General features: G+C 37.9%; 12 protein-coding genes across 22 annotated transcripts; 10 read left to right on the forward strand and 2 right to left on the reverse strand.

Moving 5' to 3' along the window:
• The first annotated feature begins 550 nt into the window (after positions 1–550).
• Positions 551–2,679, forward strand: calhm3 (calcium homeostasis modulator 3). Its single transcript, XM_039671874.2, has 3 exons — positions 551–980; positions 1,071–1,326; positions 1,733–2,679. The coding sequence occupies exons 1-3, from the start codon at positions 694–696 to the stop codon at positions 2,183–2,185; spliced, it is 996 nt and encodes a 331-aa protein (XP_039527808.1). The 5' UTR covers positions 551–693; the 3' UTR covers positions 2,186–2,679.
• Positions 2,680–2,935: 256 nt separating this feature from the next.
• On the forward strand, positions 2,936–9,961 carry calhm1a (calcium homeostasis modulator 1a). Its single transcript, XM_039671873.2, has 3 exons — positions 2,936–2,984; positions 3,069–3,636; positions 8,991–9,961. Exons 2-3 carry the CDS (start codon positions 3,088–3,090, stop codon positions 9,489–9,491), a joined length of 1,050 nt encoding a protein of 349 aa, XP_039527807.1. The 5' UTR covers positions 2,936–2,984; positions 3,069–3,087; the 3' UTR covers positions 9,492–9,961.
• A 3,274-nt stretch (positions 9,962–13,235) lies between these two features.
• Positions 13,236–14,432, forward strand: LOC120479444 (calcium homeostasis modulator protein 2). Its single transcript, XM_039671876.2, has 2 exons — positions 13,236–13,820; positions 13,908–14,432. The coding sequence occupies exons 1-2, from the start codon at positions 13,275–13,277 to the stop codon at positions 14,289–14,291; spliced, it is 930 nt and encodes a 309-aa protein (XP_039527810.2). The 5' UTR covers positions 13,236–13,274; the 3' UTR covers positions 14,292–14,432.
• A 3,403-nt stretch (positions 14,433–17,835) lies between these two features.
• Positions 17,836–19,484, forward strand: LOC120479769 (calcium homeostasis modulator protein 2). Its single transcript, XM_039672533.2, has 3 exons — positions 17,836–17,977; positions 18,244–18,871; positions 18,982–19,484. The coding sequence occupies exons 2-3, from the start codon at positions 18,326–18,328 to the stop codon at positions 19,363–19,365; spliced, it is 930 nt and encodes a 309-aa protein (XP_039528467.2). The 5' UTR covers positions 17,836–17,977; positions 18,244–18,325; the 3' UTR covers positions 19,366–19,484.
• Positions 17,837–27,083, forward strand: LOC120479770 (RING finger protein 122). Of its 3 annotated transcripts, none has more exons than XM_089117014.1 (7): positions 17,838–17,977; positions 21,472–22,626; positions 24,626–24,782; positions 25,339–25,381; positions 25,488–25,529; positions 25,866–25,948; positions 26,329–27,083. In XM_089117014.1, the coding sequence occupies exons 3-7, from the start codon at positions 24,673–24,675 to the stop codon at positions 26,447–26,449; spliced, it is 399 nt and encodes a 132-aa protein (XP_088973140.1). In that variant the 5' UTR covers positions 17,838–17,977; positions 21,472–22,626; positions 24,626–24,672; the 3' UTR covers positions 26,450–27,083. The 3 variants fall into 3 exon arrangements, with proteins under 3 accessions (XP_088973141.1, XP_088973140.1, XP_088973139.1); XM_089117013.1 differs by having other exon boundaries at positions 21,472–22,011; XM_089117015.1 differs by lacking the exon at positions 21,472–22,626 and having other exon boundaries at positions 17,837–17,977.
• Positions 27,084–33,124: 6,041 nt separating this feature from the next.
• On the forward strand, positions 33,125–34,034 carry atoh7 (atonal bHLH transcription factor 7). Its single transcript, XM_039672572.2, has one exon. The coding sequence runs from the start codon at positions 33,188–33,190 to the stop codon at positions 33,620–33,622; it is 435 nt and encodes a 144-aa protein (XP_039528506.1). The 5' UTR covers positions 33,125–33,187; the 3' UTR covers positions 33,623–34,034.
• A 2,298-nt stretch (positions 34,035–36,332) lies between these two features.
• On the forward strand, positions 36,333–45,131 carry pkd2l1 (polycystic kidney disease 2-like 1). The gene is made up of 15 exons (XM_039671886.2): positions 36,333–36,669; positions 36,914–37,027; positions 37,816–37,943; positions 38,295–38,548; positions 38,641–38,865; positions 40,587–40,815; positions 40,951–41,121; positions 42,028–42,209; positions 42,360–42,480; positions 42,576–42,674; positions 42,799–42,920; positions 43,013–43,130; positions 43,236–43,330; positions 43,783–43,921; positions 44,173–45,131. Exons 1-15 carry the CDS (start codon positions 36,339–36,341, stop codon positions 44,341–44,343), a joined length of 2,499 nt encoding a protein of 832 aa, XP_039527820.2. The 5' UTR covers positions 36,333–36,338; the 3' UTR covers positions 44,344–45,131.
• Positions 45,132–45,220: 89 nt separating this feature from the next.
• On the reverse strand, positions 45,221–53,970 carry tial1 (TIA1 cytotoxic granule-associated RNA binding protein-like 1). Of its 3 annotated transcripts, none has more exons than XM_039671889.2 (12): positions 53,809–53,970; positions 52,648–52,744; positions 52,197–52,295; positions 52,017–52,071; positions 51,843–51,930; positions 50,385–50,460; positions 49,985–50,093; positions 49,793–49,888; positions 49,607–49,691; positions 48,563–48,686; positions 46,650–46,789; positions 45,221–46,541 (listed from the first exon to the last, which is right to left on the reverse strand). In XM_039671889.2, exons 1-12 carry the CDS (start codon positions 53,835–53,837, stop codon positions 46,427–46,429), a joined length of 1,113 nt encoding a protein of 370 aa, XP_039527823.1. In that variant the 5' UTR covers positions 53,838–53,970; the 3' UTR covers positions 45,221–46,426. The 3 variants fall into 3 exon arrangements, with proteins under 3 accessions (XP_039527823.1, XP_039527822.1, XP_039527821.1); XM_039671888.2 differs by having other exon boundaries at positions 52,197–52,346; XM_039671887.2 differs by having other exon boundaries at positions 52,197–52,349; positions 53,809–53,969.
• A 947-nt stretch (positions 53,971–54,917) lies between these two features.
• On the forward strand, positions 54,918–60,738 carry bag3 (BAG cochaperone 3). Its single transcript, XM_039672613.2, has 4 exons — positions 54,918–55,209; positions 58,029–58,337; positions 59,151–59,444; positions 59,939–60,738. The coding sequence occupies exons 1-4, from the start codon at positions 55,018–55,020 to the stop codon at positions 60,608–60,610; spliced, it is 1,467 nt and encodes a 488-aa protein (XP_039528547.2). The 5' UTR covers positions 54,918–55,017; the 3' UTR covers positions 60,611–60,738.
• A 3,641-nt stretch (positions 60,739–64,379) lies between these two features.
• inpp5f (inositol polyphosphate-5-phosphatase F) lies at positions 64,380–82,571 on the forward strand. Of its 2 annotated transcripts, none has more exons than XM_039672583.2 (20): positions 64,380–64,826; positions 67,765–67,845; positions 68,886–69,022; positions 70,470–70,598; positions 70,826–71,011; positions 72,037–72,093; positions 72,196–72,394; positions 72,482–72,661; positions 72,962–73,029; positions 73,460–73,584; positions 73,671–73,748; positions 73,865–73,985; positions 74,191–74,319; positions 75,051–75,168; positions 75,274–75,472; positions 77,994–78,065; positions 78,168–78,241; positions 78,330–78,458; positions 78,654–78,741; positions 79,063–82,571. In XM_039672583.2, exons 1-20 carry the CDS (start codon positions 64,721–64,723, stop codon positions 80,180–80,182), a joined length of 3,396 nt encoding a protein of 1,131 aa, XP_039528517.1. In that variant the 5' UTR covers positions 64,380–64,720; the 3' UTR covers positions 80,183–82,571. The 2 variants fall into 2 exon arrangements, with proteins under 2 accessions (XP_039528517.1, XP_039528518.1); XM_039672584.2 differs by having other exon boundaries at positions 70,844–71,011.
• Positions 82,572–83,038: 467 nt separating this feature from the next.
• mcmbp (minichromosome maintenance complex binding protein) lies at positions 83,039–91,968 on the reverse strand. Of its 5 annotated transcripts, none has more exons than XM_089117017.1 (16): positions 91,754–91,968; positions 91,502–91,587; positions 91,023–91,163; positions 90,881–90,922; positions 90,298–90,388; positions 90,033–90,161; positions 89,745–89,899; positions 89,393–89,490; positions 89,143–89,312; positions 86,203–86,326; positions 85,862–85,979; positions 85,593–85,758; positions 84,576–84,709; positions 83,840–84,004; positions 83,568–83,656; positions 83,039–83,485 (listed from the first exon to the last, which is right to left on the reverse strand). In XM_089117017.1, the coding sequence occupies exons 1-16, from the start codon at positions 91,941–91,943 to the stop codon at positions 83,359–83,361; spliced, it is 2,025 nt and encodes a 674-aa protein (XP_088973143.1). In that variant the 5' UTR covers positions 91,944–91,968; the 3' UTR covers positions 83,039–83,358. The 5 variants fall into 5 exon arrangements, with proteins under 5 accessions (XP_088973143.1, XP_088973146.1, XP_088973144.1 ...); XM_089117020.1 differs by having other exon boundaries at positions 90,881–90,919; positions 91,754–91,958; XM_089117018.1 differs by having other exon boundaries at positions 90,298–90,391; positions 90,881–90,919; positions 91,754–91,958.
• Positions 91,969–92,575: 607 nt separating this feature from the next.
• Positions 92,576–102,124, forward strand: sec23ip (SEC23 interacting protein). Of its 2 annotated transcripts, none has more exons than XM_039672585.2 (18): positions 92,576–92,774; positions 93,967–94,484; positions 95,236–95,443; positions 95,713–95,906; positions 95,998–96,087; positions 96,718–96,838; positions 97,004–97,093; positions 97,236–97,377; positions 98,736–98,944; positions 99,123–99,220; positions 99,363–99,536; positions 99,612–99,707; positions 99,776–99,949; positions 100,067–100,222; positions 100,403–100,505; positions 101,133–101,312; positions 101,407–101,572; positions 101,663–102,124. In XM_039672585.2, exons 1-18 carry the CDS (start codon positions 92,645–92,647, stop codon positions 101,742–101,744), a joined length of 2,931 nt encoding a protein of 976 aa, XP_039528519.2. In that variant the 5' UTR covers positions 92,576–92,644; the 3' UTR covers positions 101,745–102,124. The 2 variants fall into 2 exon arrangements, with proteins under 2 accessions (XP_039528519.2, XP_039528520.2); XM_039672586.2 differs by having other exon boundaries at positions 92,577–92,774; positions 93,967–94,475.
• Positions 102,125–140,729: the final 38,605 nt, after the last annotated feature.

Genomic DNA, 140,729 nt, shown 5'->3' on the forward strand with positions numbered 1-140,729 from the left:
CAGACTAGTAAAGACGGAGGACAATATACCCACACGAGGTCGCTGCCTTACCAAACTTCAGTTGACAATACACACATAGTACCATATACTGTAAAAAAAGGCTACACACAATAATGTTTAGATATAAGAGTTTCTGTCAAATAACCATAATTGTAATCATCCGTTGGTAATGATTTTATATTCGATTTTCCTATGGGTGATGCATGCTACAAAAATATCCAACCATAATCATCATCTGAGGGAGGGCTGCTGCCCCTCTCTCACTTTTTAAAAAATAAATAAAAATACTAAATATAAATATGAGCATAATTGTGAAATATTTCCTCACACGACCCTTGGAATTGTGTTTAATTAAACAACAAAGAAAATCAAACCCGTTTAAAGCAGTTGTAAAGGGAGGTATTTCTGGCTTGCGCACATTTGGGTGTGCCCAAAGGGAGCTTACAGGTGCGCACGGCCGCGCGCTTTACTTATGAACTCATCGCACTTCAGCACGCAGAGATCGCGAGATGCGTTAATAATTGTGAATCATTCATTTTTCACCTGATCCAGATAATTGTATTTGAGTTTCTTTGGATTTTTTTGCGTTTTTTGACTTGATCAGCGCACATTGCAGAAACAGCGTATTTGGCGGTCATTGTCAGATAAGTAGCCTACCTTTGACAGCCTCTAATATAACATAAACTGTAATTAATGGATCGTTTAAAGTTGGTTTTACAATATTTCCAGTCAAATTCGGAGTCCATCTCCAATGGTATCTGTATAATATTGTCACTGATAAGCGTCAAGTTGTATACAAGTTTTGATTTCAACTGCCCCTGTTTACCGCAATACAATAAGATGTACTCAATGGGGGTCATGTTCGTCCCCCCAATTATACTGTTCCTTTTGGGAGTGTTAGTTAATCGCCATACTGGGGTGATGATGGAAGAGTGGGCCAGACCCCTGGGCAAGAGGACAAAAAATCCAGCTGTGGTAAAGTGAGTTTGAAGCCAAACAATATTATTTGACTAAATAATATTAATATTGATAATACAAAAATATTAGGCTAACTATTATCCTTCTCCCAGATTTCTACTGTCATCAATGATGCAACGGTCCCTTCTCGCCCCCATGGTCTGGATTTTGATGACACTCTTGGATGGAAAATGTTTCATCTGTGCATTTAGTATGAACGTAGACCCTAAATATTTTACAGGAATACCTAACAGCACCGGACTAGAACTAATCAAGATCATGGCTAAGGTGCCTTGCAAAGAAGATATCATCTTCAAAAACAGCAGTTTTCGGAAAGCTATATCACGCTATGTGCGTTGTTACTCTCAAGTAAGTGTGCTTTTCTCACTTTTTTTTTGCATGCTTACATTCTAGTCAATGATGTCAATGGCATTTTTGACTTGAAAGCTGCAGTAAGATGTTCCATTTTGACTTGAACAGACATTTTTCAAATCTGTAGGTGGTTAAAACCCTTTTCTACTCTGCATAGTGATTCGGATTCCATTCAATGTTTCCTTACATTTTTGTGTAATTTTTTTCTGATTACATACATAGTGTTCAGTCAATGAACTGTGAAGTCAATGTCATTTTTGACGTGATAGCTGACAAGTTTAAGCTGTACAAAGTTGACAGGAACAGACCTTTAGCAAATCTGTAGGTGGTTAAAGTCTTTTCATACTTTTGCACAACCACATGATTCATCTATTCTTCTTGACATTTTATCTTCTTTTGAAAGGCAATCGGCTGGTCGATACTCCTCATCCTTATTCTTTTGGGTGCCGTGGGTCGCGTCATAAAGCCTTGCTTCAATCACGCCACTTTTCTGCAGACTCGTTACTGGAGCAATTACCTGGACATTGAACAGAAGCTTTTCGATGAGACCTGTGTCCTTCATGCCCGAGATTTTGCCAGAAAATGCGTGGTTCAGTTCTTTGAGAGCATGCGAGAAGATGTGACTGTGAGAATGCCCCTCTCAAGTGCACTCAGAGCCAGCACAATCCGTAATGAATACGAAGAGGAAGAAGAAGAACGTCTGCATGGTATTACCAGGCAAGATCAGGTGGATCATTTGCTGCAAACATGGTATGAGTGCAAACCAGAACTGGATGTGACCAAGATGGCCTATAAGCCCAAAGTATGCATCACTTGGGAAGATTGCAATGGGAAGGTGTTATTCTCTGAGGTGTGAAATTGAGAAAAACATCACCTCTTAAGTAAGAATTCATGCAAATATGTGATGTTAATAAAGGTAATGAAAAAATATTGATGAATCCCAAAATTGTAATAAATTGAGGTCTAAATAACTGATTATTGTTCATTCAGAGGCAAAAGCTTGCATGCTGATGCATATGTAATGTACAATGAATGTTTCATCATATGAATTTAGAAACCAAACATTTTTTTAATTGTAATGCTGTTGTCAGATTATTGTCAATTCAGAAAGCATTTTAACCCATTTCAAGAGCTTGCATGCTGGAGCATTTGAATATGCTGGGATTTAGTTTGTGTAATTTTGCATTTCTCTCTCCACACACATTACACAACAACCTCATGGATATGGCTTGGATGCAAATGACTGCGGAACCTTGGCAACACCTGAAAAAAGATGTGTAATGTTCATGTATATGTCTGTCTGTATTGTGTATGTGTATTTATTAATAAACAATTATGTTTATCATCTTAGCTGTGTGACAGACCACTGTCACCAAATGTTGTATTTGTATATTTTATGCATGACTTGAAATGTACTTTTGCCTCCAGTAAACATTTTCAGTGTGATCAATTTTGCCCTTTATGTGGTTGACATGCAGGAAACAATATAAGCACTGCCTGGACAATGTAAGAACGAAAATCACACCCATGTATAGAACTTCTAAAGGAGTGGCCTGTCACTCATTGGTATTGATGCTTAAGTTCACCAGGTGAATGTTTCATAGGACTCATCTCTGCTCCGCAGTCTTGCTTTCTTTTCTCTCTGACAAGATAGAGTAAGTCTTTGATTATTTAAATACTATTTAAATAATATTTATTATTTAGCTGTGTAACTTCACTCTAATATTTTGCTCTAAAAGGTGAACTCCCTTTCTGAAAATGGATAAGTTTCGGATTATGGTCCAGTTTTTGCAAGCCAACCAAGAGTCCTTTATGAATGGCATCTGTGGGATCATGGCTCTGGCAAGTGCTCAAATGTATTCCTCTTTTGAGTTTACATGCCCTTGTCTTCCAGCCTACAATTATGCATATTCAATCGGAATTCTAATCGTGCCACCAATATGGTTCTTTTTACTTGGATATGTACTTAACAACAACATTTCAGTGTTAACTGAAGAATGGAAGAGACCGATGGGCAAGCGCAGAAAAGATCCAGCGGTTTTGCGCTACATGTTCAGCTCCATGACGCAGCGCGCTCTCATCGCTCCAGTTGTTTGGATAGCCGTAACTTTAATGGATGGCAAGAGCTTTTTGTGCGCTTTCAGTCCCACGGCGGATTTATCCGAGTTCCTCAACGAGACTTATAAAGGCTTATCAAAATATGAGCTTCAGAAATTACAAGCAACTATTCCATGTGAAGACGTATTCGATGGGCATGGTATTATCTCCAGAGATGCGGCCACTAGGTATATTCGCTGTTTTTCACAGGTAATGCTCAACTTGGTGTCTATATGGGGTTTTCAAAATATGGCTTTTGAAAATGTGTTTTTGTTGAGGGAAAGAACTTCAATCGCATTAAGCATTGCGACTGACATAATTAAAATTGACGAAAAAATTATATATATATATATATATATATATATATATATATATATATATATTGACGAAAAAATTATATATATATATATATATATATATATATATATATATATATATATATATATATATATATATATATATATATATATATATACCTAGGCCTATATAACTGTAGACTTATATAACATTGTATGCATATATATATATATATATATATATATATATATATATATATATATATACCTAGGCCTCTATAACTGTAGACTTATATAACATTGTATGCATATATATATATATATATATATATATATATATATATATATATATACATTAGTGCTGTCAAAGCGATTAATCACATCTAACATAAACGTTTGTGTTTGTTTACAATAGATGTGTGTGTAAATATCTAATATTAAATGTGCATATTATATAAATGTCTCTCTGTGTGTGTGTGTGTCTGTCTGTCTGTAGGCCTACACACACACACACACACACACACACACACACACACACTGAGCAACATGTGGTATATGAAATATATCTAAATTTGATTACACACACACATATTATGTAGACACAAACTTTTATGTTAGATCAATCACGAATCAATTGAACATCATGGAAATATATGAATTTATATAGGCCTATATATGTGTGTGTGTGCACATGCACTCACTGGCCACTTTATACTGCTAGTAGCTGCCTACTGGAAAAGGGGGTCCCTTTTGCCTTCAGAACTGCCTTAAACGGACATTGTGTACAAATTGCTGTCAACTAGCGGTGAAAATGTATTTTGCATTGAAACGAATTGTGCTATAAGCACTTCGTCGAGTGTTCCTTCGGTGAACAGGTTTGTTATTTCAAACAAACAGCAACTTGACTCAACGGATGAACGAATGCTACAGTATGAATTACTGACTGTGAAAAACATGAACTATCTTTATTCGTTATATTCTTAAGTAGCCTACGTGCATTAGATATCATCATCAACTTTTAACTATAAATGTTCATCTGTCTATATAATGAAGTATAGACACAACCAAACAATGAAAAAAGCTTGTAATTATGACTGTAACATTGATTTACCTGTCGAGAAGAAAGCAGGACTTCAGCGTCTCGTTTGAACTCTTTCTCCTCTATCCACCTGGAAAAAGCTATCCTGACATTAACTTGTGTTTTTTGTAATCTCCGGTTACTTTTCCTTTTACAATCTATTTTTTGGACTTTTCTGGCAACGAGGATTTGCAATGCAGCCTTTGAAACTTGCCGGGGCCGTGAAGCGCCTCTCACTGCTCTGCTCCTCCAGTTCTGCTGATTTCAGTCACGTCACGCTGGCTCTGAACGAAAACGCGTTGGCCTAGGACTTTATGTCCCTCTCTGCTATTATAGTTTTTCAAGATGGCGGAACTACAAGGAAGCCTCCGTGGACTCACCCGTCCCATGTATATAAAGATAATAAATTCTTCGTTCATGAGGATAAGTCATATAGTTGGCAGAGGTACACCATTGAGGATATATTTATGAATAAAAATATTGATTTTAAATAATAAATTACATAAAAAGTTACACATAGTCCCTTTAAATGTGCAGTAAGTGATTCCTGAGAATCCTTGTTGAACACTGTTAATATTTGAAATCAGATATCTATAAAAGAGTGAATGAATGTCTCTTCATCATAGCAGAAGTGAAGCAAAATAGAGCTTTGAGACAAATGAAGAGAAGAAAAGATGATGAATTAATGACAAGAAAGAACAAAAGAGAACATACAGTACACAAGTACAAGCAAGAGTTTGTTAATCAGCAGCAGAACGCTAGCTTGACTACGTTAGACTTCGCACTTCCGCTCAATTTCAGTTCGCTTCTGTTCTCAGTCTAAGATCGCGACCTATCTCTCAGTTTTCCTCTGACCTTGAAAACGGATGTATCTCCATATCTCCGTGGATATGGAGATACGGGATGCGATTCGCTCTGTTGTGGAGAATATTCCTGGCATTTGCAAACTGAAGCCCAAACAAGAAGAGTGTTTGTCAAACATTTTGAATGGAAGTGATGTTTAAGTTTGAGAGAGAGGTGGTTGTGTTATGTGATTGGCTTACTGGTAACTAATGATCTTATACTTTAGACAAGCTTTGGAAAACACTATTCAATTATGTCATTCCAAACTCTGTCTACCAAGCAAAGTGAAGTAGCAGAGTATGGTATTACCAGGCTAGCAGAATGCACTCAAAAGCAAATTTCCTCACACATATAGAGTAGAAACAATGCAACCTAGGCATCCGTTTTCAGTCCTTCCCGCTTAGGTCTCAAAGGTCCTAAAGCTCCTGCCTGATTGTAACCCTTCTTTTCCAGTGATATTCCTCAGACCTTTTTTTGTAATGTATCTCAGCCATCTCTCTTACCGACAGCAGTCATACCATGCTGATGAGCCCCATCCCAAGACATCATATACACTCTCAGAAAAAAAGGTACAAAAGCTGTCACTAGGGCTGTACCTTTTCAAAAGGTACACTTTTGTACCCAAAGGCTGCATATTACTACCTTAGTGGTACATATTAGCACCTAAAATGTACATATTAACTCCTGAAATTGACATATTAACTCCTGAAATGTACACATTAACACTTAAAATGTACATATTAGGACCTAAAATGGAAATTTTAGCTCCAGAAATGTACACACGAACACTTAAAATGTACATATTAGCACCTAAAATGTACATATTAACACCTAAAATGTATGTATTAACCAACGCATTCTCATCCTTTAGCGTCAGAACGCTATATGACAAAACGGCGCTATACTACGCACATGGCACCCGTTATCGTTAATATAACACGTACTGTGATGGTTAGGTTTAGGTGTGGGGTAGGGTAGGGTAGGGTAGTCCAGCCCGATCTCATGAAAGTTCGTGTCTATGGCACGAATGTCATTTCTCGTGGCATTTATACGCCAAAAACAGTTTTTGCGTGTATTTGGCACGCGATTTTCGCGTACATATGATACGCACTTTTTTGCGTATAATACGCACGAACTCCCCACCCCCCTCCCCCCTAAACCTAACCCAGGGTTTTTTAGTGCGTACCATATACACGAAAAAAACACTTTTGGCGTATAAATGCCACGAGAAATGACACTCGTGGTATAGATACGCATCTTCATGAGACTGTGTTGGGTAGTCTGATATTACGCTAAAGGATTTATGACACCTGACACATGTGCGTAGTATAGCGCCGTTTGTCATATAGCGTTCTGTGACGCTAAAGGATGAGAACGGGCTGATATTAACACATAAAATGTACATATTAGCACATAATAATATGTACTTATTAGCACCTAAAATGGACAAAAGGTTACCTTTTGAAAAGGTACAGCCCCAGTGACAGCTTTTGTACCTTTTTTCTGAGAGTGTAACTGACGCTTTTGACCATACGTCAACATCCGACGTTTTAAGGTACCCTTTCCTAACCCTACCTTAGACCTAAACCTACCCGCATCATCTAACTGACGCTAAAGGTAAAGCATCAGTTAGATGACGCCCTAGGATTGTCATCTAACTGACGTTAAAGTGTACCCTAAAACGTTGGATGTTGACGTATGTTCAAAAGTGTCAGTTAGATGATGTCTTGGGATGAGAATGTGTTGTGCTGATACCAAGGGGCTCAAAGGGTGCCAAAAAATATCTTAGCCTAAACTGTTGATACAATGCAGGATCCATGCTTTTGTTGTTTAAGCCAAATTCTGACCCTACCACCTGAATGTATAACAGCAGAAATCGAGAGACTTCAGACAGGCAACATTTTTTCAATCTTCTATTGTCCAATTTTGGTGAGCCCATGTGAATTGCATCCTTAGTTTCTTGTTTTTACCTGTTTTAGCAGAGAGGCACCCAGTGTGGTCTTCTGCTTCTGAAGCCTATCTGCTGTTCGCGTTCAGAGATGTCCTTCTGCAGACCTCAGTTAAAACGAAATTTGAGTTACTGTTACTTTTCTATCTGGTTGAACCAGTCTGACTATTCTCCCCTGGCTTCTCGCATCAACAAGGCATTTGTGTCCACAGAAGTGCCACTCAGTGGATCTCTTTTTCTGACCATTCTCTGTAAAATTTGTGCATGAAAATCCCAGTAGGCTAGATCAGCAGTTTCTGAAAGTTTGTACTTCAGAAGATCGTCTTGACCATGCCTAAATGCATTGAGTTACTGCCAGAAATTGGCTGATTAGATATTTGTGTTGTATTACAATATTGAGCAAGTGTACCTAATAAAGTGGCTGGTGAGTGAATATGTAAACAAACACACACAAATATAAGCAAGTTATTATTTTTTTTGGACAATAAAGCTTTTTACAATTAATTATAATCCATCTAATCACTCCATACATTGTGAATCAAAACTACAACAACGGAAGCAGCTAACTTTGCAAAACACAAAATTTATGTTAGTGCTAATACTTCTGACCATAGCTTCAAAGTAGCTTAGCAGCAGACAACCAATCATAACTGTCTCATCTCTTACCTCTTTGCTTTTATGCGCTAAGAAAACAGAATTTGCTGAAACAGAATTTTATTTAATTCGTAACTATTTTACATTTTGGTGAATTAGTGGCAAATCTTCGTACAATCTGCTTACCTCCTCTGATGTTCATGTTTATGGGTGGGATTAGGGGTGGAGCTTCATGCTTCTTTTTTTTCTAAAAATCATCTCGTAACCGCCATCTCGTAAAACAAAGTAAGTTTTAATGTCAAACATGCACCTAGAGGAAAGAAGAAACTATTAGTTAAGAGATTATTACTAGAATTTATGGTAACACCTTACAATAAGGTTCATTAGTTAACATCAGTTAATGTATTAACTAACAAAAACTGGTTTGTTACAGTATTTATTAATCTTTGTTAATGTTAGTTAATAAAATCCAGCTTCTCATTGTTTGTTCTTGTTCTTAATCTTAACAAATACAACCTTCAATTTGAATAATGTAGCTATTAATAAATGTTGAAATAAATATGAACTGAGATTAATAAATGCTGTAGAAGTACTGTTCATTCTTAGTTCATGTTAACTAGGTAGTTAACTAATGAATCTTATATATTGTAAATTGTTACCGAATTTATTTTCATGATTTAAATCAGACATTTTCACAGTTACACAGGAGGTTATTAAAACATGCCCAATAATAATCAGGACCTCATGGTAGAAATGGGCTATATATTGCATTAATCTGCTATGTTTTTTTGTTTTTGTTTTTTAGGCCTGTGGATGGATATTTTTAATGATAATAACTGTAGTTGCCTTCTTGGTAAGAGCAATAAGACCTTGTTTCAGTCAAGCGGCCTTTCTTAAAACCAAATATTGGTCACACTACATTGATACAGAGCGCAAACTATTCGATGAAATGTGCAAAGAGCACGCCAAGAGCTTCGCCAAGGTCTGCATACAGCAATACTTCGAGAGCATCAGTGGTGAAATTGTTCCACAACTCTCCACACCCATGAAGAAAGGGAAAGGAAATAAAGATGATGATGGGGAAAAACAGAAGAGCGACGAGGAGAAGCTTCTTGGGATCCGTAAAGAAGACGACATGAATAAAGTCCTGTGGAACTGGCATACATGTAAACCCCCACTACTGGTGAATAAACGTGCTGAAGATATGAATGGACATGCACTCTTGGATACTCACAGCTTTTCTGATGAGCGCCACTCTCAGAAACCTATGAAGAAAACAGCTGTGGCATACTACTCCAAAGTCTGACTTAATGTTTTAATCTTACAAATGAAGAATTGAATGAAGTACTTTAGCAGTACTCACTGTCAAGAGAGTCCTGTTTTTATATAGTCCTATCTCATTTATATTTATTGCATGTAACTTCCTATTTTATATCCCCCAGAGACTTAAGTCGATCTATGTTGTTTGTTACCATAAATAAATGAGAACATAATTAATAGGATATCATGGGCTTTGATACGGTACATTAAGGTGTTAAAGGTGTGACCAATATGAATAGAGTGATGATGACCATGTTAATGATGAAAATGACACCTTTTTATCTCCGTAAAATTAAGTCTTACTAAATTTAAGTTATTACCTCATTTATATTTGGGAGGCGTTTGTCTAATCCGTCAGTCACCTCAAGGCCTTTTAGCAGCTGGTTATTTTTGCTATCTGGCAAGTTTTGATGGTTACTAAGAGATCAAAGTACCACATCCTAAATTATTTTTCTCATAAAACCAACAGATATCGCATCCTAAACATTAAATCTTATCGGAGATTGCTTTTGAGGCTTCACTAGAAAAATCATTGCTGTTTAATTGCAATTGTCTAACTGGCTTCGTAACTCTTTAAGTTTACACCACCTGGGGCTTGTACCATGATGGCTGTTGAACAAACTCAGGGTTACAGGATTAGTTGACAAAACCAAACCAATTCAAACAGTCCTTGTTGGTACCAAGACGTTGTTCGTCAACTTTCTCTGTCGACGCAAGCTGTGAATATGTTACTTTGCAGCAGACATGTGTCACTTTGCTCACAGCTGATTGGTCCAGTTTTGGTTTGAGATCTCTTGGTTTGAGATCAGGGGCCCGTTTCAATAAGGAGGTTCAACCAACTCTGAGTTAAAGCTTGAACTCTGAGTTGACTTACCCTGAGATGGGAAACTCTGAGTTTTCGGTTTCAGAACAGCTGAAATGAGTTAGTTCAATCAACTCTGAGTTGACTGACTCTGAGTTAAGCGCGTGCACCACAGCTATAAAAAGCCATTATCAATGGAGCGCAGATATTACGAGTCACCATGGCAACAGCGCCAGACAAAAAGAGGTGTTGGGTATAATTAATTACCAAGTAATCTAAATATTGTAATTTAATTAAAGGGATTACTCTTAATTCTTCTTTAATTTAAAATAAAATATGATGCAATTACATTAAATAGGCTACTGCATAAACTATAGAACAATTCAGTATAAAACAATAGTGCATTTAGCATACATTTTTAAAAGGTATATTTTTATATAACCTTCTCCCTCTACACACTTTGATCAATTCAAGAATAATTCATGCAATTGTATATTGTTAATTTGAAAGCATTAAAAGTGCAGTTTCTTGTCTCTCCTCCTTGTATTAATCAAGTGGTTGAGGTTGATATAGGATTTAGAAATATGTAGACCAATACTTTCTAGAGATAGTAATTATTACATTAATCTAACTACACCGTTGAAGATGTCATTTGTTGTTAATAATTCATAACTATTTTAGAGTAACTGTTATAATATCAGAGGTGAAACTGGAAGAATGTTATTCAACCTAAAGTAGTCTACTATTACTTTGATACATTTTTACTTAAGTAAAAGTAAAAATACCAGTCTAAAAAATCTACTCAAGTAAAAAGTAGTTAATTTAAAACATGAGTAAAAGTTGCTGAGTAACTTGTTTAACAGCGGGGGTGGGGTGGGGTGGGGGGACTCCCCCATGTGGGGTTGTAACGTATGAGAGTTTCAGAGTATGAGAACCGTCTCAGAAAATATCACGGTTTATGGTATTAAACAATTGTTAAATATATAAACTGCATTATTAAATTACGGTTATTATTTTCATCAGTTAAAATGACAGTTAAATAAATTAAACATTTGTTCAATAAAACATTATATCAACTAACTTCAATAATTGATTATGATTATGATTGACATCTTATTTTTTATCATGAATAACTTATTAAATTTTATTACAATTTTTTCAATGATTTAATAGAAATATATTATCCAAAACAGTGGTAATCAAATAAAAGTTTAGCAAATGTTTTAATCCTTTTATTTTTTGGCAAAGTGCTGCAAAACAGATTTAGTCAATTAAACCATGGACAAACAATATATATATTCCTTAAAGAATGTGTAAATACATTTTAGTATTATTGTTGGTGTTTAAACAGCACTTCCTCTTTAAAAAAGGGGAGGAGACCGCAAGAAACTCTGGGTTTACCGAAGAAAACCTGCTCCCGACCAGGTTAGGTTCACAGAGTAAGTTACCATGGTAACTGACTCTGAGTATAAGTTACCTCTCTTTCAGAAACGGGCTTGACTTACTCTGCTTTCTCGGGTTTGATATACCCCCCTTTCTGAAACGGAAAACCCAGAGTTTCCCTCATTTCAGGGTTAACATACTCAGAGTTTTCACTTAACCTCCTTTCTGAAACAGGCCCCAGGTTAGCTGTGGTGCGTACATCTGTGATGAACATCGCTAAAAGCCAAGCCACTTTTGGCACAAAATAAACTGAAACATAACTGGCTAACTAAACTGGCTTCATGAATCATGGAATAGGCCCCTGATGGTTCTGAGCTCACATTTTTCATTTCACGAAAATAATTATTTAGTTATGTTCTTCAGTTTAAAGATCAGTATTTATTACTAACTAAAATTACTCACCAATGAGGGTATCTTAAAGCTAAGGTTCTCAGCCAGAGGTCACAAAAACTTACAAGACTTAGATTAATTAAACAAATTTAGCTTTAGAATAAAGTAAAACAAGTCAAAATCAAGGTACTTTTTATTTAATTCACACCAAAAATTCAGGAATTCTAAAATGTAATAATTTTTTCATATATAATTAGTAGCTTATTTTAATCTATGGTCATTGCTAATTTCGTTCATTGAAAAAGGGGAAAACGCTTCAATATTGTTGTGGATAATGTGGGGCCTCAAAACCACTGTCCTTAAAGGAACAATGGCCTGACCTCAGAACTTACTTGCTGTGAAATAAGTTATTTATTCTGAGTTTCTGTGCACGTTGATGCTTTCATTTTGTATGTCTCCTTGATTAAACACACCTAGTTTAACTTCAAGACTTGTAAAATGAGACTCAAATGAATTTTGGAACTTGGGAACCACTGCCAGATCTACTGGGTCTCAGGAGTAATTTTGAACAATACATTGGATGGCAGTTAAAGAGAAATAAATGTTGTTGTTGTTTTTCATGCATGTGTCTGATCTTTCTCAATTACTTTAGCCCATCCTATTTTTAGTTCCATTAATGCTGAAACCAGATTGTAATTGCTCTTGGTGATTCACTGCTATACACACACACAACAGACGGAGCGGGGAAGGATCTCACTTATTTACCACAACAAATAGAGCTACATATCGAGATTTTGTTGTCATTGTTGTTGGTTTAAAAGCATCTTTTTCATTCTGCTATATGATTTTAAAACTGTGTGACTGTTCAGCAAGACCATTTGTACCTCCTGACTCTGGAATGTAAGTCTTCATTTCATAAATAATTCGATTTTTAGTAATAACAATAATAACTTATTTAAGTGGCGCTTGGGCAAACTTTTCCCAATTAATTACTTTTATATGAATTAAATCCATATTGTTACTCTACAAGTAAATTTCTCTTGGAAGAATTTGTAGAATAAAGCTGTTTCTGCAAAGGTAAAGGATCTACATGCCTTCTTCATCTCTCTTTTTCAGGGTTTTAGGTTTTATTATCAACGATCACCATCAGCGGAAACAAACTGAAAAAGGAAAGCAAGGTCATATCAAGAGAAAATGTCTGTGCTTATCTCAGACTACATCAAAATTATTTCTCTGTACATCAAGAGTAAGGATGCTACGGTCTTCAATGGTCTTATAGGTTTAGGAACAGTGGTCGGTCAGACGGCATACAACATCTTAGCATTTAACTGTCCATGTTCAGAAAAGAAAAATTACCTGTACGGTCTGGCTGCCATTGGTGTACCAGCTCTGGCTTTCTTTGTCATTGGGGTAATGCTAAATCAAAATACCTGGGATGTTGTGTCAGAGTGTCGCACCAGAAAATGCCGGAAACTATCGGTGACTGCTGCTTTTGCTCTTTTGGGCTCCATTGTGGGCAGAGCAGTTGTTGCCCCCATCACTTGGTCTATTATTTCCCTCCTGAGAGGGGTGGCGTATGTCTGTGCTTTCAGTGAGTTTGTAGACCCATCTTCTTTGGACAATTTCTCTTCAAATACACCTGGTCCAGAAATCATGGCCCGGTTTCCATGTAAGGATATACCTGCTCCATATATGAACTACTCAAGAGTGATTGAACGCCAGTTAAAGTATGAATCCCAGGTACTTATCACTTTTTGTTGTTATTGTCCCTATTGCATGAACACTTCTTGAATGTTCAAGCTATTTTTTTTCCTCTTCTTCATATAGATGTTGGGCTGGTTGCTGGTAGGAATCATCTCGCTCTCCGTCATTCTCCTTCTCTGTCTGAAAAATTGCTTCTCTCCTCTTGGCTATCATCAGGAGGCGTACTGGTCTCAGTATCGTTCCAGCGAACAAGCTCTTTTCCAGCGTACAGCTGAAGTGCATGCTAAATACAATGCAGCTGAAAATGTCAAGAATTATTTTGGCTTTGTGGCCTTGGAAAAACAGGAGAAGGAGCTTCTAGCAAACTGCAGGGGAATTAAGAGCGTCATACCCAGAATGGAGTGGAACCGCGTCACTGGAGTTTACATGTACAGAGAGGTTGATGACACTCCCCTGTACAGTCGTTTGAACAAATGGGCCATGTACACAAATGAGCATGGCTGTTAAGTACTTGGCAAAGAAACTGACATCCTTTCATATTTGCCTATGACAAATGAGTGTCTGATGAATAATACTACACACCTAAAAAGTAATACCTTTGGTATTAAGAAACACCCAAGAATTATGTGTACCATATATGAAATTTTAAAAAATTGTTCACTTAACAGAATTCAAAAGTTTTAAAAAAAGAATAATTATTCTCATTTCTAGTGCAAAATTGTTATTTTGTAAGAAATCAAGTAATGTTCTGATAAAAAAATAAACAAATGTTTAATGTTCATAGACTAGTGTGCTATTGTTTTATTTAGTTTGATTGTTGGAAGCAGAAGCTAAATGATTACATAATTCAAAGCAAACAAAGAAACAAAAACTATATATTGAGGGACAGTGCTCTAGTCTTATCGGGACTGTGTCCCTTGTTTAAAACTGCAATGATGATGGCTGTTGGATCACAATTTACAACTTTCAGTAATCAGTAATCGGTTTAGGGTTTTTATTAATGTGAAACCTGATAGACGGTAAGAAACTCGATGTCAAACTCATTGACTTTGGATGCGGTGATCTCTTGACAGAATCTGCCTACACGAGATTCTCTGGTGCGTATTACTTCTAAAAACTCTTGTGAATCAGTAAACTCAACACTCGTATGTAGGCTAATGGATGCCGAGAAGACATGTGGTAGAGACTTACACATTGGACAAACTTTCCTCCAGGCACAGTTATGTACCGCCCTCCCGAGTTCAGAATGAAGGGCGAGGAGAGGCTCTGATCTTGGTAAGTGGCATGAATGCAGAGTTTTCCCCCAGGTTTAGGGAGTGACCTGGTGAGTGAGATGAGACGGGGTGGTGGAGGGATTCTGAAGACTGTGAAACATCCTTAGGTGAGTTTGACTGTGCTTATATATGGTTTAACTTCCTGCTGATTGGGTAGATTTGTTTATCACTGATTGTAGACAGCTGGTGATACTAGAGTATTTGTGATTACTGATTGTAGAGCTGGTGCTCAACACAGTAGCTCATTTTGACGAGTTCCTCCCGAACTACTTTAATAAAACATAATTTGTTGAAAAATCCTCATGATGAGATGAGGGACCTGAGACGGAGACATCCAGGAGAAGTACAGTACCAATGCTAAATTACATGGAATATTGAACTCTATGTAATTTCCTGGAACTCTTTACATGAAAAAGTCACTTCATAATTTACACCTCTAAATGAGAAACTGGATCTTTTCTCATCTGTTCTAAGAGTAATGAATTTATGCAATACAACTCATTTGTGTTTCATTTGTTCCAGGTGTGAGACAGTCTCTCCAGAAGTGTCTTCTGTTCAGCTGTGTGCCTGGCGGACTAAATCGACTGTTCTCTCCATCATCCGCTTTAGCCTATTGGCTTGGAGAAGCAACATTAGCATCTGGCGCTATTGCTTTCAGAAGATGTGAAAATAAATAAACATACTTTTGTGAATAATTTGAGAGTTGATTAGTTCTTCTGAAGGTTCCTGTCAGAAGTTCCTGTCAGAGCTTCCTTTCAGAGGTTCACAGAGATCCATCAAGTCATGATGTTACCACATGTGCCTTCAACTTGTGTAAAATAAATTGTATATTTTACATTTCATATTTGCTTTTTGGAAACACAGCCCATGCAGGCTGGTTAATATTTGGCTAATTTGAAAATACAGGCATTGGCAAATAAGGGACCGTTCCGTATTCATGGAAAGGACCACCGGAGGAAAATAGGGGAGGGTTGTGTCTACTCGTATTTATTTATTCTTTGTTGAGGGTCATTCCACTTTTTTTACTCTAGGGGGAGGGTCACCCAACTTTTGTATTCATGAAAACAGCAAAAATTTCAAAGTGGCTTGTTTGGTGCATATTTTTTCCATTTAGCTATGTAACTCTCTTGGTCTAGGCACCCCATCGCTATCAGATGGGTCTGATACACGATTCAGTACACGCTCAGAAAAAGTGCATCATGTACAGAATGCCAATTAAATTTTTACCTGGCATAGCTTTAAAGCACGAGCAAGTAATGAACTTTTGTAATTGCGAATAAGTGCATCCTGTGAGTGTAACTCTCCCGCCGCATTAACATGTGATGTGAATGTACGTCAAGTTTTACAGTATTGGGACTGAGGCACCAGAACTGCGGCTGATATAATGTGTGCTGTAGCACGATAGGCTACTACTATAATTCAGTTTCCATTCTGTGTTTCCACAACAATGTTAGTAAGTAAATCTGAAATTGAAAAAATTAAAATTGCCACCCTAACAGTTGAGTGTGATGCGTTAAACGTAGGGGCTACCACATTTCTAAACTGAGTTAATTAAGTTAGTTAAGTGTATATATATATACATATATATAGCCTATATATATACAGTATATATATATATATATATATATATATATATATATTATTTACACAATTTTTTAATGGATTGCTATGCAGAAAATGATCACATTAGTCTTTGAAACATGCCCTGTCTGCAAACAGTTAAACAAACAAGTGGTTCAGATTAAATGTATACCTAACGGCACAACAGCTATAGGCCTACAGTATATTCGTATTTTTTGGGCATGTCATGACTTGCAGGCACTCAATTTGTTTTTAATGGAATGCTATGCAGAAAATGATCTTTGAAACAGCCCTGTCTGCAAACAGTTAAACAAACATGTGGTTTAGATTAAATGTAGCCAATCAGAATGCTTTAGGGGTTTTCTGAATGTCAATCTGCAGTGATGATATTTAGCATTTGTTTTAGGACAGCGATTTAGCTCGTTACTGCAAACAGGCAGCGTGTTTTTATATTTTAAATGTGCTTATTTGCAAAAATAAAAATGTGATGGTAAAATATTAAAATAAACTAGCAAATTTCACATCATATTTTCCACCAAGATGGCCAGTCATTTTTTATTTTGAATGATGTCTCTGCATATTAATGCAGTTGCAATGACATCACAACATAATTTTGTGACCTTTAGCAACAAATTGACCTGTTTGTAGCAACTTCACCTGAATATTAGTTTACAACAGATCTGTTTGCACGTTCACAGTCACATGGGAATCAGTCGTTAAAGTTAGTTCGCCCCCCCCCCCCCCAAAAAAAAAAAATTAATTCTGTCATTAATTACACAACCTCATGTTGTTCCAAACCCATAAGACTTTTGTTCATCTTCAGAATGCAAATGAAAATCTTGATGAAATCTGAGAGAATTCTGTTCCTCAATTGGCAACTAAGTTCATAAAGAGATTGTAAAACTGATCCATATGAATTGAACTGTTTAGTCCAAAAAATTCTGAAGAAACATGATCGCTTTATATGATAAACAGATTGAATTTAGGCTTTATAACAAACTATTATAAATAGTTCTATAAATAGTAGGGGGAATCTCGCTATAGCTGACTTAATGACTTGTTTTGCTGGATGTGAGGAGGTTTTTTCATTTCTGTTGCCCAGCCTGTTTTAGTTAAATGCTCATACTTTCCACTGGGGCTGGAACCAGATGTAGTTCCTGCTGATGATTCATAACTGCACACGACAGACAAAGCGAAGAAAGGATTTCGCTACTTCCAAACAACATGAGCTATAAATCTAATTTGTTTTGAAGACCTCTAGTCTTTTGCTGTCTGCAACATATTTGTAAAACTTGATGGATGTTCAGCACGACCAATTGTACCTCATTGCAATGGAATGTAAGTCTTTCTGTTTCTGGATGGTTTTGAGTTACTAATTTTGGCTCAAAGTGTCACGCTAAGACTTGCCCAAAGATTGTTTGTGCGAAGAGCTTTTTTTCCATGAAATCAGTCTTTGAATGTAATGTGTATCTCATAATAACCGGAATGCATATTTCTTTGTGTCTGTTATTCTGTTTTTTTTTTTGAGTTTTTTTAATACTGTTTCTGCTCTCTTGCATGATGGTGTCGGATAACAAAAAATAACTCATTTACTCATATGTCAGTGTTTCAGGTTTCATTTACAAAGACTCTCTAAAAAGACTTTGTTTAATCGCCATTAATTCACGTTGAGAAAATCCGGAGAAGATGGCTTCTCTCATCTCAGAAAACTTCAAATTTATTGCACTCTTCTTCAGGAGTAAGGATGTCATGATCTTCAATGGTCTGATAGGTTTAGGGACAGTGGCCAGTCAGACAGCATACAATATTTTTGCATTTAACTGTCCATGTTCACCAAAGAAAAATTACCTGTACGGTCTGGCTGCCATTGGTGTACCAGCTCTGGCTTTTTTTGTGATTGGCTTGACGCTCAATCGAAATACCTGGGATGTTGTGTCCGAGTGTCGCACCAGAAAATGCCGGAAACTATCGGTGACTGCTGCTTTTGCTCTTTTGGGCTCTATTGTGGGCAGAGCAGTCGTTGCCCCCATCACTTGGTCTGTTATTTCCCTCCTGAGAGGGGAGGCGTATGTCTGTGCTTTCAGTGAGTTTGTAGACCCCTCTTCTCTGGATAATTTCCCTCCTACTACAAAGATTCCAGAAATCATGGCCCGGTTTCCATGTAAGGATGTACCTGCTCCATATATGAACTACTCAAGAGTGATTGAACGCCAGTTAAAGTATGAATCCCAGGTACTTACCAATTTAACATAGTCTTTTTATCGTCTGAAATTGAATTAATACTTCTGATTTCATGAAAAATGTCTTCTGTATGATATATAACCTCTTTTTATTGTTTGTAGTTGTTGGGCTGGATGCTGGTGGGAATCATCTCCCTTACTGTGTTTCTGCTTCTCTGTCTAAAACACTGCTGCTCTACCCTTGGCTACCAGCAGGAGGCGTACTGGTCCCAGTATCGTTCCAGCGAACAAGATCTTTTCCAGCGTACAGCTGAAGTGTATGCTAAATACAATGCTGTTGAATGTGTCAAGAGCTTCTTTGGCTTTGCAGCCATAGATAATCAGGAGAAGGAGCTTCTAGCAAACTGTCAGGGAATCAAGAATGTCATACCCAGAATGGAGTGGAACCGCGTCACTGGAGTTTACATGTACAGAGAGGTTGATGACACTCCCCTGTACAGTCGCTTGAACAAATGGGACATGTATACAAAGGAGCTCAGCAATTGAAAAAGATTTTGGGGGTAATAGGTTGGGGTTTTTTGTTTTGTCTTCAGTGGCCCTTTTATACATTCTGAATTCTTTTTTTTTTTTTTTTGCATGGTAAACATAATTTTATTATGTCTTTGAAGGCTGTAATTCCGATTTTTCATTTTTAAAAAAAAAATACACATTATGATATGTTTTAGCTTTGTAGATAGGCGATTGGCAGGTTAAAAGGTTATATTTTCATACTGCACAACAGTCTAGGCTATTTAGCGTCTGTTTTATGAGACACGATGTACTCTCAGGTTGAGGTTGACCTCTTGTTATCCTTTGCTAAGCAATAAAGTGCATTTGAAAAATTAGTGTCTAATGAATGAATAACATCTTTCGTAGTACAACAGAATACCTCATCATTTTAACTGACATAATGAAATGTAGTTTATGTACATTTTAAGACTTTTAACTGATGGTTTTATGCAGAATGACCTACAAATTGGTTAGCATCACATATGAGACCGCTGCGATCAACAGATGGCAAGCGTTCAATCTGTAATGCTAAAGTGCTTCCTGTACAAATAAATAAGTGCTACACATAAATCTAATTTAACGGAGATAGTATACTGCCTACACTCTTTAAAATTGTTTCTTTATAACATCGTAACGTCATATGCTAACGTAAGCGTGATTAAAAATGACCAGCATGTGACGTCATCAAAACGTAATATTGTTTGCTGGAATAGAACCATTGCAGGTTCTATGTAGTGGAAAAAGGTACTTTAGGTTATTAAAATACAGAAAAACGAACTGCCTTGAATACTATCACAGTACTTTAAACTTGATTAGGAAAGGGCGTAGAGCAGAGATTCGACATGGGAATACTTGGGAAGGTTGAATATCATTTGGGCTGCAGCATTCTGCATGAGCTGCAGAGGTTTGATTGCACACACATTGCTGCCAGGAGTTGCCGTTTTTGAGACAAGAGCAGACTAGTGCTTACTACAGTCTGGCAAATGTTCTGCGGAGGAAGTCTGCATGGTATAACTGTGGTTAGTTAGTGGGTTGCAATTGACAAGTCAATGTCCTGTGTGAGGCAAAGACTTTTTTTTTTGCTTTCTGTGTGGGTGAGATGGTTGAGTTGTCAATTGAATTTACAAGGTCTTCTTGGCAAGGATGCTTCTTGGCTTGAAGGAGCAACAGCTTGGTTTTTGATCATTCAGCTTCAGGTGATGGGTGTTCATCCAGGCAGAGATGATTGCCAAGCATCCAGTGATTTGTGAAGGTTGTCAAAGGGTGGAAAAAGAGAGAATCCATTGAGTATCATTTGAATAAAATTGATAATCGAAGTCATGGTGTACAGAGAGAATAAAAGTGGTCAGAGTACAGATCCCTGTGGAATTCCATTGGGTTGTTGATTTGATGAAGTGGATATTTTCATGATATCACATATCTGATCATTTGCCCAGTTTACTGAGGGATAACTGGCTAAGAGAAAGATTTGGTGGCTCACATTAATCAGGGTTTACATTCACTGGAAGCAATACCAATTTAATTCTCAAAAGCACATCAAAAAGGTCATGTTACTGCATCATTTGCTCAGAGAAGACAATGGAAGTGAATGGATCCCATTTGTAAACACTGAAAATGCTCACTGTTTCAATAGTATTGCCAGAAGATGTAAACAATATTCATGGTAACAGTTATTATGTAAAAAGGACTTATTGCGTTTTTGGTGTAATGTTATGTTTTCCAAGGTAATGCAGTGCCATAAACTCTAACGCCCTGGACCACAACAAACTGGAACACAAATTATTGAAATAATCCTTAAAGCACAAATAATATTAAAAATTAGGAATTTTAAGAATGATTCATTTAAATTAAGAATGATTGATGATAATGATTTAATCTCAACATTATGTCACTACTGGCGTCACTGCTTCTGTCACATGCTCATTTTTTCTTTTTTTTTGTTGCTTTATGGTAGGGTTGCTCCGAAATCCCCAGATTCCATCCTATTCTATTCACCCTTTTATGTCACTCTCTCACTGTTTTTACTGTGTTGTCTCTTGCTGTTTTTTTTTTTTTTTTGCTTGCCAGTCAAGCAAAGTGAATTAACCCTCATTCTGCTCCCAGCCCTGTCTTCATCAGATGAATCAGAGAAAATCTGACTCGGCCTGCCTGCCTGCTCGACTGGCCACTGTCACCTCCTAATAGCCTTCAGCTGGAGAGAAGTAGGAGGAAGAGAGGGAGAGCAAAGGATAGAAAAGGAGAAGGGGAGAGCGAGGAGGGGGCGGGTGAAAGGAGAGCTGTGATCCAGACAACGAATCACATGAGCAGAGATCTGTTTACAAACTGAGCAGGAGAGAAGTCATCGGCACCATTACGTGGAGGCAGGGCTGCTGGAAAAGGCGACAGGAAACACACAGGAATCTCATCACTTTGTCTGGAAAATGCATTATATCCTTTGTGTTTTTGCAGCAGAGAAGCCAGACCAGATGGTGTGAGGAAGACACAGCACTGAATGGGCTGCACTCACAAGCTCTGGCTCTGAGGGCTGTGTGCCACTGCTCTTTCTCTTTCTTTGTTACGGGGAAAAGCGTTGATTGTAACGTGAGGGCGACAGTCTAGAGCGAGAAGACTAAAGGAGAGTGGCTGACGGCAGCAGAGGAAGGGGTGAGCTTTGTGACAATGTTTTGAAGATAGACAATGACTCTCTGTAATGTACATTTTCTCTCACTGCTTTGTTATCGTGACTCTACAGAGGTAAAAAAACAAAAACAAAACAGTGACAACAACTTCATGTCAAGCGGACATAGATGGTGATCCATTGTTGATGTAAAAAAACACATTGCAGATTTGACATATCTGTGCTTCTGCTTGATTTTGGATCATGATGCTGGAAGAAAAGAGCAGTTGGCTTTCTTTTAACTTGCCTGTGGTTGCACAAAACATAGATACCGAGGAGTAGGTGTTGATATCTGTGCCCGTGTTGACACAGGTCTGAACAATGACCGACTTGTCTTTGTAAATGTTTCAACACAAAGAAAACAGAGTTGCCTCACCTCCCACCAATTGCCAGCGAAGAGCTGGTGTGATCATAATGTGTTAACCAGAGGCGCTGAAGATTCAAATATGTTTTTGTGGTAAGAGTTTTGGAAGTGTAAAACTTGTATTATTCATCTGGTTTTGAGTGAGGGGATCGGCCCACTCCCAGGAGTCCCCTTGGACACAAGTTTCTGAATCTTTTGGTATTGTGGAGCAATCTAGCACCTATCCAGTGGTGTAACGGTGAGTATGAATCATAACCCCCTCCTCCTTCCCTTCCCTTCCCTTCTAGTGGCTACATAATCTGGCCAGCTCCCTAACCATGTGTTATGGAGAGAGCCACCGACCCTCCCACTGACTTTCTATCAATGTTTAACTAAAATGCTCCTTAAATTACTACCACCCCCTCCTTCACCTGAAAACTCAAGCCTTTTTACCTTTCTCCTCTTTGGCACACTCTTTTCCATGACCTGAACTTGAGCACAGCCTAAAGAGACACACTTTTTGTCTATCTGTTGTGAGAGACACAACATTGTGTGGTTGTTTGGCAGCATTCAGCCCGAGGTCAGTTATTTTTGTTTACCCCCAAATGTTGCTTCCTGTCTGGGTTGGTGAGGCCTTCACATCTCTTGCCTCCCCCTCAACCCCTCATCGTAGGCCAGATGGTGGCTTTATGGCAGAAAGGGTGCACTAGTAGTGTTTGTCTTTATGCACAGACAATTGGCCAGGCTTCACTCTCATTGCCAAATGCTCTCTCCGTTGAAAATGCAAATCTGTATACAATAAGAAAAATAATAGTTTCATGTTTTAATAAAGGGCTTGAAATTCTGAAAAACAGTTAACTTGTTTATATCACATTGTCTCCTCCATTAGGAAGTACTGTTCCCCGAGTAGCATTTTTTTCTTCTTCTTCTTTTTTTCTGAAGCATTTGAAAGTTGTATTCAAATCATAGTTACATTTGAGTGTTTTTAACCCTTTTACAAAAAGGAACGCTGATATCTTCTTTATGAAAAGTGCATTATATAAAAAGCAATTTAATTAAATCATACTAAAGAGCATATAATATATGTAGCCAAGCACAACTACAGCATTTTCATTTACTCTCTGGCCGCTTCAGCACAATGGAGCGTTTCTTGTCTTCTTTTGTTTCGTCCACAAGCACAGCACAATGAAGTGTGCATGTTTATTCTTTATGTTAGTAGTGTTTTGGTATGGCATTTGGAAAATATTAACCATCATGTTACCGAAAACACTACTTTGTCAGAAAGCCCAGAGCAATATTAAATCTATCAAATCATATAGACAGCGTTTTGGATTAAGAGATAACTATTTTGCTCCCAAATACAACTAAAAGCCTTGTAACATCAGCTGAATGTGTTTGTGTTGCTATTTACATGTGTTGCCTCAGGATATAGGTTAAACCATTGTTGTCTGAACAATGTTCACTGCTCTGGAAATTCTCCAGTGTGTGATGAAATGGCTTGAACCCTGAAAGTCAACATGGTGCAACAAGGACTTTTGGATGACTTCTACAAGACTTAAGTAAATAAATGGCTCACTTTTCATTTTGAGAAGTGTTTTCCATCACAACAAAGTGTAAAGGCTGCATTATACATACAGAAAATTCTGTAAAAGTTTGTGGCATTAATTATATTTTGTTGTATTAAATAAACAGTTAACATTTTGCTGTAATTTGAAAAACCAAGTTGGATTTTACCCTGACACGTTTTGAGAGACAGAGCCTAGGTACGATATATACAGTAGCCTAAATAAAGAACTTTAAAACAAAAACGATTGCGCTTGGCTGTTGAACACATCATTCGGCACCACTGTGACATCTCTTGTTTTTTTTTTTTAAGATGTATTACAGTGAAAAGTTCATGCTGCTCAGCAAGGTCCAACAATGAGAGCAGTGTTACATGGAGTTGAGAAACACGAGGACAGTCCTCAGGCTCACAGTATGCAATATGCATGCAGGGGCCACTGAGAAGAGTACATATGAGAATCACAGTGATGTGTGTTGCCTTTCAAGGGTCTGACAGAAAGAAATATGCGACCCACTCACATAACAGATGCATGAAAGATGGGTGATCAAATCAATGTATATGCTTTTATCACATTTGAATTGTGTATTCATTTTACTGATAAAAAAAAAGATGAGCCGTGAACTCCCATGACTCTCACCATAAAACTCTAACAAATATTTTTAACCAAAACATGGTTTTGTTTTGTCTCTTGCAGAATGCCTATGTGACACAGACTAACAGATTACAGACAAGTTCTGCAAAATGACCACAGACATTACCGGTCGTCTCCCACTCAATGTCTATGTCATCATTCTTGGGATAGGCCTCTTCGTCTTCATGTTGAGCATGATCTTCTGTTGCTACCTGTTCAGGTATACTTAATAAATAAATAAACTAAAGTTTTAATTGTTGTGGGTGAACAAAAATGAAGTTAAAATGACATAAAATTCTAAAAGAATTGGGCCATAGCTGTATCAAGCATCATAAGGCAAGTGTAGCGCATTTTATTTCGTTTAGAATGGTAACACAGTCCTTTTCCGTAGGCATAATAAAGAAAGAAAAAATGTAATACAAGTGCAACTAGTAAGGAAAAGTACAGTGCAGAAACTGCAGTTCTCATCCCAAGGCGTCATCTAACTAACGCTTTTGACCATGTGTCAACATTCGACACTTTAGGCACCCTTTAGCGTCAGTTAGATGAAGCTATCCTAGTGGTCTAACCCTAACCCTACCCCAGACCTAAACCTACCCACGTCATCTAAGTGACACTAAAGGTAAAGCAATCCTAAAGGGTGCCTAAAGTGTCAGATGTTGACGCATGGTCAAAAGTGTCAGTTAGATGACGCCTTGGGATGAGAATGCGTTGGTAGTGAACGATTGTTGATACAGGTTAAAATGGATACTTTTTAATCTATGTATATTTCACAGACTGAGACGACAGGGCGCACAAGAACAATTTGGATATAATGAGGTAATTTTTATCCTTTATGGGGTAGTATGCACTGAGTTTTGTATGTTACTTGACATACAATACATGTGTACGATAGACATTTACATTATTTATTTATTTTTTACAGGTCGTTCTAAAAGGTCCGGGGAAAAAATTGAGTCTTCTTGGAGTGAGTACCTGTCAAACCAATACCTTAAGTTCCACTTAAACATAATTTTAACATCTCTAATTTCTATCATTTCATTTTCCATACATAACCCTCATGTCATTTCAAGCCTGTATGTTTACCCCTCACTCGCTTCTATACATCTACATATCTTTTTTCTTCTTTTTTTTTGTTATATTCCAAAAAGGTTTGAAATGACAGTGAGGGGAATGATTAAAATTTTGAACTATCCCTGTAACTCTAACAATGCATTGAACCATTACAATTGTTTAAATGTATAGAAATTGTAAAATAAATATAAAGCCTCTAGCTTTTTTTTTTTCATCTTTCATTTTGCAGCAGACCTGTGCGGTTTGCCTGGAAGAGTTTCGGAGCCGGGATGAACTAGGGGTCTGCCCTTGTGCTCATGCCTTTCACAAGAAGTAAGATCTCTTTCTCAACCTCTCAACCTTTCTTATTATGTTTCCGTATTCAGTAAATAATGCATTAGGAGGATGCTGTATTTTAAAACACTGATTGATGGATTACAATGTGAAAGTTTAAAACAACAAACATTAAAGCATGCTATAGATTCTTGACACACAGAATACTGCCTATTACAAAAATGTAAATATGTAGGAATCTCAAATTAAGCTGTCAAGGCATTGCCTCAAGGAACACCTGTCACTGTTTGTTGTTTCTGCATTTTCAGCCTGTCATCTTGTGACGTGGCTACAGTATAATGCAAAACAGCGCTTGAGTCTATAGATAGCTGATACATTATAGACTCGTCTTTCCTCTTTTCACCTTGTCTACTGCTCAGGTGTCTGGTGAAGTGGCTGGAAATTCGCAGCGTCTGCCCCATGTGCAACAAGCCCATCTGCAGGCTCCAGCCAGACCCTCTGCAGGGGGCCGAGGGGCCCCAGAACCCCCTGGAGGTGTGACCGATGAGGGACATCACTGCTCAGAGATAGGCAGGCTCTCACACACACACACCTAAGCACAGCATTAAAAATCACCACACTACTGGAGCGGGTGGACTAGTCCTAAATACACATCCACCGTCCCTGTCCACCAATCACCATTTCCCAGTGGAACTGAAATGATGTGACGTGTTCTTGGTCATAATGTACTGTAGCTTGCAGCAAGATAAATCGATGCCTTGTGGACTCCAAACAGATCAAGAAGAATATTCAAACCAGGGGAGATGACCAAAACATGAGGTCTGAGTTGACACTGTGCAATATGTGCAGTCATACAGTATTCCTGTCTAAGAGAGACTCAGTATTATACCATAAAGAGTCAAGTTTAGGACTGCCCAGTTACAGAATCCAAAGTTAGGAGCTGCTCAGTGGCCCGAGTCCTGACCTTAAGGATCTGTGAGCTCATTGGTTTTTACTCTTGCCAACATTTGACACTCATAAATGTGTTTCTGAGTGTTCTGAGGAGCTCATGGTCTTGGTGAGAACCTGGAACCCTCAGATTTGGATGCAATTTGGCCTAATTTAAGTTATTTAAAGTGGATGTTTTGTACTATATATATGGCTCTCAATAAAATGTAAAGTTTTTGTGATGGAACCCATTTTTGTGTTTCTTCATTTCTATGAAAAATCATGTTAAGTTTTCATAATTAGAAACCTGTTTTATTTTGGAACACCAAGGATTAATCTCATTGTTACAAAAAATCTGCAAATTAATTGTGTATATAGCTGTCAAATTTGTATACTTTAATTCAGTAAGGATGCATAAAAGGATGGAATAAATGCTGTTTGCACAAAAATATTCTGCACTACTGTTTTCAACATGGATAATAATAATAAAATATATTTTGTGAGCAGCCAATCAGAATATTACACTGATTTCTAAAGGATGTGACACTGACACTCGATAACCCTTTGAAATGACCTGTGTTGTTGTAACCTACTGTAGTCATAATATTAAATAATCAAAACATTATAGTGTACATTTTCCTTCTTATCTATTTACTAGAACATTTCCATGACTCAAAATAGTGAGTGACAAATGAACTCATGACTTGTGTGATAACTGAATTGTCTTGAATTTCTCAGACGTGATCGTTTCTAGTGCACGAGTCAACAAAACACATTAATGAAAGGCTTGTTATTTTAAAAAGCTAGACTGGTCAGCTCATATAATCTTTGTGGGCAAGTGTGAACTTGCTATAAGCAGCTGAGGAACATGGAACACAGGGACATATTCTCTGAGTGTTGGACAAACATAATTCTTATTATTAAAAGAGCCAAAAGTAAATAATATTTCTGAGCTGTACAAATTTGCTGAGATTTTGTGATCTGCTGCAGTGTGTTACTTGAGGATGACACTTTGCCAGGCTAAAATATTGCTCCAGAAAGAAGCCAATTAAGTGATAATATACACAAGACTAGCATCACTTATGTCAATATATTAACATTTATATGCACAATCACTGGCTTTAACGTCAAGAACTGTCACCAAATTAGCATAGTTACAATGCCATATTTAGGCTGCATAGCTGACTCACTAAACCAATAGAGGCTGCACTTCATGTTCCTCAAACGGAACACTTTTTGAGTCACTCTGATTGCACGTGTATATTACATTAAAACTTCTCATCCTTAAAAGCATAAATACTTGAAGTTGTGAGGGAAGTTTTATCTCATCAGGAGAAAATGAGGAAATGCACATGCTTACTAAATTAATAAATTAGGGATTGAACGCAATTCAAATAACAACAAATGGCCTCAAGGAACAGCTTTGTCTTGTTTGTTCATCGCCTTGCTTATGGTCTTTTTTACAACTAAAAGCAGTGAAATTGATAACTGCTAAAAAGAGTAATCTGAGCGCCCCCTGGAGGTCAGAATCATGTATGACTAGATTCAGTCAAGCTAGATTCGCATTTTAAATCGACTAAAAAAGTAAATAAATAATGGACAAGAAACCAATAGAAATGCATAAAACCAACAATACGCCAACATAAAATATTGTAGGCCTATTTGTATGTGTTTATTTTCAGAAGAGACCCATCTTTCTTAAAAAAACAAACAAACTGAAGATATATAATTTTTAAAAAGTGTTCTCGAAAAACATATAGGCCTGCCCCAAAACCTGTTATTTTTTTATTTTTTTTTATAGCAAGAATAAGTGTGGTTATCTTGAATAAAGAATCAGATGACTGTCAACTCCTCTTGAGCCATTTGAGACAGTAATTTCAAACCTCTCTCTGCTAGACTGTTGAATGCATGTTTTTATATGCTAAATGGGCTATATGCATGCGTAAGTTCCGCATTTGACGCAAGGATGCTCATCCTTTTCCGGTTGTGGAGATTCAAGCGGAGGAGAACAGAGGAAAACGGGATTATGGCAGTCTTCAAAATTTACTGTCCTCCCTTCTTTGAAACGAAACGTACATACGTTTAGATGTAATTTTATATATAGCCTATGTTTATTTATTATAATTTTAAAAAGAAGCATAAACACAACGAGGGGTGTCTGTTTTATCTGTTTTTGTGACTATAACGTTTCTTTATTATAACCACGGAGTATAAAATTCAATATAAATTCTCGGTATTGCATTGGACTCTACGATCGGCGGAAGTTATCGAGCATCCTTAATCCTTCACCGTAGAGCCCATTGGGATTTATTCATTAGTCTGAAGTAATAAAGCAAGTTCATTCACCAAAAAAAAAAAAAGATTTTGAAGAATGTTGGTGAATTAATGCAGCATTAATCATTGGTTTCCAGTATTTTTCCATTACTAGCCTAAACGTTACTAACATTCTTCAAAATATTTTCTTTTGTGTTGACATCCATACAGGTTTGGAACAACTTGAGGGTAAGAATGAGATATTGATAAAAAAAATAAAATAAAAAAAAATTTGGTGAACCATTCCTAATGAACACTTTGCAGCGTGTCTGGATCTAAACATTTTTTTAATAAAATAAAAAAAGTCTGTGTGTGATTATTCTTAATCAGAGTAACGATGGTAAAAATTCATTGTTGTTAACCCTGGAGTGCAGACTTGATGCGCCCAGAGACGGCAGGGCACAATTTACCCACACTTCCTTTGGCTTTGAGTTGCCAACTGGCTCAATACAGACAACATAAACTTTTCATTGTCTAAAGTTACGGAATCCTCACCACAGGCTTTCGACATGGTTTTCACAACTTATCTGTCTGCTCTGCCCTTCTTTTGAAAACGTATCAGCTCATTTTTTAACATTGGTTGGCACACATCTATCTGTCATTCTTTTCCACTATCTGCAATCTGTTAATTTCTTTTAAATAGTTGTATGACTTCTATGTATGCATGCAAGAGGCTGGTTATAACAACCATAGGGTTAGAAAAAAAAATACATTCTTACCTAAAAAATCTATTTTTTCTTTATGCATTTATGCATTTACCCATTTACCGCCTTGGCAACCATTCATGAAATGATCTCCTTATCCCTGATTAATTGGTGGTATTACCACTCTCTTCATGTTACAACCATACCAAGTCTCCCCCATATTGTCACAACCATGGCAGGCTCCACCCTCACACAATCACAGTGCACTCCCTGTCCGTAGTACTGATCACACACCTGCACATCATCAGTACTGCAATCACCTTCTGCATGTAAACCTCACTCTCACTCTCATTCTCTGTCCGGTATCGTTCGCATCAAGACGCTAAGGCTGTGCTTACCTCTTCAAACGCCATCACCAACTCCAATTATTTGAACTGTGTTCTCCAAGGTTGATCGTCTGGATCTCTTCTCACCCAAACACCTTCACCTGATGGATAGAGATTGTGTCCGTTTTGTTTAATGACAAAGTGAAGTTATACATTTATAATATATTTATAATATATAGGCCTAGATAATTAATTTTTTTGTGTTTCTCTCCAGGGTCTTTTGCTGTTAATACATGGCATCCAAACAAAAACAACAACTTAAACTGTCTGTAAAACTGTTTCACATATTGGTTTGCCAAGTATTTTTGTTATTTGTACTTATAGCTGCTTTAAAATGTGCTAATATATGCATGTTTTTTCTGCATTAAATGTAATTCCTGGAGATTTCTAAATAAATATACAACTTATCGAGGGAAATAAAAGGTAAACAACATGCGTTTTCATAAATAATAATCATTTATTATAAATGGATTCTTTTTCTGATTGATTTTCTACAATAAGACTCCATTGACCAGTTAAGACAACCAGAAGGGAAAAAAGGGTTCAAATAGGCATGAAATTACAAGCACCTTCCTTGACCTAATTACAGTGACTAGCCTCATCTCACCAGATGCCCTATTTTGATGGTGTTGGTGGGACGAGGTGGGGGGGATTCAATTCTCGTCATCTATGGAGGTCAATGTTTAAACAGTGTGCCTCACTTTTCTGAATGACCTCATTGGTCAATATGCCTTTTCTACAAATTCGATCAAAAATATCTTTAAATATTTGCATTTGAAGTGAACAGAGAACATTTTTATGTTCTCCAAATGGCATTTTCATGAGACTGTGTTGTCTTCTTGGTAGTCATTTGTTTAATAGGCTACGTGTATTAAAGTGACAGCTAGCTCAGAGATATAGATGAACTTTGAAATAACTTACATTATTAATACTGGTCAGCAGTACTGATGTAGACTCATATAGTTTGGCTGTCAGGGAGTTTAATCATGGCAATAGATTGTCACTTTTCCTTGTGTTTGGAGGATTACAAATTCGCTTTTTAAGAACATTTTCTCCTTTGAATCAATGGTAATTGCTTCAAGCTTTAAATGAAAATCAGATTTACTAAATCCTGGATTAAGCTGTTAAACTGATAGACCTTCTCACTTTCCCCTCTTCAAGACAGAGTAAATCTTTAATCTGCTCAACACTGTCTCAAAGTAACAGGAGTAGCTTGTAACATATGGCCTTTTTGCATAGGACAGCCTCGGACTCCAGACAAGCCGATCATGTGAATGAGTGAAAAACAAGGCTGTTCCACATGTCTGGACCAAGCCCTTTAAACAAGACAAGCAGCAGCTGGTAAGCCATGCCAATCTGCAATCAATGAAATCAAACCAGTAGATTGGGCTTATATGCCCAATTGAACAGCACAATTACTTATCCAATGCAAAATGACCTGACAGCATGAGCTTATTAGGCTTGAATCGTGTTCAGCTGGGACATGAATTATGTACAAGATCCAGAGATTTATTATTTGTGCAAAACTTACTGATGTATGATTGCCTGTACCTGCAAGAAAATGTGTCAAAGAGAAATAAATATACTTCATATTAATATTTATGTTATAATTAATATCATATTGTGCATTTTATACCCTTATTACATTTGTAATTAAACTGGTTAAAGCAGCTTTTTTTGCTACATTTTTAAGGAAACTTGAATATATAAAATCCAAAATATCTGTATAAACAAATATAAGAAGTAACTCTTAATACTAAATCAAGGTAGAAATGATGATTTGTGACTAATTTTTATTCTTCAACAGGCTTTTTTTTGGGCAAAACTGTGACTGTATATGACCATCTGAATCTATCCCTGCTTTATTTGATTCACATTGAACAGATTGAGATAGACAGCTTGTCGAAGTCTTCTGTCTGTCTCAGTTCCTCTGAGACACTCACATCAATTATTTATCATCCCAGAAATGTTTTTCAATGTTGTCATCCATTTACTTTAATGTTTAGTAGAAAGGATTTGAAACTACAATGAAATTACATTTATATTAAATAAAATTTTAAAGTATGAATGGATACTAATACATAATATAAAAATTACGTTAATTTTTAATAACAATATAACGATATATATATATATATATATATATATATATATATATATATATATATATATATAACACAATTAAAACAGTACATTAAACATTTATAGTATAATGTTAAATATTATATTTTATATATTATATTAAAATAAATATTAAATGTACTACCTTAAATTTTAATATTTAATACATCTAATTTATTAATACATACATTATAAATGTATAGTAGAAACATATACTAGCAGTAAAGTAATTATATGCAATTAACATACAGTACATTATATATTTATAGCAAAAAAACTATTACTTTATTAATTCATATTGAAGATTATATTAAAAGGTTAATGTCTTCATATCATGTAATAAGATTTAGATTTTGAAAAACAAATTGGCAAAATTGATTCCATATAGGCAATGAGTTGTAAACAATGTTCTTGCCCAAGAGATGCAGACATTTGCTTGCTTAAAGATGCATGCACTTTTAATTAGGTAATCCTTGTCATTCACCCCTGGTTGTTTCAGTGGCCCAGGACAGATGGTAAGTTATCTATGTTTGTAACGCATAGACCAGCCTAAGTTAATTGGAATGTCATTAAAGTTTGAGTTAATGGGGGTTGGGGTGGGGAGCTAGTTCGAGTGCACTACTCCTGCTGTTGGATATGTGCGTTTCATTAATAATAATGGATGTTTGGATGGAGCAATAAGGGTGGGGCTCCACCTGCTGCCACCTGTTAATACCAGAGCTCTATATAAGCATCAGTCATCCTTATGGCAGACCACAACCACTATCCTCAAGTGCTGCACCACTATCTGGATTTATTTCACTACAGGGACAAGAAGAAGACATTGTGTCTGAGGAAACTTTAGACCTCAAAGGATCCGTTTTCAATTTCAAGACCAACGTTGGCCTATGAGGACCTTTGGCCCAGAAGTCATGAAGTCCCGCAGATCGAGCTGTGCAGATTCAGGGTCGGAGTCTGACTCCAGGGACCCAGAGAAGTTCGAGAGTGCCATTCGGCGAAGGATGGCAGCCAACGCTCGAGAGAGAAAGAGGATGGAGGGCTTGAACACCGCATTCGACCGCCTCCGCAAAGTGGTTCCTCAGTGGGGTCAGGACAAGAAACTCTCTAAATATGAAACACTGCAGATGGCCCTAAGCTACATTATGGCCCTCAATCGAATCCTGACTGACGCCAGCAAACACACAGCTCCGGAGAAAGACTGGCTGAACCTACAGTTTGACGGCCTACAGCCAGAGACCTATTCTTGGTTTATGAGCTATAACTCCCCTGTGGAAAATAACTGTATGCATCCCTCCTTCTCCTACCACTACGAAAGCCTCTAAGCTCTCAGGGACTGATACGCAATGGCACATTCACTTGTATCTTTCTTTGCGCAGATACAGGAGTCAGTATGTATTACTATGTAATATTTTATGTTTATGGTTCTGGAAATCAAGTGTTTGATTAGCTTTAATAGAGTCTAAAGCATTCTAGGAGTAGAGTTGCTTATATTGTTGCAAAAAAAGTTATGTTTTTCTGTACAATTTTAGAAAATCTTCCATCATGCATGTTGAAAAGGATGACTAAATGATGATATTTTTCATTGCTTTGTATCAAATCTTTGTGTTTAGTGTGTCCTCAGCTAAGTCAAAGCTGAAATACACTGTCATTTTATTTTGCCAAAATGGCATCCTAAAATGCTGTTCCAATTTCTTATTGATTTTTTAGTATTAAACTCAATAAGGGAAAAACGAATTTGGATGGATTTAAAATTGAATCTTGTAACAGTGTCCATATGTAGATGTATTTTGAGCTGTAGTCAGGATTTAAAATGTTTTGTTTATAATGTAGTTACCAAATAAACACTGAAATAAAAGACTTTGTGTACAGTATGTAGGAATAACATTTTATCCACTATATATACTATACCCTAATCTGTTTAAAAAAAAACTACAGATATATATCTGTAGACAAGATGAGAATTTTTATGTTAAATTCTGTACACTTTTAATGACATGCACACTGAAATGAGATTTGCAATAAAATAAAATTTTAGTACAGCATTTTTGTTTCTTTATAAAGGCCTGAATACAAATACCAGTTCTCATGGTGTGCACACTGGACAGATAGACACATTTCGGTGAAGCCCTCTGTGTCCCAAGATAAGACAACACCAAACAAATGTCTCTGCTGTCAGTTCAATGAAGGAATAAATAATGTTTAAAGGACTGAATGACGTCACGGTTGAACTGTGTGTCCCATGCGCTGTACAGACACTTTTAAAGATTAGAGTAGAGTTTAATTTAGAGAGGAGATGAATCACTTTGCTGTCCAATGACTGTGTATAACGTGCCTTTTCAGTGCTAATGAGGCGTGAGCGGGCAGAGTTCGGCTGAAAGCGTGTACATAAAGCGAGATACACCCATCTTAATCCATTTAGCTTCAGCTGTCATTATGACCAATCATCATATCATGATCATTATGTAGCTACTAAACAGACACCCTACAATTATTTTAAAATTATTAGCCTACTAAATTAGGCAGATTAAGATCAAGACCCTGTTCATTTTTTTTATACTAAAGTCCATATTTTGTGCAATCGTATTACATCTTGCAAATGTTAGTTTACAAATGTTTGAATGAGAAACAAATCGCTAGTAGGCCTACTTGAATATGAGTAAATGGTTGCTTATGTATAACAGAGGTTTGGTCTACAAGGAGGTGCTATGATATCTGGAAAAACGTCAAGGAAAATTTGAAGGGGAAAAGTAAGTACACTCTAAAAATGCTGGGTTGTTTTAACCCAACTTTGGGTCAAACAGGGACAAACATGGACATTGGGTTACATTTTTACATTACATTTTTAACCCAACCTTTGGGTTTGTCCATATTTTACCCAAAATTGGGTTTAACAACCGAGCATTTTTTAGAGTGTAAAGTAAATGCCGAGTAAAGTAAGCATAGCTTCACCTACAGAATAGACTCTGTTATCTTAATATTTACTCTCTCCCCACCAGTGGAATGTGCAGAATTATTATTATTTTAATGTTTCCAGCCATAGCAGCTTTTTTGGTCATTTTCACAAAAATGTCATGCCCCCCAGAATATTTTGTTGTATGAATATCTGAACATAAAATTTATCATAAGATTGAACAGATCATCTGCTTAAAAAAAAAAAAAAAAAAAAAAAAAACAATACCTATGTGGGTAAGTTCAATAAAAAAGCAACGTTTTTAGCAAAAAACTGAGAAAATCACGTTTTTGTTAAAGACTACAAGATCGGATTCAGAACGATCAAATCATATAGATCGAGTCCATCAACACCTATACAAAGCACTCCCAACACTTCCTGTGTTTATATTTCAATGATAACGTTTGGCCGTTAACATCCCAAGGCATCATATACTGACGCTTTTGATATTTCGTCTACATCCAACGCACATGGCACCCTTTAGCGTCAATATGAGACGCAGATATATATGGGCCAGAAGGTGCCTCCTAGCGGTGTAATCCTAAACCTACCCCAGACCTAAACTTACCATAACCGGACAAAGCTCTGTGCCTGCTATATTGATGCTAAAGGGTGCCATGTGCGTTGGATTTAGACGAAATTTCAAAAGTGTCACTATATGACGCCCTAGGATAGACAGCAAAGGTATATCGCCCAAGATAGCCTAACAGTCAAAACACGTAAAGCCGAAAAAGTAGACTAAACATTTTCAGATATTATTTCAGTCATTTGTTTTAGATATCTGCAAACAGCTAATAGTTATTTAAGTAATTTAATTACTACTTCTGTGCATCTTTACAATTAAAGTTTGATCTTTGTTTCAGGATGTCTAAAACAATTTGACGCAAATTCACATTAGCTGTGCATTGTCAATGACGCTGTTCTATCTTTAGCTGATGTTTCAGTTTCCCTAATGGCATGGATTGTGTTTTTAATGGATGTGTAAACAAATGACCAGCCCCTCCTTCCACAGAATCAGAGGATTCAAGGAGAAAGGTATAAATACAGGTTGAACCTATCCCCAGGCAAAAGCTGCACTTGAGCATTTCATGATACATCCATCTACCTTAACCTCTCCATTTACCACAATGCAACACTTCAATACCCAGGCGGAAAATCAGCTAGGCAATACAGTATTGTGTGAGCTGGATGACTTTGAGAAAGGAGCCTGGGTGAATCAGGCCTACAGTGGCACTCCTGCACCCATCAGGCGCCCCATCAGCACCATCTACAACCCTCAGCCCATCTTTCACAATTCTTTGGAGAACATGAACCAACTGAATATGCCTAACCCCTATTTAGCCGAGGATAAGGTGAGAACCCACCCCACTGAGGAGAAGTCGTCTGGATGCTGCTCCTTTTTCTTAAAAGCCATCAAAGGTAAGGGAGGTGCTAATATTGTTTTTTTATATATATATATAATTTATTGTTAATGCAATAAAATATATATTTTTATTATTTAATATAGAAATATTACTAATATATTCAGTTGTATTATTTTAAAGTATAATACTTTATAAATACATCATAATAAATACATTACTTCATATTATTGTAAGTTAATAAAAATAAATAAATACAAGCAAATAAATAAATATAAAAATCATTGTTTCGGTTTTGGTAGGACTGTGGGGAACAGCTCTAAGAAAAGACACAAAGGAGAATCCTGAGCTTAATGTCAAAGCAAATCTCAAAGAACTGGTCATCTACATTGTTTTCCTAGTGGATTTGTGTCTGTGTAAGTATTAGGTCGATTGTTTGATATATTTATCCCTGTCTGAATGTATTGTTTTTAGGACCGCCTGTTGGAGTTGAAACCACTGAATGGATCAATATGTAAAAAGTTATTTCATCACAGCTTTTTTTCTTGTTAATGTGGTTCAGAAAACTTACTTTGAGTTTCTGTTGATTAACCAATCTTCTTTCTATTAACTCAATGTCAACTCAAAAGTTGCAAGGTAACAACATTTAATTTTTTTTACAGTTTGTAGCTGTGGATATTAAGGTATATCCATTAAAACATTTGCATGTATAAATGTAAAACTGTTCAAATGCAATTAGCTTGCTCTTTTGTCTTTTTGATCATACTGGCTGTAATCTGAACTAATGGTTTCCCATTATCTAGCGCTCTATTATGATCAGAGATGTGTATCAGACTAAGTGCTTGTTATAAAATGTCCACTGCTCCCCTGTGTTACAACACAGCATTGTCCAGGGGAAAATTAGGCCTGAAAGGAACACAAGCGGGACCCTGCTGTCTTTTACTGATAAGAGCTCAGGTCAGGCGATTGAGGCTTTGTTTGTGCTGGTCACATTGTTCAAGAGAGCTATTTTTCGGTGTTCAAACAAATAACCCTCCTCTCATCCCTGGCCGCAACATTCGTGACGTGAGCGCTGCTAATGGATGAAACTTCAATGAATTGATATCCTTTATCTGTGTGGAGGGTGAATGGTGTAGCACGTCTGTGCAAAGTTCAATAAGTGATGTGATTGTGGTTGACTGATTGCAATCATGTTCTCATGCAGTGACCTATGGCATGACCAGCAGCGCCACCTACTACTATACAAAAGCTATGACTGATCTCTTTGTGAATATACCGAGTGGCAATGGATTCAGCTTTAACTACATCAGCAGCGTGAATGACGTCTGGACAGTGAGTTTTAGCAGATTTTGATGCGAATAAAAATCAGGCTTAATATGTATTGATCTATTTATAATACTAAAATATTTTAATTATAAATATTGGTCTTTCCCTTGTATTTTTAAAGTACAATAAATAAAGTAGGCCTACAATTTATTCCAACACAAATTCCAAGTTTTGGAACTTTATAAAAATGCGTTTTATGTAATATATTTTAAAATAATATTACTGTTTGTATAATATTATTTTTTAATGTAGTTTTAAGCATATTTAGTATTAAAAACATCATAATAAATGTTTGTCTATTTGTAGGACAGATTCAGTAAGTCCCTCTTGCTATGATTTGTTATTTAATCTTTGCAGTACATGGAGGGCCCATTACTTGACAGCCTGTACTGGACTAAGTGGTATAATGATGAGCCTCTTCAGAATGAAAATCAATCCTTCATTTACTACGAGAACTTGTTGTTAGGAGTCCCCCGCATTCGACAGCTCAAAGTGAAGAGCAATTCCTGCAAGGTGCACAAAGACTTCCAGCAGGAGATCTCCGAGTGTTTTGATGTGTACAGCGACAAGAAGGAGGATGACAGCAGGTTTGGAATGATCAACGGAACAGCGTGAGTGACATTTATGATTAGCAACGGTCGTGTTTCTCACTTTGGGTGTTGAAATGTGTTTATTTATGAAATATAATCGTATTATTCTTCAGCTGGCAGTACCACTTAGAAAAGGAGATGAAAGGGTCAAGTCACTGGGGGATACTGACCACATACAGTGGAGCGGGATATTACCAAGATCTGGCAAAGACCAAAGAAGAGAGTGCAGCTATCCTGAATGACCTCAAAGAAAACCGGTGGCTTGATCGTGGAACTCGAGTTCTTTTCATTGACTTCTCTGCATACAATGCCAACATCAATCTCTTCTGTGTTATAAGGTACTTGACCTAAATCAAGATCATATATAATGTCCAAAATTATATGTCCAAAATTATACATTTGGTTTGCTAGGTTAGTGAATAAATAGAATGTCTATCCCTTTCAAATGTACAAGGCAATGTAATTTCTGATTACATAGGACTATTTTTAGTGCTGTTGATTAATCACAATTAATCAATTCTAACATAAATGTTTGTGTTTATATAATGTGTGTGTGTCAGTATATATATATATATATATATATATATATATATATATATATATATATATATTAGGGGTGTAATGACGATACACAAAACTGACGTCTCGATTTGGTTCAGTTTAGAAAGCTAAAATTGCTTCTTCTTCTTTTTTTTTTTTTACAATGGTTTAATGAAAAAAGTCTTTATCTTTAAATTAATTGAATTACAATTAAATGTTTTGCAAGGATTAAAAAAATCTAGACTTTTAGCCTAAATTCAGATGCTATTTATTTTTTAAATATAATAATCAACACCCAGCACATTGTATGAAAATGTATGGACGTAAGGCAGTTTTTGCATTAACTTATTTTTTTACTCTATTAGTTTTCACTCAAATTTGTTATTGAAATATAATAATTGACACATAATTCAAAATCCCGTCAAATTATGGATGTTTCCCGGGAGAAATAACAAACCGGGAGGGCTCCGGGAGATAGGGCTAAAAAAAACGGGAGAAACCCGGGGAAAACAGTGTTGACAGGTAGGCTATGTGGGGGAGTATCCGCGTGTGGACACTATGCATGTCTACACGATGCGTGAGTAAAGGCCGTCATCTGATGAGTTTTGTCGATTTAATATCGATAGCGCGCGCTCTCAGTAGGCATGTTCATATTGATATTTTGCCGCTATGTAAAAAAAAAAAAATCCAGCAAAATGCGCCGGTGCGTTTGTCGAGCCCAGAGGACTAACTTCAGCCCTACCATAAATTGTGATTAAAATATACATGATCACTCACATCAAGGCGCCGCTGCGGTGTCCACCACCGTCAATGCAGGAGGAGCAGTGTTTGGCACTGCGTCGCTTTTCAGCGCGAGCTGTGTGGGGAAGCCCGTTTCCACCTCTATTCCGTTACCATCTTGACCACTGTGCTAAATTCAGATAAATCTACCCTAACTTGAAGCTATTCTAACTGATGCAGTACCAAGCTAACTTGCTAACTAACTAACTAGAATACACAAAATAATCTAAATAACTAACGTTATATAAATGCTAATTCCAACTCTTGACTCGCTTGACTCGTGGTTTTGACGGAACTTTGGAATGCGGAAGTAACGCGTGTCGTGGAGCAAACACATGAGCAAACAGTTCCAGAATAGAACCCCATTCCTTTTTTTAGTGTTTACAAAGTACACTCGCTAGTAAATGAATGCAATTACTGTATTTTTTTACTTTTACACAAATTAGCCGACCTCTCATAAATCGAGTCCGTAGTTATATATTTTATGTAGCCAGTTTTAATTAAAGTCTGCAACTTTTCCTCCTTGTCATCATCCACAAACTTTAATGTTCGAATCATTAATCACGGTGACAGCACTAATTATTATATTTAAATATGAATTATATTTATATATTTATTATAAATTATTTATACAAACGATAAATATGAAACATATAAAAAAGTTAATAATAAATAATCTGGTGTAGTTTTGTTATTGGATTATATAAAACAATAAATAATAGTTTTCTTCTTTCTTCAGATTGGTGGTTGAATTTCCAGCTACCGGTGGAGCAATTCCTTCCTACCAGATCCGTACTGTAAAGCTGATTCGTTATGTCACCACCTGGGATTACTTCATCATCGGCTGCGAGATAGTGTTCTGTGTCTTCATACTCTATTACATTGTGGAGGAGATTCTGGAATTCCGAGTCCACAAATTGTCCCATTTCAAAAGCATCTGGAACATTCTTGATTTAGTGGTGATAATGGTAGGAGGAAAGCAAATCACATCAGATATCAAAACATCCCTTTTTTCTTGCTATAATAATTAAAAATCATCATATAATTGGTCAACATTACTTGACAAAAGCAGACTCTAAAAGTAAATGTGCTCTTTTTAACAGCTTGCTGTGGTGGCAATTGTCTTCAGTGCATTTCGGACCATCAAAGTGGACAAGCTACTTGGAAACCTTCTCGAACAACCTGACATCTACGCTGATTTTGAATTTCTTGCATTTTGGCAAACCCAGTACAACAATATGAATGCAGTAAATTTGTTTTTTGCTTGGATTAAGGTAATTTTTTTATTAAAAAGTTTTTCAAATGACATACTGTGAAGGTGGAGTTTCAAATCATCATACTTTGGGCCGGTTGCATAAACTGTCTAATTTCTTACAGAATAGTAAGATTGATCACTGCCAGTTGGGTCATAACAGTTCGTAAAACCGGCTTAAAATCCGCCATAGCCAATCATTTTATCCCTTAAAACTCATTTTTGATCACCAAAATGACATATTTTAACGTTTTTCTCCTTGAAATTTTTTGCAATAACTACACCCTTGCCTCATTAAGTATACATTGTTCTAAGAATATGCAAATTAGCCCCGCCTCCACTCACACCAGCTCAAAGATCCACTCGTTGACTATCACACATTGTTGTTATTGGTTACAAGCTAGTTTGTGACGTCAGAAACACCAGCGATTTTCGAACAGTGTTTTTTGAGACTGTTTTGGTTCACTGCAGTTTTAAGGAGAAAATACTCAGCAATGGTGTTGACTTAAAGCATATTAAAAACACCACATAGGCGTACAAACAACATATAATGCTTCATTTTCACCATAGAGGGACTTTAACATAATGGCTATGTTCATGCAACTTTTATATAATTTATATATATTATACTTACATAAATTATTCATTTAAATGTTAGTTCATTTTTAGAAAAAAAGGTAAAATAAGCAGACACTGGGGCGGTACCCTTTCAAAAGGTATACAGTTGTACCTAAAAAGTACATATTAGTACCTTGAAGGTATATATTGCTACCAAAAGTGTACATATTAGTACTTAAATTGTAAATATTAGAATAGTACAGTATTAGAAGTGTACAGTCCCAGTGACGGCTTTTGTAGCAGACACATAAAATAGGACCTCAATTTTTTTTTACCTGTTTTGATATTATGATGGCTTCTATTTCTGCAGATCTTCAAGTACATCAGTTTCAATAAGACGATGACCCAGCTTACGTCCACTCTGGCTCGATGTGCATTAGACATCTTTGGATTTGCCATTATGTTCTTCATTGTGTTCTTTGCATATGCTCAGCTGGGTTACCTGCTCTTTGGAATGGAAGTAGAAACATTCAGCACATTTAACAAGTGCATGTAAGGATGTTTTCTTCACTCTCTCTATATATATTATGCTGTCAAAAATATAAATTTCTGTTTTAAAGAAAAAAAAGTTTAATTTCAATTAAAACATTTTTTTTTGTTGAAAATAATGTCTGTTTTTTGCCTTGTTTCTCCACTTTGCAGTTTCACACAGTTTCGAATCATCCTTGGAGATTTCGATTATGATGCCATTGACAGGGCAAACAGAGTACTTGGACCAATATACTTCTTCTCCTATGTGTTCTTTGTCTTCTTTGTGTTACTGGTAAGATCTTCAGACCTATATAATTTGCTAACAATTGTTTGTTCTAAATCATAAGTGCCTCTTTATCAAATAACACGATGAACTGGCATTAACAGAACATGTTTCTGGCCATCATCAATGACACATACTCTGAGGTGAAATCAGAACTGGCTTCTCAGAAAGATGAGTTCCAGATCTCAGATCTCATCAAACAGGTAAGTCATCCTAGACTGGAACATACAGTGTATACGTCTGCAAATCTACTATGTGTGGAAAACCGTGTAAACCGTGTGTTTGCCTTGTTTAAATGCATGTGGGAAAACTATACTTTAATTACAGAGTTATGCAAAGACCTTTATGAAACTGAAACTTAAAAAGGAAAAGATATCTGATGTTCAGAAAGCCCTGGATTCAGGCTCAAGTGATCTGGAGTTTAAAGATTTCAGGGATGCTTTGAAAGAGTAAGTTTCAGGTGAAACACTAACACATTTGTGCATAGTAGCAGCGCTGATGTAGAGGAACTCATGTATTCTGGTTATGTCCCACATGTCAGAATGGGTCATGCTGACCATGAGATCTCGGCTGCTTTCTCCAAATTTGACAAAGATGGAAACCAGACTTTGGACAAACAGGAGCAGGAGATAATGAAACAAGAGCTGGAGGAGAAAAGGGTGTGTTTGAGTTTTATTTGTTTGTTTCTAAGTTAATGTTTCTAAGATGGATCTCCATGTTGACATTATTCTGATATCTATATTCTTTTTGTATTTTCCAATTAGGAAGCACTCAATGAAGAGCTTCGTAATCTTGAAAACAATGTTGAACCTGCAGAGGACCAGAGAAAGAAGACAGCTCCTCTAGAGGACTTTCAGAGGTTTGTGCACAGAAACATTGTCTCACAAACTCTTGTGTCAGTAGTAAAACCTAATGTTCAGTGTTATTTTAGTATTAATTATATGCTTTATTGTATTCATATTTTAGCAACTTTTATTACCAATGTTAGTCAATAGAACAGTGTATTGATTAATGCTAACAGATACAACTTTTGATCTTTCAAATGTTATTATTAATAAATGCTGATAAATAAATGTTGTTCATTGTTAAACCATGTTAACTAATTTAGTTAACTAATTTTTGTTTTGTTAATTTTGTGCTAGCCTTTTGTAATTTTTATTGTATTTTTTATTCCATATTATACTATTTTTTTTGTTATATTTATCTTAAGTTTAAGATAAAAGAAGTTTAAGTCCTTTAATTCTTTCTCAATATATTTTAGTTAGTTGCCAGGGGAACATTTCTCATTTTTAAGTTATTATTCTTTTCCAGGCTTGTTCACAAAGTTGCTCAGCTTGAAAAATCTGTAACCACTATAATGTCCAAACTGGATGTTGTTATGGAGAAAATTAGACTTCAGACATTCAACACAGAAAACAGAGATGTGGATAAGCAGACGACTAGAGAAGATGTGAGTTTTTAGTTCTATAGAACTTATGACACTGTAATTTTTTTTAATTGATTTTGAATAATTGATTTAAAATAATATATTTAATAAAATACAAATAAACAACTAATTGGTTTTATATTATATATATATAAACACACACACACACACACACACACACATATATATATATATATATATATATATATATCACAGGAATCATGGATATACTGTATCATAGCAGATATGTAAGCCATGCTGCTGTATTATGACAGGAATCAAGACCGGCTTCAGGAGGGAATATTCAGGTGAACCTGGAAAGAGTCTTGGCTCAGGGACCACCATCCTGGTCATTAGCTGGTCCCATGGGGAATATGAGGAATCGTTTGTACCCAGATGTAGGATGGCCAGTCGTCACCGAGAACAGTAGTTCTGCACACCACTGAATCATCAAAACTTGACTTTAAAACTGACTAACAAATAGGCTTAATCTAAGCCTGATCTGTGGATATAGACTCAGAATATGACAGTAAAGAGGAAGGTATTACCGTAGAATAGATGTAGTACTCTATGTTACCAGTGGCACAGGAATCCGCTTGTGTCTCTTCTCCATACTGACTGTTTAACATGCAGTCACTGTGGCTCTTATAAGAGGGAATAAATAGCAATATGATGAATGGTCTGATCATATTTCACTTTAAGTCTTTATTAATGTTTCAGCACAGTGTAATTGATATTGTGGTGTTAAATACATTCCTCATAGTTTCTGGGATTTTTTTCAACAATATTAGGACATAAACTATTCTTCTGACCTTCCTCCCAATTTATGACTATTTTCATGATTACTACTGGTTCTGGTAAAACAACTACTGTACAATTAAGATACAAGCAGAAATTAATAATTAAATACCCTGTCAACTTTCTTTCCAATTATGTATGGAAACTTTATTTAGTGAGAATAGTCAGTTGAATTTGACATATTATGAAAATGGACATCAAAGTGCAATGTGTATTATATATAATTCTATGGAATTAAGACATTTTCATCATCTCTTTCTTTACTTTGATATGAACTACTAGTAAATGCTGTATTTTATAGTGAAAAGCATATCAACCTACTATAGTTTATACACTAATCTTGGAACAATATTGCTAGCATATTTAAAAAGATGTATAATATTTATCTTTTCTGATTCCGATTAATCATAGGCAAATAAATAATTAAAATTGCAAAACAAATGGTTTTATCATTTACTAAGTTGAAACCTGGTTGAAACCAGACCTTTTTTTGTTTGATTTTTGAAAAAACAAAAGTGAGAAACATTTCTTGTCCAATGGTTCATTTATTGAGACTCATTTAGACTAAAAAGAAAACTTGAAATGCTAAGTTGTATTCAAACATTTCTGCCTTGTACATTCAATGCTTTGAGCAACCTCAATATTACGGTTTGAAGCATGCAATTCCTCAACATCCCCAGGAAAAAAAAAAAAAATCCAAACCTCACCTCTGGCTACTCAAATGGCACGCATATTTGTTAAAACAGCAAAAGGACAAAATTTACAGTAGGCTCTAAAATAAATCATACAGCTATCTACGAGGGTCTCAAATTGTTAAACTGAAATTTGTGTGACTGTGCAAAAATTAAGGCTTGCTTGTAACTGTCAGTCACACATGTAACGTTTGTCTAACATACGCTGCGTTAGTTCTATAAAGGTCTGTCAAGTAGAGCGCATGCTTTGAAACCCTTATTCCAGGCCAAGATATCAAAAGATATTTACAGGTATGGCCATCATGACCCTTTCTCCATAGTGAACGGGAGAGATTTCACTGTCTGTAAATTGGAGTAAAAAGATACATTATACACACTGTATCAAAGAGCTCTAGAATCTGAGGAGAACAGGGAGCTAATGTGGATTAAATATACACCACTGCACATAGAAATTCATTTACACGTCAACATTTACAAGACACAGGTCCAATGAACCCCCCAAAAGTGCCTTTACTCACATTTGTTTGCCAAGTCAGAATGAAAAATTTTTTTTGCTGCCATTTGTTGTGTTTTTGTACAAAATTCAAAGTCCATACTGCAATGAACAAGCAAACGCATGATCAGTTTGGAGGAGAGAGAGAGAGGAGAGAGGGGGGGGGGGAGGGAGAGAGAGAGAGAGAGAGAGAGAGAGAGAGAGAGAGAAAAAATACTTAGCTTAAAAAACCATTTACACCAAGGGCTTTCTGCAATGTACCTGTGAAGTTCCTGAAGCTGGGATTTAAGGGAAAATCAGCAGTTTTCCTCAAGATATGCAGTAAAAAAATGGTGGGGATACAAGAGATAATACATCTCCAATTCCACTAAAACAGGAACAACTCTCAAATTAATTCAGATCTCCATGAAAGGCGCTTGTTTCAATTGCCTCTAATCTAAATTTGCATCTTTACAACAAAGGATTCCTCCCCATCCAAAACTTGTAGGGAAAAGATGATGTGCACTTATTAGTTTATAGTGTGTATAATAGAGAACGAAGGTCAGATCACTGTGTCTGGTACCCGGCCATGCCAAAGTTAGCCTGGTTCATCACTGGGCCAGGCTGAGCCTGAGAGGGTTGTGTCCCAAAGCCTCCCACCCAGGCAGGAGACTGTGATTGTCTAGAGCAGAGAACAACAAAAAGTGGGTGTAACCATTCTACATAGGCACTACACTCAACACAAGTAAACCGAGGTATATGACACGCATACAAATACATGAAAACTTACTCTACACCAAATCCTTGCTGATTCCATGTTTGTCCGTACATTCCATATGATGGTACTTGCCAGCCATTTGTCATGTACTGACCGTATTGTTGAGGATTGCTGTACATTTGATTCCAATGTCCCCACTGACCATACTCCATCTGTAAAGGAAGGATCAAGAACTTGAGATATGGACTCAAGTCCATATTGAACTATCTATCTGCCTATCTATCTATTAGGGGTGGAGCCGAACCCGAATATGGTATTCGGAAAGGCACAAACAACATGTTTTTTGCGGATACTTATTTCGAACAAATACTTGTATTCGGGAACAAGAAAAACTTTATATCAAAAAGTTGCGTTTCCTCATGAGACCGTAGTGGGCGAGTGAATGAGTGATGTTCAGGAAGAGGTGACCGACACAGGCGGCTCCTCACAGCAACAGAGAGGGCTCGGCTGAGCGAAAAAACACATCACTATTTTTGTTGAATAGATTTTTCAACAATAGATTTGAATAGATTTGTTGAATAGATTTTTGTACCTTAACTGGGTTCCGGAGGCAGTTTATAACTTGGGAAGCTTGATCGGGAGATTCTTCCATTAAGCTGCATTATTGACGTCTGCAGTCGGGTGCTCTCATGTTTGTTCTGTTTATGTAGCTCTGTTAGCTCGGTAACGTTAATTATTTGTTTTTATTACATGGCTTGATTGAATTCTAATGTAGAATACAGTCTGTTATTTCTATGGTTATTTGTTAATGACAGACCGCTGCTAAGTAAAACACACCGTTGAGAAACAGATTGTTGCCATGGATTCCAAATGTAGAGATAGAACGGACTATGTTTTTAAGCGAAAGCAATACAATCGTTTTTAAATCAATAAACTCCTTTTTAAATCAATATTTTGATTAAAACTATTGATTTATTTGGTAGGCAGCCATGTAATAAACGGGATAATGTATAGCAAGGCAGTTGTTATTAGGAATGGGATTTTTCAAAAATAATGCATTCGAATATTCGGGCTCATAAAAAAATGAATATTCGTTTATTTAAATGACGTTTAATGAAAAAGACGTTATTTTCAGTTTGTTTGGGTCTTTTGTTATGTTTTTGTCACCATTTCTGAACAAGCTTATAATTAGGCAATATACACAACAAGCTTACAATATATGTTAAAGTTTTCTTTTAGTTGAAAAGATAACAGTAGGTTTATATGTAAATAAAAAATATAAAAAACAAAAGCATTAATAAAAGCAAGCTCAAGCAGCATGAATGATAACAGTTGTTAACATACTCCACAGCGCCACCCAGAGCATTTAATTATAACTGCGTGTTAGTCCTTGGGCTTTATCATGGGTTCACATAATTTACCGCCAGCAAAGTAACATAGTAAAATTCAAATAGTATTTTATTTTTCAAATAATAATTACAGATCGAATATTCGAAAATTCAAATATTCGGGCTCATAATTAACCGCCTCGCTGTACATTATCCGTTACTTATTCTGTCTGTTCAGCGTCCTCCAACAAGGACATGTGGTGGTTGGGTTCATATTGTCCATAGTATTTTATTAGTTGTTGGTTTAACCATGGATGAGGTAATGGCTGTTATGTTATTTTCTTTTCAGTGACGTTCCTTGTTACTTATTCATTGCTGGATTTATAGAAAAACATCAATCAATATTGCATATCCATAATTATTATAATGGATATACTTTTTTTTAAATGGATTTTACACATAAATGGATTTTTACACCTTTGAATTTTACTTCACCTTTGAATAATCCTTTTCCCCCCTCAACAAATACAAATACAGATACAAATACCGGCTGCTTTCCACACCCCTACTATCTATCTATGGGATAGATTCAATGCCACATTAAAATGAGATTGAGATTAATAATACTACTAATAAAGCAAATTCACAAGCACTTACCGGTTGGACATTTTTGGCCATGTCAGGTGACTCTTTGCCCCAGTAGCACTTCACAACATGACCTTCGATGGTAGTACCATTCACAGAGACGATGGCATGAGCAGCACTTTCATGAGATGAGAACCTGACAAAAAAAACGATGCTGGTGATTGAAGAAATGGAAGAGCAAAGCCATCCTATGTTTTACAATACAATCAGAGGGACTGTCTTGGTCACCAGCTTATATTATTCCCTTTGAAATTAACAAGTATATTATAGAAATAATATATTAATATATAAATAACTTCGTTATTCCATATAATAAATTAAACATGTAAATTGTACAAGATCAGGTACGGTTTTCCATAAGATTTATTATTTATTAACAGCTGTGCTGCTTAATATTTTGTATGGAAACAGTGATACTTTTTTCAGGATTCTTTGATGAATATAAAGCAAAAATGAAAAAAAAAAAATTATTTACAAAATCTATTTAAAAAAAATTAAAAAGCATTTCTTTGAAATGGAAACCTTTTGTAACATCATAAATGCCTTTACTGTTACCATCTATTTAATGGATTTTTTTCCGTATTATTTCTTTAAACAATCTTACTGACCCCAGACTTTTGAATGGTACTGTAATTAATAGTAATTTATTTTAGTGTTTTTAATCATTTAAAGACTAAGATGTATAACAAAAGGTTGTCTGTTAGATTAGTTTGTTGCCCCCTTTTTGTGAAATCAGTTTAATACAATGCTGATATTTGGCCTTATTGATGTTGGTATTTTACTAGCTTGGCTGATTAAGAGAGGTTGTCAATCCATATTACCCATATCATCTATTTTTTTGGTGTGAAAAGAGTAAAAAAATGAGCTAAAAAACAAACAAACAATGATTTAATTTCAGCAGGTTTGTGCACATCTCATTTCGAACCATTTAATTGCAGCTCATACTATTTAACCACAACAAGCAACCATTAACATCTTACAGACTCTCCACATCATAAACCATCTAAATATAAGACGACTGAAAACACAACAGAGGAATAGTTCCTTGAATGATACCTGATAAAAGAATAACCCTTCTCCGGGAAAACTCTGATCTCCATTATCTGCCCGAAAGGAGAAAACGTCTGCCGCATAAGGTGTTCTGTTTGATGAGAGCAGTGTGAGTCACATCACAAAGCACTAAGAGCGAGCATGCCTACTAATACTCAGAACAGGTGATTAAAAGGGCAAATGCACACATACCTGTGAGACCTGACTGAATGCCCCCGCAGTACACTGTGCAGTTCTGAGGACTCGATTGATTTACCACCTCATCAAACCTAAGCTGCTTGGAGCTGTCTGAAATTGTCCCCAATTACAGTCACGTTAAATTAGCTCAACTCAAAGACAGTTAGCAAACCAAAGAAAGACAAAGTGGATTGAGATCAGACTTACTTTCTTGCACACTCTTGGGGGCGGGTGGTTTCCGAGTTGCCCAGTTAGTCCGGATTTGCCGTCCACCAAGCCATTGACCGCCCATGTGTACTATAGCATTCTCAGCATCCTAAAAGAGAAGAAACTTGATTTAATAAACACAAAACAAAAAACACAAACTCTCAGAAGCACTACTAGTCTTTCAAGAGTTCATCTTTATAATTAGGAACTACCCACATAGATGTCCTAGTTTGCTTTGAAGTACTATAACTAAACTGACTATAACCTTACACTCAAACAGCAAACTAAACAGTATATATCTGTATCTGTAAGAATATCTGTAATACTACAGCTATAATATGAATTGTAGTAAACAGAAATAGAATAACCTTCACTCTGTGTTCCTGTACTGGAGCCTTACCAGTTTGTTATAGAAGGACACAAATCCATACCCCTTTGATTTCCCTGTTGTCATATCCTTCACCACCCGTGCATCCCTGAAAGAAAAACGTAACAACGGAAAAGTCAGTCCATTGAAGGTTTGCTAGAGGATCTAAAAAAGAAAGGAACCACACACATTGCACTGTACTGACACTGTTACAATATCCTAAATAATTCTAACAAAACATTACACTAACAACTGCATATTCTCTTGATTACTGGTACTTTAAAAAATATATAAAATAAAAAAACAAGTACAAAGTCATGCAACCTACACTACTGCATGTCTTTAAAAGCTCCTGCAAATATTGCAACTTTTCTTAAGACATCTCCTGTGACACAACATAATGGTCCAATCTTCATCTTAATAACTAGAACTTAATCTCTTATACTAGTAAAAGTCATCAATGTCATTACCATGCATTCCTAGTTTCAATTGCTGTCTCTAATTCTACTCAAGAATACATAGAAATATCAAAAGAGAAAAAAAGGAATTAAAAGGCATACATGGCCTGTTAACAGATTTCTTTATTTTTCCTGGTCAATTCTTTACCACCAATATGGAGTTTGGGAAGCTGAAAATTTCGAGAAATTAACATTTTCAGAATTGTAGGAGAATCAAACTATCAACACAACTAGGAAAACCATCATATAACAAATTTACAAGCAAATATTCATGAATTATCTAGGGATTGTTAAAAGTCTACACTACGTCAGCGTTAATTGAAAAATATTGCAGTATACAAATATGAAAAGCAAAGAGTAAATAGAAAAAAAATCTACATCTGAGTTCCCAGAGTGCACAGTTCCTTGCTGTTAGCCTTCAAGCTCCTGTCCAATCCTATGAGCATTTCTGTAAAATAACCAGAGCTCTATTAACTGACACTCAGAGCTAAAGGAGACTGAAATTTTTGCAGAGTAGCAGTGCATAATGTTTTGTGTTTTTTTTGTGTGTTGACAACTACAAATTTAAATTTATGTAAATCAAAACTACTTACCAATTTCAGAAAAGCAGTGAAGTGATGAGAATTTTTAAGGTGCACTTTACAACAGATCGATCTGGGTACACACAATATTGACTATACTTGCTGTGACTAGACCTGTGCTTGCTTATAATATTGATTATGGGACTGTTACATTTATCAAGGAGAAATAAAGCTTTCATTACTGACAGAAATGTGACTAAAGTGTCAGCTAATCCCAGCACGTTTCAATTCCTAAAATTAGTAAATATGTTAACAACTATCAACAACAAAAGGTAACCAAAATAAAATAAATAAATCTATGAAATTGTTTCCACAGTATTAGGGAAAACAGGGGTTTAAAAAAATAGAGAGCGAGTTCATATGAATCAAAGTAACCTCAACACCACCACTCGACATTATTCAGACAAAAGCAAAACATATTCCATAGAAAGGTGCGACATCATGCAACTTACGAGATTTTCCCAAAAGGTGCAAATGCAGCTCTGATGTCATCAGTTGTGATTTCAGGGCTCAAATCTCCCACAAAAACATGAAAGTGATCTGCAGAAAAAAATTACATTTAACACAAACTATTACATAAAAAAACAACAACTAAACCACAATTAATATAAAAGACAATAACTTACTAGATGTATCTTTCTTCTGACTGCTAGGAGTAGTCGCCCAATTTACCTTGACTTCCTGTCAATAGAAACACACTTATTGAAGCCATTAATTTTATATTTAGCTTGCAATGAACCACAATAAACATAAAACCACCCAAATCTTGTTCCACTTTTCTAATGAAACAATGCCGCAAGATGCACCTTTCCCAAAATCTTCCTTCCGTTCATGGCGGCTAAGGCAGCTGCAGCGTCTCTGTGTTCAAAGAATTCGACAAAGCAATATGGATCATTGCTTGTTTGCTGCAAAACAGAAAATCCAATAGAAGAGTTCATCTTCCTGCTGCTATCGGACTGCTGAGAAGAAAAGCCAGGAAAATATATTATTGCAATGTCATGGGTATTGGGTGGAAGGCTCTGTTTAATATTTTCTGTCATTAACATCATTTTGGCATTTTGGTTTGATTTTAAGAAAATTTAAGAAATTGTTCCAGGATAATTTAAAAGCAAATTTATTCCAAATATTAACAAATGTTGAGTTTGGCAGGTGTTTCCACACAAACCCATTTACACTTACAAACTCGTGGAGGAGCTCAAATACAGAACATTTCAGGGAACATTTGGAAAAACATATTTTGTGATGATTTTTCTTTACCTCTGTTATCATTTTACAACTTTTACATGGCCCAATCTGAGTAAATAACTGAAGGATCAAATTCTCCGTTACATCTCTTGAAAGATTCCCCACGTAGCTGAAATAAACAGATAAAACACATTCATTTAAAAGATATAAACATCAATTATAGATTACCCCCATATAAACATGTTTTTAGACTACATTAGATACATATAGTTTTTTAAAAAGAACATGATAGATCACTGATATGGCTACAAATTAATCTTAAAACGCCAATATAAACTTGCTGAGGCCCTAATCTAGCCAAAAACAATACATCTTCTGAGAGTCCTTGGGTTTTCAAAACTACATAAAATAAATTATAATACAATAATTCAAATGTATATTTCAGAGTCTGTATGGCTATAAACACAATTCTTAGAGCAGAGATAAAACACGCTCCATGTGAAGGAGTCAACTGATGTTCGGTTATATGAGTATATTTATAGATGATCTAGGTATAGATCTGACAGCCCCCCTTTTTTGCATGAGTGACATTACGATGGGAATACACATTTGCCCTCATAACTGAACTACTGAAAATGTGTTGCAGTTAATCAACCAGTCAAATCAGTTGACATTTTAATCTGAAGACGTTGTACAAAATATAAAACCAACATTTCTAGAAAAAAAGCAAGCCTGAGATTAGATTTGGCCTTCACTAAATCAGCAGGCAATGACATAACGTTACTCGTCTAAACACATGGATACTGACAAAATATTTTATTAAATTACATAATAACCCTATATACCGTAACTTAGGAAATGCAGTTCACATTTAGCTAATGTATAAACATTTGATTTGATTTCATTATTTTGATGTATAGCTAGCCAAATTGACTGCTTAGCAGCTAGCTTAGCTTCAGAATGCTACAGCTAAACAGGTTTCTCACACTTGTCGGATGAAGATAAAAGCTTTTCGATCTTTCCTACTGTGCGAAATGTGAGCAATAGTAACTGACTGAACCCGGTCGATATTAAACAGCGCTTACTAAAACCCCTTGATGTCAAAAACGTTTGTAGGACGTCCTATTTGGAGCTAACGTTAGCTGTTAGCTAGAAGTATGTCAGTGCAGTGGAGCTAACGATTGAGCGGTTATTCACTGAACACTGACTGGATTTGTGTTTTCCGCTACTTACAGGGTTTTTGGGTGGCTCTCGTCTTCCATTCTTGGATGCCGGAAGAAGTGCTAACAAAACCTGTTTTCAGTATCTCAAATGTGGTTTATTTTTAGGATGAACAATACTGACTGGTGCTACTTTCAATCTTGAGTAGAAAATGGCGGAACACGGGTAGTCAGGAAGACAGCCACTGCGCATGCGCACAGGCAGACGATTGATCAGCCAGACAAGGAAAGGGGAGATTGATAAAATATAACTGCATTTTACTTGATAATGTGACCTTGCGTGTTATTTATGTGTACTTGGCCTTATACTTGTTTTCCAGTGACCACTTGTTAAGTTTTAATGGATGCCTGGTCTTCTGTTCTGGTCAAAAGAAACACAAATAGCACTGATACCATGCAATATTTTAATGATGATAGGTAGTGATTGTAGACAGAGATTTTACATTTTAAGAAACCAGAAAACGTCTGAAAATCATCACCAAATTCGATTCGATTCTTCGAATTACTTGATTACTTTTTTTGTAAAATGTGTGTGTGTGTGTGTGTGTGTGTGTGTGTGTGTATTATTATAAATAGTGTGTGTGTGTGTGTGTGTGTGTGTGTGTGTGTGTGTGTATTATGATAGAAAAAAAATTGTTGCAATGTATTCTTCATATTTAAGGATGCATGAGATGAGTGCCTAAATATTATAAAATGTCAAGTATTTAATTAATTATAGATTTACAACACATTACTAAAGCTGTAACATGCTGAAATGCAGGTATAACTGTCCTAGTATTTCACATTATAGTTTGTATTAAATTGTATAGGTTATTCAATTTTATCTATAGAAAGAATCGAGGGATTATATGGGGTTGCCTTTACATTCCAAATATTTTAGTATTATGTGATAGATGACAAATATGAAGAAGAATGACAGTATAGATAAGACAGATTTTTTTTTAAGTATTGCTGTCTGTCTTCAGAGGTGAACACTAAAAAGCAACAAGTGTTCTCGGTCCAATAAACCGGAGAGGTAGGCGATTAATTAAGCGGATCAGAGCGGATCTCTGTCTGGACGGTCAAGGGGTCATTTATGGTCACACACGTGGGCGTTACACAGTGAACCCTAGAACTTTCTCGGTAACGTTAGTCTTCGGATGGACCTTGCTGCTTCCAGAAACCCATCCCCATTTACAGTACGTCATCAAACGGACCCTTTAAAGCGACTGTAGCGGCTGTAATGGCACAATATTCGGGAGCGAAGCAATATCAGAGTATGAAAACACTGTCTCCAGTCGAAACGATGGCAACTAACGATCCTCTACCACCTGGGTGGGAGATCAAAATTGACCCGCAGACAGGTTGGCCGTTTTTTGTGGATCACAACAATCGCACAACGACGTGGAATGATCCGAGACATGACACGAAAAAGGTAAGATAGATCTTGATTTTGCTTTTGGAAGTTGCGCTGTCAAACGTGATCGGTTGCCAGGTGATTTAAAATGCAGATCTAGATGGCGCGTTTAATAGATTAGCTACTTTGGGTTACGGCATTTTACTGGGTGTTTCATCGAAAAGTCAATTTTGTTGAGTGCGTAGGCTACGATCCCACTCAGTATCCAAACCATACTTGAGCAGACACTGTCTAGGGTTGAACAGCCACGCACTTGATATATTTGCTTTAGCTCGCGCAGTCACCTCTATTGAAATAACGCTTTGCGTGCATTCGAACGGCTTGATGGAATATGCACAGGCGAAATATATTAGTGTGATGATCTCAGCTGAAGTGATTAGTGTGTGACGCACTGCAGTCATATGTGAGAGTGTTAGAACGACTCCACAATGTTTATTTAAAGCCCCGAGAAACACGCACACTGCGCTTGTTCTCCACGTCCCTGGAACTGAACAGTATAACACGTCCCTCAAAGTTTCCCTTACATGGGATTTGAGAAAGATCCACCCACTCATGCATTCTGACATTCCCAATGAATGGGCTTGAAAGTTACATACGGGAAGTGTCAAACTGTTATGGAAGTAAAAAAAATGTGGGGTGTGGGGCGAGGGTTTGCCAGTTGGCATCCTCCATTAGGTAGATCAACACTTGTCCGAAGTGTCACCAAGAATCTACTGGAAAGACACAGCTGCCAGGAGATAAACTGGGCGCTACTCTTGGCGTCCGTGTCAAAAAAAAAAAAAAAAAAAAGCAGAGGGCTTGAGGTCATACTAGCCTTTATTCTCACTTGGTTTTGAATCAGTTTTGTAAAACTACATCTAAATCTCCTAATTTGATAACATTATAAACCAATCTGGAGTTTTAAGCTTTAGGCCTAGGAGTCTTAGAGAAATGAATCAGAATAGTGTTGCATTTTAAGCTAGGCAGATAATAGATTTGGTATATTGTCATTTTAATGTCTTTACATATTTGTTTGTATGTTTACAATGCAAAGACTTGTAGTTGTAGCCTACATTACATTTTTATTTGGGATGGAGAAACATTTTGCTGAACGTCAACATCTGAAATATAATTTATCATTGTCTGGTACTTGATGCATAGAATGTTTTTCCTCTAAAAAATCTGTTAAATTGCGGTCTCATTAGCGAAATTTCAATTTGAATTTCACAGACAAAAACTCTATTTGAAAATAGTGTAGTGAATCGATGCATGAGGCGGCACAGCTCATACAGAAGTCACATTCAAACCAAGCACCTTTCTGTTGCCCAACACAGCAAATTTTTCCAATTGAGATGACTAGATTAGATTTTGTAGGTGAAATTTCACAGACAATGAGCAAAAGTAACTGTGGCGCACCTTTATTTAGCAATAATTGGCCCCCTTTTGAAAACCGGTGTCTTTAAGTATGTATACTCATTGGCTGTTCTTCGGCTTCGAAATCAGAATGTGTTTCGTGATAATTTGTTAGGGATATTATATCGTTTGATGTTTGTTGTGTCTGTGCACCTCTGATTTACATTGATGAGTAAGGGAGGCCCTCCCCCTCACAAAGAGTATTTTAAGACACAGTGTCAACACCACAGGAACCCATTGAAAAATGCTGCCTAGAGTGAGTCATGGCATTAGAATCGAATGCATACTGGGTATATCCTGTAAGCCAATGCAGTCGCTTAACAGTTGTTGTGTACAGCGAGTTTTTACCCACTCATATTTCATGTTTGATCCTGGACAGCCTTGTCATTGAGCGAGGGCGAACTGACCTTTTCATGTCAAACGGATGGGAGAAAATGCGAGCTGTGTTTAAGCTTAGTTTTACATTTACAGTTGTGATCAGAATTAATGGCACCCCTGGTTAAAATGATCAAAAATGGCTGTAAAAATTGCATTATCCTTTTGATCTTTCATTTAAAAAAAGCAAAAATCTAACCTTTCATTGAAGTAAAAGAATGTAAAGTGGGGAGGAAATCGGAAATCACATTATGAAATAAATTCATTTATTCATTTGGCTGCAGTAACATAATAATAAATAATATAATTTAGACAGATTTACAACGGGTGGAATTCGCATATGACTGTGTATGACAAGTCGTAAAATTCTACAACTTGACAGTGATGTGAAGCTAATAGGAAAAATTTAGCAGGTGTAAAACACTGTTAATCACATCAGAAAATGTGTCATATGTCTATGAGAGTGACTTTCAGTTCACAAAATGTATATAAGCATAACTGATATAACATTAAGAGAATACTGGAGTTTTTAGACGTTGTGATTTGTAGTAAAGCACTATTTGAACACTTCTTACGTTTGTCAATGTTTAACTCCTAAAAGTTTGTCCCCATTGTGGCTATGGTGTATACAGTATATACCCATTCCTTTTACAGTTCAGATTAATTATGAGAATAATGATCTAGATACTGATTATTCAGGGTTATTACACAAAAAAAGATCTACATACCATTATCTCTGGCTTGTTTTTAATATTTTTGGCCTTAGCAAAGTCATTGGTGCAAGTCATGCTGCTTGTTAATAATTGGAGCTTACTCAGTAACCCAGGCATGCTTTCATTATTTGCCTTCTCCTGCAAAACAATTTGCCGTATAGCTACTAAATTCTTCAGTGGAGAAGGAATGAAGAGCATCATCAGAAGTGATGTTGTTGATCAGATCTATGTTTACCAGAGTATATTGCTTTACTTGCATTATGGTGTTAAATTTGTCATCATTGCGTGAGGATATACTGTAACCAGTTATTTTTGAATAGTGTTTTCAACTGCTTATATATTTATTTATTTTTTCAGATTTTTTCAAATGGCCCCTCTATGTCCTCAGAGTCTCCTCAGGACATGCATAAAACCTTTATTCAAGAGATGAGGCAACCAATGCTACGCCAGGGCTACATCCCCATCCCAGTCTCCCATGAAAACAATGAACCCAGGCTGCAGCAGTATCCGAGTTTCTCTTACTTCCATCCATCAGTGCAGCAAAACTTGAGAACAGAAGGACGTACACCTTCCCCGACCCCAACAGCACACTGTCGGCCTAAATCTCCAGTACAGGCCCCATCAGAAGCATGTTTGTCTTGCTCTCCTGCTTTACATGGGCCTGAGGTAAGCCCATTAGGTCCTTTTAGATATGGCAGTTTCTGCCAGACTTTGGATACATTGTGAAAGATTCACATTCAGTTATTGGGTATGCTTCTGAAGGATTTGAACTTGAAATTTCCAAGTTTCCCTTGGTGCACTGTATTTTCTTGCTAAAGAATTTGTGCAATAACAGTGGCCTTTTTAGCTGTGCAATATGACACTCATCTACATGTTCTGCTCCACTGTATGAATTGTTTAGGTGAGATACATGTGATTTATTTATTTATTCTGTGATTTGGAAATGCAGTATACACTGAGCCCAAGACAAATTTGCCTAAGGGGAAAATAAATTATATTGTATTGTAAATTTGGTTTATTTTAAGGTGTCTGTAACTATACATTTAAGTACTGAATAATATTAAGTAACTACATGTACTTGCTATAGGGTTTAGTTTAGGGTTTGTTGCATGTAAGCATGCATAATTTATACTTATTACTGTAGTTGACATGTGTAACAGTGACACTGTAAAATAAAGTGTTACCCTACATTTTAAAGATGTCATGGTTTTATAGGTTTCTGAAAATTAACACTTGCTAATAGTGGTAATATAAACACATTATTGTTGATTCTAATTTTCTGTCTTTATTTACTGTGGCACTTCACATTGGTTTGTCAACCCTTGCCCAAGTTAATTGAATACAATATTATTCTATTATTTATATATAATCAATTTAATGCGTCCTTGCTGAATAAAAGGATTAATTTCAATGGTAGTGTATAGTGTAAAGGTAGTGCTAGCTTTTCCCAAAATCAAACTGTATTTTCATTTTCACTAGGTTCATCAACCACAGGGGACACACCAACAAATCAGTGGCCTTCATCAACAGCCCCGACCCAGCAGTACGGGTCTCCGAACAGGCTACATCCCTATTCCGGTGATCCATGAGGGTGTAGGAGGGGGCCTACAACCCCAGCCTAGCCAAAGTTCTCATCCCACACGCGAAAAAATCCCAATCTACCGTGAACAAGTGCCCATTCAGATTCAACAGAACCGCGCTGCCAGTCCCATCCCAGTCCCCTTAAGGGCACAGTCACCTGTCATTTCTCAGATCATGGGAGAGAGACCCCAGGTATGTGGTATTTTTTGGCATAAGCTCAAGCCATTAATGTTAAAGGAGGTGTATGCAAGAAATTTATTTCAAATAATCATAAAGTGGCCCTGATATGTCATGTTAATTTCAAATACTTATATGACTGACAACAGTAGTCCAGCCAGGATATTGTCATTTAAAAAGTGAAGTTGCAGCCCTCAACTGATGTTGATGTTGTCATGTTGTGTTTTGGTCTGATGCTCCACCCCCCACTGATCCACCAATCACAACAGCATTCGGGTTGCCAGCGCTGCTATAGTTACCACAGCTACAGATACAAATGTATAGGATAAAAAATGTTGGATCCTGCAGCCTATCTGGCAACCTCGAGTCAGGGGGGAGGGGGAGGGGATACACCACTCTACAGTAATTTGAAAGTGATTGCAGTACCAATTTTGGCCACTTTACAATTACTAAAGTGTTCAGAAGTAATATATGAAATTAAACAAAAGTAAATATGTTAACATTGACAGATCCAGCAACACATTGGACATAAACCTGAACAACCAGTCGAAGAAATTGCCAGAGCGTCGCCTGCATTTGAGTTTCCCATTCAGAGAGTTAGTGATGTTCCTCAACAAATATATCATCAGCCAGTACACCAACAGCAACAAAAACAACAACCTGCACAAACACCTCAGCCAAAAGCACAACAACCTACACCGCAGTCACCGCAGATATCAGAGACATCCAATATTACCATACAAGTTCCTCCAGCACCAGAACCCCAGGAAACAGCTGCCCCTCAAACGCCTCAAGACGTCCCACCGCCATACGTCGAGCCTGAGGAGACTCTGGAACAAGATCTGAGTCACCCAGGACTGATCAAAGTGCATCAGATATTGGAACGTGTGGAGAAACTGGCGCAGGAGGTGAAATGCTTCGATGGGAAGAAGAATGATAAAAGATACTTGTTGCTGGAGGAGATGTTGACCAAAGAACTGCTGGCTCTGGACTCGGTAGACCCTGAAGGTCGCCCAGATGTGCGTCAGGCTCGGAGGGATGGTGTCCGCAAAGTTCAGACCATTCTAGATGAACTGGAGGTGTTTGGAGAGCAGCTGGCTGGTGACAAATGCCGCGAGGCGGAAGGAGAGCCAAGTATGATTTATCAAGCAAATACAGAAAAGGTCAAGGAGATTTCATAATCGCACAAATTTGAAAAGAACACTAATCAAATCCCCATTCTTGTTTTTACTTGCACAATTACTATTAGTTGCATGCACGAAATAATTTAAGTTTTCTGTTGGAAATTAAATGATCTAATGTGATTTGTTTACTGAGTGCAATCATGTGTGCTGTTATGTGATGCTGCTGTTGTCAAATCTCACCATGCCAGTGTCTTATAGCAAAAGACATAGTGGTGACACGTTTTATTCTAAAACACACGTGAAAACGAGGCCTTGAACCAGAAGAAAGTATTTTAACGTCCAATAAGTATCTTTTATACCATGTGGAATGAATGTTAAAATGCTTTTTAATAATCCTCAAGAACATTTTTTTGAAGTAGTTGGCCATCACAAAGAAAAACTTTTGATTTGATTTGATTTGTAACATTTTTCATGTGTGGACTAAAATAGAAGAAATGTATACATTTGAAATATAAAGGCATTCATTTTGGTCTTGAATTCTGGGAAGGTTTTGTTATATATATACATACAGGGAGAATAATTCGTTGTTGAGAGCGAGCTTTGCTGACAGAATTCCCTGAGATGGTTTGAACTCTTGTCAGTATTGTTGTTTGTTGAATGACAGTGATACAAATAATGCTATATTTTTATTCTATTTTTCTGTGCCAAAAAGAACATTTCCAATAGTAAGAATGTTCTTCTTAAAAATGTTGGATCTAAAAAAAATTATACTTATAACATTATAAAATTTTCACTAAATATGAAAATGTTAACGCCTTATGTTTAAGGAATGGTTTGTTAAAGCAGTCAGGGTCGGTCCAAAGTTGTGGTGATTCATGAACTCAAGAGGTACCAAAATAATTCTGTTTTATCAACATTGTGCCCTTGAGCAAGGCAACTTAATCACAACATGCATGAAATGGACTTGAAATGAGTGTACCAAAAATTACTTTGTATAATGTATCAGCTCAATATAGTTTAAAAGAGAGTGCTGTATGTCCCACGTTACTGTGAGGCTTTTTTATCTCAATGACCTGTTACTGACTCTGATATCGTTATAATAATGCGAACAAAACTGGTTTCAAAGTCTGTTTTGTGAAATAGTATGCAATGTTCAGTGTTCACAGCTTGAAAATTTGCTATTTGTTAAAATGTCGACATGATATGGTCACATAAGCATAACTGCAAATAAATATTTTTTGGAAAATATAATAAAGCAATTTGCTTACATTAAGTTGCATGGTTTATAATTTTACACCTACCGTTTAAAAAATATGTATGCTGTGTCCAGTAACTGTGTTTGAAGCGCAAAGGAACAAACAGGATCACTACTGCGTTGACTATCCCATGGTTTATTAGGTATTATTTTTATACATGTAGGTCAACCAAAACAGCAATTAAAAAAGGCCAGCTATAGGAAAGTCAAGAAATTAGTCAGTGGAATGTTAGACAAATTTGCAGAATATGTTTCTTGAAATCTAGAGTGAGACCACAGCATTATGTAATCAATTGGGGATAATATTACATCTAGAAAGCATTTTAATTCCTCTTAGGATGAGCATCAAAGACTCTAATGTACAAAGGAGTTGATGAATGACGCCTACATGCCAACTACAGCTTTACCAGCCAGACAAGGAACATTTCACTGACCACTGATTACAACTCACCAGTCATTTTAGGATGGACTATATACAGTATATAGGACTATATATATATATATTATATTAATATTAATATAAAAGGGGGTCAAAACAAAAGGTTGGCCTTTTGTAAGCTAAATAAGTGTTTTACGTCAGTGTAAAACTGATCTCATGAGAAAACGTCTCTGGTTACTGATGTAACCTATGTTCTCTGAATAGGAAACGAGACGCTGCGTAGCTTAAGACACAGTGGGAACGCCCTCTGGGTGTGCCGATTATCTGAAGCCCTTATAGGATCACGGCAATTCATTGCCATATTATATTAGCGCAAACACGCCATCTGCACCTCAGATTTCTCTGCCGAAAAAAAGGATGCTTGTTGGCAGCGCAAGGAGCTTGGCAGCGAACGCAGCGTCTCGTTCCTTATTCAGAGAACATAGGTTACATCAGTAAACAGAGACGTTCTCTTTTATAGGTTCACTCAACGCTGCGTAGCTTAAGACGCAGTGGGAACGAAATACCAAACTCGCCAAGCTAAGTGCTGCCGTAACTAGTACAAACAGATAGCTTGCATGACTGGTTCAGGCAGATAAAACTTGGGAACCTGGAGTCATGTCATGATCCAAACTGTAGAATCTGACAAAAGTGTGCGGAGAGGACCAGCCTGCCGCTACACAAATGTCTTCCAGGAGGGCACCTCTAAAAAGTGCTTGAGAGGAAGCCAGAGCGATCCACTTATAACTTATAGCAAATTAAGCTGTGGACAATATTGGCTGATGGCGCGTGCGCGCTATTATAATATGACGACGCAAGAGTGTCGGGGCGGCGCCCGCACCATCAGCCAATGAATTGCCGTGATTCTATAAGGGCTTCAGACAATCGGCGCACCCAGAGGGCATTCCCACTGCGTCTTATGCTACGCAGCGTTGAGTGAACCTATGAAAGGGAACTAATTTATTATGTGGTGATTTTGAATGAATCGTATGGAAATGTTCAAAAGGTCCACCCCATAACCCCAACCCTAAACCTAACCGTCAGTGTAAGTAGATCGAAGAAAAACATACAGATGAGAGCGTATTTTATGAGAATTAGCTAACAATTTTACCAAATCTAAAATATCACGTTTTTTTCAGATGTTTCAAAGGTAAGTAGGGCCCTCATTTTCAGGTTCCATTGACACACATTTAATTTTGCTTGCGAGACACAAACAGGAGTGCTGTAGTGGAATGTTAGGATGACTCTAAATGGGGCCCTGATTACGTAGACAGTGTCTCCCCACCCCCGGGAATGCAATTTTGCGAGGGGCCCAAGGCAATAAACTGTCAAGAAGGAACTAGTTATAAACTGCCAGAAACTAGTGCTTCTTTACATAGAAAAACAATGGAACCAGCAGTTCACACAGAACATATTTTTGCTTTTGATGTAGGTTACTGCATTGCATTTATGCATTCAGTATGCATTCAATTCTAACAAAAGTGCTCAAGTGGTCTAATGTTGCTATGGTTTCCTTTTCCTATACCGATATTTTTAAACATCACATGCAGCAACATTACTGCTCTAGCGCTTTTGTTAGAATATTAATCAGATGATACATACACAAAAATTGTTTTTAGACATTATTACATGATTTCCCAAATGCATTTAATCATTAAAGTGGAACTATTATGTAAAATTCACTTTTACATGGTGTTTAAACATAAATGTGTGTCAGCAGTGTGTGTACACAACCACCCTATAATGGTAAAAATCCACCCACTCCTTTTTTTTAAATCCCCATAAAACAGCAAAGCATTTACAACACATTCTGGGGACGCCAGCGACTATTCTATTCTATTCTATTCTATTCTATTCTATTCTATTCTATTCTATTCTATTCTATTATAAGGGGCGTAATAGGTCCCCTTTAAGATAAGTGTCCCCACAATGTCAAGGCTACATTGAATAAAATCACCTTAATTACAACACTTCAAATATCGAATCAGCAAATATAATATTAAAACAATTCATACTGTGGTCAACAATTATATAAGGTTCTCTAAAAAACAATGCAATACTAGTAATTATATAATATAAAACAATACGTCAAAGCAAGAATTCATCTAGTCACAGATGACCTATGTTCGGTGTGACGGAAGAGGTCACGTGTGTGTATAACTGGAGGAAATCGTTTCATTCGCTCTGCTGCTGCTCCCCTCAGTGGAAAATATTAGACAGACCGGTACATTTCCGAACCACTACAACACTGTTAAACTGACATTAAATGCGCAGCCATTTTTGATGATCGGCCAGTACCTGACATAGAGGCATGATGCTTTATCAGATGATTATAAACGTTTACACAGGTACAGAGCTAGCAGGTTAGCTGGCGTCTATCAGGACTGCCAGTGGACGACAAGGGAGCCGCTGCTTCATTTCCTCGTTTCTCGGATCGGGAACAAATCCAGCAGTTTAGTGTCGGGAGTTCGGGACGCTCTTATGTTTTGGTATTATGATGAACATGGAGCTGTTTCAAGCTAAAGATCATTATATTATTCAGAGCGGAGATAACGCGCTGTGGTGCAGCAGGAAGGATGGATCTGTGGCCGTGAGACCTGGTAAATTAATGGTTGCATTTTAACTTACTGTGTGCATACTGTGTACATGTGTCTCAATGTTTTCGTTTTCATTGTCTACGCGTAATGTACACGGCACGCTGCTTCAAAACAGAGTGATTTGTGCTCCTGACATGTGAAGACGGATCACTGAGTTGTATAGTTCAATGTATAAACGTTAAGCGATGGACACCCAGCTAAGCGATGTACGTTTTTTAATCTGTCGAGCTAGGCTGCTGTCTTGAAAGATGCCCAGTTGTGGTGTTTACATTACCCTACTCTCAAAGCAGCGTTCATGAAATGAGTTTCAGTGCAAATCTCTGATGTTTTGATCGGATGATGTTGTGATTAAAACCCCTTTTACTATTTACAGACTATATGTGGTTTGGAGTCAGTATTATGTTGGTCAAGGGCGTTTGTTGAGAATCTTAATGGGACAGTTTACATGAAAATAACATTTGTCCTCATTTACTCACCATTTTATTCCAAATCTGTGTAACTATTTTTTATCTGGAACACGAAAGTAGATGCTACAGAATGCTAGGCACCGATTCAGTTACCACTACTTTCATATCATGTTTTCCCCCACACAATAAAAGCGAATAGTGAAAGTGTCACTCCCTAAAATTCTGCTTGACATCTTTCTTGTTCCATGGAAGAGAGCCATACCACACAAGGATGCAAATTGTTGCATCCAAATTATCTTGTTTTGATCTTATACATAATTTGGGCCCAGTTCCAATTGTGCAGGCTTGATCTGTGAATAATAGTATATAACCAGTTTACCGGGGTTACAAATGACCACTGTTTGGGAAGATATGTCAGTAGTGACTAAACATTTAAATGTCCATCAGCTCATCTTGCCAGTGAGTTGGTCTATTTCTAAATATGCTGGATGGTGCTGTTAGATGTCTCACAAGAGAACGATATTTACACAGTTAAAAGGTGAAGGTTAAAGTCAGGGTCAGATATGTGACTGTTCTTCTGGAGAAATTGGTGTGTTCGGGTAAGGCAAAGTAGTGCTAGATAGTCAAATGAGAGTTTTTTGACCAGGCATTAAACCAATAAAGTATTAGGTACCAAAATGTTCTTTAACCTCAGGCAGTTTTGACATCGCTTTTGTGTCATGTATGCATTGTACCAAAAGGTTTGCATACTCAACCACAGGCGTTTTATGGTCACACAGAAAACTAAAAATGCCTTCGTTCTCTCGCACTTTTTTTCCCATTTCCCCTTTGAATGTTAACTTATCCACACCACTATCTTATGCCAAGTCTAAAACTAGATGGTCAGCTCCGTCTGATTATCGGTAAACTTGCAGCCTGCGAAAATTTGAATAAGTTCTAGCGTTTTTTTAGCCATGTGTGTGCAGCCGAGCTGATCAGGTTTAGGTTGCAGTCTGTTCCATTATTTAACTGGATAAGGGTTTCCACTGTATTCATGATGCATAGATACAGTCTCAGTTCTTTTTGACAAATTCCATAGTTGCCAGCATGTCTGGGTGAGTTATACCACCGTATTACTTAACAGTTTGCTTATTATTAAGTCCCAGTCTGTGAAGTGTGGCAGATGAATAGATCATAATAATGTCAAATTAATGGTTAGCCACTTCAAACTTCAATTGGATACTTGTATGAATAGATCAGAATGATACTTTTAATTACAAATTATATTATCATCATAACAATTTGAGTGCAATATAGAATTTAGTTTCAGAATTTCTTGGTACTTGGTAAGTAACTGCGGCTACCAAGATATCATTCAACTCCACGGATCCAGCTGTCCAATGGGCTAGTAGTTGGAGAACTTTCCTCAAACTGGACACAGTGCCAAGCGCATGGTCATTATGGATTGATTTTGGCAACTTCATGATGCAGCTCATCCAGCTCCCACCCATCCATCATCAGACTGTGAATGTCTCTTTCCATTTAGTCAGGAGATGTTTGAGTGCAAGACTGTGACAAATGTGCTAAGAGTGTCCACTTCAAAATGGAACTAGAATGTCTGTCAAAAGATAGTAGGAGCTATTAAGCTACCATTCTCTCAGATACTTCATAAAATGCTGTCTTTGCACATGACATCTCAGACCCTGCTCTTCATTCTTAAAAATGTAGGTGATGCTGATCTCATCTTAAGAGGAATTACTCAGCAATGACTCAGGTGACTCAGATTAGTAGTCATCTTTGTAAGGAACCTGGCTTAAAATGCTTTTGATAGTTTTTTAGATCAAGTATGAGCAGCCACATAACCTTAGAAAGTCAAAGGAAGCTGTGATGGTTCTTCTGTCCCAGATGCAGGAGAGCAATAAAAAAAGAAGAATTTATGTAAGACAAAAATTAATAAAAATATATTTATAAAAAATTGTGTGTGTGTAATTGTAAATAACAAACACATTAAATGTAATAATACATTTAATGAGCAATTAATTAAAAAAAAAAAAAACACTCGAAATGAACAAATATTGTCCAAAATAGTTTTACCACAAAATATTTTAAAACATAAAGTGTGCCTTATCTGAGACCGACACCTAAATGTATAACTTATATTCACATGCTTTGGACAGTCATGGTAACACATCGCATTGTATAAACAGTCATTTTGTAGTGTCAGGAGAAACATGTCAAATGGTGATGGAAACTTTGAAGTGAAGAAGAGACGGTTTCATTCTTGCCTTTATAGTCCGAATTCAGTAAAATTCAAAAAGAAACTGCATACTACAGTGGGCAATGTATAATGTGATGATGCGCAATGCTAGGGCATGTTAATAGGTCATGTAATGCATCAGGGTTTAAAAAAGTACAGTTTGAATCTTCAGCATATGAATACCTAGAATTAATTGTTAATTCCGGGTAAATTGTGAGCAGTGTGAAATCCGAAGCAAGATTATTAGAAGCTGAAAAAAGTTTTGAACACGTATGACTTATTTTAATCCTTCTTTCAGCAACCGACCTCCTGTTAGCATGGAACCCTGTCTGTCTGGGCCTTGTAGAGGGTATTATTGGAAAAATACAGCTTCATGCCGGTAAGTCTGATCATAAGACATATTTTGTGTATAAAGGATGATAATTAACATTTTTAATTCACTGTAATGTTTGCAATGAATTCAGTTGCTCTAAAGCTTATGATCTAACGTTGTTATAGATAAAATACCATTCAGATCCTGATTTAATAGAATATGTGATTTTTTTTTCTTTCTGTAATTCAGTTTGCAGTAGGAAGAAACTGGGTACCAGAGGCACATAATTAACATAATGAAAGGCAGCTCCAGCATCGGAAATGTCAGCTAAATTTGGTTTATTATTATTATTTTTTTGTAATTGCTAAATGTCTCTTAGTGCTTTGTAGCCCATCTGTTCTGATGTCGCTTTAGCAGGTTAAATAGAATGGCATTGAATATTTGCCTTATACACATGCTGTGGTATTTACAAGATACACAGTTCAAAGAATTTTGTCATGAATGATCCATATATAGAAATTTATTTCCATTAAACAAATGACTCTTAATAGCTTAAAAAGGAAGCTCTTGAGAGATTATTGGTATAGAAGTGAAATGATGGTATGTATGATACTTACTTTCATTTCTTCATTTTGTGGCTGATTTGAGAAGTCAACTTCTGTCTATTGTTAACAGGTTGACATTATGTATAATGCCAATCTCTTCCTTTTTCAGAGAAACACTTGCTTTGTCTGTATATATATACATACAGTTTTTCAGGATAAGAGTATCTTGCTACATGCAGTATTATACATGCCTTACTTTGTAACATAATCCAGTGGGTAAACCTGATATTTCCTTGCACTGTTCCTACAAAGCGCCCAGGCTGTTCTCATTCAATTTTCCACCTAAAAGATCTCAGTTGCCTGCTGCAGGATGCGCTTTACTGCTTTTATCTGTTGATTTACATTGAGTTGTCAGTGAAAGTATGACTGCATCTCGTCTCAATGCAAATGTCTTCGAAGTCAATGCTTGCCATTGGAATGAATCATGCCGGATAGAGCAGGAACATGAGGCGTGGAACTCTGCACTCATGACACATTCCCTTCCTCCCCCCTTTTGGGCAGATCTTCCTCTGGGTCTGATCCTGATTCGCCAGAAAGCACTGGTGGGCCAGTTGCCAGGAGACCACAAAGTCTACAAGATCACCAAGATAGTAGTCATTCCACTCTCAGAGGATGAACCACAGGATCTAGAATTAGAGGTGACTAATACTAACTGTTTTGTGCAAACGTTCGCCATGTTGGATTTAATTAAAGTTAGTATGGAATCAAACAAAGACATAGTATAAAAACAGGCTAAATTAACCATTACATTTCATCTTATAGATTTGTTGCTCTAACATTTGAAGAGTTATTTCTTGTCATTATCCATGTTGGTAGAGAGCATTCATTGGATCTGATAGAATTTGCTGGTCTGTCTACCTGAATTCCCACTAACTTGTTCGTGTGCCTAGACACTTTGGCCAAGACTTTAGGTATTTTAGCCCCCTTGTGTAGTAAGTGGTTTACGTGCAATTTGTGAATACCCAGGATTAATTGTAAACCTTGGTAAATTGTGAGCAGTGCTGTGAAATATTAAGCAAGATAAACCAGGATTCTATTTACCAGGGTTTAGAATGACCCAGGGTTAAAAAATAATAATTGAATGACCCAGGGTTAAAGGGGCTATATGTCGAATTCCCTTGTTATTAGTGACACAGGTCTGGATATGTGAGACTATAGCTTGAATTAATCACATTTCTTTGGATTCCTCTGTGACATTACAGTACCGAATGGCTCTTTCTGTAATATCCTGAACATTGTATAAGCATGCATTACATGTCCCGAATCCTTCTCATAAAAATCAGTCTTCAGGCTTTCATAGACAGCCTAGGAAGTCAGGGGTCTCTTCTTTTTAAGTTTCGTTAAAAGCTGTTCACATATTGGCAATAAATAGAGATTAATACATGAAAAAAATGTCATATAGCCCCTTTAAGTTTTTGAAAAAACTTATTTGGAACTGAAAAAAGAAGACTTATTTAGAAGACTTATTTCTTGTAGCAAGCATTTGATCCTAATAGAATTTACCCAAATTCCCACTTGTTAGTGCGTCCCATTTGATGCTTAGACCACAACTTTAGATATTTCAGCCCTCTCGTGTAGTAAATGTTTGACGTATATCTAGTGCAAGAGTAAGTGGTGGTGTGTGTTTCTAAAAGTTCAGAGGATGCATGATGTTTCTAAGGAGTCAGTCTCTCAGCAGAGCATCTGGGATTAAAGGAGATGTTAAACCATGTAAGTGAAACAGTCAGAGGTCACTGTTACCCATTCTCCTGGTGTGCTATCTCTGCTTGAGTAGTTTATCACTGAATAATTGCCTTGAATTACTTTGAGATAGCAGCCTGCCTATGTAGTTTGACTCTTGTTGTCTATTTTAATGGGCACATGAAGCTGCTCTGACATCAGCAGGCTAGTTTTACTATCCATCTTGGCACCCTTTTCATTTTAATTAAAGCAATTACTGTAGCAGCATTTTTCAGATGGACTTTGAGCAGGGAAACATAGATGTTGATGTATTATATATGGATGTAGATTTGTCACCAATGACAGCAGATTGTTAGCAATAACACTAACTCTTTATCAACTATCATCTTTCTTTCTCTCCTTCAGCTCTGTAAAAAGCATCATTTCGGAATCAACAAACCAGAGAAAATCACCCAGTCACCGGACGAGTCCAAGTTCCTGTTAAAGACCCTGAGTCAGATCAAATCGAATGTTGCTGTTCCCATGAAGAAAAAGGTTAATGGGTCAATTCTAGAAATTTTGATCGATATCACATTAAAATGACAAAAATTTTAAGACCAAATATTCCCTGTTTTACCTAATCTGTTTGACATGTTGGCATTGTTGATATAAATAAAATCTGAAAATGTAAAAATAGAGCCCTCTGATTCGCCCATAAATGTACTTGTCTTTAACTTATTATTGTCTCTTTAACCTCCTTTTGTTTGTTCACTCCCATGCAGTATTCCCCTGCCTTTCAGGTCAAGGAGAATAAAGAGAAGGAACGTCTGGAGAAGCGGCTGTTTGAAGAACTCTATAAGATATTCATGGACTCGGATTCATTTTACTATAGTCTGACCTATGACCTAACCAATACAGTCCAGCGACAGGGAGCGTTAGGCAAGTCAGATCAGCCCCTGTGGAAAAAGGTGAGAGTTTATGATTTATATATTTTGAAAGTTAAATGTCTACTAAATGAGTGTTTTAGCTTTGTGGTTTCAAGTTATTATTTAAAAAAGACTGCAAGTATGTAGCTATTAACCATTTATTTACTTCAACTCCTTCGATTTTCCATGAGCAACGGGTTAAAAAAAAGACAAAAGACTAACTTGAGGATAATGAAATTTTAAAATGTCTTTTAATATTGATGTTGGTCGGTGCAGATACTTGAGCAGGAAACTGTTGAGTTTATTTGAGTGATGTTTCACACTCTTTTGCACTTTTCCCACACATACAGGATGCATTATATTTATAGCCAAGCTTAATTTCTCTCTTTTTTAATTGAATAAACCATTATCTTTAGAAACTTCCTGGATATTGCACTAAACAGTCGATCTCTGAAAAATTTGTATCAGTTATTTCTTAAGATATAGCTAACAATGAACAGTGACTGAAGGGAAAAAGCGATAGTGTGTTCACCACAGTATAATTGTTATATATATATATATATATATATATATATATATATATATATATATATATATATGAAGAGTTCAGATGCAAAAGCCTCTAAATGCCATTTGAAATTTTCTTCTTTAATGATGATTTTTATCAAACTTGTATATTTAAGTTCAATAATTTCACTTAAATAACAATTAATAGGTAATTATCATTGCCATTTAAGTAAAATTACTGAACTTTAATATACAAGTTTGATAAAAATCATCATTAAAGAAGAAAATTTCAAATGGCATTTAGAGGCTTTTGCATCTGAACTCTTCATATATATATAAAAAACAAACTACATACTTATTAAAACGTCCTTAATTCAGTGCTTTTTTTGTTGGGCTGTGGTTGTTGTCATTTTCCAATCCCATTCTCCATTGTCCCCGCAGTCATTTCCTGTCTCCCTGCATTTCCTAATAGAAAGTCCATGAAACACAAACATGAACACATTCCATCTGACAAACTCACAGAATACTGATGCCCATATTATGTTTTCTTTTTCTTTTAGGTGGATGATAGATTCTTCTGGAACAAGCATATGGTCAAAGACCTAATTGACTTGCAGGTTGCAAAACTGTTTTCTCAAATTTTCCCGAATCGTAATGGTTAATGTTTTAATATGTAAACAAGCCCTGAATGGTGATGATAAAAAAGCCCTGTTTTGCAGGTGCCTCAGGTGGACTTTTGGGTGATTCCTATCATCCAAGGCTTCGTGCAGGTAGAGGAGTTGGTGGTGAACTACAACGAGAGCTCTGATGAAGAGAGGAGCAGCCCGGAGACGCCTCTGCAGGAACCCACCTGTGTGGATGATATTCACCCTCGCTTCACCGTGGCCCTCATCTCCAGAAGAAGCCGCCACCGTGCAGGTACAGTACATAAGTAAAAAAAGAAATTCAAATTTTCTTTGCGTGCCATCAATATGATGACACATCATCATGTGCTTTCCAATGAAGGAATGCGCTACAAGCGGAGGGGGGTGGATTCAGACGGACATGTGGCCAACTATGTGGAGACGGAGCAGTTAATCCACGTGCACAGTCACACGCTGTCCTTTGTACAAACGCGAGGCTCTGTCCCTGTGTTCTGGAGCCAAGCTGGGTACCGCTACAACCCCAGACCTCGGATAGAGAAAGGTGAGGCGCATCTGTGTAATTCTTTCTTCAAATCATAAATGTGATGTAACTCGCAGCACAGTCTAGCACCTCTTTTTATAGACAAGCTATTATTGTGATACATCAGCTTAGTCATTGTCCTCCTGTGAATGGCATCGGGTGTAAAGCAGGTGAGTTTTCATGGTTTCTGAGTTGAATTGAGAGGATGTTGGGGCTCAGTGGTGATTGCTCTGCACTTTACTGTGACTTTGAGTCTGTGATGCACCTACACCATTGTGCGTTTCCTACATGATGTGTTATCTCAGATGTGTTTTGTTGCAGGAGAGAGGGAAACTATGCCTTATTTTGCCTCTCACTTTGAACAGCAAGTTGAGATTTACAAAAAACTGGTAAGATGTGTTTAAAATGGCAATAATACTGATATTGAATCAAATACTAATAGTTATTTTAATGTACAGTAGTATGAGAGTAGGGCACATAATATATAATAGAAGTACTTATTATTACAATTTGAAATAACTTTATTTTACTATATATTTAAAATGTATTTTTTTCCTGTGATGGTATTTTTCATGTCTTCTGTGTCACATGATCCTTCAGAAATCATTCTCATATCCTGATTTGGTGTTTATTTTTTAAACAAATTTCTGACACTAAACCTTTTCGTTTTTTATAGAATTGAGACAGAACACAAATGTTATAATGTCAAAATTAATATTATTGGTCAAAACAAATTGCCTGAATTAATCATAATTGCAGTAGTCAAAAGATTAACAGCCCTTACAAAAAGCAATAAATATCATCCTTCTATTTTATCAGGTCATCATTAATTTAGTGGACCAAAATGGACGTGAGAAGATGATTGGTGATGCTTACCTCAAACAAGTGCTCCTGTACAATAATCCCAACCTAACATACGTTTCATTTGACTTCCATGAGCACTGGTAAGATAACCAACCTTGTGACTTTTATAAAATAGCCTGTTATGGTCAAACCTCAACAACAAGTTTTCTCCTTTGTCACTTCCCAGTCGAGGGATGAAGTTTGAAAATGTGCAGACTCTCACTGATGCCATCTATGACATTATCACAGACATGAGATGGGCCTGGTGAGTCTTTCATTGGCCCTTTAGTTCTCTCATAAAAACTACTTTTGGTCCTGAGTTAGTCAATATCAGCTGGACTGCTGGTTGATTATAATCGATCTAATTTGACTTGCAAATAGGGTGGACCAAGCAGGAGTCATCTGCCAACAGGAAGGCATCTTCCGGGTTAACTGCATGGATTGCTTGGACAGAACTAATGTGGTACAGGCCGCTATAGCCCGTGTGATCATGGAGCAGCAGGTATGCAAATTCACATTTGAGATTGTAACATTCTACACAACATTCTATTTTTGGATAAGATCATATGCTAAATGCCTTAAGGTGTAAATAAAACTGTGGTTTCTAGGAGCGCTGCAATACCACACCCACAGAACAGTGTAGTGTCTTTGCCTCTCTCAGATGCTTTCAGTACATTCAAAGAGTCTTTTCATCTGTTTGGTTCCAGCTAAAAAAACTTGGTGTTATGCCACCTGAGCAGCCACTACCCCTCAAGTGTTACAGAATCTATCAGGTGATGTGGGCCAACAATGGAGACATCATTAGCCGTCAGTATGCTGGCACAGCTGCCCTAAAGGTAAATAGACTGAATGCCTGCCATTGATTTTATACTGTCCCCATTTTCCATTTACACCACCAACTGTCAGCATATAGTATCTAGATTGCAGATTGACAAGTCAGTAATCTTTTGACCATTCATTCATTATATAAATCATCTAAATATTATGTAAATCATTTATGTACTTAAAGTAATTATCCACAAATAAATGAATCATGAATTTACTTAAAGGTGCTATATGTATTTTTTTAGCGGCCTCTATCGGTGATGTTTCAGATTGCAACTAATTTTTACTAGAGCGCTCATGCTCTTGCGTGTGCTAGAACACAAGATCGAGCTCTCACGGTACATGGCCACACTGAGACTTTTAACACACCGGAGAAAGCATCACACAACATGCTGGCAGAAAATCCGACCCGGAGACTTCACATAAAAATAGGAATACTGGCCTTCAGAGGTAATAGCAAAACCCAACAAATGGATCATTGTAATGTGTGATCACAACCCCTTCACACAGGCAATAAAAAAACATTCATTTTTGAAGAAAAGTTACATATAGCACCTTTAAGTAATTAATTATGGGTATAACCATTAATTAATGGTTTTGTAATTAAGTTGGGAATCCTACAGGAATTCCCACTGCATCTCTATTTTAAACTAAAGCCTTTAGTTTCATAACATAACTGAAGTAGGACAATGATGACCACCCAATAAGCTTGTCCGCTTAGTCTGTGCAATCTCTTGTGTAGGGAGATTTCACACGAACAGGAGAGCGAAAGTTAGCTGGGGTGATGAAGGATGGTGTGAACTCAGCTAATCGTTACTATCTGAACCGCTTCAGAGATGCCTACCGACAGGCCGTCATTGGTGAGCATTTGAATCCTTATTATGTATTTTTGATTTTAAGCACACAGTGCTATTAGCACGGCTTAGTGCCTCATCTGCCATGTACTGTATCTCTGATCCTTCCAGACCTCATGATGGGACATCCAGTTACAGAAGATCTGTACTCCATCTTCAGCAAAGAGAAGGAGCATGAGGAGAAAGAGAAGGAGAGCCAAAGAGGAGCTCAGGAGCAGGTCAGCCTCCTGCTGCAGACGTACATGCAGATGCTGTTACCTGATGATGAGAAGTTCCACGGTGGATGGGCTCTTATAGACTGTGATCCAAGGTGGGAGCCCTCAACTTCATCATACAGTGCTTTTAGGAGAGTTCTCATTCCAAGCCAGTTGTATGATGCAGTTTCAGAAAAAGAGGCTGTATTAGGGGGCTGCACACACAGGATGCATTTTTGCATTCAAATACACAAGACACTTCTAGTAAAAAATGTTTCTCTAACTTGAGTGCCATATTTTTAGAATGCTCTGTAGTTAATTCATATTTTGTGTATCTAATTCATATTTTTAGAATTAGATGTTAGTCTAATCCACATTTACAAAGACAAATAATGAAAAAGCAGCAGTGGAATACAGAAATGTGTTCTGCGTGAATGGCCCTTAACTGTGTAATCACTTTTTTTCTTTATTTGGAAATATTCATTACAACCGATGGATAAAAAAATACAGTACAAAAAATGAATTGCACTAAAAAAAACCTGTTATAATGCTAGGATCTATTGTAGAGCTTGATTTTTAAAAGAAAATCATATGTTTAGTGTATTCTTCCTCCTACAGTTTGTTGTCGAAGGCTCAGAGGTACTTGTGCATATTGTTTTTTCATATTTGGACAATTATTGTTGGGTGAGGGAGCCATATTTCCTCAAAGCTTTTGAGCATCTTTTGGTGGTAGGCCATGGTGATATATGCCTGAAAACTGTTACTGATTGGGTTGGAATTCTTCTTAAATCTTTGCAAATTAAAAGAGGTTAGCTCTGACAATAATATGTAATGCTTATTTGAGTAAATCTTTTTTACAAGATATGCTCGAATAAGAATAATATATTATGGTCAGAGTTAAAGCTCCCCTGACATGGAGTTATTTTATTATTTTATAATGTTTCCTGGGTTGCCCTTATAACGTTAGTATGTTTTTTTTAGATCAAAAATAGTCATAATTTAGAAATAAAAGGCATTTTTCCTTGCCTGATTTTAACCTCTGATTTGAACGCTCTGTTTGAAGGGGTGTGTCCACTGTGGGATTCAGTGTAACCGCCCACTGATGTGATTGGCTGACATGCTTGCGAAATAGCTACATATTACATGTGAAACTCTCTCGAATACATTTACTACAGCTATTATACGTTTTACTATTACAGCTATCGAGATTAACGAATCGTGAGAATTTTTTAAAGTATTTAGAGATCTATTCCCATCACATAAATGTTGCAGAGATGAGCATTGAGCAAGCAGATGACAGTCTGTTAATCGCGAGAATGAAGATATTATCATTGCAACGCAGTTTCTGCACTCTCTCTAATGCTTTCACCAATGCAAACACGATGATGATGTACATGAAGAGCTTCATTATGCAGTGTAACGTGCGTCATTAATTTCATAATGAGTTGTCCAGACTCCAGATAAACTCGCAGAAATGGAAACTTGTGGAAGTATTGTTCTTTGATCGCTTTCTGTATAATTTGTTCACAATTTAAATAAGATTATTTTCATCCTACTAAACGAAACAATGTGAAGTTGATATTTTAGTCACTGGCTTGACTTATGCATAAACAGTATTGAACGATTTTGAGAGAAAGATTACCTGTCTGAACTTGAACTCTAAACAATTAGGCTACACATCGATTTATTTTCAGACGTTCATCGAGGCCAGCTCTGTATAGACCATTTCACAAGATGTAAACAACACTGGTCCAGAAGCACTTCCTGTTTCAGTTTGTAACTGTTTTCTTTATTTCACATGTAAAGAAAACATCTTAAAGATGTTTGTTTAACTTTTTGATTCAGTTTTAAATGTTCTGTTGGTTGTATTTTATCCCAGCTTTTATGTAGTGTTAAAAAACTGAAACAGGAGATGCTTCTGGACCAGTGGTGTTTACATTTTGTAAAATGGTCTATTGACCCAAGTTGAGGAAACAGTCGTCGTGAAATGTTTGGACCATACAAAACTTTGAGAAGTTGTCGTCGCATTTCCAGAGAAAATAAAAGTAACCCATTGTTTCTTCAGAGGCTCGGATGAAGGAACTAAAAAATTATTTGGTGTTCGTTTGTACATCCGAACACTGATCAACTGCCATGCTTCACTCCTTTGCAAGCCATGATATCTCTCGAGGAAAAACTCAAATCGCGCTCGTACTTCCTAGCTCATTTTCTCATGGGCGAGCGGAGCCAAATTCTCTGGGCGGGCAAAGCAGAGAAAAGGGAGGTTACCTTTCCACTGTATGACGTCATACTGGGGAGATTCAAGATCAGCCCGTCTGAGCTTTCATTTTCTCAAAGGCAGAGAAAGACAGCCAAAGCTCGGTTTACCCTGATTGAAATTTATAGCCACTGGGGGACCATATACAGGCTAGGGGAACTCATATTAACGTTAAAAAAACCCAGAAAGGGAAAATTTCATGTCATGGGACCTTTAACCACAGATGATTAAATACATTCTAGTAAAATGTCATGCATTTTGCATTTCCATTTGTTTCTTTTTCTCCTATATGCGCAGGGTTTAATGGTAATATTCATGAGCCTAACTTTGAAGATTTTGACCTTTTATTGTGCTGCTGTTGCTTTTTTCCACACTTTTAGTCTTATAGATGCCACCCATAAAGATGTTGACGTTCTTCTGCTGCTGTCCAACTGTGCATATTATGTAGCCTAGTAAGTGCATTTTCTCTCAAAATTTGTGTTTTTTCAAATAAGAAATCCTTTTTTCTTGGCATTGATTTAGTAATGCCGCTTCACTTTGTTGTTTCTATTTAGTTATGATGAGGAGGCAGACAAAGTCAACCAGTACCAGAGACTCAGTTTAGAGGGTCTTGAAAAGATCGAAATTGGTAATAGCTTGTAGATAAACTTGTGAGTGTAATTTTTGTCAATATAATGTTCTGTGATATGACAGTTAGCCAATGTTGGTTTTTGTAGGGCCAGAACCAACTCTTTTCGGAAAGCCTAAGTACTGCTGCATGCGGCTGCACTATAAGAATGGGGAGATAAGCGGTTACTTCCATACGCTGAGGGCTGTCGCACGGAATCCAGAGGATGATGGGAAAGGTTTGTGCTGGGATACCATGATTTGTTGTGGCACTAGTTCAGATTCTGTATTGCGTAATTCTGTGAATGACATTGTGGGTTAAGTTGGTAAAATATATAACTTGGCCTTGTGTATACTGGTGTAGCTTGAACAGTTTTGTGTTTGTTAAATAATTGATCCTTTCCTCTGCACTTGTTGGGTTGTTTGCATTTCAGACACACTCCAGTGCATTGCTGAAATGCTTCGTATTACAAAGCAAGCTATGGGGCTTGACGTTCTAGTCGTTGAAAAGAAACTAGAGAGGTAAAATAACTTTTGTATTTAACATTTTTAAGGTTTTTACCTTATTTACAAAAGACACAAAGGCTCTGTTCACACATTTTGTTCAAATATCTGATTTCAAAATAAGTTATGTGTCTGCACATGCAACAAATGACAAACAAATGACAAAAAGATCAAAGAAAAAAAGAAGACTGAGACACGTTAACAAAAATCGGGTTTAAAAATAGATTTAATTTGTTCTTTTTTCACATTAAGACTACAAAAACCTAAAGAGATTTTTTTTCTGGCTCTTTTGAACATTCAAATTGTTGATTAATCTTGCTTTTAATTACATTGTTTCAGGAGACACAGCAAACCACATGAGGATATAATGGGAATACAAGGAAAAGCCGTGGACCAAGTCCTTGGGTCAGGTTTGGCCCAAGGCAAAAGTTTCCTTTTGAACAAGTTCTCATCGCTCAACCAGAAAGTGAAGCAGACAAAGACTAACGTCAACATTGGAAACTTCAAGCCCTTGGGGAAACTGGGGACCTTCTCTAAGCCTGAGGTGAAAGTGGACTTCCTCAAGCCTAATTTACATATGAACCTCTGGAAGTCAGACAGCAGTTTAGAGACCCATGATGGCAATAGTGGTTCGGCAGCCCTGAAGGACCTTAAAGACAAACATTCGGATGAGATTTCCTCTGATTCCGATTCCTACAACTCGGATGAGCTGCCATGCTCGGGCTCTCGGGAAAACGTAGACTATGTGCTTCCTAGCTGTGGAATTGTAGCATCTGCACCACGACTTGGCAGTCGCTCGCAGTCAATTGGCAGCGTCGAGCTTGCTGTGCCCTCTGTCATTCGAGTCACTGGCTGTGATAATAAGACTGCGGATAGCTTGTCAGTTGGCCCAGATGGCCAGTCTCCTGGGACAGCCTCGGAGGCAGAGGAAGCCATTCTGATTGACTTCGGGACACCTATTGATGCTTACTGCCAGCAGTTTGTCCAGGATGCTAAGATCAAACCAATAGAGGTGTTCGAGGAAGTGGCTCCAGCACCCAAACCGCAAGCACCTCAAGCCCCTTCAGCTCCTGACACAAGACTGGGGACTTCAAATTACCAACAGCAACTCCCTCGCCCATCTCAACTTGAGGTGGAGACCTCCGTCCAAGGGGCAAATCTACTGACTGTCCAGCCTGCAGGCTCAGCCACATCATGCGGGTCACAAAAGAGTTTGGAAGGCATCACAGGACCCTCGCCGGCAGACAGCAACGGAAGCCGCGTGGTGTCGCCCTTTGCGAAGATCAGAAGCTCCATGGTGCAGGTGGCTAGTTTTACCCAGGCCGGACTTACCCAAGGCATCAACTTTGCTGTAGCTAAGGTGCAGAAAAGCCCAGAGACAGACGCTGTCAACGAAACCCAAGAGAACGAATTGCGAGCGATGTTTACACAGTGCCAGACCAGGATCATTCAGATATAGTGTGCTTAGCAGATGCATTTTTAGTGTTAGACTTCCTGAAAAGTAATGTAGCATAAGCTCAGTAATGGTAGCATAAGCTCACAGAAGTCAAGCCACACCACTAGTTTCCCCTTCAGTTAACCAAACCAAAGTTTACAGCCAGTGTTTAGTAGTAAGTAGTACGTCTAAGATTAACCCGACTGTGCCCCTGAGTCCAAATCGAATCCTAAACATTTATATGTTGCTGGTTTGCATGTTAAAAAAAGCAGGTAACTCTGAGCTATATTAGGACAGGCAAGTTGTATTGCATGTCATGAAGACCCAATACCTAGATACGTCATGTCATGTGACCCCATTTGTGCAGTACAATTCACTGGCTGTTATAGCTGTAACTAAAACCTTTTTCGATTGGAATATCTATCAGTGGGCAGCTTAGACAACCAGATAATACAGTTATATGGATATCTTTGATGTGGTGTTTGTCATAAAAATATACCAAAATAGGACCACAATAGTTGTGTAGGATCTATGGTCAAATTATATTATTCAACTAAGTATTATATGTAAGTACTGTAGCAGTTTCCTTTAGTACTCAACAATTAAGATGTTTATAGAGAGAGAGAATTATATTTACATGCTCTTAAGTTTATAATCATAGCTGATGGAAACAATCCCTCTCCAGTTCTTTTGGGCTCCGTAGATGTATTCACGCAGCGAAATAGTTTGACTAAATCATGACTTAAACTGATATTTATTGTCACACGTTGGTTTTGAGAAAAGTTTATGTCTTAAAATTCTTTTTATTTCATGTTTTTCAGTTGTATGATGTGACAGTGGTCTGCCGATATCTTAAAAGGCTTAAAACGTACGTTGGGGAACGACCTGTTTTAAGTACCTGTAAAAACATCAAGTTTATTTGCTAAGGCATTGGACTCACGTATGCATAAATTACTTTTGACTAGTATTTGACACAGGTCTGATGCAGGGTACCCATGACACAACTTTTTGCACTCTTAAATGGCAAGAGCAAGACTTATCAGATTGCTAAATGCCAAGTCTACCTATAAAAGTCATTTAGGTTACATTTATGTTCTATCTTTAGTATCCATGTGATGTCTTTAGATTCGCTCTAGCCATTTGGTTCAAGATCAAGAAGTGATACAGATTGGGTTCTTTTGGTTTCAAATATATTCTAAATGCAGAAAGAACATAAAGCCTTACTGGGTGATATCCAGTAGAACCTAGGTTAATTATGCATTATTTAATGATGTTTAAGTGCAGATCTTGTGGGACTGATCTTTCTGAATTAAGCGACTTTGAAATAGTTCAAAATCTTATGGGCTACATATCTAAATAAGACGATGTGGTTTCAAGTGAACATCAGTGAGAAAATTGTATTGGCTTTGAGGGCTGGTTTACAAGGTCTTTGGGCTGCAGTTTGTTTTTCAAACAAGCTTTTTTCACAAGCTTTGTTTCTTACACGCATCATTTCTTGTCTTTCTCTCACATGTACTGTAGCATAGATAGAGTGCTGTGCAAGACACTGGTTTACACAATGCTGTTGCAATAGTACATTCAGACTTTCCTGTAGCTGGTACGTGGTTCTGAGATTGGAACTGTCTGAGCTTTAATATATGGTGGCTGTTATGCAATAGTGATAAATACATGCGCAATAGGTTTGGTGGTAACTGGACTTTTTTTGTTACTTTTTTTTTTTTTTTTTTACTATTTAAGACAGCATGCACTGGACTGCATCTACCCTGTTCTGTTTTGAACTTGAAATGCTCTTATTTGGTGGAGGATCTCTTGGTTTGGTAGTGGGGATAGATTTTGTATGTATGATTTTTTTTAATTTTCTATGCATAAAGACTTGCACTGTCTCTGTGGTTGTTCCCCAACATCTTATAATGTTGCAAAATGTCACAAAGTGCTTTTGAATACACTTTTTATTTTCAATGTATGTAACTGAACTGACATGCATCGTATTATATTTTGTCCAACAGTCTTTTGTTTCAAAAGCACATCATTTCCAGCTTCTTCCCATTGAAGAGAACATCCTCCATATTTTTTGGTGAATTGTTTTAATCTATTGTACCCCATTTTTTTTTTCCAGAGTATTTATTCCAAATTCATGTTCTCAAGTGTATTCCCTAGTATTTTCCTATGTTAATCATAATTTTGTTAACTGCTGTATTTTAAAATGTTATGGGCTGTACCTGGGAGGCTTTTTAAGTAAATAATTAAGAAAGATTGTCATTTTGATTCATTTACAACTTTGATGACAGATTAACTAGAACACAAGCTTTCACTAGTTCGAAGTCATTCATCTCCAAATACTGCAGATTTCACTTGTGAAATGTTTCTTCCTAACACACTGCTCTCACAGTAAACTCTCCTTACAGTGTCGGTATGTGGTTCCTTCTAATGAAGTCCTTCTGGTTGCCCAGAGCTACACTGCAAAGCTACATTCTTTGCATTCAGATGTAGCATGAGAGGTTTGTGACTCCTTCACTCAGGTTATAACAGAGAGGAATAGGCTGGTGTTGCCTTGCCCGAGACATTTAACATTAACGTGTGAGCACTGGCACTTTCAGGCTTTTGCTATTTTTAAATCTAAACATGCTGATGAACCTAAGGCTTTTCAATTGCATGATTAATATTGATGGCAATACAGCAAAACAACTGTTAGTTTGTTGCCATTCTTATATTTGGTAATGCTAAACAGATACAACTTATTAGTAATGTAAATTAGTAAATGTTGAAATTAACATTTAAGATTAAAGATTTTTTCATTGTTGGTCAGTTTAACTAATGGAGGTTAACATATGGAACCTTACTGTAAATCATCATCCCATTTTCTAAGTAAGACTATATATATGCAGAGTATTCAAAACTTTATTTTTCCTAATACCCCTGTGCCACAAGTGTACATATTTGCTGTAAGGCAGTTCATCTTTGTCACGTCTGCTTTTGCATATATATGTTAATATACAATGCAAGTACCAAAATCAAAATTTAACAACGCATTAAAATGCATCAAAAATGTACTTCACCAGTGTCTGTAGTTGCACACAGGTTTAAAAATGAAGTAAAAAAAAAAAAACTGTACAAGTCATATGCTATATGAAAACTACATTTGAATCCAAAATATTGACAAGTATGGTTCCTGTTGGCGTATTTGTAAATAGCAATATATTTTAAGGCTCGTTTCCGTTCACACATTTCTGCTGCTGTGTTCGATTTATTCTCAAGACCTCAAGCTGCTTGGCTTTCATCCAGCCATCTCTAGAGAGTGTGTTCTGCCCATGACTTAAAGACAGCAACCTGAAACAGAATACAACTGGCATTTAATATGCTAATGGTTAACAGAACTAGATTAGCAGTGAAAGAGCAATTAAAACTTCACCTCGCAACAACCAGCAATCTATGGAGGTCTTCCGCAGACATATTCTGAGGGTCATCTTTTCGCATTTCAACGAAATCCTCTTCGACTGCCTACAGATTAAAACCACCAACCATGAGACAAGAGCTGAATTAGCAACATCATATTAGCATATTACTCTTCCCATATCTTTTTTTTATGGTAGAAATTGCAAGAGAAGTATGCGGTTCTGAATTCAGCAAATAAATTAAATCACCATAAACATTTGGACAATCATATCAGACAAAAATTCTGACCTTTGTGATCTCATCAGAAATGGTGTAGTTCAGGGCACGTGCCATGCTCAGATAGATGCGATACTTGTTGATCTGAGATGGAACCTGTGCCACTTGCACAGCGCTCAGGTACTCCTCCAGGTTAGGTGGATTAAGGGTGGGCCGTAGGTGAATCCGACAGTCAGACTGAGAAAGCCAAGAAGAAAATCTCTTTAAATGTTGCTTTTTCTACTCTGCCACGTGTTTTCGAAACGATTGAGCTCTTGATATTTTAAATTCTCATTTGTAGAAATGTCAGAAGCCATTAAAGAATCATGAAACTACCCCTAATAAACCTTTAGTGCATTTTTAAACTTTGTAATATACTGTGTACTGAGTTTTGTGCCATTAAATAAGTGGCTTGTCCTGCCCTCTCCCTCGAATGTCCCTGTGATAGAGTTGCCACCATGGCAACTAGAGAGCTGACGTACAGGAATAGCACAGCACATTCCACAGGCTGTTAGCATCACAGCAAAGCCACGATAAGAGCCCAGCCAGGGAGCTGATGGCAACCCTGTGGACTGTAATGGAAATATTAGGCTGTCTTTACAACTGTCTGATGGAAACAACTCCCATGGGAGTGGCATTCACCCCCCAAGTCATTTTCACCTGCTGGAAATTATGATGCCGGTCTCTCTAATTCGCCCCCAAATACACATGGGTAATATTTTAATAATAAAACGCTCAAAGAGACTCGGTAAGAGCCTGATGTTCTTACCGGGAGGAGCGATCGGCCCTCGGATGCGATAAGCACGTTAATATTGCAGGGGAATTCCATCTGGTGGTAGTTGAAGTCGTAATCAACCTTCTGCCAGGAGATCAGGTTCCCCAGTGCAGTGATATTCTGGACACCTACACCCAGAACAGACATTATACAAAGACTTGTCCATGTACGATAAATACATTGATTGAACAACAGAGCAAAGCAGTCTAAAAGGAAATGGCTTCAGAAAAGGATGTTTACAATTCCTTCACGCATGCAACCGTCTCTGACAGAGGTTGGATGAGTGTACTGATATTAACGTAGAATGTCAAGGATATTGATGGAGTTGGAAGCAATCCAAGATAAAGGAGAACTCTGGCACAAAATTAACCTTTGGTCTAACAACACATTGGTACCTAGTCGACCGTTCTCTGAGATTTGTTTTCATGATAATCGAATGTAAGGAGTTTTTTTCAGAGGCTGAAAGTTGTTTTTGAAAGTTCTAATAGTTAATCTAATATTAACTTTGCAATTTAATTGTTATATTCATGTAACTGTGCTTCACATGTGTTCCAAACAAAATTTCAACATATTTGCATTTTCCAGTCATCGCATTCAGAAATGGCAAAAGCCACGGCGAGAATTTTGCGTCATACCCAAAACATCGAACAAAAAAGCTTTTATTTAGTAAATATGTAGCAAATATTCTGTGTCCTTTACATAATGAAAAGTATGTATGTTTGTAAGATGCATATTGACACATTACAGCACTGTGCATGTGTGCAATATATTTTGTAATCTAAATGTATCCGAAAGTACTCAGATTCAAAGGTTTAAATTGCTAAAAATGTCCATGTCAAACATTAAGATCTATTCCACCCCTTTCAATAAAATTTCAATTGATGCGTTTACATTTATAAGATATATAAGCAATAAATAAGATTATAGGTTACATGTAAACATAGACTTTTGGACTCCTACTGTACGTCTAGTCAGCACACTACTTTTGCCAGCTATAATCAGTGCTCTCACCTGTGGTATCCAGTTGGCCCTGCCCCAGCTGCGTCTCATCCAGAAACAGTGACGTGTTATTGGCCAGCTGAAGAATCCCACTCATCAGGCGGTTAGCTGTGTAGTCTTTCCGTGGCACCATGCGTTGGTTGTTCATATTTTGCAGGCTCATGCATAGTCTGAATGACTACCAAGAAAAGGGAATCAAGTTGAATAGTAGTAGCAATGGCAGCTTCAATTATTTCTATAAGAGATGTGATATAATTCAAAGATCCACCTAGATGACTTACAGATGGCACAAGCTGTTGGATGACATTGTAGAGATGCTCAGTGTATGGAGAGGTGAGAGGACAGCCACTGATATTCAATGTGAATTTGCCCAAAGGTAGAACATCCCGTCTGCTGTATCTAAAATAAAGAAACAATGCAAACTTCGTGATGTGTAGTCTGAAGGACAGTGGGTAACTTGCTTTGTGTAAGAAACATATCACTCTCTTAAAAAAATATCTTAATATATCTTGCAAATATGTGGAATAGGACTTTGCAAAGTATAGGGCAATAAATTAAACAGGAACTGCATGCTACAGAAAGTCATACTTCAGACATGCAACACTTGAAATGAGAAACGTACACATTGGAGATGAGATGGAGAATGAGGTACTCAGCAGCGAGTGAATCCCCCATCAGGACATGTGTGAGGAAGGTGAGCAGCTCTGCTCTGACTGAAGCCAGTTCTCCAAGAACACTGCTTAAATCTGAAGACAGCACACAGACATCCGAAGTCAACAATCACTGGGCTGTACGAAACAATATGTAGCCACTCTAGCCACCAATTTTGATACCACAAAACATATTGTAATAATATTAAATAATACTGTATTAATTTCTTAATAGAAGTAATAGTACTTGTTTAGTAAATACCGTAGTCAGAAATTAAGAACAATGATTTTCATCGCGTCAATATCTTTTAATATTGACAAGATATTAATCATATACATAAATAAATAGACAGCTGTTTGCAGCTCTGGGGCCTGTTTCAGAAAGGAGGTTAAGTGAAAACTCTGAGTATGTTAACCCTGAAATGAGGGAAACTCTGGGTTTTCCGTTTCAGAAAGGGAGGTAAGTTAAACCTGAGAAAGCAGAGTAAGTCAAGCCCATTTCTGAAAGAGAGGTAACTTATACTCAGAGTCAGTTACCATGGTAACTTACTCCGTGAACCTAACCTGGTCGGGAGCAGGTTTTCTTCAGTAAACTCAGAGTTTCTTGCGGTCTCCTCCCCTTTTTTAAAGAGGAAGTGCTGTTTAAACACCAACAATAATACTAAAATGTATTTACACATTCTTTAAGGAATATATATTGTTTGTCCATGGTTTAATTGACTAAATCTGTTTTGTAGCACTTTGCCAAAAAAAAAAAAAGGATTTAAAACGTTTGCTAAACTTTTATTTGATTACCACCGTTTTTGATAATATATTTCTATTAAATCATTAAAAAAATTGGAATAAAAAACATTTAATAGAACTCACTTATTTTTCAAACATAATTTATTAAGTTATTAATGATAAAAAATAAGATGTTAATCTTATTCATAATCAATTATTGAAGTTAGTTGATATGTTTTATTGAACAAATGTTTAATTTATTTAACTGTCATTTTAACTGATGATAATAATAACCGTAATTTAAGAATGCAGTTTATATATTTAATAATTTTTTAATACCATAAACCGTGATATTTTCTGAGATGTTTCTCAACTCTCCCCACATGGGGGAGTCCCCCACCCCCACAAGTTACTCAGCAACTTTTACTCATGTTTTAAATTAACTACTTTTTACTTGAGTGGATTTTTAGACTGGTATTTTTACTTTAACTTAGGTAAAATTTTATCAAAGTAATAGTAGCCTACTTTAGGTTGAATAACAGTAAGTTTACTATATTATAACAGTAAGTTACTCTAAAATAGTTATGAATTATTAACTGACATCTTCAACGGTGTAGTTAGATTAATGTAATAATCAGGCTACTATCTCTAGAAAGTATTGGTCTACATATTACTAATTGCTAAATCTCAACCTCAACCACTTGATTAATACAAAGAGGAGAGACAAGAAACTGCACTTTTAATTCTTTCAAATTCACAATATACAATTGCATGAATTATTCTTGAATTGATCAAAGTGTGTAGAGGGAGAAGGTTACATAAAAAATATACCTTTTAAAAATGTATGTTAAATCCACTATTGTTTTATACTTAATTGGTTTATGTAGTAGCCTATTTAATGTAATTGCATCATATTTTATTTTAAATTACAGAAGAATTAAGAGTAATCCCTTTAATTAAATTACAATATTTAGATTACTTGGTAATTAATAAACACCTCTTTTTGTCTGCCGCTGTTGCCATGGTGACTCATAATATCTGTGCTCCATTGATAATGGCTTTTTATAGTTGTGGTGCAAGCGCTTAACTCAGAGTCGGTCAACTCAGAGTTGATTGAACTAACTCATTTCAGCTGTTCTGTAACCGAAAACTCAGAGTTTCCCATCTCAGGGTAAGTCAACTCTGAGTTCAAGCTTTAACTCAGAGTTGGTTGAACCTCCTTATTGAAACGGGCCCCTGTTCCACTGTTGTTATTGTTTACTAAAACTATTAAAAATCCCTTCGCGTTAAAGGGTAACTTGGCAAGTCTATCAATTTCTTCGCCGATTTTCATTTTTATTGTCGCATATTTTCTCATCGAGCGCCCCCTACAGCTGTGGGGCGTGTATTTCATAACACTGTCGTAAAAAAACAACAACTCACTTGCGGCACAGTCCTCCCCCTTTCTACCGCTGCTTGTGCGTTTGTTATTATCGGAGCCGGCCAACTTTATCAGTATCATAGAATTATGTTGAATTGTCATAAAGCAGTTTGTGTTTCTCGCTCGTTCTCGCTTCTCACCAGACTTCCTATTTCCAACTTACTGGGACATTTAGTCCTCATGTTGCAAGGGTGGTTTTCTGCCTGGTAACGCTGGGGGGAGCAGGGAAAGTCACCTTTTTCACCAGAACAGGTTATTTAACCAACGTTTTATTAAGTTGAAATCGTTTCCAAGTTCCCCTTGAATTGAAAAACCACTAATTTAATAAATTATTAGATGAGAAATTAAACCTAAAAAATGTAAATTAGAAATGCTGCTTAATAAAAATAAGTTCAAGTGTAAGTAATCAATTGAATGGATATAAATTAAAGCTAAATAGAAATAAAAATAATAAAATGACAAAAGGACAAGAGAAAGATAAATAAGACAAAAGAAGAGTGTGATGAAAAGGGAAGGTCTCAATAAAAAAAAAATCCAAAAGCAAGTGTTCAAACGAGACGCATTTGAAACGCACGATAATACCAAGTGAAAACAGCATTCTCTCTCGCTCACTTGATTTCCTGGATATTGTGTTAAATTTGCGGGCATCACTATCAATACATGGAGACTCAGAGGTGGAATGTCTGCTATAATAGTAAATAAATAATACTAAAACAACGCTGATGTACACTGCAAGACCTAATTCACTGATCCATGAGTAATGTCTTACGGTCACCATTATTCTCCAAGGGACTAGAGGGCAGTAGTGGGTTGTTGTGGACTAGAGGCTGGGCATACAGCATGTGCAGTCGTGGTACAAGGGATGCTGGCGGGCTGTGAACTCTTTGCTCCTCCACAGTCTCCATTCCATCCGTGGGGTCAAGCAGTGAAGACACCTCTCTGAAAACATGAAACAAACAATGTATTACAGTTTAATCAGAGAACCTTCTATTACAACCATTCCAAAATCATTAGATTACCTTTCTTCTGCAATCACACTCAAGGCAGGGTCTACTGAAAGGATGCCAAATACTTCCAGCATGTCATTCAGTTTGAAACTATCCCAGTTCTCATATACCTGCCAATTACAGAGGATGGCCAAGTTAAATGGCTGTCTGTGTAGGTGGGGAACAATTCAACGGAGCAAACCATCATATTATAGCAAGCAAATTACAATGTTAACATGTTCCTGCTCAAGACAACTTGATTATAGTGTTAGTTTTAAAGTATGCATTAAAAATGACAACCTACCAAAAAAAAAAAAATAATAATAATAATTGAGTGTCTGTCAAGAGGATGGCTTAAGAGTTTAAAATGAAGGAAAAGTTAAACCTTAACAAGGCAGGCTGGGCCTTTTTCTCCAGGCAAAGGGAAGTTAAGGTCCAGACTGGATGTGCAGTGTGACTGGGACGAGTCCTGACTGGGGGCTTTTGTCTCCTGACGCTTCGGCTCCATGTTGCCATGAGACTCAGCAGAGCTGTGAGCTCCTGTTTGAAAAGAGGAAAAATAATAATAATAATTTTAAATCTTGAACATGAACCCATTTGCTTGATAGATTAAAAAATTCCACATACTCACTGGAAATTGATTTTTTCAGTTAAGTTAATTTGTCCTTCTTACCTTGACTGACATCTTTCATCTGTTGGGGCTGTGTGTCCATCTCATCATCATCCTCATAGCTGCGCTTATGCCTGTTTGGGACATAGGATGTGGAGGGCACCACTCGCGCTTGACTGGTGCCTGCGTAGCTGTTCTGAGTCGTTAAGGATAGATGAATTCGCATATTGGTCAATAAGGACAAGGGAAACCACCAAAAATATGCAGTGAAAACGCTGGTAGAATCTGAAGTATAAGCAAGATAATTATTTGGTCCATGTAAAGGATATTTCCTTGACCCACTGAGATTCTCCAGGGATGGGGACACAATAAAATGTCTGTCTCTCTGACATCACTGTGTTTCTTGAGTTAAAGTCCACCTGCTGATATAAAGTCCATTTGATTATGTCTATTTAAAGGCAGCTGTGCAGACCAAAATAGCTTTTTTTATGTAGCTACTTTGTCACGTCAGTTTCTCAAGTACTCTCTGAGGTCATTTATGCTGTTAGGAGACACTTTAATCATTTAAAGCATAAATTTGTATCATTTAATGCATGTTCAGTTCGTAGGGATTCGAACCCATGATATAGGTGTTGCTTTGCTCTACTTTTAGAGCTTCAGGAAAGCACACTGAAGCGCTTTTCCACACTTCTGTGTAAAATGTTAAAAAATATGAATTGTGTGTGATAATATTCAAGTTTATGGAAAAATAAACATTTATTAATGGTAATTGTTTTGAATCAAATTAGGGTCAATTTGACCCCAACCAACAATCAAATCGTACCCAGATTTTATAAGGCTTAGAATGAATTAAATTAAATGAATTGTCTATCTATCCAATATGTTAGTTAACAATGGAAACATTTACTGACCCCACACTCTGTGACATCTTTGTATTTTCCACATTTCACCTGCTGAGAGTAATGTTTAAAGTTAAGAAATTATTCAAATTATTGTGTTTGAAAAAAAAAAGTGCTAATGGATTTTTAATCAGGCAGGGTTAGTAGTACCTACTTTAGAGTTTAATGTGGGATCATTGATCTCATAAACACCCATAAAAAATTCTGGGTCAAACATATCTTGGACCATGCAACGGAATTTCACAAGACTATTAGGTTTCATGTAGTGCAGGGGGACATCATTCAGAGATGGAACCTAGAGAAAACAGGAGATAAATGATAGCAAAGTCAAACGGATGAACTTGAGGACTGATTTCTCATTAAAATATTAATTTTCTAACTAATAATTATGACTGTCATCAGAAACAAGTGAATAAAGTGAATCAAATGGATCGGTTCTTAGCATAATGTTGATGTCATCTGTCAAAACAAACCGCTCCTCATGTCAGTATCATAACACAGTTGACTGGCCCCTATCCTAAAGTAAGCACGTAACGCTAAGAATTTACTTTGCAAGAACATTACTGCACTAAGCTATTATTGTGTCAAAATACTAAAAATACCAAAACAGATACGATTTTAACAGTAAGTTACCCATGCTTGAGCATCGTTTAGTTTCAATTTCTCTTTGAAATACTCCACAACTTTCTTCTCCCAGTCTGGACTGGAGTGACTCTGGGCTGTAGAAAAAAACAACAATAAAAAAAGTATAATAACACAAAAGCAGCGAAATTCAGGTCAGTAACGTTACATGTAAACTTTAAAAATCATAGCAAATAATGACGATCACATGCTTCTCTTCAAAAGTATTAGTAGGAAATACACATTTTGACTGCTGCTTCTTACCGAACATCCCATCAACAACACCCAGTGGATTATTGATCCAGTCGTGAACCGTAGGCATTGCTGCAGGATTAAGAAACTCACAAAAGTTAAAACTTAATATTCCTTTAACAAGAACTACAACATGCACGTTCCAGAGTTCGGCACCGCACAATACACCGTGGCGGGAAAATTGCGTCACAAAAACTACCATGTGACCAGGGCGCAAGTTCGCTTCCCTTCTCTGTCAAGAAGACTAGACAGTAGTTCACCGATATGTACAGTGGCTTTAGTAAACAAACAACTAAGTTGTAATGGGTCAAACCCTTCCTACACACATTGTGCAATATTCATTGTTATATTAAAGTAAATATTGAATAATTACATATTGTATTAAAATACGTAAAATTATTAATACAATTTATAATATATTAATAATAAATAAATTGTTTTGTTTAAGTACCAAGATTAATTGAGTGTTCTGCTTGAAATTTAGCATTTATTCAACCATTTAAGTGAGACGTTCTTGTACATGTTTGTACATATTTTAATTTAAAATGTATTAAATTTTTAAAGGTGCTTTTGCTTTCTAGTATGACAACTGGTTTTGAAAGAAAAATGAAAGAAATTTAAAAAAAAAATATCGACGTTGTTGTTATTGATTACTTTAGTCTTTAACGTCACGCTGGGACGTCAACTCGACGCTAATCTGTATATCATGCACTAGGCACTAGGCATCATCGTTAGATGATCGTATGAACCTCTCAGACTGTGAATGATGCAAAGATCTGTGAAATTCCAGAGAACCCCTTCAGCTCTACAGTGACGTACCAGGAAGTGTTGAAAAAAAGAAAAAAAAGAAGAAGCTCTGCCTGTTCGAAGGGAGGACAAGCTACGTGTAATTTGTGATTGAAAATGGCTGATAGGAAAGCCAACATCCCTAGCAGCAGCGCGAATCTTCTGTTTTCAGGAGCCCCGGAGTTCAACTTTAGCCTGCCGTTCCTCCCTGTCAGTCAGGCCACCGGCCCGGCGGTTTTATCAGGAGGTGAGCTTATAAAGTCTTCAAATGAGCTGCTTTAGTGGCTAGTGATGTTAGCTTTCTTCTGTTTTTCAGCTCAAAGGTCTCTTCTCTTTATGATAAATAGATGACATGACATACTTTCTGTAATATTATTTCACTCTTAAATCCAGTAAACAGAGTTTCCCGTTTTTACTGATGCCAAATATTTTATGATTTTTTTTTATTGATTTTTCTATGCTTGATTAGTAACATTTTCAGTGTGAAATGAATCAGATTTCTTTGCTATGGTCTTAACTCAAAACTGCAATTAGTCTTCATCCAAATTATGAGATTCCATTGCATTGTCACTCAATGTCCCTAACGTCATCACACAATTTAAATGACATCATATAGTATAGGAACACAATATACATTTTACTGCTATCTATTACTCCTATATCCAAAAATAAGGACAAGGTTCATAAAAAAATGCCATATGCATTTCCCCCATTTTCTCCAACTTTTATAAACACTATCAGATATGTATGAAAACATCAGCAGACAATCAAACAAAGATCAAAGTCCGTCTTCATCCTAAAGCTCTACCTTTCATATTCATATTTCACCAGTGAATAGTTTAATGAATTGTAATTTTAATAATAATTTGTATTATTTGTTCATTGTAATTTAAAAAAGTATTTATAGAGGGTTTTGATGCTTTCTGTTAATGCAGAATTGTTAAACCAATTAAATCCAGAGAAGTATTTATTATAACCTGAGTGCACTCGGATTATTCTTTTTTTCTTTCTTTTTTTTTATAGAATTCTTACAATTGATGATATGTTTATTTTTTTAGGCCTGTCAAACGATTAATTGCGATTAATCGCATCCAAAATAAAAGTCTGTGTTTACATAATATATGTGGGTGGACTGTGTATAATTATTTTGTATATATATATATATATATATATATATATATGTATATTTAAGAAAAAAATATATAAAATATTTAAAAAATAAAATATATGAAATTCTTATGTACACATTCCACCCACATATATTATGTAAACACAAACTATTTTGGATGCGATTAATCGTTTGACAGCCCTAGTTTTTTTTATATTATTATATTCTAAATAACTGATTATGTTTCTCTATGTTATAAATACTAATATATTAATATTTTATAATAAACTATACATTTCCTTTGCATTTCTTTATATCATCCTCTGTAAAGATGATGCCAGTGAAGTTGGAGAAGAAGACAGTTTTCTTGGCCAGACGTCATCAGCAGCTCCTCAGGCCTCCACGTTCAATTATTTCTCAAGCGTCACCAACAGCAGCGACCCATTTGCTTCTATTGGGCAACAGCCGTGCCCGCCTCCAGCCGCAACGGTCGTTCCATCAACAACTGGCCCGTCGCCTGTATCCATTGCTGCTAGTCTGCCTCTGAACCCGCCAGTATCTCACATGAACCCCAGTCAGCAGTATGGCAGTGTTGCTAATCAGACCCCTGTGGGTACATACACTCCTCCGCCTAATGTACCGACTCCTCCTCCTCCGCAGAGCTCCCAGCAGTCCTATAATCCATACCGGCACACGGCTGCCAGTAGCAAAGCTAATCCCTATCTCATGGCTCCTGAATTACAGCAGCAGACCCCCAGCCAAACACCCCAGCATCTAAACCCCTATTCTCAGGCGATACCTGCTCCCTCGTTCCAGACTCCACCCACAGTGTTTAACAAGGTTGCTCATGTAATGCCATTTTTGTCTTTAAATCACTATGATCTTAAATTTATAGTTATGAAGGATTTTACTCAAAATGGCATCTGCTGCCATTATCAGAGCTGTTAATTGTTTACTGAGTCTGACTGCTGTTAATGTTAGAAATGCATGATATATCGTACCATATTGGTTGTCGGCCCTTATTAGAGATATAATTTTTAGTTTTTATTGGGATCAATTGATATTTGATTTATATCAGCCGATATTTATATTTAATTGTCGATGTTAAATTCCTATATTTTACATTTAGATCACCTTTGCCATCATCTAAAATCATCTAATTTAAAGTTAATCTTTAAAAACGCTAATAATATGATAGCATCAAATAAAATCATAATTTTACATACTGTAGAACACAGTGTTATTTTATGTAATATTTTGAATTACGTTTTCCGTTTTAATTTAGTTTGTCATTTTAGTGCTTATTTCATTGTTATTTCATCTTGTTTATATTTTATTTTAGCTTTCAGTTACCAATTTTTAATATTTTTTGTTATAAATACTGATGCAGCATAATGTTGTAATAACAAAATTCACTTTATTAAAAAAAGTTTTTCATAAAAATAATTAGCAGATTTGTATCGATCAGAATATTGATATTGGTGAATCCTTTTATAATGTTAAAACCGAGAAAGAAAAGGTTTATTCATATTTTGTGTATATATATGACTGTTTTAAAAAGGGATTGCACTTGTTCTAATACTGTATTGCTCTTCCCCAGCCTCCCCCAACACAGATTCCACCGCCCCCTGCAGCGACTAGCATGGCTGGACCGTTAGTCCCTGCCAACTCAATGATGCCATACACATATAATGTTTATGAACCTGTACAACATCACTGGTTCTACTGTAAACAAGTGGAGTCAAAGATGGTCTGGCTTCCCTTTAGTATTCTGGATTCCATTCGCTTGGAAGAGACATTCAACTCTGGTAAGACAGGGAGTGTTTTCATGGCAGAAAAATTGCACAAGGTGCTGCCAAAAGTTTGGCATTAGTTCTCTAGCTTATGATGTATAGCCGTGCGTTTACTTTTAACATAACTAAATTGAGTGAATGTTAGGCTAAATGCATCTGTCACTACAACTTAATTTGTTTGAGATGAACAGATTTCAGGTTTTTTCTATGTATGCTAAGAGCATGTGGCCACCCTTAGTCTATTTCACAACATACAGTAGTCACTTCACAATCTGTTGCTTCAGTTCAGCCAGATCCAGAGAATGTGATTGTGTGTACGGATGGAGGGCGCTATGACGTGCAGCTGTACGACCGCACACGGACCTCTGTGTACTGGGAGGAAGAGCCCACCGAGGTCCGCCGCTGCTCCTGGTTCTACAAAGGAGATGCAGACAGTCGCTTCATCCCATATTCAGAAGAATTCAGTGAGAAGCTGGAGGTTTGTGCTTCCCTATGCTTTTTCTCATCAGTTTTCAGAAAAGGCTATTAGGATGACATTTTAACTGCTCATTGTTGTCTGCTGTAAACAGGTCGAATATAAGAAAGCTGTTACCACTAATCAGTGGCATCGGCGACTGGAATTCCCATCTGGTGAGACCATCGTAATGCACAATCCAAAGGTACAACTTTTTTAAATGCTCTAAAGGCAGTTTACATGACACCGTTTTCAACTAAAAATGGAAAACTTTTTATGCATTTTGGCCATTTAGCTTATTTACACAAAAACAGTGTTTTGAGGGGCAAGTTTTTCAAAAAGATACAGTTTTGGTCTTTGTGTAAATTACAAAAACGTGAATTTGTGAAAACGGTGAGGTCATGCACATGCGTAGTACATGTTCAGTCTATTGACCTTATTCACATCAGCGCCATCTTTGTTTTTTAATGGAATGAAAGCGAGGCTGTGAGGCGGGTAGTACTGTTATTTAATATGTTTTTAATATGCTGCAAAAAATATCTTTCCGAGACAAAATTTCGGTAGACAAAAAAACTCTACAACATGTGGAAGTGTGGAAATTTCGAAGTGATCTAGGAGCTTTATACAACTTTTTACAGCGGATTCTATTGAAAGCATGGTAAAGCTATCCCTCACAGCCTCCCTTCCATACCTGGTCTGTGTCTATAGATGGGTAGTGTTTCTTTACAAAATGACATAGAAAAAAAAAATTCTGGTTTAATACATCGTCGTCATGCAAGCGTATTATCATTATAATAGACACTAGATATAGTAAAATGATTGTTTTGTTTCTCAGGTGATTGTGCAGTTTCAGCCGTCTGCCATGCCTGATGAGTGGGGCACGACGCAGGACGGTCAGACCCGACCTCGTGTTGTCAAGAGGGGTGTGGATGATGATCAAGATGAAGTTCCTGATGGTATATCGGTCTTTTGTTCTCAGTTTCTCACTAAAGCCAGACAAAAAATGTATGATTTTGTTTTGCTTTCTCATTTTAAAATCCCCCGAGTTTCAAAATACAACTTGTCAAATAGCCTTCTAACTCATATTATTTGATGGTGAATGCATGTCTTTTCCTGTCTAGGCGAGATGGCTCAGGTGGATCATCTGGTGTTTATGGTGCATGGCATCGGCCCCGTCTGTGACCTGAGGTTTAGAAGCATGGTGGAGTGTGGTATGTGTTGCGCAAGTTGTGAATACAGTTTTCTAAGGCTTTTAGTCAAACATTTTCAGTAAAAACAAATCCTGCTGTTTTGATGTGAATTCTTGAACACAATATATTGCGCTTCAGTCAAATTGTTTTTGTGTGTTTGCAGTGGATGACTTCCGCAGTGTGTCCTTGAAGTTGTTGCAGAGTCATTTTAAGAAGGCTCGTGATGATCATGTCATTAGTCGTGTGGAGTTTCTGCCTGTGCATTGGCACACGGCTCTACACGGTGACGCTACAGGGGTTGACAGGTAGAGTCACAAGAAATGAATACTTTTCAGCAAGGATGCCTTAAAGGGATAGTTCAGTTTGAAATTAATTTTTGATATGTTTTAGCTTACCTCAAGGACATCCAAGATGTAGGTATCTTTGTTTCCACAGTATTTTCAATTTTGATATTTTTAGGTCAAACCGTTCTTGTCTGTCAGTCATTTAATGGAGGTATATGGGGTCCACCTCAAAGAGCATGCACAGAGAAGTCCATATTAAATCATGATTCAATGACTCGTAAATGTAATTACACATTGATGGCCTAAGACACGAAACGAGCGGTTTGTGTGAGAAAACGAACAGTATTTATATAGTATTTACCTCTTGTAACCACAGCTAAGTGATCTAAGGGCGCAGGCGCTTTGTGGCTACAAGAGGTAAAACCATATAAATACTGTTCGTTTTCTCACACAAACCGCTCGTTTCGTGTCTTAGGCCATCAATGTGTACTTACTCTGTGCATGCTCTTTGAGGTGGACCCCATATACCTGCATTATATGACTGACAGACAAACAAAGTCACCTAGTCACATCTTGGATGTCCTTGAGGTGAGCTAAAACATACCAAAAATTAATTTCAAAGTGAACTATCCCTTTAAGACCAACTCACACCGCACTGACAGACAGCAATAGACACTTCGTCTGTTTTTTTTATTTATATATATATATATATAGACCATTTCACAAGATGTAAACAACACTGGTCCAGAAGCACTTCCTGTTTCAGTTTTTTAACTCTACATAAAAGCTGGGATAAAATACAACCAACAGAACATTTAAAACTGAATCAAAAAGTTAAACAAACATCTTTAAGATGTTTTCTTTACATGTGAAATAAAGAAAACAGTTACAAACTGAAACAGGAAGTGCTTCTGGACCAGTGTTGTTTACATCTTGTGAAATGGTGTATATATATATATATATATATATATATATATATCAGTGTGTTCATATCGTGTCTGTTGGCATCTGTCTGAGCTTGATTTGATCAAATTGTGATCAAGAATTAAATTCCATTTTAACATATATAAAAATAAATAGAAAAGTAATTTTAAATTGTTATATTATTTCACAATATTCCTGTTTTTACTGTATGTTTGATCATATCTTATCCTTCTCTGAAAAAAAAAAAGGAAACTGGTTGGTCAGAAAGTTTAGGGAACTTTAAAAAAAATGGAAGACTATTGAAAAATAATTCTTATTCCCCTTACAATCTGTGCTCCAATGAACTTGAAATCTATACATTTTTGCCCAAATTATGTTGTCTGTTATATCATAAACGGTTGTAATTTAGTTTTCTAATTTAGTTCTTTCTGTCTTTTACATTTTGAATCATGCAGGAGGATAAAGAAGATTACTCTGCCCAGCACAGGTCGTTTGCGGCACTTCACCAATGAAACCCTTTTAGACGTGCTTTTCTACAACAGCCCAACCTACTGTCAGACCATTATGGACACCGTGGCTTTTGAGATCAACCGCTTACACGCATTATTCATGGCAAGAAACCCAGACTTCAAAGGCAGAGTGTCTGTGTCTGGACACAGCTTGGGTGAGAATCCTTTTCTTTGGCATAATTTAGCTCTGAATCATTGGCCTTAAATGATTAAGAAAAAGCTTGAACTAAAGTGATGCACTATTTGTGTACATTTAGTGTTTAACAACACCATATATTGAACTAAACTAGTATTCATATTTGTATTACAATTTTTTGTTTCAATTTATTATAGGCTCTTTGATACTTTTTGACCTGCTGTCCAATCAGAAGGTCTGCTCACCTTTATCAGGTCCAGTAACCAATGGAAATGCTCCGCCTAATGTGAAACAGGTATCGGTACATTTTGGATGAAGATGATCTTAAAATGCTGCACATTAATTGAAGTAGTACTTAGTCATGTTCTGTTCATGGCATCCCTGGAACACACAACCTTTTATGGGTTTTTAAGATGACCTTATTTTAATTATTGTAGGGAAGTCCCGTCATCCAGGCCAATGAAGTGGCTACTGTAGCAGCTGCTGAGGAAGAGGCCAAAGAGGAGGAAGAAGAAGAAGAGATTGGCGACCTGTCCTCTGTTCTGGAGATGCTGTGTTTGTCTGAGTATCTGAGCGTTTTTGAAACTGAGAGGATTGATATTGAGTCTCTGGTAAGAGCATTTTAAATTTGTTTTTACACCTTTTATATTAAAACAATAAGCAACTCATCACTGCTATTATTACAGCTGTTATGCACAATAGATGACCTAAAGGAAATGGGTATTCCTTTGGGGCCACGTAAAAAACTTGCCAACTTTGTCAAAGAGAAGTCTGCAAAACAGGTAAATTTGCATCAGGTGTTTATTTGTCCATTCTGATGTGATGCTTTTAAACATGTTCTTCTCAACAGGCTGCACGAAAGGCTGTGAAAGAGAAAACTGTAGAAAAAGAGGAGCCAAAAGAAACTAAACCTCCCATCCAGACAGAGCCCACACCAGATCCTTCCATCAGCAAACTGCCAGTGGGAAGGAACATGTCCTCAATCCATGTGGATTACAACTATTTCGAAATAGGCACAGGACAGGTAAAGCTTGAATTTACACCTTCCCAAATTATCTATGTTTGAATGGTCATTTTATCAGAAGCTGATTGTGGGTCTGAAATGTGAATATGCTTTGCAATCCTGGATGTTCTCCTCCAGGTGTCGGTGGTATATCATGCTCTAGACTTTGAACCAGTGAATTTCTTTGCTCTCGGCTCTCCCATCGGGATGTTTCTGACAGTACGTGGGGTGGAGAAAATTGAAGAGTCTTACCAGCTTCCCACCTGCAAAGGCTTCTTCAATATCTACCATCCAGTGAGTTGTGTCTTAGACCGTCTATTGCTTCTCTACAGCTGCATCTGATCTTTTGGGAATCATATGGTTCACGAGTATCAGTGTAAATGAAGAATAATGAACAACACGATTTGGAAATGTAACATTCTCAGTGTTAGCCTGTGTCGCTATTAATACATCAATATAATATTGTGTTCTCAGCTGGATCCAGTTGCATACAGGATTGAACCATTGATCTTACCAGACATTGAAATGGAACCGGTTTTGATCCCTCATCATAAAGGGAGGAAGAGACTTCATCTCGGTATGTATTCAACACAAGGTTTGTACGGCCTTTAACAACCTGGAAAAGTCCGTTTTAAGGCCTGGCAAGGTTTCGGAAAAATAAAGTTTTGGGAAAGGTAATTTTTCAAAATATTTATATAATATAATATGCACTTAACTGATCATATTGGTTAAACAAACTACAGTACATAACATTATTCAATCCCTCTGACTGCGGCATTCCATCAGATTTTGTTTTGCAGCAATGAGCATTATAACCAATCTCACAATATGGATATGAATATGGATTATTCTTGAATTCTTATTCTTGAATATGGATTTTTATTCTTATTTTACGTGTATACACAGACATTTCATGGAACGTTTGGTCATGAATATTTGCCTCAAACGTCATGGAGTTTTATATGGTTAGGGTTAGAAAATTATTAATAAACAAAAATATTTAAAATATATTAAAAAAGTTAGGTTATTTAAATCATTTATTATTACTATTTTTTTAAAAAAAGTGTAAATTTTACCAGGCAAAAGTTTCTGGTAAAGAAAAAAGTTAACAAAACAATGAACGATTATTGTAATTTAAATGTAAATGTAACTTATAATAGAATGCATTAAGGTTACAAAATAATTTTTTGTGTCTTGTATTCAGAATTAAAAGAGAGTTTATCCAGGATGGGCTCTGACTTGAAGCACGGCTTCATCAGCTCTCTGAAGACTGCTTGGCAGACTCTGAACGAGTTTGCGCGTGCTCACACCTCTTCCACTCAACTGCACGAACAGCTCGCCATGGTCGCAAGTCAGATCAAAGCACAAGAGGAAATGCAGGAAGGTGAGTCACCCACAATGCATATCCTCTTAGTGTCATTAGTTCACTGTGCACTCTTCAACGCAAACTGAATCTGAATCTAACGCTTTGTTTGCAGAGGAGAGTAAGATGGTTGAGAGTCCAGAGCCTCAGAAGGAAGAGGAGACGCATGTACAAGTGGGTCTGCTGAATGGAGGGAATCGCATTGACTACGTCCTGCAAGAGAAACCCATCGAGAGCTTTAACGAATATCTGTTTGCACTCCAGAGTCATCTGTGTTACTGGTATGTGATCTTCCATAACAATGTCATTATGTAATTGTATTATTGTCATTTTGTGAAATACAATAAAGACTATTTTATCTCTTTCCTCAGGGAATCTGAAGATACAGCTCTGCTTCTTCTCAAGGAAATTTATAAGTCCATGGATGTACGGCCAGATCATCCAGTGCATTAATGTAATGGGTCACTAAAATTCCTTATCCATCAGAAATCATATTGCTTTGAAGATAAATAAATATTTTAAACAGTTTTCAACTCTTTAACTGGACTATCCCAGCAGTTTTTGTTATTTTATTCTCTTGTAGTCTGTTGTATAAAAATGAACACACTTGTATTATTCCATGTGTCTTAAATTAAGAAATGAATAGTGGATTTCAATACCACTGCAACAGTTTCAAATATTATTTTTCTAGCTTATAGAGCTACAAATGTTTGTGTGCAATTGCAAATGAAATTAAATGGTATTAACAAACTTTATCTAGAGTTAGAATATAAATATTGATTATGCTGTGTAAAAACTACAACCAAGAATCATAATAAACTGTACTATTAGTAGCGGTTGTGTTGCTCTTGCTTGCTATAATTATGCTAAATTTATCTTCTGTTAATTGGTATATTTCAGTAAACTGATATTTACTGGCACATAAGCTTATGTTTTGGAAGCAAAATGTATGACAGAACTGGTGACAGTCAAATAACAGGTCTGTTTTATGCAGGGTGGCCGTGGGTCATTAAAAAGTATTAAAAAGTCTTAAATCAATTTTCCTAAAAATAAGGCCTTAAAAAGTATTAAATTCAGAGTGGATAGGTCTTAAATATGTTGGTCATGTCACCGCAAAGATGCAGGCAAAGGCAATCCTTCTGCCAGCCAGGTCAAATATTTTCTACAAGGTAACGTACCCTGTGTGTGCGATCAAACAGTGCAACCTATAAACATCAGGTCTAAGTGCATGAAAAACATCCGTCATTTTGTTCATACAGGACAACATTCAGTCAGCAAAGTGTTTACTTATATTTGTGTAGCAAAACATATGTATCCAACCCCTGTTTGAAACAGTCCGTGTGTTCTAACGTCTGTCAGAGTTTGAGGCCCCAGAAGAAGACTAGGAAAGGCAGTGCAAACGAACTGGTTGTTCCACGAGTCCTTTTATAGTTGCTTTCTTTCAGTTAAGCACACTCTTCACATACATGTCGAAAGTGCGGATGTTAACAGGTTAAAGAAAACACTCTGTAAAACGCTACAAATCAAAGTGGAAGTAGCACTAAACGCATTAAACGAAACAACAGCCCGCGATAGATCGGTCATCTTCTTCCTCTTTGCGCGAGCATTCTCACTTGCCCTGAGGGCAGTCACTTTTCCAGGGGTTTCAGTAAAGCGTAAAAAGTGTGACGTTGTAGAGTAGGCGTTCTCCTAAATCCAAATTGTGTGTGTGTGTTTACAGGGGTTTCACATCAGATACAGTACCTGTCCTAACTGTACATGTGCATCAGATACCTGCGTGTGTTTACAGGGGTTTCACATCAGATACCTGTCCTAACTGTACATGTGCATCAGATACCTGTGTGTGTGTTTAGGGGTTTCACATCAGATACCTGTCCTAATTGTACATGTGCATCAGATACCTGTGTGTGTGTTTACAGGGGTTTCACATCAGATACCTGTCCTAACTGTACATGTGCATCAGATACCTGTGTGTGTGTTTACAGGGGTTTCACGTGACACGTCAGATACCTGTCCTAAATGTACATGTGCATCAGATGCCTGTGTGTGTGTTTACAGGAGTTTCACGTCAGATACCTGTCCTAATTGTACATGTGCATCAGATACCTGTGTGTGTGTTTACAGGGGTTTCACATCAGATACCTGTCCTAACTGTACATGTGCATCAGATACCTGTGTGTGTGTGTTTACAGGGGTTTCACGTGACACGTCAGATACCTGTCCTAAATGTACATGTGCATCAGATGCCTGTGTGTGTGTTTACAGGAGTTTCACGTCAGATACCTGTCCTTATTGTACATGTGCATCAGATACCTGTGTGTGTGTTTACAGGGGTTTCACATCAGATACCTGTCCTAACTGTACATGTGCATCAGATACCTGTGTGTGTGTGTTTACAGGGGTTTCACGTGACACGTCAGATACCTGTCCTAAATGTACATGTGCATCAGATGCCTGTGTGTGTGTTTACAGGAGTTTCACGTCAGATACCTGTCCTAACTGTACATATCCATCAGATACCTGTGTGTGTGTTTACAGGGGTTTCATGAGATACCTGTCCTAACTGTACATGTGCATCAGATGCCTGTGTGTGTGTTTACAGGGGTTTCATGAGATACTTGTCCTAACTGTACATGTGCATCAGATACCTGTGTGTGTGTTTACAGGGGCTTCACGTCAGATACCTGTCCTAACATGTCCATCAGATACCTGTGTGTGTGTTTACAGGGGTTTCACGTCAGATACCTGTCCTAACTGTACATGTGCATCAGATGCCTGTGTGTGTGTTTACAAGGGTTTCATGAGATACCTGTCCTAACTGTACATGTGCATCAGATACCTGTGTGTGTGTTTACAGGGGTTTCACGCCAGATACCTGTCCTAACTGTACATGTGCATCAGATACCTGTGTGTGTGTTTACAGGGGCTTCATGTCAGATACCTCTCCTAACTGTACCTATGCATCAGATACCTGTGTGTGTGTGTTTACAGGGGTTTCACATCAGATACCTGTCCTAACTGTACATGTGCGGTAATTAAGTCTTCCTGGCAGAACTTATGCGAAAGATTTCATTGGCATAAATGCTACGTGGGATCTCAATATCTAGGCTCTGGAAGGGTCTAGATCCTCCATTTTTGCACTGAACTCTAAGACTCATGGCCCTTTATCAGAATCCAGAATTTTGAGAACATTGGAGAAACTTAATTTCTCACCCCGAAAAAAAAAAAACGAAAGGGGTACCACTGTCGTTGTTTTTTTTTTTTTTTGGTTGAAATTTTGAGTTTCTCTGATCTTCTTGAAACTCTGGATTCTGATAGAGGGCCATGAGACTTAGACCTGAGTGCAAAAATGGAGGCTCTAGACCCTTCCAGAGCTGAGATATTGAGATATGTATAATGGCATAAATGTTATGCGGGATCTCAATATCTCACCTCTGGAAAGGTCTAGAGCCTCCATTTTTGCACTCAAGTCTAAGTCTCATGGCCCTTTATCAGAATCCAGAATTTTGAGAAGATTGGAGAAACTTAATTTCTTGCCCCGAAAAAAAAAAAAACGAAAGGGGTACCACTGTCGTTTTTTTTTTTTTTTTGGTTGAAATTTTGAGTTTCTCTGATCTTCTTGAAACTCTGGATTCTGAGAGAGGGCCATGCTACTTAGACCTGAGTGCAAAAATGGAGACTCTAGACCCTTCCAGAGCTGAGACATTGAGATATTAATAATGGCAAAAATGCTACGTGGGATCTCAGTATCTCGGCTCTGAAAGGGTCTAGAGCCTCTATTTTTGCAATCAAGTCTAAGTCTCATTGACCTCTATCAGAATCCAGAGTTTTGAGAAGATTGGAGAAACGTAATTTCTCGCCGCGAAAAAAAAACGAAAGGGGTACCACTGTCGTTTTTTTTTTTTTTTTTGGTCGAAATTTTGAGTTTCTCTGATCTTCTTGAAACTCTGGATTCTGATAGAGGGCCATGCGACTTAGACCTGAGTGCAAAAATGGAGGCTCTAGACCCTTCCAGAGCTGAGATATGTTAAAGGATGTATAGGCCAAACCAGGTGTTATCAGAATCCCGATATTGACATGGATCCATCACAACATGTCTTCATATTAGGGACTGAAGTGAGTGTTGGCAGTCAGATGCTGGAGTAGTGGAGGAGCGGATGAGAAGAGGACACAATCAGCGCCAACACGCACTCATCCACATAAACACTAATGGGCTTATTACACACAGCACTGATCTGGCACTGCACTACTGTGTACTAGACCAGACAGCAGGTGCACACACACAAACACACACACACACACACACCACAGTCAGTGTGTGAATCTCAACAAAACCAGATCCTGGTCACACTTCACCCCAAAATATAAAGCAGGAAATATAAAGACTTAGACCTGAGTGCAAAAATGAAGGCTCTAGATCCTTCCAGAGCTGAGATATTGAGATATTTATAATGGCATAAATGCTACATGGGATTTCAATATCTCTGCTCTGGAAGGGTCTAGAGCCTCCATTTTTGCACTCAAGTCTAAGTCTCATGGCCCTCTATCAGAATCCATCGTTTTGAGAAGATTGGAGAAACTTAATTTCTTGCCCCGAAAAAAAACGAAAGGGGTACCACTGTCGTTTTTTTTTTGGTCGAAATTTTGAGTTTCTCTGATCTTCTTGAAACTCTGGATTCTGATAGAGGGCCATGAGACTTAGACCTGAGTGCAAAAATGGAGGCTCTAGCCCCTTCCAGAGCTGAGATATTGAGATATGTATAATGGCATAAATGCTACACGAGATCTCAATATCTCACCTCTGGAAGGGTCTAGAGCCTACATTTTTGCACTCAAGTCTAAGTCTCATGGCCCTTTATCGGAATCCAGAATTTTGAGAAGATTGGAGAAACTTAATTTCTTGCCCCGAAAAAAAACAAAAAAACGAAAGGGGTACCACTGTCATTTTTTTTTTTTTTGGTCGAAATTTTGAGTTTCTCTCATCTTCTTGAAACTCTGGATTCTGAGAGAGGGCCATGAGACTTAGACCTGAGTGCAAAAATGGAGACTCTAGACCCTTCCAGAGCTGAGACATTGAGATATTAATAATGGCAAAAATGCTACGTGGGATCTCAGTATCTTGGCTCTGGAAGGGTTTAGAGCCTCCATTTTTGCAATCAAGTCTAAGTCTCATGGACCTCTATGAGAATCCAGAGTTTTGAGAAGATTGGAGAAACTTAATTTCTCGCCCCGAAAAAAGAACCGAAAGGGGTACCACTGTCGTTTTTTTTTTGGTCGAAATTTTGAGTTTCTCTGATCTTCTTGAAACTCTGGATTCTGATAGAGGGCCATGAGACTTAGACCTGAGTGCAAAAATGGAGGCTCTAGATCCTTCCAGAGCTGAGATATGTTAAAGGATGTATAGGCCAAACCAGGTGTTATCAGAATCCCGATATTGACATGGATCCATCACAACATGTCTTCATATTAGGGACTGAAGTGAGTGTTGGCAGTCAGGTGCTGGAGTAGTGGAGGAACGGATGAGAAGAGGACACAATCAGCGCCAACACGCACTCATCCACATAAACACTAATGGGCTTATTACACACAGCACTGATCTGGCACTGCACTACTGTGTACTAGACCAGACAGCAGGTGCACACACACACTCACACACACACACACACCACAGTCAGTGTGTGAATCTCAACAAAACCAGATCCTGGTCACACTTCACCCCAAAATATAAAGCAGGAAATATAAAGACTTAGACCTGAGTGCAAAAATGGAGGCTCTAGATGCTTCCAGAGCTGAGACATTGAGATATTTATAATGGCATAAATGCTACATGGGATCTCAATATCTCTGCTCTGGAAGGGTCTAGAGCCTCCATTTTTGCACTCAAGTCTAAGTCGCATGGACCTCTATCAGAATCCATCGTTTTGAGAAGATTGGAGAAACTTAATTTTTCACCCCGAAAAAAAAAACGAAAGGGGTACCACTGTTGTTTTTTTTTTGGTCGAAATTTTGAGTTTCTCTGATCTTCTTGAAACTCTGGATTCTGATAGAGGGCCATGGGACTTAGACCTGAGTGCAAAAATGGAGACTCTAGACCCTTCCAGAGCTGAGACATTGAGATATTTATAATGGCAAAAATGCTACGCGGGATCTCAATATCTCACCTCTGGAAGGGTCTAGATCCTCCATTTTTGCACTGAAGTCTAAGACTGATGGGCCTTTATCAGAATCCAGAATTTTGAGAAGATTGGAGAAACTTAATTTCTCACCCTGAAAAAAAAAACGAAAGGGGTACCACTGTCGTTTTTTTTTGGGTTGAATTTTTGAGTTTTGATATCTCAGCTCTGGAAGGGTCTAGAGCCTCCATTTTTGCACTCAGGTTTAAGTCTCATGGTCCTCTGTCAGAATCCAGAGTTTTGAGAAGATTGGAGAAACTTAATTTTTCACCCGAAAAAAAAAAAAAACGAAAGGGGTACCACTGTCGTTTTTTTTGGGGGGGTCGAATTTTTGAGTTTCGATATCTCAGCTCTGGAAGGGTCTAGAGCCTCCATTTTTGCACTCAGGTTTAAGTCTCATGGCCCTCTATCAGAATCCAGAGTTTTGAGAAGATTGGAAAAACTTAATTTTTCACCCGAAAAAAAAAAACCGAAAGGGCTACCACTGTCGTTTTTTTTGGGGGGGGTCGAATTTTTGAGTTTCGATATCTCAGCTCTGGAAGGGTCTAGAGCCTCCATTTTTGCACTCAGGTTTAAGTCTCATGGCCCTCTATCAGAATCCAGAGTTTTGAGAAGATTGGAGAAACTTAATTTCTCACCCTGAAAAAAAAAAAACGAAAGGGGTACCACTGTCGTTTTTTTTTTGGGTTGAATTTTTGAGTTTTGATATCTCAGCTCTGGAAGGGTCTAGAGCCTCCATTTTTGCACTCAGGTTTAAGTCTCATGGTCCTCTGTCAGAATCCAGAGTTTTGAGAAGATTGGAGAAACTTCATTTTTTCACCCGAAAAAAAAAAAACGAAAGGGGTACCACTGTCGTTTTTTTTTTGGGTCGAAGTTTTGAGTTTCGATATCTCAGCTCTGTAAGGGTCTAGAGCCTCCATTTTTGCACTCAGGTTTAAGTCTCATGGCCCTCTATCAGAATCCAGAGTTTTGAGAAGATTGGAGAAACGTCATTTTTCACCCGAAAAAAAAAAAAACGAAAGGGGTACCACTGTCGTTTTTTTTGGGGTCGAATTTTTGAGTTTCGATATCTCAGCTCTGGAAGGGCCTAGAGACTCCATTTTTGCACTCAGGTTTAAGTCTCATGGTCCTCTATCAGAATCCAGAGTTTTGAGAAGATTGGAGAAACTTCACCCCCCCCCCCCCCAAAAAAAATGAAAGGGGTACCACTATCGTTTTTTATTTCGGGTCGAAATTTTGAGTTTCGATATCTCAGCTCTGGAAGGGTCTAGAGCCTCAATTTTTGCACTCAGGTTTAAGTCTCATGTTCCTCTATCAGAATCCAGAGTTTTGAGAAGATTGGAGAAACTTAATTTTTCGCCCAAAAAAAACAAAAACCAAAGGGGTATTACTGTCGTTTTTTTTTTCGGGTCGAATTTTTAAGAGTCTGATATCTCAGCTCTGGAAGGGTCTAGAGCCTCCATTTTTGCACTCAGGTCTAAGTCTCATGGCCCTCTATCAGAATCCAGAGTTTTGAGAAGATTGGAGAAACTTAATTTTTCGCCCAAAAAAAAAAAAACGTAAGGGGTACCACTGTCGTTTTTTTTTTTCGGGCCGAATTTTTGAGTTTCGATATCTCAGCTCTGGAAGGGGCTAGAGCCTCCTTTTTTGCACCCATGTCTAAGTCTAATGGCCCTCTATCAGAATCCAGAGTTTTGAGAAGATTGGAGAAACTTAACTTTTCGCCCAAAAAAAAAAAAACGAAAGGGGTACCACTGTCGTTTTTTTTTTCCAGCCGAATTTTTGAGTTTCGATATCTCAGCTCTGGAAGGGGCTAGAGCCTCCATTTTGCACTCAGTTCTAAGTCTCATGGCCCTCTATCAGAATCTAGAGTTTTGAGAAGATTGGAGAAACTTAATTTTTCGCCCAAAAAAAAAAACGTAAGGGGTACCATTGTCGTTTTTTTTTTTCGGGCCGAATATTTGAGTTTCGATATCTCAGCTCTGGAAGGGGCTAGAGCCTCCATTTTTGCACTCACGTCTAAGTCTCATGGCCCTCTATCAGAATCCAGAGTTTTGAGAAGATTGGAGAAACTTAATTTTTCGCCCAAAAAAAAAAACGAAAGGGGTACCACTGTCTTTTTTTTTTCCGGCCGAATTTTTGAGTTTCGATATCTCAGCTCTGGAAGGGGCTAGAGCCTCCATTTTGCACTCAGTTCTAAGTCTCATGGCCCTCTATCAGAATCTAGAGTTTTGAGAAGATTGGAGAAACTTAATTTTTCGCCCGAAAAAAAACAAAACGTAAGGGGTACCACTGTCGGGGTTTTTTTGGGCAGAATTTTTGAGTTTCGATATCTCAGCTCTGGAAGGGTCTAGAGCCTCCATTTTTGCACTAAGGTGTAAGTCTCATGTCCCTCTATCAGAATCCAGAGTTTTGAGAAGATTGGAGAAACTTAATTTTTCGCCCAAAAAAAAACAAAACGTAAGGGGTACCACTGTCGTTTTTTTTTTTCGGGCCGAATTTTTGAGTTTCGATATCTCAGCTCTGGAAGGGGCTAGAGCCTCCATTTTTGCACTCAGGTCTAAGTCTCATGGCCCTCTATCGGAATCCAGAGTTTTGAGAAGATTGGAGAAACTTAATTTTTCGCCCAAAAAAAAAAAAAAAACCAAAGGGGTATTACTGTCGTTTTTTTTTTCGGGTCGAATTTTTGAGTTTCGATATCTCAGCTCTGGAAGGGTCTAGAGCCTCCATTTTTGCACTCAGGTCTAAGTCTCATGGCCCTCTATCAGAATCCAGAGTTTTGAGAAGATTGGAGAAACTTAATTTTTCGCCCAAAAAAAAAAAAAACGTAAGGGGTACCACTGTCGTTTTTTTTTTTCGGGCCGAATTTTTGAGTTTCAATATCTCAGCTCTGGAAGGGGCTAGAGCCTCCTTTTTTGCACTCATGTCTAAGTCTAATGGCCCTCTATCAGAATCCAGAGTTTTGAGAAGATTGGAGAAACTTAACTTTTCGCCCAAAAAAAAAAAAAACGAAAGGGGTACCACTGTCGTTTTTTTTTTCGGCCGAATTTTTGAGTTTCGATATCTCAGCTCTGGAAGGGGCTAGAGCCTCCATTTTGCACTCAGTTCTAAGTCTCATGGCCCTCTTTCAGAATCTAGAGTTTTGAGAAGATTGGAGAAACTTAATTTTTCGCCCAAAAAAAAAAAACGTAAGGGGTACCACTGTCGTTTTTTTTTTCGGGCCGAATATTTGAGTTTCGATATCTCAGCTCTGGAAGGGGCTAGAGCCTCCATTTTTGCACTCACGTCTAAGTCTCATGGCCCTCTATCAGAATCCAGAGTTTTGAGAAGATTGGAGAAACTTAATTTTTCGCCCAAAAAAAAAAAACGAAAGGGGTACCACTGTCTTTTTTTTTTCAGGCCGAATTTTTGAGTTTCGATATCTCAGCTCTGGAAGGGGCTAGAGCCTCCATTTTGCACTCAGTTCTAAGTCTCATGGCCCTCTATCAGAATCTAGAGTTTTGAGAAGATTGGAGAAACTTAATTTTTCGCCCGAAAAAAAACAAAACGTAAGGGGTACCACTGTCAGGTTTTTTTTGGGCAGAATTTTTGAGTTTCGACATCTCAGCTCTGGAAGGGTCTAGAGCCTCCATTTTTGCACTAAGGTGTAAGTCTCATGGCCCTCTATCAGAATCCAGAGTTTTGAGAAGATTGGAGAAACTTAATTTTTCGCCCAAAAAAAAAAAACGTAAGGGGTACCACTGTCGTTTTTTTTTTCGGGTCGAATTTTTGAGTTTCGATATCTCAGCTCTGGAAGGGTCTAGAGCCTCCATTTTTGCACTCAGGTCTAAGTCTCATGGCCCTCTATCAGAATCCAGAGTTTTGAGAAGATTGGAGAAACTTAATTTTTCGCCCAAAAAAAAAAAACAACGTAAGGGGTACCACTGTCAGATTTTTTTCGGGCCGAATTTTTGAGTTTCGATATCTCAGCTCTGGAAGGGGCTAGAGCCTCCATTTTTGCACTCAGGTCTAAGTCTCATGGTCCTCTATCAGAATCCAGAGTTTTGAGAAGATTGGAGAAACTTAATTTTTCGCCCAAAAAAAAACAACGTAAGGGGTACCACTGTCGTTTTTTTTTTCGGGACGAATTTTTGAGTTTCGATATCTCAGCTCTGGAAGGGGCTAGAGCCTCCATTTTTGCACTCGCGTCTAAGTCTCATGGCCCTCTATCAGAATCCAGAGTTTTTAGAAGATTGGAGAAACTTAATTTTTCGCCCAAAAAAAAAAAAAACGAAAGGGGTACCACTGTGGTTTTTTTTTCGGGCCGAATTTTTGAGTTTCGATATCTCAGCTCTGGAAGGGGCTAGGGCCTCCATTTTTGCACTCAGTTCTAAGTCTCATGGCCCTCTATCAGAATCCAGAGTTTTGAGAAGATTGGAGAAACTTAATTTTTGCCCAAAAAAAAAAAAAACGAAAGGGGTACCACTGTCGTTTTTTTTTTCGGGCCGAATTTTTGAGTTTCGATATCTCAGCTCTGGAAGGGGCTAGAGCCTCCATTTTTGCACTCAGGTCTAAGTCTCATGGCCCTCTATCAGAATCCAGAGTTTTGAGAAGATTAGAGAAACTTAATTTTTCGCCCAAAAAAAAAAAAACGTAAGGGGTACCACTGTCGTTTTTTTTTCGGGCCGAATTTTTGATTTTCGATATCTCAGCTCTGGAAGGGTCTAGAGCCTCCATTTTTGCACTCAGGTGTAAGTCTCATGGCCCTCTATCAGAATCCAGAGTTTTGAGAAGATTGGAGAAACTTAATTTTTCGTCCAAAAAAAAACAACGTAAGGGGTACCACTGTCGTTTTTTTTTTCGGGTTGAATATTTGAGTTTCGATATCTCAGCTCTGGAAGGGTCTAGAGCCTCCATTTTTGCACTCAGGTCTAAGTCTCATGGCCCTCTATCAGAATCCAGAGTTTTGAGAAGATTGGAGAAACTTAATTTTTCGCCCAAAAAAAAAAAAAACCGTAAGGGGTACCACTGTCGTTTTTTTTCGGGCCGAATTTTTGAGTTTCGATATCTCAGCTCTGGAAGGGTCTAGATAGCCTCCATTTTTGCACTCAGGTCTAAGTCTCATGGCCCTCTATCAGAATCCAGAGTTTTGAGAAGATTGGAGAAACTTAATTTTTCGCCCAAAAAAAAAAAACGAAAGGGGTACCACTGTCGTTTTTTTTTCGGGCCGAATTTTTGAGTTTCGATATCTCAGCTCTGGAAGGGGCTAGAGCCTCCATTTTTGCACTCAGTTCTAAGTCTCATGGCCCTCTATCAGAATCCAGAGTTTTGAGAAGATTGGAGAAACTTAATTTTTGCCCAAAAAAAAAAAACGAAAGGGGTACCACTGTCGTTTTTTTTTTCGGGCCGAATTTTTGAGTTTCGATATCTCAGCTCTGGAAGGGGCTAGAGCCTCCATTTTTGCACTCAGGTCTAAGTCTCATGGCCCTCTATCAGAATCCAGAGTTTTGAGAAGATTGGAAAAACGTAATTTTTCGCCCAAAAAAAAAAAAACGTAAGGGGTACCACTGTCGTTTTTTTTTCGGGTCGAATTTTTGATTTTCGATATCTCAGCTTTGGAAGGGTCTAGAGCCTCCATTTTTGCACTCAGGTCTAAGTCTCATGGCCCTCTATCAGAATCCAGAGTTTTGAGAAGATTGGAGAAACTTAATTTTTCGCCCAAAAAAAAAAAACCGTAAGGGGTACCACTGTCGTTTTTTTTCGGGCCGAATTTTTTAAAAGTTTCGATATCTCAGCTATGGAAGGGTCTAGATAGCCTCCATTTTTGCACTCAGGTCTAAGTCTCATGGCCCTCTATCAGAATCCAGAGTTTTGAGAAGATTGGAGAAACTTAATTTTTCGCCCAAAAAAAAAAAACCGTAAGGGGTACCACTGTCGTTTTTTTTTCGGGCCGAATTTTTGAGTTTCGATATCTCAGCTCTGGAAGGGTCAAGAGCCTCCATTTTTGCACTCAGGTGTAAGTCTCATGGCCCTCTATCAGAATCCAGAGTTTTGAGAAGATTGGAAAACTTAATTTTTCGCCCCAAAAAAAAAAAACGTAAGGGGTACCACTGTCGTTTTTTTTTTTGGGCCGAATTTTTGAGTTTCGATATCTCAGCTCTGGAAGGGTCTAGAGCCTCCATTTTTGCACTCAGGTGTAAGTCTCATGACCCTCTATCAGAATCCAGAGTTTTCAGAAGATTGGAGAAACGTAATTTTTCGCCCCAAAAAAAAAAAACGTAAGGGGTACCACTGTCGTTTTTTTTTCGGGCCGAATTTTTGAGTTTCGATATCTCAGCTCTGGAAGGGGCTAGAGCCTCCATTTTTGCACTCACGTCTAAGTCTCATGGCCCTCTATCAGAATCCAGAGTTTTGAGAAGATTGGAGAAACTTAATTTTTCGCCCAAAAAAAAAAACAACGTAAGGGGTACCACTGTCGGTTTTTTTTTCGGGCCGAATTTTTGAGTTTCGATATCTCAGCTCTGGAAGGGGCTAGAGCCTTCATTTTTGCACTCAGGTCTAAGTCTGATGGTCCTCTATCAGAATCCAGAGTTTTGAGAAGATTGGAGAAACTTAATTTTTCGCCCAAAAAAAAACAACGTAAGGGGTACCACTGTCGTTTTTTTTTTCGGGCCGAATTTTTGAGTTTCGATATCTCAGCTCTGGAAGGGGCTAGAGCCTCCATTTTTGCACTCGCGTCTAAGTCTCATGGCCCTCTATCAGAATCCAGAGTTTTTAGAAGATTGGAGAAACTTAATTTTTCGCCCAAAAAAAAAAACGAAAGGGGTACCACTGTCGTTTTTTTTTCGGGCCGAATTTTTGAGTTTCGATATCTCAGCTCTGGAAGGGGCTAGAGCCTCCATTTTTGCACTCAGTTCTAAGTCTCATTAGCCTGGTTCTACCAGACTCTCGTACATACATTTCATTTGTACAGAGAGTCTGGCCTCCCTCAATTGAGAAACGTTTCCTTCCTTGTAGGCGGGTTCACTATTAAAGTTCAAATCTATTGGATCTGCCCAGAGTCACTCACGATCTGCCATAGCCAATCGCTAATGTGTGGTCGTGAGTGACGTATGTCATGCGCCGAAACAACCATAGAGAGTAAAAGAAACAACAAGTCCGAACTCCGAATGATCAGAGGATTAAATTTACAATAGGATTTCAGTCAACGAGAGCTGCAGGTTTTGTTAATCTAGGAACAATTATTAATTCGAAATGTATATTTGACATGAAGGACAGTGATATATTCAGTCAATGCTGTAAGTTACAGTGAATGATCAGTCTGTCTGCAGATGTGTAATAAACAACAATTTTTCATATTACGTATTTTTGTTTCTTAATTACCTTAATTATGGTCTTCAAAGTATGTGTTTGTACATTTTTATATGGCATTTAGTTGTTGTTTTTTATTAAAACAAATTAACCATTGACATCTAAAACTGAAAATCAAATAGTCTCCAAAGTAACGTTATGGGTTTTCAAATTTTTATTTATGACAATTTTTTTTTTTTAAATCACAACCAATTTGTATGATTTACAACATGTAAAACTGACACACCAACCTCCTGTACGAGTGCACAAAGGGGCTCAAAATGTTCTATTCATCACAAGAATCAGTAAATTTACTGTTGGGAATCTGAGCGACTGACATGACTCCTGAGCGGATCTTCAACAATAGTTTAGCAGCCAGGACTCGGGGCTTCCGAACACCGCGAACACCAGGCTAAAGTCCAAAATGTCACGGTCATTGTACACGAGCTGCCCAGCACAAACTTCCAACCTTTCTGCCTCCTTCACTTGGTCCTCCGTTGTGCAACAAGAGGTGAGACGACAACAATCCGGCTTTAAATTCTGTATATTCGGCAGTTTCTTTTCCAACAACGGACCGAATAGCTTTTCTCACGTCTTTCTCCGCTGCCATTACTGCACTCAAACTGACGCACTACATCAACGCCATCGTTCTCAGCCACTCCCTCTATTCGCTGATTGGTCCTACAAAAAATTGATTTCTGGAAACCTAAGGATATGGAGCGGTCCCAGACGCAGTACTGAAGGAAAATGAAATTGAGCGGAAGTGCGTAGGCGGGCGCAGCCAGGCTAAAGTCTCATGGCCCTCTATCAGAATCCAGAGTTTTGAGAAGATTGGAGAAACTTAATTTTTGCCCCAAAAAAAAAAAACGAAAGGGGTACCACTGTCGTTTTTTTTTTCGGGCCGAATTTTTGAGTTTCGATATCTCAGCTCTGGAAGGGGCTAGAGCCTCCATTTTTGCACTCAGGTCTAAGTCTCATGGCCCTCTATCAGAATCCAGAGTTTTGAGAAGATTGGAGAAACTTAATTTTTCGCCCAAAAAAAAAAAACGTAAGGGGTACCACTGTCGTTTTTTTTTCGGGTCGAATTTTTGATTTTCGATATCTCAGCTCTGGAAGGGTCTAGAGCCTTCATTTTTGCACTCAGGTCTAAGTCTCATGGCCCTCTATCAGAATCCAGAGTTTTGAGAAGATTGGAGAAACTTAATTTTTCGCCCAAAAAAAAAAAACCGTAAGGGGTACCACTGTCGTTTTTTTTCGGGCCGAATTTTTGAGTTTCGATATCTCAGCTCTGGAAGGGTCTAGATAGCCTCCATTTTTGCACTCAGGTCTAAGTCTCATGGCCCTCTATCAGAATCCAGAGTTTTGAGAAGATTAGAGAAACTTAATTTTTCGCCCAAAAAAAAAAAACGTAAGGGGTACCACTGTCGTTTTTTTTTCGGGCCGAATTTTTGATTTTCGATATCTCAGCTCTGGAAGGGTCTAGAGCCTCCATTTTTGCACTCAGGTGTAAGTCTCATGGCCCTCTATCAGAATCCAGAGTTTTGAGAAGATTGGAGAAACTTAATTTTTCGTCCAAAAAAAAACAACGTAAGGGGTACCACTGTCGTTTTTTTTTTCGGGTTGAATATTTGAGTTTCGATATCTCAGCTCTGGAAGGGTCTAGAGCCTCCATTTTTGCACTCAGGTCTAAGTCTCATGGCCCTCTATCAGAATCCAGAGTTTTGAGAAGATTGGAGAAACTTAATTTTTCGCCCAAAAAAAAAAAAAACCGTAAGGGGTACCACTGTCGTTTTTTTTCGGGCCGAATTTTTGAGTTTCGATATCTCAGCTCTGGAAGGGTCTAGATAGCCTCCATTTTTGCACTCAGGTCTAAGTCTCATGGCCCTCTATCAGAATCCAGAGTTTTGAGAAGATTGGAGAAACTTAATTTTTCGCCCAAAAAAAAAAAACGAAAGGGGTACCACTGTCGTTTTTTTTCGGGCCGAATTTTTGAGTTTCGATATCTCAGCTCTGGAAGGGGCTAGAGCCTCCATTTTTGCACTCAGTTCTAAGTCTCATGGCCCTCTATCAGAATCCAGAGTTTTGAGAAGATTGGAGAAACTTAATTTTTGCCCAAAAAAAAAAACCGAAAGGGGTACCACTGTCGTTTTTTTTTTCGGGCCGAATTTTTGAGTTTCGATATCTCAGCTCTGGAAGGGGCTAGAGCCTCCATTTTTGCACTCAGGTCTAAGTCTCATGGCCCTCTATCAGAATCCAGAGTTTTGAGAAGATTGGAGAAACTTAATTTTTCGCCCAAAAAAAAAAAAACGTAAGGGGTACCACTGTCGTTTTTTTTTCGGGTCGAATTTTTGATTTTCGATATCTCAGCTTTGGAAGGGTCTAGAGCCTCCATTTTTGCACTCAGGTCTAAGTCTCATGGCCCTCTATCAGAATCCAGAGTTTTGAGAAGATTGGAGAAACTTAAATTTTCGCCCAAAAAAAAAAAACCGTAAGGGGTACCACTGTCGTTTTTTTTCGGGCCGAATTTTTTAAAAGTTTCGATATCTCAGCTATGGAAGGGTCTAGATAGCCTCCATTTTTGCACTCAGGTCTAAGTCTCATGGCCCTCTATCAGAATCCAGAGTTTTGAGAAGATTGGAGAAACTTAATTTTTCGCCCAAAAAAAAAAAAACCGTAAGGGGTACCACTGTCGTTTTTTTTTCGGGCCGAATTTTTGAGTTTCGATATCTCAGCTCTGGAAGGGTCAAGAGCCTCCATTTTTGCACTCAGGTGTAAGTCTCATGGCCCTCTATCAGAATCCAGAGTTTTGAGAAGATTGGAAAACTTAATTTTTCGCCCCAAAAAAAAAAAACGTAAGGGGTACCACTGTCGTTTTTTTTTTTGGGCCGAATTTTTGAGTTTCGATATCTCAGCTCTGGAAGGGTCTAGAGCCTCCATTTTTGCACTCAGGTGTAAGTCTCATGACCCTCTATCAGAATCCAGAGTTTTGAGAAGATTGGAGAAACGTAATTTTTCGCCCCAAAAAAAAAAAACGTAAGGGGTACCACTGTCGTTTTTTTTTCGGGCCGAATTTTTGAGTTTCGATATCTCAGCTCTGGAAGGGGCTAGAGCCTCCATTTTTGCACTCACGTCTAAGTCTCATGGCCCTCTATCAGAATCCAGAGTTTTGAGAAGATTGGAGAAACTTAATTTTTCGCCCAAAAAAAAAAACAACGTAAGGGGTACCACTGTCGGTTTTTTTTTCGGGCCGAATTTTTGAGTTTCGATATCTCAGCTCTGGAAGGGGCTAGAGCCTCCATTTTTGCACTCAGGTCTAAGTCTCATGGTCCTCTATCAGAATCCAGAGTTTTGAGAAGATTGGAGAAACTTAATTTTTCGCCCAAAAAAAAACAACGTAAGGGGTACCACTGTCGTTTTTTTTTTCGGGCCGAATTTTTGAGTTTCGATATCTCAGCTCTGGAAGGGGCTAGAGCCTCCATTTTTGCACTCGCGTCTAAGTCTCATGGCCCTCTATCAGAATCCAGAGTTTTTAGAAGATTGGAGAAACTTAATTTTTCGCCCAAAAAAAAAAACGAAAGGGGTACCACTGTCGTTTTTTTTTCGGGCCGAATTTTTGAGTTTCGATATCTCAGCTCTGGAAGGGGCTAGAGCCTCCATTTTTGCACTCAGTTCTAAGTCTCATTAGCCTGGTTCTACTTTTACCAGACTCTCGTACATACATTTCATTTGTACAGAGAGTCTGGCCTCCCTCAATTGAGAAACGTTTCCTTCCTTGTAGGCGGGTTCACTATTAAAGTTCAAATCTATTGGATCTGCCCAGAGTCACTCACGATCTGCCATAGCCAATCGCTAATGTGTGGTCGTGAGTGACGTATGTCATGCGCCGAAACAACCATAGAGAGTAAAAGAAACAACAAGTCCGAACTCCGAATGATCAGAGGATTAAATTTACAATAGGATTTCAGTCAACGAGAGCTGCAGGTTTTGTTAATCTAGGAACAATTATTAATTCGAAATGTATATTTGACATGAAGGACAGTGATATATTCAGTCAATGCTGTAAGTTACAGTGAATGATCAGTCTGTCTGCAGATGTGTAATAAACAACAATTTTTCATATTACGTATTTTTGTTTCTTAATTACCTTAATTATGGTCTTCAAAGTATGTGTTTGTACATTTTTATATGGCATTTAGTTGTTGTTTTTTATTAAAACAAATTAACCATTGACATCTAAAACTGAAAATCAAATAGTCTCCAAAGTAACGTTATGGGTTTTCAAATTTTTATTTATGACAATTTTTTTTTTTTTAAATCACAACCAATTTGTATGATTTACAACATGTAAAACTGACACACCAACCTCCTGTACGAGTGCACAAAGGGGCTCAAAATGTTCTATTCATCACAAGAATCAGTAAATTTACTGTTGGGAATCTGAGCGACTGACATGACTCCTGAGCGGATCTTCAACAATAGTTTAGCAGCCAGGACTCGGGGCTTCCGAACACCGCGAACACCAGGCTAAAGTCCAAAATGTCACGGTCATTGTACACGAGCTGCCCAGCACAAACTTCCAACCTTTCTGCCTCCTTCACTTGGTCCTCCGTTGTGCAACAAGAGGTGAGACGACAACAATCCGGCTTTAAATTCTGTATATTCGGCAGTTTCTTTTCCAACAACGGACCGAATAGCTTTTCTCACGTCTTTCTCCGCTGCCATTACTGCACTCAAACTGACGCACTACATCAACGCCATCGTTCTCAGCCACTCCCTCTATTCGCTGATTGGTCCTACAAAAAATTGATTTCTGGAAACCTAAGGATATGGAGCGGTCCCAGACGCAGTACTGAAGGAAAATGAAATTGAGCGGAAGTGCGTAGGCGGGCGCAGCCAGGCTAAAGTCTCATGGCCCTCTATCAGAATCCAGAGTTTTGAGAAGATTGGAGAAACTTAATTTTTGCCCCAAAAAAAAAAAACGAAAGGGGTACCACTGTCGTTTTTTTTTTCGGGCCGAATTTTTGAGTTTCGATATCTCAGCTCTGGAAGGGGCTAGAGCCTCCATTTTTGCACTCAGGTCTAAGTCTCATGGCCCTCTATCAGAATCCAGAGTTTTGAGAAGATTGGAGAAACTTAATTTTTCGCCCAAAAAAAAAAAACGTAAGGGGTACCACTGTCGTTTTTTTTTCGGGTCGAATTTTTGATTTTCGATATCTCAGCTCTGGAAGGGTCTAGAGCCTCCATTTTTGCACTCAGGTCTAAGTCTCATGGCCCTCTATCAGAATCCAGAGTTTTGAGAAGATTGGAGAAACTTAATTTTTCGCCCAAAAAAAAAAAAACGTAAGGGGTACCACTGTCGTTTTTTTTCGGGCCGAATTTTTGAGTTTCGATATCTCAGCTCTGGAAGGGTCTAGATAGCCTCCATTTTTGCACTCAGGTCTAAGTCTCATGGCCCTCTATCAGAATCCAGAGTTTTGAGAAGATTGGAGAAACTTAATTTTTCGCCCAAAAAAAAAAAAACCGTAAGGGGTACCACTGTCGTTTTTTTTCGGGCCGAATTTTTGAGTTTCGATATCTCAGCTCTGGAAGGGTCTAGATAGCCTCCATTTTTGCACTCAGGTCTAAGTCTCATGGTCCTCTATCAGAATCCAGAGTTTTGAGAAGATTGGAGAAACTTAATTTTTCGCCCAAAAAAAAAAAACGTAAGGGGTACCACTGTCGTTTTTTTTTTTCGGGCCGAATTTTTGAGTTTCGATATCTCAGCTCTGGAAGGGGCTAGAGCCTCCATTTTTGCACTCACGTCTAAGTCTCATGGCCCTCTATCAGAATCCAGAGTTTTGAGAAGATTGGAGAAACTTAATTTTTCGCCCAAAAAAAAAAAACGAAAGGGGTACCACTGTCGTTTTTTTTTTGGGCCGAATTTTTGAGTTTCGATATCTCAGCTCTGGAAGGGGCTAGAGCCTCCATTTTTGCACTCAGGTCTAAGTCTCATGGCCCTCTATCAGAATCCAGAGTTTTGAGAAGATTGGAGAAACTTAATTTTTCGCCCGAAAAAAAAAACGTAAGGGGTACCACTGTCGTTTTTTTTGGGGGGCGAATTTTTGAGTTTCGATATCTCAGCTCTGGAAGGGTCTAGAGCCTCCATTTTTGCACTCAGGTCTAAGTCTCATGGCCCTCTATCAGAATCCAGAGTTTTGAGAAGATTGGAGAAACTTAATTTTTCGCCCAAAAAAAAAAACCGTAAGGGGTACCACTGTCGTTTTTTTTCGGGCCGAATTTTTGAGTTTCGATATCTCAGCTCTGAAAGGGTCTAGATAGCCTCCATTTTTGCACTCAGGTCTAAGTCTCATGGTCCTCTATCAGAATCCAGAGTTTTGAGAAGATTGGAGAAACTTAATTTTTCGCCCAAAAAAAAAAAACGTAAGGGGTACCACTGTCGTTTTTTTTTTCGGGCCGAATTTTTGAGTTTCGATATCTCAGCTCTGGAAGGGTCTAGAGCCTCCATTTTTGCACTCACGTCTAAGTCTCATGGCCCTCTATCAGAATCCAGAGTTTTGAGAAGATTGGAGAAACTTAATTTTTCGCCCAAAAAAAAAAAAACGAAAGGGGTACCACTGTCGTTTTTTTTTGGGCCGAATTTTTGAGTTTCGATATCTCAGCTCTGGAAGGGGCTAGAGCCTCCATTTTTGCACTCAGGTCTAAGTCTCATGGCCCTCTATCAGAATCCAGAGTTTTGAGAAGATTGGAGAAACTTAATTTTTCACCCAAAAAAAAAAAAACGAAAGGGGTACCACTGTCGTTTTTTTTTTCGGGCCGAATTTTTGAGTTTCGATATCTCAGGTCTGGAAGGGTCTAGAGCCTCCATTTTTGCACTCAGGTCTAAGTTTCATGGCCCTCTATCAGAATCCAGAGTTTTGAGAAGATTGGAGAAACTTAATTTTTCACCCAAAAAAAAAAAACGTAAGGGGTAACACTGTCGTTTTTTTTTTTCGGGCCGAATTTTTGAGTTTCGATATCTCAGCTCTGGAAGGGGCTACAGCCTCCATTTTTGCACTCACGTCTAAGTCTCATGGCCCTCTATCAGAATCCAGGGTTTTAAGAAGATTGGAGAAACTTAATTTTTCGCCCAAAAAAAAAAAAAACGAAAGGGGTACCACTGTCGGTTTTTTTTCGGGCAGAATTTTTGAGTTTCGATATCTCAGCTCTGGAAGGGGCTAGAGCCTCCATTTTTGCACTCAGTTCTAAGTCTCATGGCCCTCTATCAGAATCCAGAGTTTTGAGAAGATTGGAGAAACTTAATTTTTCGCCCAAAAAAAAAAAAACGTAAGGGGTACCACTGTCGTTTTTTTTTCGGGCCGAATTTTTGAGTTTCGATATCTCAGCTCTGGAAGGGTCTAGAGCCTCCATTTTTGCACTCAGGTGTAAGTCTCATGGCCCTCTATCAGAATCCAGAGTTTTGAGAAGATTGGAGAAACTTAATTTTTCGCCCAAAAAAAAAAAAACTTAAGGGGTACCACTGTCTTTTTTTTTTGGGCCGAATTTTTGAGTTTCGATATCTCAGCTCTGGAAGGGGCTAGAGCCTCCATTTTTGCACTCAGTTCTAAGTCTCATGGCCCTCTATCAGAATCCAGAGTTTTGAGAAGATTGGAGAAACTTAATTTTTCGCCCAAAAAAAAAAACGTAAGGGGTACCACTGTCGTTTTTTTTTTCGGGCCGAATTTTTGAGTTTCGATATCTCAGCTCTGGAAGGGTCTAGAGCCTCCATTTTTGCACACAGGTGTAAGTCTCGTGGCCTTCTATCAGAATCCAGAGTTTTGAGAAGATTGGAAAACTTAATTTTTCGCCCCAAAAAAAAAAACTTAAGGGGTACCACTGTCGTTTTTTTTTTTCGGGCCGAATTTTTGAGTTTCGATATCTCAGCTCTGGAAGGGGCTACAGCCTCCATTTTTGCACTCACGTCTAAGTCTCATGGCCCTCTATCAGAATCCAGGGTTTTAAGAAGATTGGAGAAACTTAATTTTTCGCCCAAAAAAAAAAAAACGAAAGGGGTACCACTGTCGGTTTTTTTTCGGGCCGAATTTTTGAGTTTCGATATCTCAGCTCTGGAAGGGGCTAGAGCCTCCATTTTTGCACTCAGTTCTAAGTCTCATGGCCCTCTATCAGAATCCAGAGTTTTGAGAAGATTGGAGAAACTTAATTTTTCGCCCAAAAAAAAAAAACGTAAGGGGTACCACTGTCGTTTTTTTTTCGGGCCGAATTTTTGAGTTTCGATATCTCAGCTCTGGAAGGGTCTAGAGCCTCCATTTTTGCACTCAGGTGTAAGTCTCATGGCCCTCTATCAGAATCCAGAGTTTTGAGAAGATTGGAGAAACTTAATTTTTCGCCCAAAAAAAAAAAAACTTAAGGGGTACCACTGTCTTTTTTTTTTGGGCCGAATTTTTGAGTTTCGATATCTCAGCTCTGGAAGGGGCTAGAGCCTCCATTTTTGCACTCAGTTCTAAGTCTCATGGCCCTCTATCAGAATCCAGAGTTTTGAGAAGATTGGAGAAACTTAATTTTTCGCCCAAAAAAAAAAACGTAAGGGGTACCACTGTCGTTTTTTTTTTCGGGCCGAATTTTTGAGTTTCGATATCTCAGCTCTGGAAGGGTCTAGAGCCTCCATTTTTGCACACAGGTGTAAGTCTCGTGGCCTTCTATCAGAATCCAGAGTTTTGAGAAGATTGGAAAACTTAATTTTTCGCCCCCAAAAAAAAAACGTAAGGGGTACCACTGTCGTTTTTTTTTTTCGGGCCGAATTTTTGAGTTTCGATATCTCAGCTCTGGAAGGGGCTACAGCCTCCATTTTTGCACTCACGTCTAAGTCTCATGGCCCTCTATCAGAATCCAGGGTTTTAAGAAGATTGGAGAAACTTAATTTTTCGCCCAAAAAAAAAAAACGAAAGGGGTACCACTGTCGGTTTTTTTTCGGGCCGAATTTTTGAGTTTCGATATCTCAGCTCTGGAAGGGGCTAGAGCCTCCATTTTTGCACTCAGTTCTAAGTCTCATGGCCCTCTATCAGAATCCAGAGTTTTGAGAAGATTGGAGAAACTTAATTTTTCGCCCAAAAAAAAAAAACTTAAGGGGTACCACTGTCTTTTTTTTTTTGGGCCGAATTTTTGAGTTTCGATATCTCAGCTCTGGAAGGGGCTAGAGCCTCCATTTTTGCACTCAGTTCTAAGTCTCATGGCCCTCTATCAGAATCCAGAGTTTTGAGAAGATTGGAGAAACTTAATTTTTCGCCCAAAAAAAAAACCGTAAGGGGTACCACTGTCGTTTTTTTTTTTTGGGCCGAATTTTGGAGTTTCGATATCTCAGCTCTGGAAGGGTCTAGAGCCTCCATTTTTGCACACAGGTGTAAGTCTCATGGCCCTCTATCAGAATCCAGAGTTTTGAGAAGATTGGAAAACTTAATTTTTCGCCCCAAAAAAAAAAACGTAAGGGGTACCACTGTCGTTTTTTTTTTTCGGGCCGAATTTTTGAGTTTCGATATCTCAGCTCTGGAAGGGGCTAGAGCCTCCATTTTTGCACTCACGTCTAAGTCTCATGGCCCTCTATCAGAATCCAGAGTTTTGAGAAGATTGGAGAAACTTAATTTTTCGCCCAAAAAAAAAAAACTTAAGGGGTACCACTGTCTTTTTTTTTTTGGGCCGAATTTTTGAGTTTCGATATCTCAGCTCTGGAAGGGGCTAGAGCCTCCATTTTTGCACTCAGTTCTAAGTCTCATGGCCCTCTATCAGAATCCAGAGTTTTGAGAAGATTGGAGAAACTTAATTTTTCGCCCAAAAAAAAAAACGTAAGGGGTACCACTGTCGTTTTTTTTTTCGGGCCGAATTTTGGAGTTTCGATATCTCAGCTCTGGAAGGGTCTAGAGCCTCCATTTTTGCACACAGGTGTAAGTCTCATGGCCCTCTATCAGAATCCAGAGTTTTGAGAAGATTGGAAAACTTAATTTTTCGCCCCAAAAAAAAAAACGTAAGGGGTACCACTGTCGTTTTTTTTTTTCGGGCCGAATTTTTGAGTTTCGATATCTCAGCTCTGGAAGGGGCTAGAGCCTCCATTTTTGCACTCAGGTGTAAGTCTCATGGCCCTCTATCAGAATCCAGAGTTTTGAGAAGATTGGAGAAACTTCATTTTTCACCCAAAAAAAAAAACGTAAGGGGTACCACTGTCGTTTTTTTTTTTGGGCCGAATTTTTGAGTTTCGATATCTCAGCTCTAGAAGGGGCTAGAGCCTTCATTTTTGCACTCAGGTCTAAGTCTCATGGCCCTCTGTCAGAATCCAGAGTTTTGAGAAGATTGGAGAAACTTAATTTTTCGCCCCAAAAAAAAAAACGTAAGGGGTACCACTGTCGTTTTTTTTTTCGGGCCGAATTTTTGAGTTTTGATATCTCAGCTCTGGAAGGGTCTAGAGCCTCCATTTTTGCACTCAGGTCTAAGTCTCATGGCCGTCTATCAGAATCCAGAGTTTTGAGAAGATTGGAGAAACTTAATTTTTCACCCAAAAAAAAAAACGTAAGGGGTACCACTGTCGTTTTTTTTTCGGGCCGAATTTTTGAGTTTCGATATCTCAGCTCTGGACGGGGCTACAGCCTCCATTTTTGCACTCAGGTCTAAGTCTCATGGCCCTCTATCAGAATCCAGAGTTTTGAGAAGATTGGAGAAACTTAATTTTTCACCCAAAAAAAAAAAAACGAAAGGGGTACCACTGTCGTTTTTTTTTTCGGGTCGAATTTTTGAGTTTCGATATCTCAGCTCTGGAAGGGTCTAGAGCCTCCATTTTTGCACTCAGGTCTAAGTCTCATGGCCCTCTATCAGAATCCAGAGTTTTGAGAAGATTGGAGAAACTTAATTTTTCGCCCAAAAAAAAAAAACGTAAGGGGTACCACTGTCGTTTTTTTTTTCGGGCCGAATTTTGGAGTTTCGATATCTCAGCTCTGGAAGGGTCTAGAGCCTCCATTTTTGCACACAGGTGTAAGTCTCATGGCCCTCTATCAGAATCCAGAGTTTTGAGAAGATTGGAAAACTTAATTTTTCGCCCCAAAAAAAAAAAACGTAAGGGGTACCACTGTCGTTTTTTTTTTTCGGGCCGAATTTTTGAGTTTCGATATCTCAGCTCTGGAAGGGGCTAGAGCCTCCATTTTTGCACTCAGGTGTAAGTCTCATGGCCCTCTATCAGAATCCAGAGTTTTGAGAAGATTGGAGAAACTTCATTTTTCACCCAAAAAAAAAAACGTAAGGGGTACCACTGTCGTTTTTTTTTTGGGCCGAATTTTTGAGTTTCGATATCTCAGCTCTAGAAGGGGCTAGAGCCTTCATTTTTGCACTCAGGTCTAAGTCTCATGGCCCTCTGTCAGAATCCAGAGTTTTGAGAAGATTGGAGAAACTTAATTTTTCGCCCCAAAAAAAAAAACGTAAGGGGTACCACTGTCGTTTTTTTTTTCGGGCCGAATTTTTGAGTTTTGATATCTCAGCTCTGGAAGGGTCTAGAGCCTCCATTTTTGCACTCAGGTCTAAGTCTCATGGCCGTCTATCAGAATCCAGAGTTTTGAGAAGATTGGAGAAACTTAATTTTTCACCCAAAAAAAAAAACGTAAGGGGTACCACTGTCGTTTTTTTTTCGGGCCGAATTTTTGAGTTTCGATATCTCAGCTCTGGAAGGGGCTACAGCCTCCATTTTTGCACTCAGGTCTAAGTCTCATGGCCCTCTATCAGAATCCAGAGTTTTGAGAAGATTGGAGAAACTTAATTTTTCACCCAAAAAAAAAAAAACGAAAGGGGTACCACTGTCGTTTTTTTTTTCGGGTCGAATTTTTGAGTTTCGATATCTCAGCTCTGGAAGGGTCTAGAGCCTCCATTTTTGCACTCAGGTCTAAGTCTCATGGCCCTCTATCAGAATCCAGAGTTTTGAGAAGATTGGAGAAACTTAATTTTTCGCCCAAAAAAAAAAATACGTATGGGGTACCACTGTCGTTTTTTTTTCGGGCCGAATTTTTGAGTTTCGATATCTCAGCTCTGGAAGGGTCTAGAGCCTCCATTTTTGCACTCAGGTGTAAGTCTCATGGCCCTCTATCAGAATCCAGAGTTTTGAGAAGATTGGAGAAACTTCATTTTTCACCCAAAAAAAAAAAAACGTAAGGGGTACCACTGTCGTTTTTTTTTTTTCGGGTCGAATTTTTGAGTTTCGATATCTCAGCTCTGGAAGGGTCTAGAGCCTCCATTTTTGCACTCAGGTGTAAGTCTCATGGCCCTCTATCAGAATCCAGAGTTTTGAGAAGATTGGAGAAACTTAATTTTTCACCCAAAAAAAAAAAAACGTAAGGGGTACCACTGTCGTTTTTTTTTTTGGGCCGAATTTTTGAGTTTCGATATCTCAGCTCTGGAAGGGTCTAGAGCCTCCATTTTTGCACTCAGGTGTAAGTCTCATGGCCCTCTATCAGAATCCAGAGTTTTGAGAAGATTGGAGAAACTTAATTTTCGCCCAAAAAAAAAAAACGAAAGGGGTACCACTGTCGTTTTTTTTTCGGGCCGAATTTTTGAGTTTCGATATCTCAGCTCTGGAAGGGGCTAGAGCCTCCATTTTTGCACTCAGTTCTAAGTCTCATGGCCCTCTATCAGAATCCAGAGTTTTGAGAAGATTGGAGAAACTTAATTTTTCGCCCAAAAAAAAAAACGTAAGGGGTACCACTGTCGTTTTTTTTTCGGGCCGAATTTTTGAGTTTCGATATCTCAGCTCTGGAAGGGTCTAGAGCCTCCATTTTTGCACACAGGTGTAAGTCTCATGGCCCTCTATCAGAATCCAGAGTTTTAAGAAGATTGGAAAACTTAATTTTTCGCCCCAAAAAAAAAAACGTAAGGGGTACCACTGTCGTTTTTTTTTCCGGGCCGAATTTTTGAGTTTCGATATCTCAGCTCTGGAAGGGGCTAGAGCCTCCATTTTTGCACTCACATCTAAGTCTCATGGCCCTCTATCAGAATCCAGAGTTTTGAGAAGATTGGAGAAACTTAATTTTTCGCCCAAAAAAAAAAAACGAAAGGGGTACCACTGTCGTTTTTTTTTTTTGGGCCGAATTTTTGAGTTTCCATATCTCAGCTCTGGAAGGGTCTAGAGCCTCCATTTTTGCACTCAGGTCTAAGTCTCATGGCCCTCTATCAGAATCCAGAGTTTTGAGAAGATTGGAGAAACGTAATTTTTCGCCCGAAAAAAAAAAACGTAAGGGGTACCACTGTCGTTTTTTTTTTCGGGCCGAATTTTTGAGTTTCGATATCTCAGCTCTGGAAGGGGCTAGAGCCTCCATTTTTGCACTCACGTCTAAGTCTCATGGCCCTCTATCAGAATCCAGAGTTTTGAGAAGATTGGAGAAACTTAATTTTTCGCCCCAAAAAAAAAAAAAACGAAAGGGGTACCACTCTCTGGTTTTTTTTGGGCCGAATTTTTGAGTTTCGATATCTCAGCTCTGGAAGGGGCTAGAGCCTCCATTTTTGCACTCAGGTCTAAGTCTCATGGCCCTCTATCAGAATCCAGAGTTTTGAGAAGATTGGAGAAACTTAATTTTTCGCCCAAAAAAAAAAAACGTAAGGGGTACCACTGTCGTTTTTTTTTCGGGCCGAATTTTTGAGTTTCGATATCTCAGCTCTGGAAGGGTCTAGAGCCTCCATTTTTGCACTCAGGTTTAAGTCTCATGGCCCTCTATAAGAATCCAGAGTTTTGAGAAGATTGGAGAAACTTCATTTTTCACCCAAAAAAAAAAAAAAAACGTAAGGGGTACCACTGTCGTTTTTTTTTTTGGGCCGAATTTTTGAGTTTCGATATCTCAGCTCTGGAAGGGGCTAGAGCCTCCATTTTTGCACTCAGGTCTAAGTCTCATGGCCCTCTATCAGAATCCAGAGTTTTGAGAAGATTGGAGAAACTTAATTTTTCGCCCAAAAAAAAACAACGAAAGGGGTACCACTGTCGTTTTTTTTTCGGGCCGAATTTTTGAGTTTCGATATCTCAGCTCTGGAAGGGGCTAGAGCCTCCATTTTTGCACTCAGTTGTAAGTCTCATGGCCCTCTATCAGAATCCAGAGTTTTGAGAAGATTGGAGAAACTTAATTTTTCGCCCAAAAAAAAAAAAAAAACGTAAGGGGTACCACTGTCGTTTTTTTTTCGGGCCGAATTTTTGAGTTTCGATATCTCAGCTCTAGAAGGGTCTAGAGCCTCCATTTTTGCACTCAGGTCTAAGTCTCATGGCCCTCTATCAGAATCCAGAGTTTTGAGAAGATTGGAGAAACTTAATTTTTCGCCCAAAAAAAAAAAAACGAAAGGGGTACCACTGTCGTTTTTTTTTTCGGGCCGAATTTTTGAGTTTCGATATCTCAGCTCTAGAAGGGTCTAGAGCCTCCATTTTTGCACTCAGGTCTAAGTCTCATGGCCCTCTATCAGAATCCAGAGTTTTGAGAAGATTGGAGAAACTTAATTTTTCATCCAAAAAAAAAAAACGTAAGGGGTACCACTGTCGTTTTTTTTTTCGGGCCGAATTTTTGAGTTTCGATATCTCAGCTCTGGAAGGGGCTACAGCCTCCATTTTTGCACTCAGGTCTAAGTCTCATGGCCCTCTATCAGAATCCAGAGTTTTGAGAAGATTGGAGAAACTTAATTTTTCGCCCAAAAAAAAAAAAAACGTAAGGGGTACCACTGTCGGTTTTTTTTCGGGCCGAATTTTTGAGTTTCGATATCTCAGCTCTGGAAGGGTCTAGAGCCTCCATTTTTGCACTCAGGTGTAAGTCTCATGGCCCTCTATCAGAATCCAGAGTTTTGAGAAGATTGGAGAAACTTCATTTTTCACCCAAAAAAAAAAAAAACGTAAGGTGTACCACTGTCGTTTTTTTTTTTTCGGGTCGAATTTTTGAGTTTCGATATCTCAGCTCTGGAAGGGTCTAGAGCCTCCATTTTTGCACTCAGGTGTAAGTCTCATGGCCCTCTATCAGAATCCAGACTTTTGAGAAGATTGGAGAAACTTAATTTTTCGCCCAAAAAAAAAAAACGAAAGGGTACCACTGTCGTTTTTTTTTCGGGCCGAATTTTTGAGTTTCGATATCTCAGCTCTGGAAGGGGCTAGAGCCTCCATTTTTGCACTCAGTTCTAAGTCTCATGGCCCTCTATCAGAATCCAGAGTTTTGAGAAGATTGGAGAAACTTAATTTTTGCCCAAAAAAAAAAACCGAAAGGGGTACCACTGTCGTTTTTTTTTTCGGGCCGAATTTTTGAGTTTCGATATCTCAGCTCTGGAAGGGGCTAGAGCCTCCATTTTTGCACTCAGGTCTAAGTCTCATGGCCCTCTATCAGAATCCAGAGTTTTGAGAAGATTGGAGAAACTTAATTTTTCGCCCAAAAAAAAAAAAACGTAAGGGGTACCACTGTCGTTTTTTTTTCGGGTCGAATTTTTGATTTTCGATATCTCAGCTTTGGAAGGGTCTAGAGCCTCCATTTTTGCACTCAGGTCTAAGTCTCATGGCCCTCTATCAGAATCCAGAGTTTTGAGAAGATTGGAGAAACTTAAATTTTCGCCCAAAAAAAAAAAACCGTAAGGGGTACCACTGTCGTTTTTTTTCGGGCCGAATTTTTTAAAAGTTTCGATATCTCAGCTATGGAAGGGTCTAGATAGCCTCCATTTTTGCACTCAGGTCTAAGTCTCATGGCCCTCTATCAGAATCCAGAGTTTTGAGAAGATTGGAGAAACTTAATTTTTCGCCCAAAAAAAAAAAAACCGTAAGGGGTACCACTGTCGTTTTTTTTTCGGGCCGAATTTTTGAGTTTCGATATCTCAGCTCTGGAAGGGTCAAGAGCCTCCATTTTTGCACTCAGGTGTAAGTCTCATGGCCCTCTATCAGAATCCAGAGTTTTGAGAAGATTGGAAAACTTAATTTTTCGCCCCAAAAAAAAAAAACGTAAGGGGTACCACTGTCGTTTTTTTTTTTGGGCCGAATTTTTGAGTTTCGATATCTCAGCTCTGGAAGGGTCTAGAGCCTCCATTTTTGCACTCAGGTGTAAGTCTCATGACCCTCTATCAGAATCCAGAGTTTTGAGAAGATTGGAGAAACGTAATTTTTCGCCCCAAAAAAAAAAAACGTAAGGGGTACCACTGTCGTTTTTTTTTCGGGCCGAATTTTTGAGTTTCGATATCTCAGCTCTGGAAGGGGCTAGAGCCTCCATTTTTGCACTCACGTCTAAGTCTCATGGCCCTCTATCAGAATCCAGAGTTTTGAGAAGATTGGAGAAACTTAATTTTTCGCCCAAAAAAAAAAACAACGTAAGGGGTACCACTGTCGGTTTTTTTTTCGGGCCGAATTTTTGAGTTTCGATATCTCAGCTCTGGAAGGGGCTAGAGCCTCCATTTTTGCACTCAGGTCTAAGTCTCATGGTCCTCTATCAGAATCCAGAGTTTTGAGAAGATTGGAGAAACTTAATTTTTCGCCCAAAAAAAAACAACGTAAGGGGTACCACTGTCGTTTTTTTTTTCGGGCCGAATTTTTGAGTTTCGATATCTCAGCTCTGGAAGGGGCTAGAGCCTCCATTTTTGCACTCGCGTCTAAGTCTCATGGCCCTCTATCAGAATCCAGAGTTTTTAGAAGATTGGAGAAACTTAATTTTTCGCCCAAAAAAAAAAACGAAAGGGGTACCACTGTCGTTTTTTTTTCGGGCCGAATTTTTGAGTTTCGATATCTCAGCTCTGGAAGGGGCTAGAGCCTCCATTTTTGCACTCAGTTCTAAGTCTCATTAGCCTGGTTCTACTTTTACCAGACTCTCGTACATACATTTCATTTGTACAGAGAGTCTGGCCTCCCTCAATTGAGAAACGTTTCCTTCCTTGTAGGCGGGTTCACTATTAAAGTTCAAATCTATTGGATCTGCCCAGAGTCACTCACGATCTGCCATAGCCAATCGCTAATGTGTGGTCGTGAGTGACGTATGTCATGCGCCGAAACAACCATAGAGAGTAAAAGAAACAACAAGTCCGAACTCCGAATGATCAGAGGATTAAATTTACAATAGGATTTCAGTCAACGAGAGCTGCAGGTTTTGTTAATCTAGGAACAATTATTAATTCGAAATGTATATTTGACATGAAGGACAGTGATATATTCAGTCAATGCTGTAAGTTACAGTGAATGATCAGTCTGTCTGCAGATGTGTAATAAACAACAATTTTTCATATTACGTATTTTTGTTTCTTAATTACCTTAATTATGGTCTTCAAAGTATGTGTTTGTACATTTTTATATGGCATTTAGTTGTTGTTTTTTATTAAAACAAATTAACCATTGACATCTAAAACTGAAAATCAAATAGTCTCCAAAGTAACGTTATGGGTTTTCAAATTTTTATTTATGACAATTTTTTTTTTTTTAAATCACAACCAATTTGTATGATTTACAACATGTAAAACTGACACACCAACCTCCTGTACGAGTGCACAAAGGGGCTCAAAATGTTCTATTCATCACAAGAATCAGTAAATTTACTGTTGGGAATCTGAGCGACTGACATGACTCCTGAGCGGATCTTCAACAATAGTTTAGCAGCCAGGACTCGGGGCTTCCGAACACCGCGAACACCAGGCTAAAGTCCAAAATGTCACGGTCATTGTACACGAGCTGCCCAGCACAAACTTCCAACCTTTCTGCCTCCTTCACTTGGTCCTCCGTTGTGCAACAAGAGGTGAGACGACAACAATCCGGCTTTAAATTCTGTATATTCGGCAGTTTCTTTTCCAACAACGGACCGAATAGCTTTTCTCACGTCTTTCTCCGCTGCCATTACTGCACTCAAACTGACGCACTACATCAACGCCATCGTTCTCAGCCACTCCCTCTATTCGCTGATTGGTCCTACAAAAAATTGATTTCTGGAAACCTAAGGATATGGAGCGGTCCCAGACGCAGTACTGAAGGAAAATGAAATTGAGCGGAAGTGCGTAGGCGGGCGCAGCCAGGCTAAAGTCTCATGGCCCTCTATCAGAATCCAGAGTTTTGAGAAGATTGGAGAAACTTAATTTTTGCCCCAAAAAAAAAAAACGAAAGGGGTACCACTGTCGTTTTTTTTTTCGGGCCGAATTTTTGAGTTTCGATATCTCAGCTCTGGAAGGGGCTAGAGCCTCCATTTTTGCACTCAGGTCTAAGTCTCATGGCCCTCTATCAGAATCCAGAGTTTTGAGAAGATTGGAGAAACTTAATTTTTCGCCCAAAAAAAAAAAACGTAAGGGGTACCACTGTCGTTTTTTTTTCGGGTCGAATTTTTGATTTTCGATATCTCAGCTCTGGAAGGGTCTAGAGCCTCCATTTTTGCACTCAGGTCTAAGTCTCATGGCCCTCTATCAGAATCCAGAGTTTTGAGAAGATTGGAGAAACTTAATTTTTCGCCCAAAAAAAAAAAAACGTAAGGGGTACCACTGTCGTTTTTTTTCGGGCCGAATTTTTGAGTTTCGATATCTCAGCTCTGGAAGGGTCTAGATAGCCTCCATTTTTGCACTCAGGTCTAAGTCTCATGGCCCTCTATCAGAATCCAGAGTTTTGAGAAGATTGGAGAAACTTAATTTTTCGCCCAAAAAAAAAAAAACCGTAAGGGGTACCACTGTCGTTTTTTTTCGGGCCGAATTTTTGAGTTTCGATATCTCAGCTCTGGAAGGGTCTAGATAGCCTCCATTTTTGCACTCAGGTCTAAGTCTCATGGTCCTCTATCAGAATCCAGAGTTTTGAGAAGATTGGAGAAACTTAATTTTTCGCCCAAAAAAAAAAAACGTAAGGGGTACCACTGTCGTTTTTTTTTTTCGGGCCGAATTTTTGAGTTTCGATATCTCAGCTCTGGAAGGGGCTAGAGCCTCCATTTTTGCACTCACGTCTAAGTCTCATGGCCCTCTATCAGAATCCAGAGTTTTGAGAAGATTGGAGAAACTTAATTTTTCGCCCAAAAAAAAAAAACGAAAGGGGTACCACTGTCGTTTTTTTTTTGGGCCGAATTTTTGAGTTTCGATATCTCAGCTCTGGAAGGGGCTAGAGCCTCCATTTTTGCACTCAGGTCTAAGTCTCATGGCCCTCTATCAGAATCCAGAGTTTTGAGAAGATTGGAGAAACTTAATTTTTCGCCCGAAAAAAAAAACGTAAGGGGTACCACTGTCGTTTTTTTTGGGGGGCGAATTTTTGAGTTTCGATATCTCAGCTCTGGAAGGGTCTAGAGCCTCCATTTTTGCACTCAGGTCTAAGTCTCATGGCCCTCTATCAGAATCCAGAGTTTTGAGAAGATTGGAGAAACTTAATTTTTCGCCCAAAAAAAAAAACCGTAAGGGGTACCACTGTCGTTTTTTTTCGGGCCGAATTTTTGAGTTTCGATATCTCAGCTCTGAAAGGGTCTAGATAGCCTCCATTTTTGCACTCAGGTCTAAGTCTCATGGTCCTCTATCAGAATCCAGAGTTTTGAGAAGATTGGAGAAACTTAATTTTTCGCCCAAAAAAAAAAAACGTAAGGGGTACCACTGTCGTTTTTTTTTTCGGGCCGAATTTTTGAGTTTCGATATCTCAGCTCTGGAAGGGTCTAGAGCCTCCATTTTTGCACTCACGTCTAAGTCTCATGGCCCTCTATCAGAATCCAGAGTTTTGAGAAGATTGGAGAAACTTAATTTTTCGCCCAAAAAAAAAAAAACGAAAGGGGTACCACTGTCGTTTTTTTTTGGGCCGAATTTTTGAGTTTCGATATCTCAGCTCTGGAAGGGGCTAGAGCCTCCATTTTTGCACTCAGGTCTAAGTCTCATGGCCCTCTATCAGAATCCAGAGTTTTGAGAAGATTGGAGAAACTTAATTTTTCACCCAAAAAAAAAAAAACGAAAGGGGTACCACTGTCGTTTTTTTTTTCGGGCCGAATTTTTGAGTTTCGATATCTCAGGTCTGGAAGGGTCTAGAGCCTCCATTTTTGCACTCAGGTCTAAGTTTCATGGCCCTCTATCAGAATCCAGAGTTTTGAGAAGATTGGAGAAACTTAATTTTTCACCCAAAAAAAAAAAACGTAAGGGGTAACACTGTCGTTTTTTTTTTTCGGGCCGAATTTTTGAGTTTCGATATCTCAGCTCTGGAAGGGGCTACAGCCTCCATTTTTGCACTCACGTCTAAGTCTCATGGCCCTCTATCAGAATCCAGGGTTTTAAGAAGATTGGAGAAACTTAATTTTTCGCCCAAAAAAAAAAAAAACGAAAGGGGTACCACTGTCGGTTTTTTTTCGGGCAGAATTTTTGAGTTTCGATATCTCAGCTCTGGAAGGGGCTAGAGCCTCCATTTTTGCACTCAGTTCTAAGTCTCATGGCCCTCTATCAGAATCCAGAGTTTTGAGAAGATTGGAGAAACTTAATTTTTCGCCCAAAAAAAAAAAAACGTAAGGGGTACCACTGTCGTTTTTTTTTCGGGCCGAATTTTTGAGTTTCGATATCTCAGCTCTGGAAGGGTCTAGAGCCTCCATTTTTGCACTCAGGTGTAAGTCTCATGGCCCTCTATCAGAATCCAGAGTTTTGAGAAGATTGGAGAAACTTAATTTTTCGCCCAAAAAAAAAAAAACTTAAGGGGTACCACTGTCTTTTTTTTTTGGGCCGAATTTTTGAGTTTCGATATCTCAGCTCTGGAAGGGGCTAGAGCCTCCATTTTTGCACTCAGTTCTAAGTCTCATGGCCCTCTATCAGAATCCAGAGTTTTGAGAAGATTGGAGAAACTTAATTTTTCGCCCAAAAAAAAAAACGTAAGGGGTACCACTGTCGTTTTTTTTTTCGGGCCGAATTTTTGAGTTTCGATATCTCAGCTCTGGAAGGGTCTAGAGCCTCCATTTTTGCACACAGGTGTAAGTCTCGTGGCCTTCTATCAGAATCCAGAGTTTTGAGAAGATTGGAAAACTTAATTTTTCGCCCCAAAAAAAAAAACTTAAGGGGTACCACTGTCGTTTTTTTTTTTCGGGCCGAATTTTTGAGTTTCGATATCTCAGCTCTGGAAGGGGCTACAGCCTCCATTTTTGCACTCACGTCTAAGTCTCATGGCCCTCTATCAGAATCCAGGGTTTTAAGAAGATTGGAGAAACTTAATTTTTCGCCCAAAAAAAAAAAAACGAAAGGGGTACCACTGTCGGTTTTTTTTCGGGCCGAATTTTTGAGTTTCGATATCTCAGCTCTGGAAGGGGCTAGAGCCTCCATTTTTGCACTCAGTTCTAAGTCTCATGGCCCTCTATCAGAATCCAGAGTTTTGAGAAGATTGGAGAAACTTAATTTTTCGCCCAAAAAAAAAAAACGTAAGGGGTACCACTGTCGTTTTTTTTTCGGGCCGAATTTTTGAGTTTCGATATCTCAGCTCTGGAAGGGTCTAGAGCCTCCATTTTTGCACTCAGGTGTAAGTCTCATGGCCCTCTATCAGAATCCAGAGTTTTGAGAAGATTGGAGAAACTTAATTTTTCGCCCAAAAAAAAAAAAACTTAAGGGGTACCACTGTCTTTTTTTTTTGGGCCGAATTTTTGAGTTTCGATATCTCAGCTCTGGAAGGGGCTAGAGCCTCCATTTTTGCACTCAGTTCTAAGTCTCATGGCCCTCTATCAGAATCCAGAGTTTTGAGAAGATTGGAGAAACTTAATTTTTCGCCCAAAAAAAAAAACGTAAGGGGTACCACTGTCGTTTTTTTTTTCGGGCCGAATTTTTGAGTTTCGATATCTCAGCTCTGGAAGGGTCTAGAGCCTCCATTTTTGCACACAGGTGTAAGTCTCGTGGCCTTCTATCAGAATCCAGAGTTTTGAGAAGATTGGAAAACTTAATTTTTCGCCCCCAAAAAAAAAACGTAAGGGGTACCACTGTCGTTTTTTTTTTTCGGGCCGAATTTTTGAGTTTCGATATCTCAGCTCTGGAAGGGGCTACAGCCTCCATTTTTGCACTCACGTCTAAGTCTCATGGCCCTCTATCAGAATCCAGGGTTTTAAGAAGATTGGAGAAACTTAATTTTTCGCCCAAAAAAAAAAAAACGAAAGGGGTACCACTGTCGGTTTTTTTTCGGGCCGAATTTTTGAGTTTCGATATCTCAGCTCTGGAAGGGGCTAGAGCCTCCATTTTTGCACTCAGTTCTAAGTCTCATGGCCCTCTATCAGAATCCAGAGTTTTGAGAAGATTGGAGAAACTTAATTTTTCGCCCAAAAAAAAAAAACTTAAGGGGTACCACTGTCTTTTTTTTTTTGGGCCGAATTTTTGAGTTTCGATATCTCAGCTCTGGAAGGGGCTAGAGCCTCCATTTTTGCACTCAGTTCTAAGTCTCATGGCCCTCTATCAGAATCCAGAGTTTTGAGAAGATTGGAGAAACTTAATTTTTCGCCCAAAAAAAAAACCGTAAGGGGTACCACTGTCGTTTTTTTTTTTTGGGCCGAATTTTGGAGTTTCGATATCTCAGCTCTGGAAGGGTCTAGAGCCTCCATTTTTGCACACAGGTGTAAGTCTCATGGCCCTCTATCAGAATCCAGAGTTTTGAGAAGATTGGAAAACTTAATTTTTCGCCCCAAAAAAAAAAACGTAAGGGGTACCACTGTCGTTTTTTTTTTTCGGGCCGAATTTTTGAGTTTCGATATCTCAGCTCTGGAAGGGGCTAGAGCCTCCATTTTTGCACTCACGTCTAAGTCTCATGGCCCTCTATCAGAATCCAGAGTTTTGAGAAGATTGGAGAAACTTAATTTTTCGCCCAAAAAAAAAAAACTTAAGGGGTACCACTGTCTTTTTTTTTTTGGGCCGAATTTTTGAGTTTCGATATCTCAGCTCTGGAAGGGGCTAGAGCCTCCATTTTTGCACTCAGTTCTAAGTCTCATGGCCCTCTATCAGAATCCAGAGTTTTGAGAAGATTGGAGAAACTTAATTTTTCGCCCAAAAAAAAAAACGTAAGGGGTACCACTGTCGTTTTTTTTTTCGGGCCGAATTTTGGAGTTTCGATATCTCAGCTCTGGAAGGGTCTAGAGCCTCCATTTTTGCACACAGGTGTAAGTCTCATGGCCCTCTATCAGAATCCAGAGTTTTGAGAAGATTGGAAAACTTAATTTTTCGCCCCAAAAAAAAAAACGTAAGGGGTACCACTGTCGTTTTTTTTTTTCGGGCCGAATTTTTGAGTTTCGATATCTCAGCTCTGGAAGGGGCTAGAGCCTCCATTTTTGCACTCAGGTGTAAGTCTCATGGCCCTCTATCAGAATCCAGAGTTTTGAGAAGATTGGAGAAACTTCATTTTTCACCCAAAAAAAAAAACGTAAGGGGTACCACTGTCGTTTTTTTTTTTGGGCCGAATTTTTGAGTTTCGATATCTCAGCTCTAGAAGGGGCTAGAGCCTTCATTTTTGCACTCAGGTCTAAGTCTCATGGCCCTCTGTCAGAATCCAGAGTTTTGAGAAGATTGGAGAAACTTAATTTTTCGCCCCAAAAAAAAAAACGTAAGGGGTACCACTGTCGTTTTTTTTTTCGGGCCGAATTTTTGAGTTTTGATATCTCAGCTCTGGAAGGGTCTAGAGCCTCCATTTTTGCACTCAGGTCTAAGTCTCATGGCCGTCTATCAGAATCCAGAGTTTTGAGAAGATTGGAGAAACTTAATTTTTCACCCAAAAAAAAAAACGTAAGGGGTACCACTGTCGTTTTTTTTTCGGGCCGAATTTTTGAGTTTCGATATCTCAGCTCTGGACGGGGCTACAGCCTCCATTTTTGCACTCAGGTCTAAGTCTCATGGCCCTCTATCAGAATCCAGAGTTTTGAGAAGATTGGAGAAACTTAATTTTTCACCCAAAAAAAAAAAAACGAAAGGGGTACCACTGTCGTTTTTTTTTTCGGGTCGAATTTTTGAGTTTCGATATCTCAGCTCTGGAAGGGTCTAGAGCCTCCATTTTTGCACTCAGGTCTAAGTCTCATGGCCCTCTATCAGAATCCAGAGTTTTGAGAAGATTGGAGAAACTTAATTTTTCGCCCAAAAAAAAAAAACGTAAGGGGTACCACTGTCGTTTTTTTTTTCGGGCCGAATTTTGGAGTTTCGATATCTCAGCTCTGGAAGGGTCTAGAGCCTCCATTTTTGCACACAGGTGTAAGTCTCATGGCCCTCTATCAGAATCCAGAGTTTTGAGAAGATTGGAAAACTTAATTTTTCGCCCCAAAAAAAAAAAACGTAAGGGGTACCACTGTCGTTTTTTTTTTTCGGGCCGAATTTTTGAGTTTCGATATCTCAGCTCTGGAAGGGGCTAGAGCCTCCATTTTTGCACTCAGGTGTAAGTCTCATGGCCCTCTATCAGAATCCAGAGTTTTGAGAAGATTGGAGAAACTTCATTTTTCACCCAAAAAAAAAAACGTAAGGGGTACCACTGTCGTTTTTTTTTTGGGCCGAATTTTTGAGTTTCGATATCTCAGCTCTAGAAGGGGCTAGAGCCTTCATTTTTGCACTCAGGTCTAAGTCTCATGGCCCTCTGTCAGAATCCAGAGTTTTGAGAAGATTGGAGAAACTTAATTTTTCGCCCCAAAAAAAAAAACGTAAGGGGTACCACTGTCGTTTTTTTTTTCGGGCCGAATTTTTGAGTTTTGATATCTCAGCTCTGGAAGGGTCTAGAGCCTCCATTTTTGCACTCAGGTCTAAGTCTCATGGCCGTCTATCAGAATCCAGAGTTTTGAGAAGATTGGAGAAACTTAATTTTTCACCCAAAAAAAAAAACGTAAGGGGTACCACTGTCGTTTTTTTTTCGGGCCGAATTTTTGAGTTTCGATATCTCAGCTCTGGAAGGGGCTACAGCCTCCATTTTTGCACTCAGGTCTAAGTCTCATGGCCCTCTATCAGAATCCAGAGTTTTGAGAAGATTGGAGAAACTTAATTTTTCACCCAAAAAAAAAAAAACGAAAGGGGTACCACTGTCGTTTTTTTTTTCGGGTCGAATTTTTGAGTTTCGATATCTCAGCTCTGGAAGGGTCTAGAGCCTCCATTTTTGCACTCAGGTCTAAGTCTCATGGCCCTCTATCAGAATCCAGAGTTTTGAGAAGATTGGAGAAACTTAATTTTTCGCCCAAAAAAAAAAATACGTATGGGGTACCACTGTCGTTTTTTTTTCGGGCCGAATTTTTGAGTTTCGATATCTCAGCTCTGGAAGGGTCTAGAGCCTCCATTTTTGCACTCAGGTGTAAGTCTCATGGCCCTCTATCAGAATCCAGAGTTTTGAGAAGATTGGAGAAACTTCATTTTTCACCCAAAAAAAAAAAAACGTAAGGGGTACCACTGTCGTTTTTTTTTTTTCGGGTCGAATTTTTGAGTTTCGATATCTCAGCTCTGGAAGGGTCTAGAGCCTCCATTTTTGCACTCAGGTGTAAGTCTCATGGCCCTCTATCAGAATCCAGAGTTTTGAGAAGATTGGAGAAACTTAATTTTTCACCCAAAAAAAAAAAAACGTAAGGGGTACCACTGTCGTTTTTTTTTTTGGGCCGAATTTTTGAGTTTCGATATCTCAGCTCTGGAAGGGTCTAGAGCCTCCATTTTTGCACTCAGGTGTAAGTCTCATGGCCCTCTATCAGAATCCAGAGTTTTGAGAAGATTGGAGAAACTTAATTTTCGCCCAAAAAAAAAAAACGAAAGGGGTACCACTGTCGTTTTTTTTTCGGGCCGAATTTTTGAGTTTCGATATCTCAGCTCTGGAAGGGGCTAGAGCCTCCATTTTTGCACTCAGTTCTAAGTCTCATGGCCCTCTATCAGAATCCAGAGTTTTGAGAAGATTGGAGAAACTTAATTTTTCGCCCAAAAAAAAAAACGTAAGGGGTACCACTGTCGTTTTTTTTTCGGGCCGAATTTTTGAGTTTCGATATCTCAGCTCTGGAAGGGTCTAGAGCCTCCATTTTTGCACACAGGTGTAAGTCTCATGGCC

The sequence above is a fragment of the Pimephales promelas genome, chromosome 11 (assembly GCF_988280905.1).
Source record: "Pimephales promelas chromosome 11, fPimPro1.hap1.1, whole genome shotgun sequence".
Lineage (NCBI taxonomy): Eukaryota > Metazoa > Chordata > Actinopteri > Cypriniformes > Leuciscidae > Pimephales > Pimephales promelas.

Excerpts from the sequence above, each read along its gene's own strand:
- calhm3 (XM_039671874.2), top strand. The coding sequence starts at position 694 with ATGGATCGTTTAAAGTTGGTTTTACAATATTTCCAGTCAAATTCGGAG. Across the intron at positions 981-1,070 it reads AAAAATCCAGCTGTGGTAAA|ATTTCTACTGTCATCAATGA; the intron begins GTGAGTTTGAAG and ends TCCTTCTCCCAG. Across the intron at positions 1,327-1,732 it reads ATGTGCGTTGTTACTCTCAA|GCAATCGGCTGGTCGATACT; the intron begins GTAAGTGTGCTT and ends TTCTTTTGAAAG.
- pkd2l1 (XM_039671886.2), top strand. The coding sequence starts at position 36,339 with ATGATACATCCATCTACCTTAACCTCTCCATTTACCACAATGCAACAC. Across the intron at positions 37,944-38,294 it reads GCGTGAATGACGTCTGGACA|TACATGGAGGGCCCATTACT; the intron begins GTGAGTTTTAGC and ends TAATCTTTGCAG. Across the intron at positions 38,549-38,640 it reads GGAATGATCAACGGAACAGC|CTGGCAGTACCACTTAGAAA; the intron begins GTGAGTGACATT and ends ATTATTCTTCAG.
- LOC120479444 (XM_039671876.2), top strand. The coding sequence starts at position 13,275 with ATGTCTGTGCTTATCTCAGACTACATCAAAATTATTTCTCTGTACATC. Across the intron at positions 13,821-13,907 it reads AGTTAAAGTATGAATCCCAG|ATGTTGGGCTGGTTGCTGGT; the intron begins GTACTTATCACT and ends TTCTTCATATAG.
- sec23ip (XM_039672585.2), top strand. The coding sequence starts at position 92,645 with ATGGCTGATAGGAAAGCCAACATCCCTAGCAGCAGCGCGAATCTTCTG. Across the intron at positions 97,378-98,735 it reads GACGCTACAGGGGTTGACAG|GAGGATAAAGAAGATTACTC; the intron begins GTAGAGTCACAA and ends TGAATCATGCAG. Across the intron at positions 99,221-99,362 it reads CTCCGCCTAATGTGAAACAG|GGAAGTCCCGTCATCCAGGC; the intron begins GTATCGGTACAT and ends TAATTATTGTAG.
- LOC120479770 (XM_089117015.1), top strand. The coding sequence starts at position 24,673 with ATGACCACAGACATTACCGGTCGTCTCCCACTCAATGTCTATGTCATC. Across the intron at positions 24,783-25,338 it reads TTCTGTTGCTACCTGTTCAG|ACTGAGACGACAGGGCGCAC; the intron begins GTATACTTAATA and ends TATATTTCACAG. Across the intron at positions 25,530-25,865 it reads AAAAATTGAGTCTTCTTGGA|CAGACCTGTGCGGTTTGCCT; the intron begins GTGAGTACCTGT and ends TTCATTTTGCAG.
- LOC120479769 (XM_039672533.2), top strand. The coding sequence starts at position 18,326 with ATGGCTTCTCTCATCTCAGAAAACTTCAAATTTATTGCACTCTTCTTC. Across the intron at positions 18,872-18,981 it reads AGTTAAAGTATGAATCCCAG|TTGTTGGGCTGGATGCTGGT; the intron begins GTACTTACCAAT and ends TATTGTTTGTAG.
- bag3 (XM_039672613.2), top strand. The coding sequence starts at position 55,018 with ATGGCACAATATTCGGGAGCGAAGCAATATCAGAGTATGAAAACACTG. Across the intron at positions 58,338-59,150 it reads CTGCTTTACATGGGCCTGAG|GTTCATCAACCACAGGGGAC; the intron begins GTAAGCCCATTA and ends CATTTTCACTAG. Across the intron at positions 59,445-59,938 it reads TCATGGGAGAGAGACCCCAG|ATCCAGCAACACATTGGACA; the intron begins GTATGTGGTATT and ends TAACATTGACAG.
- inpp5f (XM_039672583.2), top strand. The coding sequence starts at position 64,721 with ATGATGAACATGGAGCTGTTTCAAGCTAAAGATCATTATATTATTCAG. Across the intron at positions 78,066-78,167 it reads TGTGCATATTATGTAGCCTA|TTATGATGAGGAGGCAGACA; the intron begins GTAAGTGCATTT and ends GTTTCTATTTAG. Across the intron at positions 78,242-78,329 it reads TCTTGAAAAGATCGAAATTG|GGCCAGAACCAACTCTTTTC; the intron begins GTAATAGCTTGT and ends TGGTTTTTGTAG.
- calhm1a (XM_039671873.2), top strand. The coding sequence starts at position 3,088 with ATGGATAAGTTTCGGATTATGGTCCAGTTTTTGCAAGCCAACCAAGAG. Across the intron at positions 3,637-8,990 it reads ATATTCGCTGTTTTTCACAG|GCCTGTGGATGGATATTTTT; the intron begins GTAATGCTCAAC and ends TTTGTTTTTTAG.
- tial1 (XM_039671887.2), bottom strand. The coding sequence starts at position 53,837 with ATGGAAGACGAGAGCCACCCAAAAACCCT. Across the intron at positions 50,461-51,842 it reads GCACCTTTTGGGAAAATCTC|GGATGCACGGGTGGTGAAGG; the intron begins GTAAGTTGCATG and ends TTTTTCTTTCAG. Across the intron at positions 48,687-49,606 it reads AAGGGTTATTCTTTTATCAG|GTTCTCATCTCATGAAAGTG; the intron begins GTATCATTCAAG and ends TTTTTTTGTCAG.
- atoh7 (XM_039672572.2), top strand. The coding sequence starts at position 33,188 with ATGAGGACCTTTGGCCCAGAAGTCATGAAGTCCCGCAGATCGAGCTGT.
- mcmbp (XM_089117016.1), bottom strand. The coding sequence starts at position 91,943 with ATGGTAGTTTTTGTGACGCAATTTTCCCGCCACGGTGTATTGTGCGGT. Across the intron at positions 91,588-91,753 it reads TGTTGTTGATGGGATGTTCG|CCCAGAGTCACTCCAGTCCA; the intron begins GTAAGAAGCAGC and ends TTTTTTCTACAG. Across the intron at positions 86,327-89,142 it reads CTTGGAGAATAATGGTGACC|ATTTAAGCAGTGTTCTTGGA; the intron begins GTAAGACATTAC and ends TGCTGTCTTCAG.